Source organism: Uloborus diversus, chromosome 10 (assembly GCF_026930045.1).
Source record: "Uloborus diversus isolate 005 chromosome 10, Udiv.v.3.1, whole genome shotgun sequence".
NCBI lineage: Eukaryota > Metazoa > Arthropoda > Arachnida > Araneae > Uloboridae > Uloborus > Uloborus diversus.
Window position 1 is genome coordinate 750,508 of NC_072740.1, and position 130,705 is coordinate 881,212.

At 32.0% G+C, this 130,705-nt stretch overlaps 1 protein-coding gene across 1 annotated transcript; it reads right to left on the bottom strand.

Annotated features, from left to right (window-relative positions):
• Window positions 1-18,703: 18,703 nt before the first annotated feature.
• LOC129231616 (2-oxoisovalerate dehydrogenase subunit alpha, mitochondrial-like) lies at window positions 18,704-100,262 on the bottom strand. Its single transcript, XM_054865982.1, has 8 exons — window positions 100,221-100,262; window positions 91,589-91,784; window positions 89,062-89,223; window positions 85,447-85,591; window positions 85,074-85,135; window positions 68,612-68,753; window positions 67,684-67,855; window positions 18,704-18,718 (listed from the first exon to the last, which is right to left on the bottom strand). Exons 1-8 carry the CDS (start codon window positions 100,260-100,262, stop codon window positions 18,704-18,706), a joined length of 936 nt encoding a protein of 311 aa, XP_054721957.1.
• Window positions 100,263-130,705: the final 30,443 nt, after the last annotated feature.

Here is a 130,705-nt window from a genome sequence, read left to right on the forward strand (position 1 = left end):
AAAACGTTGAAGGTTTTGATTTTTCGCTGTACTCCAATGTTACATTAAGAATTTTTGTTGCATGGTGTACTGTCCAGTGTATGAACCCCTCCCCCCTTATCCATAAAGAAACGGTTCGTAATTTATTTTAAGACATAAGGTTTCAAAAGTTTTTTTTTTTTTTTTGCAACAGTAATTTCCTCTTATAATATTACGAAAATGAAATGATCAGAAATGTCGTGCATGTCTCCTAGATAAAAGTGATCATTACTGCCATTTTTTTAACTTTGCAATTCTCTAAAAAAATCTGAAGCACAATCATAAAAGATCTCTCGGCTACACTGCCGTGCTAAGTACAAAATTAGCTGAGTTAAGAATGAGATGGTTCTGTTTTAAGTTTTACGATTCCATACACTTAATTCAGATGACTTCTTCAGAATAAAAAAATATATTTACCGTTCACAAATGACCATAGAACAATGTATTTAAGTAAATTACGTTGCAAAGAATAACCTGGTGACCGTAACTCAAATTTGATAAAACATGCAGATATGACTTTTGTGCATGGCAGTAACTGTTGCCAGATTGGGGGAAATTTCCCCATTTTGGGGAAATCTAGTGCTCTCTAGGGAAATTTTGGTGAAATGGGTTTTGAGGGGAATTCTATGGGGGAAAATTTTTCTCTTGGGGAAATCCTGTGGGAAAAAAAAAAACCTCGGGAAAAAAGAATTTTTTTCGTATTTAAATTCGCGTCAAGAAGTAATAGTTACATTGTTTGTATCAAACAGCGTTGGTTTAGCTTTGCTCAACTTTATGGAATTCGCATTATTGTTCTGCTTGAGTAATTAGTTGATACGTGAAAAAGGTAAAAATAAGTGTGATGAAGAATGTTCTTGGATAAATATATACAAAAATCATAGTTTAAATGTACATACAGAAGCAGAGTAGAAAATGCAATACGAAAAAAATATTTGGTTATTTCTTATCTCTCATCCAGGCGCTTGTATTTATAACCTGTGGCACCTGCATGGCTTTGCCAGTAGTAGAAAATTGAAAGGTCTTTTGGTTCCCCTGTATATTTACAAATAATGCATGATGAATTTCTCGCCAATTGGCTTGCCCACGTTACGGTTCCACGTTATGATAACTTGGTAATTTACTCGTCCATCTTATGATAATTTTGCTCGGGAAAATGTTTGTAAAATTGGAATAGAAAAAGAACAAAATCGAATTTTCGAAAAATTGCTTAAAGGTGCACACCTCCATGCTACAAACTAATTCTTTGCCAAATTTCATGGAAATGGGCGAAGAGGTCTAGGCCGTATGCGCGTCACAGAGATCCTGATGATATCCAGACAGAGACTTTCAGCTTTATCATTAGTAAAGATAAAGATGAAAAAGACGAAAAAAAAAAAAAAAGCGAAAACGGGAAGAAAAAAAAAAAAGCTGGGGGATTTTATAAGAAAATTTGGCTATATGGGGAAAAAAAAATTTTTTTTTCAAGAGACAAAAATATTAGAGGGAGTCGATTCATTTGATGAAAATATTAGTGGAAAAATAATTTTTTAACTTGGGGAAATTTGATAGAAAACATCGCTTTTTGGGGAAAAGTTGAAAGGGAATTGGGGAAATCTGGATTAGACCATCTGGCAACACTGGGCAGTAAGTAAACATTAAAAAAAACAAAAAACAAAACAAAACAAAAAAAAAACGTCATTTACTCAGTACTGCAAGATTTAATAGTAAGGAAGAAATGATACAATTGATAAAAGGTTGCGTATGTCCCAAGAATTGAGCACCTTATGAGAAACCACCATACTTGTGATGATTTGATCTACGTACGCAGGAAACATACTATTTTCTCTATTTTGGTGTCGACTTATTGTTAAGAAATCCTTTTTTTTTAAACACAAAAGTCAATTTTTATAACTTTCGTTGAAAAGTAATAAAGGTTGCTTAGTGATTATATCGTCTAAATTAAGATACTACTGTGTTTCTTGAAGAGTAGGCAAGATTTTACCTAAAAGAAGTTGCTCACATTCGAAGCTGTTTTTTCACCATTTGTGGGTGAACGTAATGGTGTTGCTTGTGTTTAGTTGATTCATGGATAGCACTTGTGTCTGGTTCATCTTTTGTAAAAATTTAAATCATAGGTTTTTAAGTTTCTTTTCGCAGCAATGCTTAGAAATGACCAGAAAAAACTCCTAAGTAGGATATTTTTCTTGAAATATTTGAAAGAACTTACTTCAGAGAAGACTTGTAATAACAGAAACTGTATTAACTGAAATTAAGATTTCCGTTTATCATTTTTCTCAAATCATATCTTCAAACACTTTATGATTGTCTTCTTTACAAACAACTCATAAAATCTTCATTTCTTTCCTTATTACCTCAGCAAAACAGTTTATTTACTACTACCTGAACTACGTTGGGAATAAGTAGTACATTTCTTTAAAAAAAATAAAGATTGTTTTTAATACGAAAAAAAACTACATTAACACAGAGGTGTTTAAATCATTAATTGATAGAAAATTATAATAAACTGCTGAAAATGCAATTAGGCTTAAGTATTCTGGCAATGGTCAGAAAACTCAACCTCATCATTCTGCGATCACTTGCCTCTATGTTTAAAGTTACTTCTACTCGTTAAAAGCACTCAAAAGTGAAAGTAGCTTTTTAACTGCTGCGACAAGAAACAACAATTCAACATAAGAAGTATTTTCGAGCGGATTTCTTTTATTTTCCGTACCAACACTCCCATCTTGTTTGTACCTAAAAAAGTAATAAGAGCTGTGATTTCGTCGTTTGTTGCTCAGAAAGCCTTTAATGCTATTCAAGGAAAAGTATAACATGTCTTGACACATTCCCCACTAGGAATTTCGAAGGAAAGAAACAAGTTCAAGTCTTATGGATCTTTAGTCGAAATGTTTTCAGCTGTAAACTGCTTTTTCTGCTAAGATAAAGTCTCGTTTTTTACTTTTTTTTTTCAAGAATGCGTTACATCATTACAATGTAAAAATGTGCCTTCTGAAAAAAAAATATCGCAGCTTTAAAAAATACTTTTGTTCGTAAATATTCGTATTTTGTAGCAAGTCAGTGTTTGAGATTTCTTTTCCGAGCTTTAATGGTTTGAATAAATTCACTCGCAGTTAAGTCTTACCATAACAGACTGTAACACTTAGTTTTATTACTACAAGCAAAAAATAAAATCTTACTATTACAGACTACATGCAGCTTAAAATGTCCAACTAGTTTACTATTCTGCTGATATTAGAAACAATTTTTTCCTTGTAATTCGACAAAAATATAAATTATTGAATCTAGGAAGAGGAAGAGGAACATGTAACTTTTGTGTTTTATAACTATCGTAATTGAATCAATTGCAGATAAATAAGTAGGGGAACATGGGGCAAAGTGAAATAGCGGAGCAAAGTGAAATGGCGAAACATTTACTCTGCTTTTAGCTCCACCTATCTGGTATTATTTTAACTACGTATTACCATATGTAGTCTATTCTACTCAGGAAAAAAATACCGCCAAAGGTTAAAGCATTCGGTAATACAGGCAATTTTAAAAAAATGATACTTATATTGTAATATTTTGTTGTAAGTCAAAAAATATTTTTGTTACTATAAACTGATAAAGTTCTTGTTGTCAACATTTTAAGTATTGATTGAGCCCTCCTTATATTAAATGCAGTATTAATTTATGTAATATTAAGCTTATTTGTATTTTAAATAAATTGTACAATTAGTCAAGTACATGCGGGGCAAAGTGAATGGGGAAAAGTGAAATGGTTGCTTCATTTACTCACTCAATCATTTATAATGAATCACTTACGTTTTCATTGATTAATAAATCCACTTGCATTTCTTCATTTAGTTATTCACTTATTTATTCATTCATTCACTTATTTTCTTATTCCTTCATTCTTTTACTTGTTTCATTTATTTGTTTTCATAATTGATTTATTAATTTAATTATTCGTTTATTGTTTCATTATCTTTTCATTTATTCATTCAACCTTTTATTTACTGATTCTTTTGATGAAAAATACGTTTTATAATCGAATATAAAATATTTCATTAGAAAAATACTGTTACAAATTCTGTAAATATTAGTTATTTTTGTGATTAATTTGTCGCAATCTAGCTAAATTTGGCGTTTATTAAATTATCTGTCATCTAGTAATTATTGTAGTAACGTAACCTGTAAATAGTTTCCCGTAATGAATACACTGTAAAAAAAACCTGTAAATTTTGAAGAAGTTATCCGTATTTTTTACAGAAAAAACTGTTCGTAATAAAATACAGGATTTCTCTGTTTTTTTGAATCTGTAACCGGTTATATTTTGTTTTTCTTCGAATCTTCGAAATTTCGAGCGCTTGTTTGGATTTTGGTTCTCGTGCTCGAGTTTTTGATCTTATATTTATTTAAAGCGAGTAAGTCTTAAATCGTTTGCAACTTCCATTTCATTGCATCCAAATCAATTTTTTATTATTATGTTTTTTTGTCATCTGTTACAGAGGCATATTCGGAAATTTACCTTTGTATACATGTATTTCGTAGTAGTATAGTAAATATTGAAATGGATTTATGAAAGTATAGTATCATTTTTTAATCTTCATAAAATAATAAATCAGCTTGAATAAATAATAAAAATACGGAAGATTTCTGTAAAATAAACGGAAGAAAACTGGCGTCCTGGCTGACAGTTTTTTTCTGTAAATTTTACGGATTTTTTTTACAGTGTATACAGCCCCTATACATTCGGCTGAAGTATACGATCTCCCTACTTTTTTTTTTTTCATTGATAAAATTTGTGAATGAAGTAAGATAACGGTCTACTATTTTCAAGAAGCATTTCGAATGTTGTGGAAACTTTTCGATGCTTATAAAAGCGTCCCGCGTGATAAAAAGTTTAGTTTCGATTGAGAATTTGTACTGAGAGAGTATTAGCATTGTTTATTGCGAGGCATTTCGCTGCGTTGTTTTTCGTATTTGGAAGTAAATACGTGTGTAACCGTTGAGTTTACGGTGTTGTGTGATATTTGCTTAATTACTGATGATTAATTTAGCAGTTGTTGACGATCTTTCCTGTACATAGTGTAAATAAATTTCCTGTGTGTTCTCAAGAACTGTGTCTTCATTTCAAGAAAGTTGAAATCGCACCGGATCCGTTACAATATTTTATTTTTCCCTTTGCCCTATGAAAAAAAGGTGAAATTTTTTCACCCGCACTCAATCCCGAATACCATAGCGATGACGATTTGCTGACTCTTATTTTTTGACATCGATTTTTGTTGGATTAAATTTTTAACCTCTATTATTTTTTTGAACCAGTTTAAAATTGCTATTCATTACATAACTTAAACAATATGATTTATATCGTACTTTTAGTTCTTTTAATGGTTGGATGTAGTAAAATTCCATTTAAGTATAAATAGCTTCTTTATTTTCTGGGTGTTATATCAGCTGCTAATATTCAATTCTTTAGTAATGATGTGTGTGTTTTTTTCACTTCTTTTTTAAGCTACGTTTCAACATACATACTACATTATTTTTAGAAATTTTTTGTGGGAATAAGCACTTTAGAAAGCAAAAAGATGTGATAAAGGGCATCATTGAGACGCGTCAACGAAATATTGGACATCGAATAGTTCTTTTAATCGAATGATTAGCAATCGATTAAGTATCATGAGCGATTTCATATTGTCACAATCGATTATTAATCCAGAACGAATAAGAGCCAGAGTAGATTCATGCAAAGCTCTCAAATACTTACATACGCGTAGTTGAAAAATTTTTTGTACATACATTTTTAATGTGATCTATTTTTATAGTTAAAATAACTTTTCTCTAATTATGTACAGATTCATTTCACATCGCATTAAAAACTTTTTTGAACAAATGCAAACAAAACTTAAATTCTGTCCACGCAGAAAAAAACTTGATGTTTCAGAACTTAATCTGCAAAATCTCCTCCATTATCACCTAAAATGTTCTAACATGGAATCATCTTTCTTTCGAAGCTGCTGCTCGAGAATTGTTCTACGCTTTTTTCGGAAAAGAATTATATTAGGAGATAATCGATATCATGAACGCTTTCTTTTTTCCCTAATGCTGGTAATTGCTCCAACGAAAAGCATTGTATTTAACCCCTTAATAAATAGTTATTGTCTAGTCTCATATGTATTCTATTCAAGTACGTCCTTAATGTATTGCTTCCGGAATTGAAACAAAGTGATGATAGCTTCTTTGGTAATAGACAAGTATTTTTATTTATTAGGAAGTTAAAATTTCGATTACCTTTTTTAAAAAATGTTTTTTAATTTTTTTTTCGGGCAAGCAGGAGTTTTTTTAAGGTTAGACGGCGTGAGTTTAATACCACATTTAGTGAGCGAATTCTCATCCTCAACACGTATTGGGATACTAACTGCATCGCCCGGCTTTGCACTGTCTACCTCAAAAATAAAAGTTATGTTAAGTGACGAGTGTTCAACAATCAGGCGTGACCAAAAAAAAAAAAAATCCAGTAAAATTTTGCGGCAGATTGCGGAAAAATAACCAACAAGTAAACATTTTAAATCTTCCGATTACAGGAAGAGCGTTTGAATCAAAAGCCAGAATTTTATTTGTTCATGTTCGAGAAAAAAAATGGCAACAGATCTTTCTTCTCAATGATTTTCTTCACGCTATAAATTTTAATAAAAGCGTTGTTACGGAAAGTTGAGATGAAGCACTGAATAATAATTTGAATGGAGGTAAGTCTTCGAAAAATAGGGATTTTATGTCGAAATTTAAGTGTCATAATTAATAGCTTTTAATTGATATCTCCGCTAATTATTATTGGAGGATTATGTTAAATAGTCAAGCATAGAGACTGAAAGAATACGAATCCATCAATACCTGGTTCGATACCCCTGTCGTTCGGGAGAAGTAACGTGAACATACATAGATACATACGTAGGTAAATGCATATTTACAAATAATGCATGATGAACTTCTCGCCAATTGGCTTGCCCACGTTACGGTTCCACGTTATGATAACTTGGTAATTTACTCGTCCATCTTATGATAATTTTGCTCGGTAAAATGTTTGTAAAATTGGAATAGAAAAAGAACAAAATCGAATTTTCGAAAAATTGCTTAAAGGTGCACACCTCCATGCTACAAACTAATTCTTTGCCAAATTTCATGGAAATCGGCGAAGAGGTCTAGGGCGTATGCGCGTCACAGAGATCCTGATGATATCCAGACAGAGACTTTCAGCTTTATCATTAGTAAAGATAAAGATGAAAAAGACGAAAAAAAAAAAAAAAAAAGCGAAAACGGAAAGAAAAAAAAAAAAAAAGCTGGGGGATTTTATAAGAAAATTTGGCTATTTGGGGAAAAAAATTTTTTTTTTCAAGAGACAAAAATATTAGAGGGAGTCGATTCATTTGATGAAAATATTAGTGGAAAAATAATTTTTGAACTTGGGGAAATTTGATAGAAAACATCGCTTTTTGGGGAAAAGTTGAAAGGGAATTGGGGAAATCTGGATTAGACCATCTGGCAACACTGGGCAGTAAGTAAACATTAAAAAAAACAAAACAAAAAAACAAAACAAAAAGAAAAAAACGTCATTTACTCAGTACTGCAAGATTTAATAGTAAGGAAGAAATGATACAATTGATAAAAGGTTGCGTATGTCCCAAGAATTGAGCACCTTATGAGAAACCACCATACTTGTGATGATTTGATCTACGTACGCAGGAAACATACTATTTTCTCTATTTTGGTGTCGACTTATTGTTAAGAAATCCTTTTTTTTTAAACACAAAAGTCAATTTTTATAACTTTCGTTGAAAAGTAATAAAGGTTGCTTAGTGATTATATCGTCTAAATTAAGATACTACTGTGTTTCTTGAAGAGTAGGCAAGATTTTACCTAAAAGAAGTTGCTCACATTCGAAGCTGTTTTTTCACCATTTGTGGGTGAACGTAATGGTGTTGCTTGTGTTTAGTTGATTCATGGATAGCACTTGTGTCTGGTTCATCTCTTGTAAAAATTTAAATCATAGGTTTTTAAGTTTCTTTTCGCAGCAATGCTTAGAAATGACCAGAAAAAACTCCTAAGTAGGATATTTTTCTTGAAATATTTGAAAGAACTTACTTTAGAGAAGACTTGTAATAACAGAAACTGTATTAACTGAAATTAAGATTTCCGTTTATCATTTTTCTCAAATCATATCTTCAAACACTTTATGATTGTCTTCTTTACAAACAACTCATAAAATCTTCATTTCTTTCCTTATTACCTCAGCAAAACAGTTTATTTACTACTACCTGAACTACGTTGGGAATAAGTAGTACATTTCTTTAAAAAAAATAAAGATTGTTTTTAATACGAAAAAAAACTACATTAACACAGAGGTGTTTAAATCATTAATTGATAGAAAATTATAATAAACTGCTGAAAATGCAATTAGGCTTAAGTATTCTGGCAATGGTCAGAAAACTCAACCTCATCATTCTGCGATCACTTGCCTCTATGTTTAAAGTTACTTCTACTCGTTAAAAGCACTCAAAAGTGAAAGTAGCTTTTTAACTGCTGCGACAAGAAACAACAATTCAACATAAGAAGTATTTTCGAGCGGATTTCTTTTATTTTCCGTACCAACACTCCCATCTTGTTTGTACCTAAAAAAGTAATAAGAGCTGTGATTTCGTCGTTTGTTGCTCAGAAAGCCTTTAATGCTATTCAAGGAAAAGTATAACATGTCTTGACACATTCCCCACTAGGAATTTCGAAGGAAAGAAACAAGTTCAAGTCTTATGGATCTTTAGTCGAAATGTTTTCAGCTGTAAACTGCTTTTTCTGCTAAGATAAAGTCTCGTTTTTTACTTTTTTTTTTCAAGAATGCGTTACATCATTACAATGTAAAAATGTGCCTTCTGAAAAAAAAAATATCGCAGCTTTAAAAAATACTTTTGTTCGTAAATATTCGTATTTTGTAGCAAGTCAGTGTTTGAGATTTCTTTTCCGAGCTTTAATGGTTTGAATAAATTCACTCGCAGTTAAGTCTTACCATAACAGACTGTAACACTTAGTTTTATTACTACAAGCAAAAAATAAAATCTTACTATTACAGACTACATGCAGCTTAAAATGTCCAACTAGTTTACTATTCTGCTGATATTAGAAACAATTTTTTCCTTGTAATTCGACAAAAATATAAATTATTGAATCTAGGAAGAGGAAGAGGAACATGTAACTTTTGTGTTTTATAACTTTCGTAATTGAATCAATTGCAGATAAATAAGTAGGGGAACATGGGGCAAAGTGAAATAGCGGAGCAAAGTGAAATGGCGAAACATTTACTCTGCTTTTAGCTCCACCTATCTGGTATTATTTTAACTACGTATTACCATATGTAGTCTATTCCACTCAGGAAAAAAATACCGCCAAAGGTTAAAGCATTCGGTAATACAGCCAATTTTTAAAAAAATGATACTTATATTGTAATATTTTGTTGTAAGTCAAAAAATATTTTTGTTACTATAAACTGATAAAGTTCTTGTTGTCAACATTTTAAGTAATGATTGAGCCCTCCTTATATTAAATGCAGTATTAATTTATGTAATATTAAGCTTATTTGTATTTTAAATAAATTGTACAATTAGTCAAGTACATGCGGGGCAAAGTGAATGGGGAAAAGTGAAATGGTTGCTTCATTTACTCACTCAATCATTTATAATGAATCACTTACGTTTTCATTGATTAATAAATCCACTTGCATTTCTTCATTTAGTTATTCACTTATTTATTCATTCATTCACTTATTTTCTTATTCCTTCATTCTTTTACTTGTTTCATTTATTTGTTTTCATAATTGATTTATTAATTTAATTATTCGTTTATTGTTTCATTATCTTTTCATTTATTCATTCAACCTTTTATTTACTGATTCTTTTGATGAAAAATACGTTTTATAATCGAATATAAAATATTTCATTAGAAAAATACTGTTACAAATTCTGTAAATATTAGTTATTTTTGTGATTAATTTGTCGCAATCTAGCTAAATTTGGCGTTTATTAAATTATCTGTCATCTAGTAATTATTGTAGTAACGTAACCTGTAAATAGTTTCCCGTAATGAATATACAGCCCCTATACATTCGGCTGAAGTATACGATCTCCCTACTTTTTTTTTTTTTCATTGATAAAATTTGTGAATGAAGTAAGATAACGGTCTACTATTTTCGAGAAGCATTTCGAATGTTGTGGAAACTTTTCGATGCTTATAAAAGCGTCCTGCGTGATAAAAAGTTTAGTTTCGATTGAGAATTTGTACTGAGAGAGTATTAGCTTTGTTTATTGCGAGGCATTTCGCTGCGTTGTTTTTCGTATTTGGAAGTAAATACGTGTGTAACCGTTGAGTTTACGGTGTTGTGTGATATTTGCTTAATTACTGATGATTAATCTAGCAGTTGTTGACGATCTTTCCTGTACATAGTGTAAATAAATTTCCTGTGTGTTCTCAAGAACTGTGTCTTCATTTCAAGAAAGTTGAAATCGCACCGGATCCGTTACAATATTTTATTTTTCACTTTGCCCTATGAAAAAAAGGTGAAATTTTTTCACCCGCACTCAATCCCGAATACCATAGCGATGACGATTTGCTGACTCTTATTTTTAGACATCGATTTTTGTTGGATTAAATTTTTAACCTCTATTATTTTTTTGAACCAGTTTAAAATTGCTATTCATTACATAACTTAAACAATATGATTTATATCGTACTTTTAGTTCTTTTAATGGTTGGATGTAGTAAAATTCCATTTAAGTATAAATAGCTTCTTTATTTTCTGGGTGTTATATCAGCTGCTAATATTCAATTCTTTAGTAATGATGTGTGTGTTTTTTTCACTTCTTTTTTAAGCTACGTTTCAACATACATACAACATTATTTTTAGAAATTTTTTGTGGGAATAAGCACTTTAGAAAGCAAAAAGATGTGATAAAGGGCATCATTGAGACGCGTCAACGAAATATTGGACATCGAATAGTTCTTTTAATCGAATGATTAGCAATCGATTAAGTATCATGAGCGATTTCATATTGTCACAATCGATTATTAATCCAGAACGAATGAGAGCCAGAGTAGATTCATGCAAAGCTCTCAAATACTTACATACGCGTAGTTGAAAAAATTTTTTGTACATACATTTTTAATGTGATCTATTTTTATAGTTAAAATAACTTTTCTCTAATTATGTACAGATTCATTTTACATCGCATTAAAAACTTTTTTGAACAAATGCAAACAAAACTTGCATTCTGTCCACGCAGAAAAAAACTTGATGTTTCAGAACTTAATCTGCAAAATCTCCTCCATTATCACCTAAAATGTTCTAACATGGAATCATCTTTCTTTCGAAGCTGCTGCTCGAGAATTGTTCTACGCTTTTTTCGGAAAAGAATTATATTAGGAGATAATCGATATCATGAACGCTTTCTTTTTTCCCTAATGCTGGTAATTGCTCCAACGAAAAGCATTGTATTTAACCCCTTAATAAATAGTTATTGTCTAGTCTCATATGTATTCTATTCAAGTACGTCCTTAATGTATTGCTTCCGGAATTGAAACAAAGTGATGATAGCTTCTTTGGTAATAGACAAGTATTTTTATTTATTAGGAAGTTAAAATTTCGATTACCTTTTTTTAAAAATGTTTTTTAATTTTTTTTTCGGGCAAGCAGGAGTTTTTTTAAGGTTAGACGGCGTGAGTTTAATACCACATTTAGTGAGCGAATTCTCATCCTCAACACGTATTGGGATACTAACTGCATCGCCCGGCTTTGCACTGTCTACCTCAAAAATAAAAGTTATGTTAAGTGACGAGTGTTCAACAATCAGGCGTGACCAAAAAAAAAAAAAAAAAAATCCAGTAAAATTTTGCGGCAGATTGCGGAAAAATAACCAACAAGTAAACATTTTAAATCTTCCGATTACAGGAAGAGCGTATGAATCAAAAGCCAGAATTTTATTTGTTCATATTCGAGAAAAAAAACGGCAACAGATCTTTCTTCTCAATGATTTTCTTCACGCTATAAATTTTAATAAAAGCGTTGTTACGGAAAGTTGAGATGAAGCACTGAATAATAATTTGAATGGAGGTAAGTCTTCGAAAAATAGGGATTTTATGTCGAAATTTAAGTGTCATAATTAATAGCTTTTAATTGATATCTCCGCTAATTATTATTGGAGGATTATGTTAAATAGTCAAGCATAGAGACTGAAAGAATACGAATCCATCAATACCTGGTTCGATACCCCTGTCGTTCGGGAGAAGTAACGTGAACATACATAGATACATACGTTGGTAAATGCATAGATACATACGCTCAGTTTTTAATAATATATAATACCTTGTAATATTAAGATATTTGATGAAGGACGCCAATTCTTTTCCTAAGCATTCAAGGTCAGGGTGCTTAAATTTATTGGTTAATTGCATTGAAAGTTTTTTATTTGTTTTACTGCAATGGTTGCAACATAATAAATTGGATGTAATGGTGTAGCTGATGTTCCACGCCCCTGTTGTAGAAAAAAGTAAAGAAAAAAGTTATATATATATATATATATATATATATATATATATATATATATATATATATATATATAGTAAAGTATGTAGTTTCACATACACGGGTAGCACAGAAATAAGTGTATGTAACAACGAAGATAAACAACAATAACAACAACAAAAATGAACATAGAACGTTAAAAATAAACTAGGAACATTGAAAACAAGAATTGATGAAATCATGGGTATTAAACTGCTGCTACGTTTACGAAGAGCTGGAGCAGCTGGCATATTAAATATTCTGCAAGGTTTCTGTGCGGGTCAGTACTATACATGCAGCAAAATTAATTAGAAGTAAAAGTATATGTATTTGAATTGACGAACTTATATGTGTAACTACTTATAAGGCTTAATATAGTAGGCAGGAAAATTATAAAACGTTATATATGCTTATTTTTTGGATAAATGCAATAAATAGTATGCTTATAGTAATATGCTGTCATGTATTACCAACCCCCCAGCTCTGACCTGCAAAATAAAAAAGAAAAAATTACATACCACATGATTTCAAACATTTCGTCGACAACAATGTCTATGTCTAGGTATCCATTTGCCAGAGACGAAAATCCGATGCCACGCCAATCGAACAGGTCGCTGGGGCAGGGCATCTAAAAAGCACCTTCCTGTCGAAAGGATTTCAGCGCTCTTTATCATCAAAGTTACCCAGTTACACTGTTGCCAAATCGCAGTTGTTTGGGTGGAAACTAAATCTGTCCTTGTTGAAGAAAAGATTTCTTGAATAAATTAAGATAATAAAATGTGAAATTGGCAGGATAAAAATTGTAATAGTAGAGATTTGCAGCAAATTTGAAGATTTGTTTATTAAATTGAGAATTTTTGTACAAATTTTAAAAAATCTGCTTAGCTGTCCAATTATAATATTAATGAAGATCTTTTTATGTAAATTACTGTACCAATGTGGCATACTTTTTGTGTAAAAATTGAAGTTATCTTTTTTATCATAGATATCTGTAATAAGGTTAGAATCAACAATTTTGAAAGAAATGTCCAGAAAATCGGCAGACAGAAAGTTGTCATTGGCTTTAGTGAGTTGTAGATTTTGTGGATAGATTAAAGGGAAAATGTCATCCATACTTTTGTTGAAGATAAGGATGTCATCTATATACCTGAAAATATCATGTTTTTTATTATACTGTACTGTGTATTTAAATTCATAGAAAAAAGAGATATAGATTAGCAGCTGTGCTGGAATAGTTGGTTCCCATGCCAATTCCATGTATTTGTTTAAAAATAAAGTTGTTGAAAGTCACAAAATTGTTAAAGAAACAGAAATGACAAAGGACTATTGAAAAAATTCCTGTCGATGCCCAATTCCTCACCAATGCAAAATATGTCAAAAAGTTTTAACAAAGTTGTATATAAATCTTCGATGGGAATGTTTGCAGAATAGATTCTCAAAGTCAAATGTGTAAATTGATTTAGGTGTGCGTTGTAGATTTTTAATGATTTCGAAACTGTTGTCAATGCTCCAGAAATAGCTCGTATGCATAAATTTGACCTTCAGAAAATCATAAATTTTTTTCAAAATAAACTGTAATTTGATGTTGATATTTTTTCCAAAACTTTTTGTAGTAGAACAAATGAAACGAAATTTTATTGGTGATTTGTGAAATTTGGGGCGTCATAAATATGAAAGGCAGGTTTTGACAATTTGAAATTGTAAAACTGTATGAAAAATTCGATTTGCAAAGTTTATTGTATGCAATAAACTGTTTAATAATCACGTCTGTAGAAAGATTCGATTTTTCGTAATAAAGAGACGAGTTAAGTTCTTGTAAGACTTGTTTAACGTAGAAATGTTTGCAAATGATGCCATAATTATTGGCAGCTTTATCAATTGGAACAAAGACAAAGAATCTTTTTAAATTGTTGATATATTCGATTTCATCTTTTTTCAAATTTTGATATTGGTATTCTGCGTTGTTAATTTGTTTAGCTAAAAAAGTTTTAAATTCAATGATTAATAGATCTTTCCATTCTTGGAATGCTTCAAAAGGTATTGCGTGCGAGTATGCAACTTTTTTAATGAAACGAAGAATGTTAACTTTAAAAATATGAACTGCTTTGCTGAATTTGCAAGTTCTGTTGAGTCTAAATTTTGCACCGAGATTCATCAAATATCTGACATTTGTGTTTTTTATAATATGTAAATTACCAGTAATTACGTGCTTGTGATCAGCGTCGACAAATTCCTTAAAATTGTCCTGATTGCATAAACATGGAAAATCATCAGCAGTATGCGAAAAAGCAATATCACGGTAATTGTAAATACTTTTGCAAAAAGGCTTGCAATACTTAAAGGCAGTTACGATTTTTTTCTTCAACAAGGACAGATTTAGTTTCCACCCAAACAACTGCGATTTGGCAACAGTGTAACTGGGTAACTTTGATGATAAAGAGCGCTGAAATCCTTTCGACAGGAAGGTGCTTTTTGGATGCCCTGCCCCAGCGACCTGTTCGATTGGCGTGGCATCGGATTTTCGTCTCTGGCAAATGGATACCTAGACATAGACATTGTTGTCGACGAAATGTTTGAAATCATGTGGTATGTAATTTTTTCTTTTTTATTTTGCAGGTCAGAGCTGGGGGGGTTGGTAATACATGACAGCATATTACTATAAGCATACTATTTATTGCATTTATCCAAAAAATAAGCATATATAACGTTTTATAATTTTCCTGCCTACTATATTAAGCCTTATAAGTAGTTACACATATAAGTTCGTCAATTCAAATACATATACTTTTACTTCTAATTAATTTTGCTGCATGTATAGTACTGACCCGCACAGAAACCTTGCAGAATATTTAATATGCCAGCTGCTCCAGCTCTTCGTAAACGTAGCAGCAGTTTAATACCCATGATTTCATCAATTCTTGTTTTCAATGTTCCTAGTTTATTTTTAACGTTCTATGTTCATTTTTGTTGTTGTTATTGTTGTTTATCTTCGTTGTTACATACACTTATTTCTGTGCTACCCGTGTATGTGAAACTACATACTTTACTATATTTTCAATACATTTAACAACTTTAGCTGCAACATTGCGCTGTTTAAATGTAGAATATTTTACATCAAATTTTGATCATTATATATATATATATATATATATATATATATATATATATATATATATATATATATATATATATATATATATATATATATATCTTCTTCTTCTTCTTCTTCAAGGATTAGGCATATAACCTGTTCCGGCTTCTTGGTCGCCCCACCGTTTCCTGGGCCTACCACGGTCTCGTTTGCCCCTTGGTCTGTAATAAAAAGCAACTCTTGGAAGTCTCCCTCGTGCCATACGTCGAACATGGTTTTTCCAATCGTTGGGATATTCCGTGATTTTTTCATTTAGTCTGAATATCTGTAATTCCCTTCGAATGGATTCGTTCCTTATTTTGTCTAGGATAGTGCAGTTCTTCAATGATTGCAAATACTTCATCTCTGCTACTTGAAGTCTACTAGTTTCTTGACTGTTCAAAGTCCATGTTTCAGAGGCGTATAGTAAGGTTGGCACCGCCATAACCTTATAGAACTTCAGTTGTGTGTCCTTTCTCGTTTTTCCCTTTAGGATTCTTGTAAGGGTTCCGCATAAGTGTTGAAACCTATGTAGTTTGTTTTGGACATCATTGTCGAGGTCAAAGATGATGTCACATCCTAAGTAGTAGAAGTGCTTCACCTGTTCAATCTATCTATTATCAATAACAATTTTACTTCTAATTGGCTCTTTACCCCTAAATGCCATTGTTTAAGTTTTCGGGATTGAGATCTTCATATTATATTCTTGGCATATCTTGTGGAGTATGTAGGTGGATCTTTGAAGATCGTCTTTATTTGATTGGATAATAATCTGGTCGTCAGCAAAGAGTAATGTATTAACGTAGGTTGACATATTTAGGTTACTACCAGCATTAACTAATGCTTTCCAAGTACGCAGGATATCATCAATATAAATATTGAAAAGGGTTGGGGATAAACCACAACCTTGACGTACTCCTTGATTAGTTTTGATTTTCTCTGTATCAATCAGTATGTCTGTATTTTGATAAAGAGACTGACAGGACTGGATTAGATGTCTAGGAATGCCTCTTTTTTCCATTATAGATCACAGTTTCTCTCTATCTACACGATCAAAAGCCTTTTCATAGTCAATAAAAATCCTATGTGTTTCTAGATTGAATTCTCGACGCTTCTCAATTATTTGTTTTACTACAAACACATCATCCATACATGATCTGCCTTTTCTGAATCCAGATTGTTCCTCTAGAAGTAATGGATCCATAATCGTCCGTAGCCCATTGTTAATTATCTTACTGTATAATTTATAGGTGCTATTAAGTACGCTAATACCTCTGTAGTTCCCACAGCAATTTCTATCTCCTTTTTTGAAGATAGATATAATTTTACTAGTTTTCCAGTCCGTGGGAATCTCGCAATTTTTTCCAGCAAATATTAAACAAATGGAGCATTTTTTCATGCAGTAAGCTTCCTCCCATATTTTAGGAGCTCCGCGTTCAGGTTGTCAGTACCCACAGCTTTCCTGTATTTTATACTCTTCAATGCTTCCTGCAGTTCATTCATTTCGATGTAATCTATGTCCTGGTCTATTGTTCCGATATCAAACTCTATAGCTGCAGTTGGGCTATACCAGAGGTTTCTGTAATGATCAACCCATTCTTTCGTTTTAATGATATTAATGTCAGCATTGTCTCTCTCCTCCTTGTTCAATTTTCTAAGGATCTTGTAAGCCAATGTCTGCCTACCATGCACATCATTTTCAACATGACTAATAAATTTGTCCCACGATTCCTGGTGTGAGTTACGTATGATGCGCTTTGCTAGATTTCTTTTCTCTTTATAAATTTCTCTTGTTTCAAGTGTACTATTTTGCAGCATATTCCTAAAGGCCATCTGCTATATATATATATATATATATATATATATATATATATATATATATATATATATATATATATATATATATATATATATATATATATATATATATATATATATATATATATATATATATATATATATAATTTTTTTCATAACTTTTGCAGAATCCTCCTTTTTTACGACCCAGTGGTGAAAACTATGTATTTTTTTGAGAGATAGATTTACTGTTGAACCATTACTTGGTAAAAATTAGATTTAAAATACATAAAATACACCGCCATCTCAGTTATTCCATCCATGGACTAAAGTTTTGTGCTTATTAGCACTCTCTGAGCTGGAGGTAGAAAAACTCTTAAAGGAGCCAAGAGAGTCAAAGAAACTGGTAGCTAATGTAGAATTAGCACACCAGATGAGTGACCGCACCAATGGTTCGGTTCAACTCAAAGATTGAAGGCAGTATGGAATAACTGAGCTGGCGGTGTATTTTATATATTTTCTGCCTTAGCCCTGGCTTAGGGCGGTAACTTACTATAAAATAGATTTGAAATATTTACACTGTGATAAATAAAGCTAAAGAGTTCATCTGTGCAAAAGAAAAAAAAGAGTTATTTCGTAAATTTTCAAAAAAAAGTTGTAAAAAAAACAACAACTTTTTCTATGAGGATTTCAACTCAAAAAAAGTCATTTAATTCAATCTTTAACTCATCAAAACTGAGTAGCGACATGAACTTTGTTCTAAAAGTAAAAAAGTAAAACACATATCTTTCAAAAAAAAAAAAAAAAAAACCGTGATCAAGTTTAACCTGAAAGTTATTTTTTGTTCTAAAAAAATGCTTAAATTGTGATGCGAAAAAATGTTATTTTTTGATATATTATAGGGTTTTTTCTTTTGAAACAAAGTATGAAAAGCATTATCATACATTTTACGCTTGGATTTATTCCAAATCTTTTAAAGATAAAAGGTTGAGAAGCCATTATGCTAATTTCTTCTACCGCATATCGCCACACAACACCTCCAGAAATGTATTTTAAAAACCATATCTTATGTTTCTCGCATATAAAAAAAAGTAAAAGTTTCCTTAGCTTTTATCAACGACTTCTTTTTACGCACTCTAGAACAATAAAAAGTGTGCTTAAATTTACTTTCAAACTAGAGTTTATGATATTAATAACTGAAATGAGAAAATCATAAATTGAAGTTAAAAATCTTAAAAACGGTCCCTTCAAATGTTCTATGGGAAATATATTATTTTAGACTTATAAACTGTAAGATCGAAAATATTAATAACCCTACATCAATGCTACTAAAAGCAGCAATGTTTTTGTAGAGAAATTTGAGGTAAGTGACTAAGGAAATTTATTTTCTTTAATTAAAAGACAAAAGAAAAAATAAACTAAGTGGGGTGGAATATTATCTTGAGATGGATCTACAGAAAATATTTATCTTTACAAGTACTTATCTGGTATAAATCGTTTTTCTACTAGCCCCTATAAATTCCATAAACATTTAAGCAGATACTAAATATTTAGGAGTTTAAAACTTGTAAATAACGTTTATCACGTAATTTTGGATGTTTTCCTCTTCCTTACATGATTTTAATTTGACCAAATTACGACAGTTCCTGACTAGCTCGACACACACACACACACACATATTGTGTTAATTAGTGTGTATTCGAATGATAACCTTCTTTAAATTATTACTATCATGCGTGAAAATAGATTTAAAATGTCTTGCTTGAAGTTATCTCCTGCTTCTAAATTGTAATAATTATTTGTAAGCAAGATCGACCAATGACTAAACAGTCGTAATTTTAAAAATAAAAGTTTCACTCTTGGCAGTTGACTCTTGGCAGTAGAAACTTTCTTTCACACATATCAAAAAAAAAAAAAAAAAAAAAACTAGAAAGTGCCATGTTAGTACACTGCTTGGGAATTTCATTTACTAAATTGGCTCACTTTTTTTTCATTTCAATCCCCTAAAATTCTTGATGCAGGAACAGGAACATATTTCACGTTTAGCCAACACGTTAGCATTCACGTTGTTTCCGTATGCCAAGTACTACTGATTTTAACAATATTATCAACTAGAAAATCGCCCGTCAGGATCTGATGGGTGAAAATTGCTTCTACATTTTAACGAAGCCAGCGCCTATTTGGTGATATTTTAATAGTTAAAATTTTAACGCTAACTCCAGTGGATTAACTCTAAATTCCAGTAGATATCATTCATTGTCGACCCCTGTTTTGCTTCTTCATCCCCCTGAAATGACAGTCTTACCAGTAAAACAGTTAAGTGACTGGATCCAGTTCAGCCTTGTCACAATAGAGCCTTTCCCTGCATTATCAAGACATATTATCAAATTATCATGCCGTGGCGCGAGTTTCTTTGTTAATGACGTCAGGAGCGTTACTCGATCGTTGGCTATTATATATATATATATATATATATATCTGATGGGTGAAAATTGCTTCTACATTTTAACGAAGCCAGCGCCTATTTGGTGATATTTTAATAGTTAAAATTTTAACGCTAACTCCAGTGGATTAACTCTAAATTCCAGTAGATATCATTCATTGTCGACCCCTGTTTTGCTTCTTCATCCCCCTGAAATGACAGTCTTACCAGTAAAACAGTTAAGTGACTGGATCCAGTTCAGCCTTGTCACAATAGAGCCTTTCCCTGCATTATCAAGACATATTATCAAATTATCATGCCGTGGCGCGAGTTTCTTTGTTAATGACGTCAGGAGCGTTACTCGATCGTTGGCTATTATATATATATATATATATATATATATATATATATATATATATATATATATATATGAGGATTTTTTTACAGTAAAATTATGCTGAAATGTGAATTCTAATCGGTGTGCCTTATTTGAATTATTTTATTGCAGCAAAAAATATAAACACCGGTTAAGATGATAAACACGAATATAATATCACGACGTTGCTTGTGACAGCTACGCTTGAGTACTGAACGTTCATACTGGGGTTTGCTGGATGTAAACATGTTTTTCAGAGTCAATACATGGTCAAATCACTTGTTTTGATAGCATTCTGGACGTAAATATGTTTTTATTAAGTTTTGTTCATGCTTTCCATGTAATTTATCACTCGTTATATGCATTCTAAATCATAAAATCATGACAAAAGAATTGACCCGACGAAAACAGTTATGAGTACTTTCGAAAAGTAACACAATTCCTAAAACAGTGGAAAAAAACTGAATCGATATTAAGCGAAAACTTTGTTTCGTTAATTATTGCTGAAAAAAAAAGCTTAATTTTTTAAAAAGCTAAGTAAATTTAATGAAAATATTTGTCTTTCTTTTTTATTTTGTTTAAAAAGTTCTCGACCTTAAAAAAATGCCTTATAAACAAGCTATCATAAAAAGTAAAGAGATTAAATAGTTTTTATAAAGGGATTATCCATTTTTCGTTAATTAGGATAAAATACTTTTCAAAATGGTTGCTAATTAACTGCAAACAAAGTAACTGTTTCTGTTATAATAGTAAGAAAAATAACAATGAAAATTCTTTTTTTTTCAAGCAGTATGCATAAGGAAGAAAGAATAAGATTTTGCTGATTTGCTACTTTATTTTAGTCTGTATGTAGACATGCATTTTTTTAGAGTTTTACACCATATTTTCAAATTTTTGATATTATTCAGTTAGTTATGCTGCGTTGCAGAAATAAAAATGCTAGACAAATGTAGAAATACAGTCTTATTTTATACTAAAATAGATTTGATGCTAAAAATTTGTCAATAATTTTAAGAAATAATGATTTTATTATCGCACTCTGTCGGAAAATTACTGCTGATACAATATGCACTTTGTTTCTTGTAAACATATGGAAACTAACTAGACAGCAAGAAAAAGAGCTTGATGCCTTTCAAACTAAAAGGCTGAGAAAAACATTAAACATACACTGGCCATATAAAATTTTGAATTCAGACCTGTACAAACGTACAAATTGCAGCCGCTAACCACACTGATAAAAAATGGACATGACCGCAGATGGTCATGGATAGGACATGTTCTCAGAATGCAGGCAATAGATCCTACAAGAACTGCTCTCACGTGGACTCCTGATGGAAAGAGGAAGCGCTGGCGTTCAAAACTAACCTGGCGTCAGATGGTCATACAAGAAAGAAATGCGTTTGGTTGGCCAAGCTGGGGGAGTGCCAGGGAGGCGGCATTAAACCGATCGGGATAGAATGCCACGCTAGCAGCCTCATGCGCCACTAGGCGTTAAGAGAATCAAGTCAAAGTCAAGTCTTGCAGACAGTGTGTCCACATTTTCTTTTTTTGAGCAATCACGATCGCTTATTGTTTAAATTTGACCCTAATTGATGTTCTACCTTTTTTGAGGTTCACCGACCTCCCTCGTGGGTGGTCTCCTGGGCTCACTCCTCCCCGTCCTCGTCCTCGTTCATGTCCCCTGTAGTCGGCTTTATTTATACCCGACTTTATCTACTTTATACAAGCCTCTTTAGACCGAAACAGCATTTAGAAAGCAAAATCCAGTATCCAGAACACAACATCTAGCATCCAGTCTCTGGGATTTGCTTGAATTTGGAGATCTTGAACTCAAATTATGTCTTTTGCAATTATGATCGGGTTAAGAATCATTTGTAGAAACAAGGAGCCAAAAGAGTTCAATCGCACATAAGATTGCGAAAACGTAGAGGAGGTGGTCCAAAGCGGGTAGGTTTTCGAAGAACGCTCGAAAATTGTAGTTTTTGGATTTTTATCGCAACAATTTCGGTTTTATTTCCTGGCAGGGTTCTCGGACTTCAAAATAGAAAGGGATTTTTGTATTATTGCAAACCCAATATTTATTTATTATCAATTATTACAAACAGTAGTAAAACCCGCTTTGCCCTAACAGGGGGCCCAAAGCGGGTAGGCTTAACTAACTGTGATTTGGTACATTTGCCAATCAAATGTGAAGTTATTAATGATTAAATTAGTTGAATAGCTACCTGCCATTATAAAGAATATATAAAAAAGTTATACTTATCTTATTGAAATAGAAACTCTAAGTCAGCACATGTGTCAAGAAATTATAAATAAACATAACTAAATCCTATACCCGCTTTGCCCTACCAGCTTTGACCAAAAGCAAGTTTTTTATTTCAATAATTATAACTTTAAATTAATAAAATTAATAACCTTAAAATAATTTAAAAAAACGGAATTACTATTGTAGTTTATAAGTGGATGGTGTCAGAATAACGTAACATAATTGACAATTAAAACAAAAAGCTAGTGTTTGACTAATCTTAAGTTTAAAAACTTCATTTTTTAAAAGAAATGTATAATTTTTTTAAAGACTGGTTGCGTCATGCCGCTTCACTGCTGCTTTTCATGGGACTGATTGAAACTCGGGTGTTCGGGTAAACAGGACATGTGTGCATCGCCGCTCACACACCATGAGGGAACATACGAAGGCCTACCCGCTTACGCGTTTTGGGTGACCTACCCGCTTTGGGCCGCCCTCCCGTAGTTTGAATGCAAGATGTCAAGGTTCAAAGTGATGACAGGGACTGGATGCTTATGGATGCTTATGGCACAAAATTATTTGTATATAGGAATTAAGACAATAATTTAAACATTTAAGTACATAAAATGACCCGCAATTTTTAAGGTACTGGTATTTGTCATTTAGGTAATTAAAAATCAGTGCAAAAGCCGAAGAAGTAAAAGAAGAAAAAATTATCACGTTTCTCTATTTGAATAGAGACAAGCTCATTTTGTGTCTAATTACATGTCATTTCGTAGCTTTTCGGAAGTTTCATTAAAAAACACATAGCTAAGAAAATGAGTTATTGAATGGTAGCAATGTTTGTTATTGGATTATAGTTAACGAATGGGTTTTCTCATTTGCTATTACTTTCATTGCTCTGGAAGCTTTTAATACAATGATGTCGATTTCTACTTTCATAAGGGTTATTCTAAACAACGCAGAACAAAACGCTTTTTTGTCCAATAAAGTTATTAAACTGAAGTGGGAGCAACAACATACATTATAATCTTTATTACTAGGATGTCTGGATCTCTGTGACGCGCATAGCGCCTAGACCGTTCGGCCGATTTTCACGAAATTTGGCACAAAGTTAGTTTGTAGTATGGGGGTGTGCACCTCGAAGCGTTTTTTTTTTTTTGAAAATTCAATGTGGTTCTTTTTCTATTCCAATTTTAAGAACAAAACTATCATAAAATGGACGAGTAAATTACGAAATTATCATAACGTGGAACCGTAACATGGGCACAAGCCAATTGGCGAGAAAATTCACCTTACATTATTTGTAAATATACAGGCGAGCCAAAAGACCTTTTAATTTTTCTATTACGGGCAAAGCCGTGCGGGTACCACTAGTAAAACATAAAGAGGAAACTCTGCCTTATGGCGACTGGTGTACATTAAATTTGTCATAATCAAATTCTTCCGAGTTCTCGCTTTTAATAAATACTTCTTGAGTGCTGGAATCTGGAGTTGCTTGGCTCCTGGTACAGATCAGAAAAAAAGAGCTGTTTTGATGACTCATCCAAACGGTTACACCACATGTTTGTGATAAGGTAAAGTAAGAGATAGGTAAGGGAGGACCGTGGAGTGTTGTGTCGTGTAGTCAACTTCTTCACCATTGGCACAGTAAGTCAGTGGAAAAAAAAGGAGGACAAAAATAAAAAGAATCATAAATGTTGGGTTTTTCGAAAAATAATTTCTAAATCAAGTTTCGAGAACAATTGAGGTTGTGAGATGCAAAGGGATGTAAATGGACGTTTTAAAGTTTTTAGAAAACGTGTTTAAGGTTCAGATCCTAGGTGGGCTTTGGTATTGAGTTTTTTTTTAAAATCATACTCCCTGTTTCCCCCAAAACAGAGGAGAGGGTCTTCTACCATTTGTACTGGTTAGCATCCAATTTTTAAATTATTCACTTATACTCCTTTGCTTTACACTGCATAAATTGTGAATGATTCAGAATATGTGGGTAAACTTCATTAGGGCTGTTTCCGCGGACACTTTCGACCCCGCAAAAAACCAGCTTTTCACCGCATTCCGGTTATTAGCGGGTTTTATGTGGAATCTTTCTACTCCTGCTAGCTTCTGGAGTGAAAGCAGTGTTTTTACCCGGAATGCATTACGCGAAACAAGTTCGTCTACTAGCCGCTAAGGATGCTGGGTAAAAACCGCTTTCTCTGGTAGAATGGGAGAACCTCTTTTTACATGGAAACGGGGAATTTTTCAGTCTGGTTTTTTGCGGAGTCAGAGCGGGGATTTACCGGGTTGAAAAGTAAGTAGTTAACGCGGTTATTTAGAGTTTGAACCTCGTAAACCTTACGCCATTCACTGTGAGTGATTTTTACTGACATTAACTGAAAAATTAAAAATTGTTGTTGGAATTCGCCAATTAATCGGTAATCGCCCATAATTCATTACTTTCCCGAATATTTATAATCGGCCAAAACATATTATGAATTAAAACTACTTTTAGAATTCTCAGAACTAGAAACAATGCCGAATGAGTTCACAAACAATAAATAAATGTAAGTTCTTTCAACAAGCGATAACATGTCATTACAAACTAATAATAATAATAATAGAAATATAGAAATAAAAAAGGTTAAATCATTCACTGTGAAAGATATTTATTGAACTGAGGCGGTGAGAAGCAAAGGGATGGCCTAAATAAAAACTTTGGAGATAATCAGTACAATTGTTAGAAGAGCCTATCATATGTTTCAGGGCAAGAAATTGTACTAGTAGCTCTGGTGGGTGTTGTTATACAGCATGGTTGAGAAAAAAATTTCAATAAAAGCCTACCTGAGGATCTGAAACTGAAAAGCGTTTTACTTTAAACTTTAGAAAGTCCACTTATATCCCTTTACTTCTCACTGCTTCAATGAATGCTTTTTATTCCAAAAAAAGTAGAAATGGAGTAGTTGGGATTCTCTCCCAAAACAAGTGCTGGAATATTCGGTTACAATTTGTTTTTTGTTATTCAGTTACTACATTAATTGTTTAGGCATACAATTACAACATGCATCTTATAATTGTCCTTTGAAATCACTACCTTTTAATTTAATTAAAATTTTAGCATTATGAAATACGTTTGATTTATAAAAAAATGAGCATTTGAAGCTATATTATTTTTTTTAGTTTAATTTTCTGTTTTACATTGATCAGTACACCTATCATATACATATATACATGCGAAAAAAATGTTGACACATACACGAGATGTGCTGCACATACTTCATGTAAGCATCAATATTTTTCTCCACACCCTACGTTTAGCATCGTGCTTTAAAATTGCCTCATGATTTCCGTCAAGATAAAAGGCTTGCATTAAAAGGTTACTAACAGTAAAAAAATGATGCTAAACAAAAAATGTCTTAAAACAACGTTCTACTAACTAAATATTTCCATTTGCATACCTAGTTAACAAAATAATATAATTTTATTTATAATAAGAAAATTGGTCTACAGAACTTGAATAAATTTTAAAACATAATTTATAAAAAAAAATATGGTAATGGAGGAAAAAATAGCACACGAAAATAGCCAAACAACTGAGTAATTTTGATGAGCCAAATGTGTAGGGGGAAAAAAATCTGGTGGATAAATTTTAGCACCAAAAATTAATATCATTATAATTTTTATTATTTATCGGCTTCGATAGATTACCTTTTTCCGATTAATTGGTGATCAGTACTCGTCCAAATCGTTCATCGGTGCAACCATAATTTAGAGGGAAATAATTAAATAAATAAATAAAATGAAATACATTATATTCTCGCTTTAAATGAGTTATACTCGTCAATGAAAAATAAAAGTACATTTAGAAACAAAGTTTATGCTTTTTTGGCAATCAAAACCAATTCAAAAACACAATATGCTGCTAAAGAACACTGTCCACAAAAAACAAAGTTGATAATATAGGATATTTAAGTTTTTTAAAATTACACTCGAGTACAAGTTTTTTTCGAACATGCGCTTTTTAAATTTACTATGCATACTTTAGTGGTACAGAAAGCTGATTTCAAGTAGCCACTTAAAAAGGTTTCATCACATTTTTAAGAGCATTTCGTATGGGCTATCTCAAATCCTAGTTTTGACAATTGTACTTAAAACAGCATTTATTTCCACAAAAAATGTACTGCTTAAGTGTTGTTTATAGTTTTTTTTCGTATAAAACTAGTACTTTGTTTTGTATTGCATTGATAATATTTAAAGTAAACGTAATTTCCTTTTTTAAATTTCAAATTTGTTCGAAATAACAAAAAAAAAAATAAATAAATAAATAAAATAAATAAATAAATAAATAAATGAAAAATAAAAATAAAAAAAAAAACGTGAAATATAAAGAGATAAATTTAGAATCGATCATCTTTTCTCTTCGTTTGAGTTTCTTGTTAAGGGCTGGGTTTACGCTCTTACGGAAGATAACTTGTCACTTTAAGCTCAATTTGTTTTTTAATGATGCTTTAAATACATTTTATGTAGAAATATAACAGTTAATATGAAATTATTTCTTTAAACAAGATGTATATTAACATAATTACAACATTATCGATGCAGTTATTTTTAAAAAAATTCACTTCAAATGTATTAATTAAATATTTTGCAAGCTGATAAAATATACAAGAGCACACGAGAGTTTTGTTGCTTATCTTTTAACTCTAGTTAATCTTAAAGAAGAGCAAGCAAGAACAAAAACCGAAGTACGTAACGATGTGAAGAAAGTAGTAAAATAAATTAATTAAGCGTATTTCCGAGAAACAGAAGAATTCAATTAATTTTCTTTCGCACCATTTTCTTTTATCTTCCAAAAACATGTTCCCTTAAAAACAGCATAAAACAATGATATTAAAAGAGCGGAAGTCATTCATTTTCTTTATTTTTCAGCAGGTTTGAATTAAAAATGAATTTATGATATTATTTTACTAGAAAATTAAAAAAATGTTTCCCCTGAAAGAAGTACTAACGAGTGGTCCCATCGAAAGTTGTATATTAAACTTTGAGATGAGAAATTTAAACTTATTTTTAAATGAGCAATCTTTAAGCACTTATCAAGTGTTCAAGAACCTTGATGTTTCTATGAAATAGAAAAGCTGAGATTAATTTGCAAAGTGATGTCGGCCAAAAGGCCACCGCAGCGAAGCTACGTACTGTGAACACTTGGATAAGAACATTTGAAGATATTTTAAAGCATAACAACTTAATTTCAATATTTTACGTTCAGCTAGTGTTTGCGGTTTGTTATCGCAAATTGTTGACTCTGTAAAACCCAATCGAAAAAAAAATCCATGCATTAAGTAGCATGGTTTCTTTTTCAACCTGTTCATGACCAGTGGTGGATTAACGGGTCTTGGGGCCAATCACAATGCCCTTTTGGGTCTCTTTTGTCTATCACAGCACAACATACAAAATTCATCACGTGCATTTTTCTATCCCTTAAGGGCCCCTATGGTTATGGGGGTCCCTCGCAATTACGACATTTGCGATACGCTACATCCATCACAGTCCAAGTCAGTATGTTGGAAAATAAATAATTTTGACAAAATTATTTCAGTGAATACTATGACTCTGTGTGTCCTGCTGTTGAAGCAGAATTTGTTCTAAATTCAAAGAATTCAGTTGAAGAGTGTCAAAAAAGAAAAATTAATACAAGAGGCCATGGAAGAATGCGTACAGAAGTGAAAAGTTAAATTTACAAAGGGGGAAGTTCAAAATTGAGAAATTGTGACTTAAAGTCTCTCTGAATGATTATTAAAGTATTTGATTTTCCCTTTCGTATGGCTAATTTAATAGTCATGTAGGCAAGCAGCCTTCTATAAAGTATAGTTTCTGATCCAACCTCAATTCGTTACATGACTGGAAAAAAGGAAAGTCCTTAAACTACAATTTATATTTAAAAAAAAAAAAAACATTCCTAGCTGAGGGAATCAGAATTGATTTTAAAGGGAGTTTAAGAAAAGTAATGTTTCAAAAATGAATATTATTTCATAAAAATGACATACATTTTCTTTGCATTTAAACACATATAGATAAATCATTATAGCAAAGTCTTAAAAAATATTTTTCACACGCAAAAATTAAATAAAAAAACAGAAAAAAATCAACGTCGATTTTTTACATTTAGTTCTTGAAGAAAGATTCCCACTGTTTCTTTTAAACAAAAAAATGAAGACCATTTGTCACGAACATATCCTGAGTTTGGCGTATTTGACAGGAACTCGAATGTTACAAAACTCTTTTTCAGTTTCATCCGAGAGAAATAGATTTTTACGGAAAGTAAAATGATGTTTCTACGAAATTGTTTAAAAAAAAAACCCTACTGCTTCTTATTTAGTAACAATAACAGGAGATACATTAGTGGGATGTTATCATGTATTAGCGAAGATAAGAAAAGGGAAAATAAGTATTTTTTTTTATTCCATGGATGTACTACTTTTGGTTCTTAATTTTTGGATAAACCATGTTTGTGATTTTGTGACTGAAGTATTAATTTGTATCACAAATAGCAACCCAATTGTAAAGTCGCATTGCATCGCTCTGTGGCTCACAGTGGTCAACGAAAGATTAACGCTCCTATTGACAAATTCAATGATGAAATTTGATGCCACCTCAGAGTCACGGCGAGCGGCAGAGGATTAAAGTGTGCCCCATTATTATCTTGCTTCTGAAAATAATTTACCTAAACTCTCAATGAGATAACTCGTATTTGATGTATTGGTATGTTATATTTCTGGTCGACGGTTCAATTTACTCGTCCGTCCCACAATGCCTTTCAATCTAGCTGCAGGTGAACATTAACGCCTTCACAGGCGTAATGAAGGCGCAGCCTAACAGCTACGCCTTCGCTTTAAGTGCCAGTTATTAAACAAGGGAAAGAAAATTTATGCCATTCGAATTGCACTGTGTCGTAGATGTGTACAAAAACATTTCAAAGAAAAATGATTTTGCTATTTTCTGTAATTTATATTTTCATCATGATTTGCAAGAACTTCCTATCTGAGTGCGAAAATTCCTCCTGTACTAGTGAAAATGCTTGCATGATTAGCTAAGCCAGAAATTTCTTTCCAATATCTTCTTTGATTGTTGTTTTTTAATAAAGTTTACCTGTCACGACAGGGCGCAGATGTGGACATTAGTTTTTGACTAGCAAAATACTCACCGAGTCAATCGTTGAAGATTCTTAAAAATATATACAGTAGTGTGCGAATTAATGTGAACACAAATGAAAAAAACTCATTTTTCGTTTATATATTTCTTTAATCAAAAAAAAAAAAAAAAAATACATATTTATTATTTTAATTTGAAATGTGTCCTCCCTTGACTTTAATAATATCTCGAACACGTTTTGGCATGGAATCAACAAGTTTCTTAGTTTTCTGATATTTGCTGATCTCGAAACCATATCTGGATAACAGCTTCTATCAATTTTGTTTGTGAGGTGCAATTAATTTTGCGAAGCCTAGCTTTCACTATAGCCCGAAAATTTTCTATAGGATTAATATCCGGTGAATTTCCTGGACATTCTAGGCATGAAATTTTTTTCTCCTTGAAAAATTTCCGCATAATCTTGGACACGTGACTCGGAGACGAGTCTTGCTGAAAAATTGCTTCATTGCTTACATCAACTTTTTCGAGTTCCACTTTCAATCTCTGGTCTAACAAGTCTCTATATTTTTGGGAGTGCATCATGCCTTCGATTGGCAAAAGGCATCCGGTACCTTTATAAGAAAAACAGCCACTAAACATCTTCTTTGACGGATGTTTAACTGTTTGATCAACATGTGCCGCTGTGAGTTTTTCGTTGACACTTCTTCTGACGTAACGAGATCGTTGCCGATGTACCAAAAAATGACTCTCATCTGAAAATAAAACTTTCCTCCAGTCAACAACAGTCCAGATAACATATTTTTTGCCCAAGCAAATCGCTCTTTCATCATAGCAGCTGTCAGTAACTGCTTCTTTTGAGGTCTAATTGATATTCTTCCACCTTCAATAAGACGTTTTCTTACGGTTGAATCGTGAACAACAACTCCAGCGTGTGCTAAATCTTGCTGAAGTTCCTGGCTGGTTTTCCTAGGGTTTAATTTACTTTTTCTAATCAAAAAAGCTTCATCCCTTGCTGTTGTTTTTCTTTTTCTCCCACATTTTCCTTTCCTGTTCACCTCAATCGTCCCAGTATCTCTTTTTTGCTTTAAAATTTTATTGACAGCTGCCAAACTTACATTACACTCCTTGGCAATGCCTCTTTGAGTCATGGATGTATGTTCATGCAAAGCAACGATCTTAGTTCGCTTTTTTTTTTTGAGTAATATCCATTTTCAAAAGCAAGTTATAATGTGTCTGTGCAGATTAACGTCAAAAAAAACCAGTATTTTGCAAAAAAAAAAAAAAAAAAAAAAAAAAAATAAATAAATAAAATGCACGGCGTCCGTAGCGTGATAATGTCGTACCTTGTTTTCCTGTCCATTTTACGGTAAAAGAGCAATTTTTGTGATTAGGCACTAACTTGTGCCCCAATAGCAAACTTGTTTTATTTGAGAAAGCAACGAAAAAAAAAGTAATTCAATCAAAAAAAAAAAAAAAAAAAAAAAAAAAAAAAAAAACCATAAGCAAATTATTTTCGTTCATTTTAAAATCTTCTGTGTCAGTCTTCTTGTTTTTACTTTACAGTACAGTTTAGTAGCAGGAAATGAAATTTCATTAAATTGTTAGCTAGAGAAAAGTGCAAACAATGCAAATAGTTTCTCGGTTTCAGAAGAAAATTGAATTTACGTACCTAATGGATGTATTTATAAAATACAAAGTAAATTAATGAAGACCAATTTTTTTTACAGATTTCCTTTGACGAAATTAGATTTTAGATATTTTAAGTTACCCGTAATTTAATTATTATAATGTATTCAACAAATAAAACTTTCACATTAATTGTATGATTGAATTTACGAAGAACCCGTAAGTGAAGAGTATTTTTACCTTCCTCGCGGGCAAATATGCTTTCAGGGTAATTGCATAAATTTAATAGGATTTACAGAACAATTGCGAAATGGAGCTGGCTGTTTTAAAAAGCTGAAATGCCTAGAAACTATTACAGTTGAATAATTGCTGAAAAAGTGCTTGTACAAGCAGCGTTTAACACGTTGGCTTTCAATAGGTATATTTCAATAGATGGAGTAAGAATTCCAGCAGTGTAAGTACATTGTTGTCTGTATTTTTGAATAAAATAGTTTGTTATTCTCTACTTTGTGTTTGTTGTAGTACCTGTTCTTTGTTTTATGTAGATATAGTTGCTAACCAGAGTCGTTACAATTCCCTTGCGCACTTTGCATTGTGTTTTTTTCTAAAGTTTATGATACCTAAATAATTTATCCTTATTAGTTCGTTTACTCAACATCAAATTACATCACTAAAAATCATATGTCGTGAATAATTTGAATTGAAGGTATTAAGATAATCATTGCAGATACATATTCCAGGCTCCTATCTTGCAGTTATACGTTTTCGTTTTATGCACTGAAAGAATAAAGGTTATTGCAATTGAAGTCTTTTCATATATTTAAATCTTTCATTGCGTTGAAGGTTGTACCAATGCGCAGGTTTTCTACCCAAATAATGAAAGAAACGATTTGAACCCCTCGTCTAAGAAAAGTTTTTTGGGATGCAGTAGCGTTATATAATAAATGTCAAATATTTTAGTGTCGTCGTTCCCAAAAATGCTTTGTGTGTTGACATTTCAAAATCAAATATTCCTCTAAAATAACTTGTTTTTTTCATCCATTCTCTTTTGATACTGGGACTTCCAGGCAGTATCTTTATGTTCTCCCTCACGTCATCTTCACTTTAAGATAAACCACTATCATCCTCGTAATCATCACCGTTTCCACCAATTTTTGTCTTGCCATCGTTTATTGTTTCTGAAGATCAAGAATTTTAAAGTGACAAAAAGCGCCTTTGAAATCGCCCGTAAAATATTTTCTTATCAGTATCAGAACTTTTGGTAGTAAAAGCTACTGGCATCTTTGAGATAACGCGTGGCTTTCTAATGTCTTTGTCTGGAGGTATTGATCATCGTCTTGGTCTTGAAACGAAGAAGGTATTTTGTTCTTTAAGGTGAAAAAGAGCATAAGCGGAAACTACCAGAAATAAAATCTGCAACAAAAATTTTCTTCCTCAGTGTATTAAAAGGTTTGTTGTAAGTCATATCGATATATATATACTTTTGGAAAAAAAAAAAGGTTAAAAAAAACCCAATGAAAAAAAGCCTTTTAAACCCGCTGTTGTTGTAGTCGTATGGCAAGTACAAAATAAAATGCAATAGAACAAAAAAAAAAAAAAAAAAAGAGTCAAATTGAGCCGTAAGTTTCGAGGCTTTAGTGACTTCATCAGCGTCGTTTGTGTAGAGCATTCCCTTTGTGAAGTTCAGGTCTATTTTGAAGAGGTCCGCTATGATGGATGGGCAATTGAAAATGTGTTTTGGGTTTTTAAACCCACTTTCAGGATGATTTGGATAGTTTTTACAAATTTTAACTCACCCTCAGAATGATATAAGAATAAGTTTTATGCACTAGAAGCAATTGATTCTCTTCACTTCAGTAATTTAGTATTTAGCGTTTTTTGATAACTGAACCGATTTCAGCCATTCTATTGTGTTTGAAAGTTTATTTTTCTTCACTCTCTAACGTACGACCAATCAAAATGTCCCCACAGATTACTGTCATTCAAGTATTGCACACCGAGCGTTTCGTTAATCATAACTAGATATTAAATTGAAGTTTTGAAAGTATATTTCTTTGCCTAAAAAAACTTTAAAAAAAATTTTTTAAGGAAAAAAAAGGCCATTTTTTTTAAAAAACACAAGAGGGAAATTATATGCGATCTAGTTCTCTAATATCAATTTTTCAGAAAGATTATTTCATAAAAATACTCAAAATATTTTAAAAAATTAGCAACCAAACGAAAATCTACAAAAATTTATGACCAATGTAGCTTATGCAACATTGTTTAACTTAATTCTCTGATAAATGGGTTGGTGAATAATATGATGCATTAAGAGTGACTCTAAATAACTTTTTTTTCTTTTGTCAGGAAATGTTCAAAAGGAAGATAAAAGCAAAAGCAAGAAAGTAGGTGTAAAAGTAACGATTTTAATAACTTATGACATAATGTAGAGAATACATTTAGTCCTAACTTAATTAGGTAAGTTCTGACTGTTGAAAATTGAGTTTTTATAACTTGCGACATGGATTGGGATCATGATTAATATGGTAGAATCATGTCAATTCAACAAGGGGTGCAATATGATGTTCTTGGATTTTTTTGAGTTTAACATATGTTAAAATTCATAAAAAATTCAGAAATCCTTTTTTTTTTTGTTTTGCCCAAAAAAATTACTGGGCCGAGATACAGGCCGCCAAAGATGGCGGTCCTGTCATGATTTCTCACTTTGGATTTTCGTCAAAATCTTTAAAATACATTATCTCAAGCACGGTACAACGCAATTTGTTGCGGTTTGTTTTATTTAAAAGGATATTCTTTCTTGCTTAAAAACATGTGCAACATTTTAAAATATGTGCTTTAGTTTTTTCCAGTCTTTTGAAAAAAAAAAGTTTGAAATAATTGAATAATCTTTTTTATTTTTCTCAAAAATTTCAATTTTAAAAATTTTTATTTTTTACAGTTTATTAGTACCACTGAGTACTACGTTGCCTGAAAAGGAGAGCTTCCACTTTTTCGTTTTAGATTTTCGAAGCATTTGAAAAAATGAGGGTTTCTTTTAAGGAACTCTTTACGCAAAGGTAGACCTGAAAATTCATTCTTTTTCGCAGCAAGTAGCCAGAAAACACTTTTAATTCAATCATATAGCGAAACTTTTATTTTGAGTCGCGATTTTATTCAGGATATTGAATTTAGTGAGAACAAGATGGCAATGAGCTTAACGATTCTTTCCGCGCTGCGCTGATAGATTGCCTTTTGGAAATACAGCGAATCGACTGGAGACCGCGTTCTTGTTTTCATAAAAAATAAAACTCCTGGATAAAGTAGAGACTCAAAATGAAAATTTCGCTTTATAACGTAATTAAAAGTGTTTTCTGGCCACTTGTTGCGATTTTTTTTTTTTTTTTTGAATTTTCAAGTTTACCATTACGTAAAGAGTTCCCTAAAAAACAATCAATTTTTCAAATGCATCTAAAATCTGTTAAACGAAAAAGTGAAAGCTCTCCTTTTCAAGGAACGTAGTACTCAATAGTACTAATAAACTGTAAAAAATGAAAAATTTTAAAATTGACACTTTTGATAAAAATTGAAAAAAAATTTTAAACATTTTTTCTTCAAAAGACAGTGGGGAAAAAACTAAATCTCATATTTCAAAATGTTGCATATGTTTTTAAACAAGAAAGAATATCCTTTTAAATAAAACAAATCTCAGCAAAATATGTTCAACCGTTCCTGAAATAATGTACTTTAAGATTTTAACGGAAATCCCAAGTGACAAATCATGACAGGACCGCCATCTTTGTCGGCCTGTATCTCTGAAAATTAATTTTTTTGGGCAAAACCAAAATAAAAAAGGATTTCTTAATTTTTTATGAATTTTAACATACGTTAAATTAAAAAAATCCAAGACCATCATGTATAACCCCTTGTTGAATAGTAAAGTTTTATCTATTTATGGAGACTTGGGGAGGTGTTGCAATATAGTTTAGAATGGCATTATCACGAAAATTTGAGTTTCCCATGATTCTTGATAATTAATGAGGTTAAACTAATATTATTTTTATTAGCTTTTGATATTATAAGCAGAACTTCCAGTGATTACTTCAAGCATTGTTTTCAGATTTTGCAAAGTTCTAATTTTGTTAGAATAGCAAATTCAATTTATTTAGCAGATACTCTGAATTTTAATGTTAAGGTTAATGATCATCAATGGACGAATGGTTTCGAAAAATGGACAGGGGAACACCCTCACAGCTCTTCTCCCTCTGACATCAACAAAAATCGTCAAAAATGCATTTTCAAGACTACAAATCCTCAAACTTTCTGGAGTAGAAGCCTCTGTATTTAAGACACATGGAATATAAAAAAGAAGCCTTCAATCTCATACACCTCCCATTCATTTTTTGACCGCTGAATGGCCATGAGAGTCAGATCATGCAGTGGTAGTAACTTCTGACTAAAGGCAGCAAGTTTAAGGGTTGCGATGAAAACATTTATTGCTGATCACAAAAGGGGTTTGGGTTTTACCCATCTGAAAACAACAAAAAGAGTTCTTAACTGCGTTTTTAAACTCATACTTTTGAAAAATGTTCAGGTCAGAGTCCCCGATACCTGCTACCCTCTCCAATATCACTAAAGGTCCTTAAAATTGCATTTTCAGAATTTTGATTTCGAAAATTTACGGGAGCACAGCAGCCGTTTACCCGCCTCTTATGCCGTCGTAGCAAACATTATGGAAAATCTAATTTCTTGGACTTCAATTGCAAACAGTTTTTCCTTTTGAACCTCTTTCCTTCCCTTCTGTTTGCCAAAGAGAACTTTAGAATATGTGTAAAGAAGGGTCTTCCAAATCTTCCATCTCCATCCCGTAAATTCACCCAAAGAGTATTTGTAATGGCGTTTTTAAAATCGTATTGTCAAAAATTCGAAAACCCCTGAACCTTCTCTTCTCCCTTATCGATTTTTAAAACTTCAATAACAAAAATTTCCAGGGATAGTCCCGAATGCGTTTTCATGGCTTCAGGGGAGCGCCGCGCAAGCTATACCCTTTTGCTTGCTTCGATACCCAATATAGCCTGAAATTGCGTTGTTTTAAAAATGTCTTTTGAAATTGTGTCTAAAATTAGATAGCGAATGCAATGTCAGTTTGGCATGTATTTCGAAGAATACTCCTAGGTATGGATTTCCCTTACAAATAATCAGTTAGCCGCTCTTGACCCTCAGAGCTCATTAAAAGTGATTGGTAGTACATATTACTATTTCATGTCAAACTTGAGGGCCAATTAAAAGTCCTTTTGTCATTGGTATCTCTCGCAATTGCGACATTCACGACACCACATCCTTTCGGACAATCCATCTTTTTCTGAACCAAAAAGAACTTGTCAATTATTGAAATTTTTATTAAATGATATTGTAGTAATAAATTTAAATTATCTGAGGAAACATTTGCTCACATTTTGATAAAGTAACTGTAACTCTTGGTAATTCAGTAAAATTGCTGTTCAAAAGAAAAGAATTAAAAAAAAAAAAAAAAAAAAAAAACCAAAAATGCCGGCTTCCTGCCCGTTTTCATCCTGAAAATTTAAAATTTTTCTGTTTTGCCTCCCCCCCCTTTAAATGCCGTCTGTCTATCTGTGCGCAGTATGCTTCAAAAAATATAGCAACAGGTGACTTTTTCGTCTTTTTGTCAAAACCTTATGACCCCCGGCCCCCAAACAAAATCCTAACTACAGTCTTACCTGGACGCCACTCCTGTCGGGCGGTTGGCGTCCATATCCTATTTACACATAAACCCGCACGCCTGCACCCACACACACTCGTGACTGCGAAAAGCATATCTCTTATATTAAAAAAAATTAAGGTCAAAGAAATTCTGGAAGAAAATCTGTGGCGGGCCTGCGTCCAGGAGACCCCACTGCACCTACAGTTTTGAAATTTCGTACAAAATTACTTCGAACCCCGGTGGTTTGCATTTGGGGTTTTGTTTTTTAAATTTCGAATTTTTTTTTGTAATTAATTTTTTAAGCTCAAATTTCGCGTTAATTGCTGATTAAAGGGGTGAGAATTACTTGCACATATTAATATTATATATCTTTGAAAAGAGTGGAATTCTCCACTTTCTACACAAATTGTTTCAATGCTGTAACTTAAATACGGCGAGAGTAAATTGCTTTTTTAGCTCGATTTTTTTAGGCTCAGCTGAAATTTAGGCACTACATTCTTCATTGAATCTACCAGTAAAAAGGGAAGGAATTATCCAACAGTTTTCTTTTTGACATTACTGGAAAGAGCGGCTTTTTATACTCCAGATCCAACTCGACCCATAGTTCAAAAACTAAGCTTCTGTCTCCAAAGGAAAAAAGTTACAAGCCGTTTTGATCAAGTTCGAAAAATCTCATCTCTGTTCAAGTTATTGATGTTTTATTTGGCGTTGCCATAGTAACGTCTTTTAGATTCGTTTGTCGTCGTCGTCGATTCTTCTTCCTTATTCACAAATTTTAACAGTTTCGATTTTAAGGGAAAATCTTAGGCTCAACTCAATTCATGCTCCGAGCTAAAGAGCAAAATATATTACTAGAGGCCACGAGTATGAAAGTGACTTTTCAAACGCACAAAACTGCAGTTTTGCAATGCTCAGGAGTCCCATAACCCTTACGGCTCAGCAAGTTGGCACAAGTTATTTTGAAACCTGGGTAGCAGTATTTTTTGTTCCAAAGGGAACTCATAATGCATTTTTAATCTGTTCGTTTCTAATTGATGATTTAAATCTTTGCGAATCGATTAAGATTGCGAAGCAATCTTCGGCGGTTGGTGTGTGTCAGCGAGCAGGCGGTGGAGTCCTCTAGTAGTTTAAAAAAGGTTTCGACTACATTGCTGCTTAATTGGGAAGTAATTGTCATTTTTTTCAATCTTATTTAAACAGAAATCACTTAAAGCAAAATAAAAAATGGGGAAACGGATCCACTTAATAGGAGTGAATTTCAATATGATATAGAATATTCGTCCCATTTCTTTGAAGAGAAATCTCTCATGACAGCTATCCATTTTCAATCTTTTATCACTAATTCCTTCTTTCTTTCGACATATTGGCGATCTGAAAAGTGCAGAGAGATTGTTAGAGGATCAGTCATGTAACGATGAGCAATGACAGTTCAATAAAACCCCAAAATTTCACTTCTAAGTCGTCCTTCTTCCGGAAAAATTATATATTTTAGATTTCAATATATTAAAGCACGGGTTTATGCAAAATAATAAGCATGGGATAGAATTTGCTGTAAAATAGCAATGTGATTTTTCGCCATTTCGTTGGTTGGTTTTGAAAGCAGTTTTAGGTGTAAAGAAAAGATGGAAGATTTAATCTAAAACAAAACATAATATAGAGATAAAATTCAAGTGCATGGGTTAAACATGAAAATATGCTGTAGTTGGTCAAAAATATCACATTTTGTCGAACTCGGGGGAAGTTTTAAATGATTTGAGTAACCATGGATTTTATTTAAGATTTTTTTTTTTTTTAATTTATAAACTGTCTATTACTTCTCTAAGTATTTCATGTTTTATAAACCTCTCCTCCACTCTAAATCAGCATTAAAACTTCTGTCCGAGTTTTCGCAACAACTAAAAATAAATATAAAAATCTATATAAATGCCAGAATATTTCCTAACCAGAAAAATACGTCTCCTGATTTAGTTATTTTAAATCGAGACTAACATTGAATACCATTATTTGCATCAGAATTAATCCTTTTTTTTTCTTAAAAGAAATAAAATTATTCGTTTTTTTTCACTCATGACTTGTTATTGAATAAGTATCGCATTTTCATTTGTTTTTAATAACGTTTTGAAAATTTCTTTGCATAGATATTAAACCTATATTTATTTCTTTTCATTGTGATGCAAATAAGGTATAAATAATAATAAAAATAGTTATATCATTGAACGTAATGTCCGAGTTTATGCATAAATGTCAAATGATAATTAAAGTTATTTAAGTATAAAATATTCAACCATGGTAACTATAAAAGCAAAGATCGGGTAATGACCAGCGCATAAAGCTTTATAACTTTGAGAATTGGTCCATACACGTAATTCATTTAATCTCTTAGTTGCTACAAATTAATTGAGATAACTAAAGATAATAACCTTTGTAATGACCAAATGTCTTATGCCTCGAGACATGTTTGTACAGCTGGAGATTAAACCTTTGCAATCACTCCGATATTATCATGATTGCATTATTATTCCAATATGATTAAAATTTACTTGTATCTTTACATAATATTTAGGGATGCACCGGATATCCGGTAGCTATCTGGTATCCGACCTATCCGGTAGGTTTTTTTTTTATATCTGGTATCCGGCGATATCCGATCCGGCCGTCCCCCTTCGGACAGGATATCCGGATGGTTATCCAGTACTGTTGGGGTGGTTATCCAGTGTTAATGAGGGGGGGGCTTAATTAAAAATTTTCAATTTTTGTTAAACGTTTTGGATGATTGTAATAACTTTTCATGTTTCCTTTATTAATTTCTGATTCTAAAGCAAAATTCGTCTGTACCATCAACTTTGTACTGGGCATGGAAGCTTTCCGAATGTTTTGATTTTTTTCAGTTTCCGATTAAAATATGATTTTTTTCAGCTTTTTAAAAAAAATTAAGTTAAAATATTTAAAGTAATATCCTTTGTAATACCAGCTGTGGTCACCCTCAATTCATATTTATCGAAAAGACAAAAAGAAGAGGAAATACAAACAACAACCTCTTAAAATCGCAGTCGCAAACACATTTTGAAATGGTGAGAAAATAAATGTTCAGAAAGAAAAGCTTTTTTGTATGGCTACCACTTAATCCCCAGTTCAAATCCTGTTTTTTATAGGATGTTAATAAAGTGACAAATTTCATACTAAAAGAAACTTGTTCAGAAACAGGACAAAAGTGAGTTCGTGGCCACAAAAGACCAAATCATTGATAAAAGCTTTGAAGAGGAAGTTTACTAAGACATTTGGAGCTGTTTTACTAAATTTGCAGAAAACCCAAAAGTTGAACAGCAGAAAGACTCAGACAAAGAAGTCCAAAGAACAGCAAATGCTGAAAACGAAGTTGTAAGGCAGGAACTATCAAAATATTTTAGTCTTCCTCTTATTAAGAGGAGTGACAATCCAATTTCATGGTGGAAACATCATTCTGAAGAGTTTTCCCGATTGAAACCTCTTGTTTTGAGGTATTTAAGTGCTCCACCAAGTTCAGTTACCTCAGAACGATTGTTTAATAGGGCTAAACAAGTGTACACAGATAACAAACAGATTGACACCAAACAATACAGACAAACTTATGTTTCTAATGAAAAATCTGAAATTCTTGGACCAACAGAAGTCCTGAATTAATTAATAAGCTTATTAAGCATGTATTGCATGAAATTCTAACTGCCATATTCAATTTTGATCCTAACTTGCGCTTTTGGCAATTCGCTAATGCTGAATAGCTTTAGCGATACGTGCAGTATACTGACAAACCGGTTATCATGCCCAGCGATTGTAGTTCCGTCCTTGTTTTGAACTCACCAGTCTGGATTAGTGAATAACCGAACTGGAGATACATATCATCTCATTGAAGCTGAAAATTCCATCAAACTGGTAGCTACCAGTTTGTCGGCACTCTCATATTCAATGAGATGTCATATGTCTCCAGCGTAGTTATTCACTAAAAAAAGAAAAAAGTAGCTCCAAAGAAAACTCCATTGCACTTCTAGAGTCAAACTGGCAACTTTAGACCCCCATTGTAGCCAAACTGAGGTCCATGTAGTCAAACCCCTTACCTGGGCTCATATCTAATAGGGATTGACCAAAATGTACAGAATTTTGTCCAAATCTGAGGTCTTCAAGGTTATGGCGTGGAAAGACTTGCAACCAATCTCTAGCATTAGGTTAAAATCGAGTGAATAGAGCGGTTAGGAATAATAGCTTCAAAGTATTGCTTCATTTTCATTTTTTTTTTTCATTTTTACTTGTTTAGCATAGAGACACAAAATTTCCGGAAATGTTGAGATGGCGAAAAAAAAAAATCTTTTCTCTTTTTTTCTGAGACAATTGATTTTTTTTACAAACGAAAAAACAGATTTTTAATAGACATACTTTTTTAGAAAGCATGAAATCTTAACTATTTTAAAATGTATGCTGTATATATTTTTAATTTATTTGCTTCTTGACAGAGGTATGCATTCAACATTTGCTGTTAAAAAAATATTATCTTTGCTTCATAAATCTCAATATTTTCCCCCGTTCAAACTATCAAAAAGTATCCAAATTAGTCAAACCATCATTCAACCATTAGTTTTGAGACAAGATTTGATTTTTGTAACCGTTAAATCTATCTGTTGGATAGTAATTTTCAGAATTTTTTAAAACAAGTTAATTTAAATATTTGAACAGATTATTGATTAATTGTCATTATTGATATGAGTGTTTCTGCATATTTAAAATTAGTTTAGTTTTAGTAGGATAGAAAGTAAATAATACTTGATTTACAGAGACATTAAAATCTTACAGTTTCCTGCATTTAACAAAGTTAGTGATTTCATGTAGGAAACTGACAGAAAAAAAATATCTGAAGGAAAAAAACCCCATTAGAATGTAAATAGTAAAACTTTCTGGGTTTTCAAAGCAAAATTTTTTTTTACATCATAACAAAACTAGAAACAAGAAAATGTATTACTTTATAAACAGGGTTATTTTGCTTCTACTATTTTTTCTCACGTTATGCAAGCTGGATTTATAATTTTGATGCAACATTACATAAAACTATGTGAGCAAGCAATGTAACTAAAAGCAACTTTAAAGCCGGGTATCCGAATCTGGAAAATGAAGAGAAGGAGGATATCCGGAATCTGGCAAAATCACAATCCGGTGCATCCCTAATAATATTAAATGCACCACATACATTTTTAAATGATTGTAAATTATAATGTTATAGTTAATATCTTATGCATTTAGCGCATTTCATGTCTAATAAATTTTTTAGTTTTCATAAAAATAATGAAAAAAAGCAAATTTGGGATGCAGAAAAAAAAAGTACTCAAATATATACGGACCGAAACATATGTAAATAGTGGTTGGAATAGCGGTTCTTACATCACAGTAACTAAATTGAGACTTTTATGTAAAAGCTCTAGCGTAAGTCATCCCGGTAAGCATCATCCTCAAAGCATTAGTAACTTTCACTACTAATAGTTGAAACATTGGTAGTAAAAATATTTTACCAGCAGTCTTGAAGTGAATCTTATTTTCACTTGTCGACCTTTAATCTTCAAAAACAATAAACTAAAGCAAGATAGAATTTCGAAAGGTGAAAATGAGTACGAAAAAATAGCACTTTTATCTCGATAAAGGAAAGGAAAAAAAATAACACATAATATATGGCCTCGAAGTTTCAATATCAAGAACGGCATAGAAAAAGAAACGGGACAAAACATAATGTTAGTTTTAGGGATGAAATAAAAATATTAATGTGTGTTAAAAAAACGTTCATGCATTAAGAAAAATCAAAATGGCTGTGGCAAAAAATATTTTAAATGATGAAATGTAAAAATAGTTTGAGGGAAACATAGTATTGCACACTGTTTTGGATCGCCGTTAAAGCTGAAATATATTTTTTTGAAATTATTTTTCGTTTCAAATAAATATTTTTACTCAGACCGATTATTTAATTGTATTAGTTGCACTAAATTTACATAAGAAAAGATTCCATTAATGTTACATTTTAGAAAGTATCTGTAAATGATGGAGTGTATGTAATTATCTGTATTATTTATAAATGATGGAAATGGGTGATTCTCTTAGAACCTCAAAATTTTCCAATCACAAATTCATTCAACATTAAAATGCGTTATTCATTTATTTTTACTGATATTGATACTTAAGGAGAAGTTTAATAAGACAAAAATAAAGGGAACTCACTTCAACCATATTATTAACTACGCTGTCCTGGTAGTGAAATATAAGTTACATTTTTTTACACACAAAAACCAGAATTATGTTTAGATTTAAAAATTCTATTTTTTTATTTATGCCTCATCTCACACAGGGTATACGCATAGGAATTATTTAAAAAAACGATCGTTTGCATAAAACGGAACCATTGCCCATTAGAGTGACAACAAAAACGTTATTCACTTCGGTTTTGAACTTTAAAAAAATAATAAGACCACCATTAAAATAAGGCCTCCAAAAAAACGCAACAAATCCGGAAAATATAGTGAAAATAAAGTTTCTATACAGCAGATTCAAAATTCCTTTATTTTCTATCCGTATCAATTAAACTTATTTCTTGGCCACGAGAGTAACATGAAAACTTTGGGACAAATGTTTAAATGATGTACCTTGATTACTTAAATAGGTATAATAAATTAAGCTAGTTTACATCTTTAAATATGCATATATTAGTGCTTGTAACCCTGCTAGCCGTTGCTGTATAGCATGATTTGGAAAAAATATTCTGTGAAATCCTGCCTAGGATCGGAACTTTTTACACGTTTTACTCAAAACTTGAAAATTTCCACTTACTTCTACTTGCTTCTTACTGCCTCATTTGTAAAAACAATTTGTATCAAAATATTGATTAAAAGCCCTTTAGTGTAATTTAAATTGTAAGTATTATGAAACATCAAAAGGAGGGTGTTGCAATATTACACATTGAATGTACTTTTCCAGTTGATAAGATTTAAAATTCGAATATTGATAACAGTATCAATAAAAAGAGAAGATCGGGGAAAAATAAATACCTAATAGGTTATTTAAAAGCACAGTGTCTTCTGAGGAAAAAAGTCAACTGCTTAGACTAGAACATTTGTTTGCAAAGTGTTCAGAAAAAAAATTCGAAGTTCAAAGGATACTTAAAAAATTACGCCACGTCGTTAAAATAAGTTTAAAAAGTTGAAATGTTTGATACAATTTTCAACCAAATCATTATAGAAAAAGATCTCAAAAATGAACAAGCAAATCAATAAATTAATTAAAATATGAATAAATAAATAAGCACCTTGCTCATACCGGTTGCTGAAAGTGGTTAAGGTAATTCGTGATTTTAATAAAATCTTGAATATCTGTTATTTTCGTTTCCTGTATTTCTTCCTGTATTGTTTTATCTGACAGAAGTTTATGCAATGTCAGCGCTCTATTAAGTATTGAGCATGGTTTTATATATATTTCTTATTAATAGCGCTTTGTAACTATCAGTCATTTGAAAAGAAGAATAGGTCTTCTGTGAGAATCGTTTTCAAAAAAATTGAACTTCTTTCAAAAACCTCTCAGAAAATTCTTTGAAAAACACTTTAAAAATGGTTTTCCGAAGAAAAAATATGCATATATTTTCGAACCACATAAAGTGACTGATGAAGCGGTAAATATGGTTCGACATATTGATTGATGAGCATAACTCCTTATAAAGTTTTAGGACCAAGGAGCTTTTTGTTCACTGAATAAAAAAAACATATGCTCAGGTTCTTGTAAAGTTTTAAAAAACACATTTCCTAAAAAGAGTTTAAAAAAAAAGTCTTATGTAGGTGGGCACCAGGAGCTTCAAGGTATTATGATGATTTATTTCTTTTTAAAATGTAAATAACTTTGTAGGTGTGAATTATGTTTCTCCTGGTTGGAACAAAGTTTGGAAACATTTTATCAAACTGGAAACTATTCAAAAGTTTTGAAGCTTGTTATTTTAAATGTATTTATTTATTTATTGAAATTTTACATCGTGTGTAATCAAAGTGAAATAATTCTCATACCGCTTTTTCCAACAAAACTTTATTACAATCAGCTGAAATAATCAAGTTAAAAGTAGCTTTTTTAAAAATTTATTTACTTAAGACTCAAGGAAATAATATATTGACTGACTTTGTTTTGCTAGTTCTCTTGTAAATACATTCTTAACACTTCTATTGACAATGTTGTTGTAGTTCTGAAGCGATGACTCATTCATTAAAGAATTTTGAAGACATAACTTCAAAGGAAAAACTGCTTTACCATGATGGAGAAGTGATTTTATGCCATGTTGGATTCTAGCATTGGTCTTAACTAATATTCAATATTGAAGTTCAAAAAGTTTTAAGGAATGAGTGGCTAATAATTTACCTTTTTATCAATCTTCGAAGGGGGGAGACTAAAAAATAGGATATTGCATTATAAATGTTAATAGAAACTTCAAGAAAATGAGTCTTCAAATATTTTATATTCAAACAGTTCCCAGTAAGACATATCTTCGCCTCAGAGCAACAGTAAGATATATTAGTGTTATTTCTGGGATCAGATATCTCACTGTTGCTCTGAGAGGACGATATGCTGCATTGCGTGGAAAAGATAATGCCAGGTTTTACCACATTGTTTAAAATCGGGGAAAAAAGGAATTACTTAAACTTACAAAATGCAGATGATAGCCCAAAAGTGAGTGAAATGAAATCGATTCATTCTGATTTATACACACTATATGTTAATTCCTTTGTTTATGTACTTAAAGTTTTTAAAATATTTGGTTTTGAACATATGTATTTAAAATGTGTATACCCGCTTTTAAAAAAAATACATTACATGTAAAACTAGAGAAATAGAGCACAATATACTTCTTTATTGTTTTTCAATCTAAAGATACGTTTTTTTTGTCAGTGGACGAAACAATTCATTTTCATATGTGCATTAAAATCATTAAATTGAAAAGTACTTAAAAAAATTTGACATTAAGAAATTATGATTCTTAAACTATTGAAAAAAAAAAAAAAAAATCCGGCATGAAATGTTGCGACTTATATTTGTTACTATCTACGACGTTTGGTTGTTTCTACTGCTTGAAGAGACTCTTTTGAATATCACCTTAATGAAAATAGTTTACTTATAAACGTACGTATAAAAAATTATGAAAACAGTCATTATGAAAGCATTTTACCAAAACAAAATTTGTTTTGCTTAAATGTTTAAAATTAAAAAAAAAAAAATAAAAAGTTTTTATTGTCGAGGAAAAAATATTCAGTACGTTAAAGAAGAATACCACTGCATTTTTTGCATTAGAAAATTAAAATAATTAAATATTTAGAAAACTTTTTTTTTCTGCTCTGAGCCGTTTTTATTTGTTTCGTTAAACGGAAAAAATATAATTGGAACTCCTCAAATTATTCAGAGAAAATATTTTAACAGAATTCAAATTCTTATTGCTAAGAAATATGTTTCACAAAACATTTGGTAGGAAGTAAGTCTTTTTTTACAGACAAAACAAGTTTGCTTAATTGTTACTTTTAATTAGATAACTTGAATGCATCAACGTACTTTAGCAGAAAAGTGGTTTTCCATGAACTCCGATAGACTTTAAATGCCTTAAACGCGCAGAAGGATCATTCCTATACGTAAGAATCACGAAAAAAATTCCATTATAACTCTCAAGCAAATAAAATTGGTCGTGAATTTTATCAAACATTTCATTATCGCATCGATACTTTTATACTCTGAACACAAATATAGACCGGAAGTAAGCACATGGGGTGCAAGAAAGAAGGTTTGCTACTTTAGAGCACTTTCTCTACAATAAAAAAAGAGCACTTTTCGTCATCTACTTGGCGCTGATTGGCTATTGTCCACGCCAAACGAGTGGTTGACACTGCCAATTGGCATATTTCTTTATTTGCAGTTAGCCTAGCTAAAAAATACTTTTGTGGAAAAAAAAAATGCGTGTTTTATTGGGTTGTTTTTCGTAAACTTCATGAGTTTAAAAAAAATTACAAAGCAAAAGTAGGAAAGTAGGAAAGACCGGGGCAGGTTTTCGCGCGGGGCACGTTTTCAATTTGACTTTAACTCGTTAGCGAGCAGGTAGAGCGAAACATCGACCAGACTATTTGAAAGGCAGCGCCACTAGACGACAACTACGAGAGTTTCAGTTGGATGGCTGTTCACATCGCTGCGTAACGTCAGTTTCACTTGTTTTTTACAGGAAAGTAAATTTTAATGAGCTCATTTAAACTAAAAACAAACATAAACGTCTTAAGTTAAGTTTTTGTCTCTTGTAATATTTCGAAAGAGCACATTTAAGAGCTACCAGTGATGTGATAGTTTGTCCATAAAATTCTTTTTTTGACCGTCTGCGTGAAGTTAAAGGAAAAACATGGCGACGGGGCACGTTTTCGAACACCAAGCGGGGCATATTTTCGCCCGTGACATAACGACACTTAAAACAATTTTTCTGTAAAACCAAGCTTACTTAATTGATGTAAGTAATTCTACGTTGTAGCCAAGGTTTCTCTGAATGGTGTAGTACAGTTTTTTTCAAATTTAGGTAAATAAATTAAAAAATAAAAATAATAATTAAAAAAAGCGCGAAAACCTGCCCCGGTCTCCCCTATACATATTTATACTCTTTAAGAGTCTTTTCACAAAAAGAAGCAGCCAGTTTGTTCCGCACGTAATAGCTGATATACTTCATTAGAAAGTATTAATTTTAAGTGGTAATAAATAGGATTTTTTGCTTGAGAAATCCCACCAACGTTTGGAAATTTTTAAGCAACAAAATGTTGCTTATTACATTACCCTTTTAATCCACTTTGGACGTCAATATCTTTTAGAAAATATATATTTTAGCTCTGTAACTGTAACCCATAAAAAACAAGTATTTTTACAATGGAATCACGAAGCATGAGCTTTTGAATAATTTTTGTTCAGATTTTATGAAAACCTAAAATCCAGGAAAATTTTTCTCCATCGCGCTTTTTCACAAGTTCACACTCAAATTCACAAAAGTACTTGAATATGTTAACGGCCAAACGTACTTTAAGCGCCTAAAATTTCAGGCTTTCAATGTAAAATTTTTTTTGTAAACTTACTCTAAACTCGACAATTTGGTACAAACGCTGATCCGCCATTTTGGATCACATTTTTCAGAGATCCTAGATCCTCAGGATTTGGATCTAGGAAGCTGAAAATTCGCATAGGTTCGTTTCAAAATCATCTCTATGCCTCTATAAAATTTCATCGAAATCGGAGAGGGTCGAGGGGGACTTTATGAAAAACTAGGTCAGTTGACGTGGAATGACTCATTTAAGTACAAAAAATATCCGCCCTCTTAGCGAGATGGATAACTAGAATAATAAGAGTGTTAGTGTAAGGCTTAAAATAAGTTTCATGTTACCTACCTTAAGGTGAAATGGTAATATGAAATAGATTTCTTAATGAAAAATTATAATTTACTGCTTCTTTTCCATTATTTTTTAACTTTGGATTAAAACTTCTTTAGTGTCAAACGCAGCATGCTCAATATTCGTTGCATGTTAAAAGTACTCTCTCATTTTATTTGAAAATTCTTCCCAGTAAAAAAAAAATCGTTAAAAAAACAGTTTATAAATCATGACTTCTTACAAAAGTAATTATGAATACCCTGCTCTCCTTTTTGAAAATTTTAAAAGCATTTTTTTTTTTCATACCGGAGGGAATTTGAAATATTTTTCTCTTACACAGAAGCGAATGAATATCATTTATACATTGTTTTTATCTTCATTCATACAAAAATATTGTCGCATACATTTGTGATTTTTGATTTTGTTTTAACCACAACTTAACGAATTTTAACTTTTCTTCAGCAAAATAGAAAAAAAAAAAAAAAAAAAAATAGAAAAACTGTCCTAAACTCAGTAAATTACACCAATGGGAAAGAAATAAGTAATTAAAAAACATTCTTTCTCAATACTTTATGATTTCATAAAACTTGGACAAAAGTATTAATTCAAAGGGGATCATGAATTAAGTTAAAATTTGTTTAAACAAGTTTATTTAAAGCAAAAATATAAACTAATGTCACTATTAGAGATCGCTTGTTGTTTTATTTTTTAAAACTAATGACAAACATTAAAATGAGGCGTAAATATAATTATTCGTATTTGTGAAACGCTAGTCTTTTCTTTTACTAACAGCACTATATGTCTATTTAGTTTTTTTTTGAAGTTATTTGATCTTGGTTAAAGTTTTATCAAACAATTAAATATATTATATAACTTTAACTAATAATTTACTATTTTCAATGCGAAAATGTGTTTTGTATTCATTTACATTTTCTGGATTGTTCAAGTAAAACGCAATTTAATCGATAAATTTACATGCAAAATAATTGTTTTTTTTTTTTTTTTTTTTTGTAATTCATGCTTTTTAAGCTAAGTGTTGTTTTCGATGTACTAAAATCCAAAGAGGTGTAAAATTCCTCGAGTTTCTACACAGAGTAAATAGGGAAAATTGGCATTTAGAGATAATGAAAAATCTATTACCAGATTACCGCATTAGCAAAAAGTTCTCGAGGAGCAGTAACAATACCAGGACAACTGAAGACAACTCCTCCACTTCTCCCCGAATGGTAACAAGACCTTCTCGGTTTTGGTGGAAGATGTGGTGTGACATTCCAACGCCATCTAACTAAAAAATCCGGAACAACAGTTGACTTGATTGAAATTTTGAAAAAAAAAAAAAAAAAAAATTACGGTAACACCATCAAAATCAAGATTTTGTGTACAAAATTAGAGTTGATTGCAATTTGAAGAAAAACATATAGCTGATTTTTTTAAGTACAATTTTGAAGAGAAAATGATGTTATTTTCAAAAACATAAATGATTAGGAGAATTAATTACAAAATGATTAAAAGTTTCTTAACATTTTAGAAACAACATATTTTTCAAAAACAGACTTGATTAAAGATAAGAATGACTAAAAATATGCTGGTGCAGTAACAAAGTCATGATAGTAGAATGTCACAATTGGTAACATGGTCATAATCAGTAAATTGTTGACTTTAGTAAATTGGTGGAAAACAAGTCACAATACCAGGAATATAAAAGGATCATGTGACTGCTAACTTCCAATCACAAAGACAGTAAAAATTCAAATTGTTAGAAATCAAGACGTGCAGTTTAGGCGAAGTGATATTAACAGGTTCTGAGTTCTACCCTCATGTGTGTTTTCTGCTTATGTGTGTATGTTTTTTTACATAACAATGTAGAAAAATGTTTTCATAGAGCTTTTAAAATTGTATTGGACCCCAGATGTAAAATATACAAAAGGATGATATGAAAAAAAAATGATGATGAAAAGCATTTTGCTCTTTTCATATTTTTTTTTTTTTTTTTTTTTTTTTTTTTGCGGTTTGGTAATATTTATTCATAACATTTTGTAGCATGAAAAAGTTATTCACCAGTTTCCCATCCCTCTAGGTCCATTATCAAATAACCTATCAAGTCCTCAATCAAGTTTGTGACATTTTTTGTGCTTTAATTTAGCCCTCTGGAATTTTTAAAATAATGTAACGAAAATTCATACGATTAAAGTGAATAGCTACAAAATTTCAGAAGAAAAATATGTTTGTTGTCAGAAATAATGCTAATAGGTGTCATAAGCCCAGTTATTTTTAAAAACCGCTTTTAAAAAACTTTTATTAGCTGTTATTGTACCTTTGAGATTGAGAGATTTTATGCTATTTTCATGGCAAACACTTATCTACCTGAAAATACTTGAGAAAGCAAGCATTTGATTGTGTTAATCATTATTTTCGTGTTTTCCAAAATTTTGTTTTATCAATAAACTATGCGCCAAATAAGTTGCAGGATATACTTTTTTTCCTGTAAGAGCGTAGTAAATTGGGATCAAATCCCCAATTCTTTCGTATAAATTGCTTGTCGTACAAATTATTTGGAAAAGTTGAAAAAGATTGGTGATCCGAACTTGCGCTGATACAGAAAAAATTGACTATCTTTTTCATGGATGCTCTGATAAAAAGTTGTGCATCAAATCTGTTGTAATTTCTGTTGTTTCTTTTTTGTATACTTTTTTTAGGAAAATATATGGGCTGCGATGTATATTTCCGAAATGTTAATACACTACAGACCTAAATAAGGCTTTCAGATGTTAAAAAAAAGTTATTATTGCAGTTTTAAAATACTTTATACAGTATTTCCGAGGTGTATTTACATACGGGATACCTATCAGTAGGTGCTATCGTTCGTATGCGTTCGACGAACCTCACCGGTCGATCGGTGAGTAACCGGTTACTAACCGCAGCGTTCTACGATCAACCGGTTACCGCACCGGTTACCATTCTATGCTGTTGATTGGTTAATCGGAGCACGTGATCATTAGCTGTCACGTGATCAACTAACTGGTCGCTACCAATCGTCTCGTCGAACGTAAGCTATGAGTGACTATCAGTCGAGCGAAAGAAAACAAAATTATTTATTTTGCGCAGTATATCTAAAAAAAGTTTTCTGGCTTTGAGATATTACAAGCTTCTCAGCAGTTAAAGAAATAATTGATCCAATGTTTTTTAATTTATGAACATTGTGTCAATCATAAATAGCATTTCTTCTGTACTATTGTCAGTAAAGTTTCAGCAACAAAGAAGGAAAAAAAAAAAAAAAAAACATGTCTCCTTTGTTGTATCCTTGTTTCATAAAAAAAAAAATCCCCTACTTTTCGAAGACACGAAATTTTCTTCCTCCTTGTTTTTCGTTTATCCTCCTTGGAATTATAAATTTCGTCAAAAGTAGGGTAAACCATAACAAATTAGGAAATGCAAGTACACTGTTAAAAATGGGTATTCAAAAATAATGAAAATTTACTCATTTTTGAATACTTTCATTACTCAATATAGCTCCGAATCAATAAGGTTCAATTTTGAGAAACACATGTACTCATTTTTTTGAGTACATTCTGGTAATCAAATATGAGTACACATTTGTTTCAATTATAAACACATTCATTAATTAATATTGAGTTTTTAGCTCAGTTATATGTACTCATTTTTGAGTACATTTTTGAATCAAATATGAACACATTCATTAATTAATAATTAGTTTTTAGCTCAGTTATATGTATTCATTTTTGAGTACATTTTAAAATCAAATATAAGTACATTAATTAATTAATAATGAGTTTTTAGCTCAGTTATATGTACTCATTTTTGAGTACATTTAGAAATCAAATATAAAGTCATTCATTAATCAATAATGAGTTTTTAGCTCAGTTATATGTACTCATTTTTGAATACATTTAGAAATCAAGTATAATGGCTTATTTCAAATATATGAATTGGGTCAGCTCACTTTTGAAAACATTTTGAATTCACATTCTAAGTATTGCCATGCACTTTAGTGCAATTATCATTTCAGTCATTTAAAAGTCCATAAAAATTTTTGAGTAAAGTAGTGTGAAAATAAGTGAATTTTGTGTTCCATTTTTTTAAATGCATAATGTAAAAAAAATTCCGTAAAAATAAAGGTTTTTTACCGGCAGCTGGGTTGGTTGTGCAAAACTGTAAAATTTGCGGAGAATACCCCTCAATAGAATGGTGTTTTACTATACAAGGCCAAATTTTTCCCATAAAATTTACAGAGGGGCCGTGGTAGCCCGATCGGTAGAGTGTCGGATTCGGAGCCGGAGGGCCTCGGGTTCGAACACCCCCTATATCTGGAAGGCCTGCTCACGGGCGAGTCACGTGGTCAAAATGAGGCCAGTTTCTCTCGCGCCGTGACTTGACGGAAATCGGCCGGGAAAGCGCCGTGCGTACAATGTAACACGAATTTAAATATTAAATAAAAAAAAGGTGACTTTTTTTTCAAATAAATCACCAATCTAATAGAATAGACAGCTTATTTCTACTTCCCCTCACAAAATCACTTATTTTACTAATTTTATAAGTGAAACTTGTGCGTTTTCCAGGGCAGAAAATTAATCTTCAAATTTTACTTTCACACGTTTTTAAAATTTCAAATAGACATCGGGGGGGTTGGGGAAACTTGTACCGTAAATAATTATAAAATTATTTAGAGCATACATTTTTTTCATGTAGGGTTATTAATAAATGAGAAATATTTTATTGAGTCTTGTTTAATTTGAAGTTTCCAAGTTTCTTTTTTTTGAAGAAATAATTATCTCTGATTTTTCAACTTAATCTGCTTTGGTAAAATGTTCTTTTGCTATAAATATCAAAATAGGCAATTAGTTGAAGACTTTTGGGTGGAACTATACAGCTTTGGCAAATTAGTATAACTACTTCAAAAGGAAAATAAATAAGTTGAGCCTACACATAAGTAAATAAATATTCCTAATATATTTTAAACAAAATATCTGTGAACAAATAAATGACTTAATTGTTTAAAGAGATTTTGCTTTTGTTCATATTGATGTAATTTTGTACTTTCATACAAGAAATCCTTTCTTGTAGAAAAAGTTCTGAAAAAAATTGAAAAAAAAAAAAAAAAAAAAAAGGAATGCTTAGCATATGTTATGCTTTCAACTACCTTATGAATGTGATACTCAAATAAAGACAATATTTTAAGCACAGTAACTTTTATTTGCACATGATAACACATACATCACATAAAAAACACCTATTACCATTTATGTTACACATGAGGTCAAACAAGAGCTAACACTCAAATTATTTAGCTATTAGGAACTCACAATCAAAAACATGAAAAATTAAGAATCAAGTACTAACAGTTCACACTACATATGCAGAGGTGGTGGTCTACTATTTTACACTCATAAATTCTCATAAAGCACGGTTTAATTTAATTGACTCTTTTCTTTTTTATATACAGCATCAATAATGATTAATAATAATTAAATTTTAATTGATAAAACTTAAAATTATTAAATAAAATAGAAAAATTCAGTTTTTTTTTTTAAAGGGTTTAAGAAGATGTTCATTTCTCTTTGTACAATACATTAAGAAACTTCATTGTCCATAACTAATTAGAAATTAAAATTCTGCACACTTTCACAATCAGGGTTGCTAATCAATTTTGCAAGAAAAATTCCCTATGATTTCCCTGCATGAAAATGAAACATTATAAACGAGCGGACACTGATATTTGAAAAAGAACATAAATATCTTGATAATTTCACCACAGGTTTTAAAAAAAAATCTAAATAAGTAAGGGAAAATAAATAAGAATTCATAATAACTGAAATAATAGCATGGTGATTGAATATATTCAACTTTTTACTCAAAAAAAAAAAAAAAAACTTCTTTTGACCATTCATTACATGGACCTAAAAGTGTGTAAGTGATCCAGAATAATGATTATTGACGACTAATTTCATACACTCAAAATTATCATGAAATTCAAGAATCTATTTTTATGATGAATATTTTAATATTTAACTTGAAAATAAAAACTTAAGCAAAATTGCCATTTTTTATTTTACTTTATTGATATTATCATTATAATTATTACTAGTAATTTATTTGTTTTTTGGTGGTTTATATATTAGGAAATTGATTTTTGCAACTTCAATTTAAGAAGAAAAAAATTCCCTGTATTTTCCAGGTTTTTGAGGAAATTTTTGAAATTCGCTGGATGGTCAGTTCTTTATATATATATATATACATATATTTGAATTCCCTATGTTTTCCCCGTTTCTTCAGGTTTCCCTGTGGCGTGGCAACCCTGACAATCTGCAATGTACATCACAGTGTTTCCACCTATTCCCTAGGTTGTAATTTAAAAATAGTTTAGGATAATTCAGTCCAACTTTTACATTTTAAAAGATAACTCATAGAAACAATATAAAATTGCTTATTTATTTAGTGTGGACAATTTACGTGCATCTTTCTTAAATTTTTTCAGTGCATTTTTTTCTTATTGATCTTTTTTCATTTTTTGAAGAGAATCATTTTGTTTTTTGCAAAAGTTGTTCAAAAATATATTAATGAAAACCCATACAATTTGTTTTACAAGAAACAGAGAATCATGACTCTCACATTCATCGATACCTAGAGAAATATCATTTTCATCCAGTACATCAAGAGTTAAATATTTTACAACCTTTCTGTAATTTTGACAACTGATAAAATTTGATTCAAAATGTGTTGACAACAATTTGTTTACAACTGCATATGTGAATTGAGAAACACAAACAACTTCGGGATGTGGGTATTTCAACCCCCCTCTGTCTAATTTTGATATCCAATCATTGTTTACATCTGTGTCAAGGGGCTTATCAATGCATAAAGTGGATCGACATTGTTCACACTTTAGTTTCAATAGAACTTTATGAGCTGCATATCCACTAATGTATGTTAAAATTGGCAAACTCGATTGAGTACTTACCATTTCTTCCGGAGTGATTAGAAAACCATTAAAAAAAGGATATGAATCTGAGCTATCTTCATCTTCATCCCAATGTTTGTCCTGAAAAAAACTTAGTAACAATTCTCCACAACTTTTCGATTTTAACACAAGGGGTAAAATTGTTTGCATTCTCAATTTTGTTTCAGTGTCATAAATTTGATGTATACTGACATTGTAATTTGACCCTGCCAATGTACGGTAAGACCCAAATCTGTCTTCTAATGAGTCTGTTTGTATTTTCCCTGGTAAAAAATAATCGAAATTTAAAGTTTTAAAACAGTACTCGGCAAGAGCAAGCATAGCTTTTGTAGTATGGCTTATGGCTAGATGGGTTTGCTTTGTTAATCCACCAGTTGTACAATTCATTTCCTCCCATTTGTCTAACCAATTAATAAAGTTAGTTAAGAACTTATACTGAGCTGTGTCAGTATTTGGTGTGAGAGGCGTTTGGAACTCATCCCTTTTATGCTCACCCTTATACAAAGTTTTCACATTCATTATTGACCACCACTTGCAAAGAATCTGAATGTAGTCTGCTGTTTGAATATGATGGTTTATATCATTTTCCTCACCAACCAGTTTAAGACCTTCAGCCACTACATTATTAAAAATTTGTAAGACCAGTTTCACATTTTGTTTCTCAAAGCTGGTTGGAGCCAATGCTTTTTCTGACAGCCCATAACCATACTTTAACAACTTTTCAGATTCAATTTCATGCAATTTTTTTAATGCATGAAAAGAAGCTGTACAAAAAGGTAGAAGGGTGTCAAAATTGGGATAGTACATGCAAGTGCCTAGATTTTTTTGATTGATCCAATTATTTCTAAGGCACTTGAGGATATGAACGGAATCAAAAGAAAAATTGAAATATTTTCCTGGACTTCCAGGATAATCATACCTAACCCGCAACTCAGGGGGAGAGGCAAACATACTAACGGCCTTTTTATTAATAGCATTATTGTCAGTGGCTACTGATATGACATTAAACCCTATGGCAGCTAAACCAATCAAGATTTTTTTTATATATGAATGGAAATCGTCAGCATCTATGCTACGGACTGGCAAAATATGTGCCACATCTTTGTACGGAGACAATAAACTTTGGATCATAAATGTGAAAGCACTGGATGCAGCATTTGAGTCATTGTGGGACATACCAAATATTTTCCCCCCGACATAATCAAAATTAGGCTTTAAATGTATTTCATCAATCATCAAACTGATAATTTTCTCTTTCTCCTCTAAAAAAGTATATTTTTGTTTTACATAACTTAAAAAATTCTCATCATCTTGTTCACTGCAAGGATTCACATTAAATTCTGCACATATTCTTCTCAAAGTACTTACATGAGGTAAAATAAAAACATTTGAACTTCGTAAAAATTTGTAACAATGAGGAGAAATAGACTTTAAGAGACAACAAAATACGAGAAAACTGGGAGAATACCTACGTTGCTGTTTTGTTACATTAAAGTTAGCAAACTGTTCAATTACAAAATTTAAAAACTTGATCTGTGAATCATCATTGCAACTATCTTTAAGTTTTAGGAGAAGCTGAACAACAACATCACAAATTACTTTTGATTCATCAGATTTATTCACATCTGACTTACTTAACATTTTCAAAGAAGACAAAATTTTAAACAATATATTTGAATCATCGACTTTCATTGGAAAATCAAAAGTATCTAGTTTTTTTAACGAAAAATTTTTATGGAATACATATACATTTAAATCATTCTTTACAAGCATGCTGCACAATACCTCATGAGTTTCTGACAGATGCAACAAGAGCACGGAATCTTCTTTAGGAATGTAAGTCCAAAATTCATCAAGTTTTTGCTCTTGAAAACATTGATTCAGTTCTTTTAAGGTAGAAAACAGAGTTTTGTTTTTATACTCATTGTCAGCAATAATACTTGCCTCTTGAGCTTTTTTAAAGAGAGATTCCTCTAATCTCTTACGTTTTTTAGAAGGAGATTCTCGTGCAGGTGTGACTGATGGCTGGAGGTAAGATGGACAGTTACCCGGCAAAAATACAGGAATCTCTCCGTCTCTTAAACGAGGATGTTTTAGTTCACTCTTTAGAAGTCTCATCGACTTTTCATCGAAGAATTCTGCTTCATGAAGAATGTCTTCTTTGCGAAAATGTAATTCACATACCTAAGGAATAGAAAACTCATCAATAAAAAAACATATGCAAAAAAAAATATTGAATATTAAGAAAAGCGTTTAACTGAAAATGATAAAACTCAACGATATTGAACTGTATTTTTCTACTTAAAATCGGGCAGATAGGTGCAGAAAAAGAATTTAAAAAATCTTTCTGCAATAATAATTATCTGTCATCTTATAGATATGCGACAGGCGTCTCATCATTGCATTGTTTACCTGATATCGAATGTTGCATAATTTTTAAAATTGCAACATTGTTTAACAAAATTATTACTTAGCGAAAAATAATTATGTTTCACTTTCAAATATATTTTGTTGATATGATCAACTATATTTGTTAGAACACCAGTGACATAGCCACGGGGGTCCAGACCTTTCTCCTAAAATGAGTAAGAAAATTCAAAAATAAAAGTGTCCACTCTTTTAATATTTTCCTATCGCATGCATAAGATATGGAAATCAAATCTGAGCGCATACATTCCCCAACTCTTAAATTTTGTTATAAAAAACAAGTTTCACAAAAAAAAAAAAAAAAAAAAAAAAGAAGACGTAATTGGGTTGCGCTTTTCCTATGAAAAAATGCCAAATGTCTTCGAAGAAGAGCATCGATTTGGATTAAAGATGCATCAAGTTTAAAATAGAAAATTTTAGAACTATTTTTTGAAGTGTAAATGCATTTCCATTTAACATAGTAAATTTATCTATATATTAAGTATAATTATCAATTTAATTTAAAATAAATAATAAACCATTTCAAAAAAAGCAAAAAAATAAATAAATAAAATAATATAGTAAATGGGTAATTTGCTTTATGTTTGTCTGCAAGTTAAAACTGATGTTTATTATTATTAGTTGCATTCTGTTATTTACTTTATTACTTTTCATTCTTTCATATTTTATTTTCATATTGTTCCCCCGACACGACGACGCTTGGATATATTACTGCTATTATTTATAAGGCAATTTATCAGAAACCTCAAAAGCCGATAAATATATTATTTTAAACATTTTTTAGTCGGGTATTTTTAGTTCTTTATTTTAGTTTTATTTAAGGTTTTTTTTAGTCGGGGGTTTTTTAAATTTTTAATTTTAGTTTCATTTAAAGTTTTTTCCAGTAGGCGATTTTTAAAATTTTTAATTTAATTTTTATTTCATGCTTTTTAAAGGCCAGAATTCAAACTTTCCCGGACGTGAAATTGTATAACGAGATTCTGTGCCACTGAATCTGCGTATTCTGACAATAGTTGCAATTCAAGTTATTGCTAACCGTAGTATGCAAGTTATTGCTCACCGTGATATGTAACTTATTGCTCACCGTATGCAACATAGTGTTGGAAAAAGGTTTTGTTCACCGTGCAATTCGTAATTATGTTGCACAAAGTTATTGTAAATACGCGATTGTAATATACAGTCGGACCTCCATATATCGAAGTAGCAAATTGCCGGGAAAAAATTCGATATATAGAAACGATCTTATTTTAACATAAAAAACTTCTAAATCATTAAAACGTGCATGAAACCCAATTTATAATTTAAACGAGCATTAAATGAAAGATAACAATAAAAATATTAATTTTGCAGAAATTACATTTTTGCGCCTTCATACATCTTCATTCTTCGGCAAATCAACTTGATCTGTAACATTAGGGGATTTTCGTTTTGACAATGGAATCGAGTGAAAAGTAAAAAATCAATCTACTTAACTTGAATGATTTTTACTGAAGCTAAAAAGACTAGGAATGATACTCAACAGACAAAAGGGATAGCTCGAAACTGATTTTACAGTGATACTGGTTACAACTAAGATTTGAAATAAACTTAAGGGAATGTAAGAACTCCAGAACGGAACAACGACCGAACTACACACTCCTAAACCCCAGATTCCTCAAGTTTTGTAGCAACCTTTAGTGAACATAATTTTCTCCGCTAAGCTTCATTTTTCATGATACAAACAGTCTAAAGCAGAGAAAAACCTACGAGTATCTCGAAAAAAATTTCGATATATAGAGATTTTTTCGATATATAGAAACAACTTTTCTATGTAATGAACATAGAAATTTGCTGGGATTTCGATACATAGAAAATTTTGATATGTGGAAGTTCGATATATGGAGGTCCGACTGTAGTTATTGCTCACCGTATGTAATATAGAATTGAAAAAATGTTTTTCCCCGTACATTTTGTAATTAGAGTTGTAATATTCTGTTGCAAAAAAGTTTTTGCTCACTGTACACTTCAAAATTATGAAACACAAAGATAATATAAATATGTGATTGTAAAATAGTTATTGCTCACCGTAGAATGACTGTTATGGCTCACCGTATGTGATGCAGTACTATTTATAAATTATTGCTTACTGTGCATTTCATAACTTATAGACGCAGTGAAAGGTTTTTTTGTAAATTGCATAATGCATCATTCAAAAAATGAAGACCTTTTTCACAGGAGGTGAAAAACATCTCGGCTCTTTTATGTACATGCAACTTCTATCCAAAACCAATGTATGTATGACGTTTTTTATATCTCACCATGCATTTATCAATTTTTTAGAAGTATTTAACAGTTTATTTGTAAATTGCACAATGCAGCATTGATGTCTCTCAAGTTTCTGTAAAAATGTAAAATTTTCTTTAAAAACGAAGTTCTATTTTCACAAAGAGTATGAAGCTTCTCAATGGCGGGAAGCACCATGGTCTTACATGTAAATACTAACATTATCCCTAAGTAATCCTTCTATATTGTTTATTATTGTTCACCATGCATTTCATAATTTATACAAGTAACTCATGATGTATTTGTCAATGATACAATGCATGATTAATAATCAAAAATTATTGTAAAAATGTGAAGTTTACATTAAAACTGTTAGAGAAAAGCATTTCTCTCTCTCTCTCTCTCAGCTCTTACATGTAAATGCAATTCCTATCCATAATAATTGAGTATATAATGTTTTTAATTGTTAACTATGTATTGATTAATTTATAGGAGTAACTTAATAGTTTGCTTGTCAATTTAACATTACGGTATTAATTTTTCATATTGTAAGCAAATATAGTCTCGTTATGGAGAACTTATTATCAAGTGGAATGAATAAATATCCTACTGCTGTTATAGTTGTAGTTATTTTTGCCCCTAATTCCTTCGTTTTGTATTTAAACTGAACTTTTAAATATTTTTTAAGAGGGTTATTTGATATTTAAATTGTTTAGTTTAATATTTTTTTAGAGTTTGTTTTCCATTTTGATACATTTTGTATTCTTGTTACACAGAATGTTTTGAATAAAAATTAAGAATTAAATTTTAAATTTCATCACCACTAATTTCAGCAAAATTTGACAAGCAGATACGCGTTTTATTTATTTACGCGAGGGAGCAAAGCTTAGGATTGCGGGGGGGGGGGGGGGGGGGCATTCCCTCGACCCGATTGAACATTACTAAAATCTAGCAAGCCTGTGCATGGCCGAGTGAATCATACTAAAGATTTGGAAATCTTATCAATAGTTATGTAACGATAAATGATTAATATGTTCACTGAAATATGTTGAATTCAAATCCGTATTTCTTGTTACTTTTCGGCAAAAAGGTTTTTATATTAGTGGTATTTCGAAAGAAAAAATATTTTTGCAGTGAAACACACAAGTGTTCCAAAAATGTATTCATGCAACGATTTATGCTTGATGAGAACCTAATTTCTTCCATAGCTGTTTGTGCAAGATGTTGCTTTCGCTTTTTTTTTTTTTTCAAATTTGAAGAGTAAAATATAAATAGTAAAATTTACGAAACTCGTTATGAACTTCCCTTTCACAGTTTGAAAACATATCCACATAAAATATAACGTTTAAAAAATGTTCCGAGAACAGTCGGATGTTGAATGTTCTATCGAGCAATTTAGGCAAGTAATTTTTGGGTAATTTAGATACAACCCTTCAATTATTATCCTTACTACGATAATAAAGGTTACGAAGCTCGTTATGAACTTTCTTTCACAGTTTGGAAACATATATATCCACATAAAATATAATGTTTAAAAATATGTTCCGAGCACAGTCGGATGTTGAATGTGCTATCGAGCAATTTAGGCAAGTAATTTTTGGGTAATTTAGATACAACCCTTCATTTATTATCCTTACTATGATAATAAAAGTAAACTTACTTTCAAAGTTCGATGAAAACTCTTCCAATTTCCAATCTTCTAGTTTTTTCTTGACGAACAGATCAGCCATCTCGATCGCTCCGCAAGACAGCACGAAAAACGCGCCGAAAGCGTATGAACATTGTCGACACTTGTTCACGCTCTTGAGCGACGCGTAGCATGCGCAATAAGAAAAGAGTTCGAAGCTCGCGAGTTTTATTCTTGGAAGTCACGCTTATTATATTTCCTATTTATACATGAATATTTATTAAACCATGTTCTTGAAACGTTAGCTGCAGTATTAAATGATTGTATGCATCTTTATTCATGAATTAGTGTTTGATAATGCGTTGTATTCTTATATGATGACTTGGGTATGTTCGTATATGATGACTCGTATTTCTCGTATGTTTGTATTTGATGCCACATTTACTCATTTTTGAATCAATTGTATTCAAAAAAAAAAAAAAAAAATGAATACATTCAGAGTTTCATTTTTGAATACATTTTTTTTAACAGTGTATCTTTAGAAAGTACAGTCGGGGCAAACCTAACCTAGTAGCATGGTCAAGGCTACGCAGATCCTAATCACATCATTTCGACGTTGACAGGTTACGCTAGCCCTAACTATATCATTAATAATTGTAATATTATGTGCCTTTTTGATAAAATGTTACCGATCTTTATAATATTTTAATGGTGCAATTCAATAATTTAACTTTTCAGTTAATCTTCGCTCATAACACCCTGAGTTTGCAATCCATTGCTTGCAATTTTCAAAAATTACAAATCAGCATAAGAAGGATTATTATAGCATTTGAAATAAGCACGTGGAATAGTAGAGTTTTCTTAGAACGACAAATACAAACTAAACATTATTGAAAAGATAGTCTATCGTGAAAACCCAAAGGAATATCGGTAGTTTGCTAAAAATTATGTTATTCATGCTTCATAGTATAAATTACTGCACTGGCATCCATAAAAATATATAAAATCATTATAAAAGCAGATAGAGTTTAATTTCGGGGGAGGATCTTAACAATTTTTACTTGTTTGTAGACTTCCGTATTACGCCTGGAAATACGTTCCTAAACCACGAGATCTGAGGTTGAACCCCAAAACCATCTCAATGCGTCACACAACAAAGGAGCTCGTTTGTGCGTACGTGTGTATATAACTATCTATGTCCCTATCAACCTATCTAGGAAAGTACGATGTACGTGTGTTCGCAGTACAAAATTAGACGTATTAAGACAATGTATATGTTAGGGTAAAATGTACTAAATATGGAAAATGTTATAAACTTAAAAACACATTACAGGTTTGCCAACTGCTCCGCAAAAATAGCGGAACTCCACAGCTCCGCAATGAAGTTATTTTGCTCCACATTTCTCATTTGGTCTTAATTCTGACCAGAGTTACCAAAAGTTTTAGTAATATAAAATTTATTTTATCATATTTAGCTAGTTTGTTATGACAGGCATGTAAGTATGGAAATCAAATCCTTAACTCAAATCATGACACATTGTTATTGGGTTAAATTGGTAAAAGTGTTATTAGTTTAAAAATATAATTAGTCTTAGGCTAGTGCTTAAAATGATCATCAAAGCTCAAAAAACAATTTTAGATAAGAGGTTTATTTTTTTTTATTTTTTTTTAAATAAAATATCTAGCTGCTCCGCAAAACTTCAAAATGCTCCTCAAAACCACCACCGATGCTCCTCAAATTGTTTCTCAAAGGTTACCAACGCCGCACATTATCTTTTTCCTGACGTTTTACGCTGTTCATTTGAAATTGAACAAACAGTAACCTCGCAAAAATAGTGTGAAAGAACATTTTCAACCCTTTGAGGAAGGACTACGAACTTTGCGCTTGAAAATGGAAGTTAGAAATACATTTGCGATTGAGATGCACAAAAGAGTTTTACGAATACTGCTGAAGGAACTCTCGTTTTCACTCCAAAGAAATTAAGACAATTGATTATTATAAATCAGTTGTCTAAATGTATCTTATTGTCTTAATAAAAATATTAAGACAACAAGATTGTACAAAATTTACAAGAATAAATTGAATTATAAAGAATTAAAATATCAGCAACACTTTAATTATAAAAATGCTTATTTTGAGAATACAATAACGAGTTCGACAACGTCAGTTTCATTTAATCTTGAAAATTTAATTAAACAATTAAGAAGATTTTTAACTTTTTGCTGTGCTTTTTAAGAATTAAACTTGTACACCTTTTAAGAAACTGATGGACTAAATATCACCTTTTTGGTCTTTTGGAACTGAAATCTCCAAAAACCGTCTGGTTAAAAAAAAAAAAAAAAAAAACATATTTCCTATACTTAAAATATAATCTTCTTTTTTTAGTTCATAGAAAATTCCCTTTTAGAAAGAAAGTGTAAAACTGAATATTTCTTTTCAAATTAGAAAGTCACCCGTCAAGGTATGATGGGTGAAAATTACTTCCATATTTTAACGAAGCAATTGCCTGTTTGGTGATAGTTTGATTGTTAAAATTTTAACCCTAACTCCAGTGGATAAACCCTAAACTCTAGTAGATAGCGTTCATCGTCGACCACTTTTTCGTTTTTTGCATTCTCCTAAAATGACAGTCTTACCAGTTAAACAGTTAAGTGACCGGATCCAGCTCAGTTTTGACAAAATAAAGCATTTCCCTGCATGTCAAACATTACCAAAAAAATGTTATCAAATTATCATGTCGTAGTGCGAGTTTCATTGCTGATGACGCCAGGAGCGTTACTCGATCATTCGCTGTTATATATGAATGAGGATGTGATATTCATATTGTTTTCAGAAGAGTCAATTCAAGTTTCTAAGAGCTAACTCATAATTTATGTAATTTATGTTTCTTAGTCGCATTGTTATGTTTTTTAGTCGCAAGTTGATTCGTAAATCTGAGCCCGTGTTCGAATGCACTTTTAAACTATCATTCATTGCAATGGACAATATCATCCGTTTCAAAATACACATATACACACATTAGTGTTTGAGCTCATCAATACTAGATATTTATTACTAGATTTCCCTTTCTAAAGATGTATACTTTACGTTTAACTTAAAAATATTCATTGATGTATTGTATCGAGTATGAATGGTTTAGGTATATAATATCTTAAAGTTGAAATGAAATTCAATTACGATATCAAAACTTTTGTAATTATTTTCATATCAGTTACCGAAAAAAAATTGTTGGCGCAGGTAAGATTTTACCGTTTTAAATGTTAACAATTTCTGAAAACCTGTATTCGCTATGAACGAATCAAAGGATTATTTTATCTCTTGGATTTTCGAACGACGTATGGAACATTTTGAATAGAACAAAGCTCCTTTTCTAAGCATTTTGCTCCGGGAAGTTTTGATAAGAGCGCGCTTAATCTTTTGAGTTTTACTTCACATAAACTAGTTACGTTTTACCTAGACTTCGAGAAAAGAATGAGTCAGTTTTAAATGGTTAATATTAAGTTATTATTAGAAATATTTTAAGAACAGTAGTTCAAATTTGATCAGGTATAATTATATTTCATAAATACAGTGTCCGAAAAGTCCTTGAAGCATTTTAAAACTTCATTGCAAAACAACAAATTTTCGTATAAATATGCTGTTTGCGCTATAGTACTTCACAGGATCAAGAACTTTTTATGACATCATAAAAAAAGGAGAAAAAAGTAAAAAAAAAAGAAAAAAAGAAAAAAAAAAAGTGCAATTTTAAGCAATCTCTTTATTGTCGAAGAATAACTTTATGTAAGGTGTTTAATCTTGTTATAAAGAAGAGATCAATACCTTTTGAACTCCTGACACACAAAGGAAGGGGGTTGGTTATAAGTTTGACGTGTGTGTATCTGTCTGTGGCACTCTAGCGTCTAAACGGTTGAACTGATTTTGAAACAAAGAAATTTGTTTGAAAGGAGAGTTGATCGAGAGTGTTTTTAGCTAGGTTGCGTCTTCAGATGTCACTAATTACGGAATATATTAATTAGAAACCTCTAAAAGGTTTTTTGAGATTTTTGCAGCGGAAACATATTTAAACATTTTAAAATTTAGTACCAAAACAAAGGTATTTTTTTCTGCTTCTGATGGAATCTTTGGAACTTCCATGTTATATAGAATTCGAATTATAACGTTTTTTTAAAGAAGATTTTAAATACTGCTAAGATTTTATTCAGCGATTAGTAAACGAATTCATTGTTGCCCGACAAAGAAATTAAAATCAATGATTTAAAATTCTTATCTGCTGCCAGTTTTTATTTGTTAATTCATAAAATACTTGTACTTGATTTCAATAATATAAGGCTTTTAAAAGGAATTTCAATTTTCCCTCTTGATTCTAAAATTGCGACCCAGTCGGTTTTTTTTAATTTTTTAATTTTAGTTACTTGTATTACCAGAGTTCAATGTGTATATCGTTTGTGGGCGTAGGATGAATCCGATTAAAGTTTAGATGTGGTTCGAGCAACATACGTTACGCATATAGAACTCTAGTAATGAAAAGGAACCATAAGCCACTAGCTTCTGAAATGCAACTGAAACAGCGGTGGTTTTTTGAAGAGCATTTTAAACTTTTTTTAAATATTTTATTATGTACCTTGAAATTCTCTGTATTCTTTAAATAAACTGCATTTAGTATGAATATGTTTATTTTAAACTAATTTTTAAACATATTTAACATTATGTGGGAAACTATGAAGATTTCTTCTGTGAGGTCAAAAAAAACCCCCACTGTATTTCTAGGTACAAAAAGATGGCCGTAATTCTAGTGTTAAAGATACAAACTTTAGGCCAAAAAAATAAATAAATAATAATAATAATAACGAATGCTGAAATGAAAGAGTTCTAAACTGTTGAAGTATTCATTAGAAATAACTTTTGTGAATACAATACTTCTTTAAATTTATACTGTTTCGTCCTTAAATTAGCTCTAAAAATGATAAAATATACCCTCCCCCCCCCCCACCAGCTTAGTTGTCATGTAAAATTATTATTTCAAGAAAAATATTTCATTTTTATAGCATTAAATACAAAAATATTAGTTTCTAAATCAGATAAAACCGTAAACTATAAAATAAATAAAATTAATACTCAAGATTAAGCAAACAGATGCCTAAGTATCAGATTTGACACGAAAACAGACCTTAATTACTTAAAGACTGATTCAAAAATCAAAATACATTAATTAAAAATAGGTTTTTTTTTATTACCTTATTATTTATTCACTTTAGAATTTTGCAAACATCTCTCATAGTTATCATGAAATTTATTTAAGTTTAGGGACAACAGTTCTATACACATTAAGGCTGCCCCTCCCCCCTTCCTCGTTTTGTATGTAACAAAACTTTACCAATATTCTTTGCTTTAGTCTGTAAAAGCAATTCAATATTAACCATTAAATACTTTAATGATTTTATGCAACATGTATAAGTTTACACTCATAAATTTACTCCTCAATATATTAATGCTCTTATGCTAGGTTCAACAAACTTTGGGCACCAGGATGCGAAAGCAATCTGACTACTAGTTCTTAAAAAAAGAATATTTCAGAAGCCAAATTTTCCTGTAATTTCTGAAAAATAAGTTGTCTGGCACTTACAATTTCTTCCAAGCTCCTAAGATTTTTAATTTTTTGTTGGTCTCTGCTCATACATACATAACTTACTCATAAGATAATAAACAATTTGGATTTATAAAAAAGATATTTCAACACAAATTTTAAAGGAAAACTGAAATTCCAACTACATTTTTGAAAATTTTGTAAAATCAATGCTAACATTAACAAGACACTTTGTGCATGTCATTCAAATGAAGAAAAAAGAGAGGAATATTTTGAATAGTTAGGGAACAGAGTTAATTGCATTATGCAAAAAAATATAATTGAAAATTTTTTAAACCACAATTTTCTTATAAAATCTGCAATAACTACTTGTTTTTTAGTTTCTTCTTTCCAAGATTTTTCCTTGGAGTCATCCCACCATCCTTGATTTTCCATATATTTTCGTAGTCGAGATATAGGATGATCTTTCTGGTGCCAAAACCTCACTTCATCTACAGAGCGATAAGCACTGCTGTCATCTGATGTACTGTGATGGCCTATCCTGAAAATGAAAATCAGTAAAATAAGTAATAATAAACTTATTTAACATTATTAACTTAATTATAGACCAGTTATTTTTAACTTGTGTTCCATCGAACCAAAAGAATTTCTTTCGGTCAGTTTGAGGGGTTCAGCGGCTCAGATTATTTATATCATTCGAATAAAAAGCAGCAGCAAGAATATCATCTGAATAATAACATTTTTTAAAAAATAAATAATTCAAGACTGCTTTAAAAAAAAAAAAAAACTACTAGGAAATAATTTTAAGACACTTTCTAAGTTGTTTATTTTTTACTTCTATATCAATGTTTCTTTTGTTCTGAGAAGGGAAACTAAAAGTTGCTAAGATAAAGACTCCAACCAAATAATAGATCCTCTTTGGGGATGCAAGCTGACTCTAATTTATTTGAAGTTTCTTACCAATGAATGATACACATGATTGCAGGTGTACCAATTTCACACGCAGAAAATTATGTCATTCTTGGCATGGTAGTTATAGACCGTAGCTAATACTGCCCATTGTCTGATTCTTGGCATCATGCTTCTTGAATAAACAAAGTACAACTAAAATAACAGTTAAGTTTAAATTTTCCTCCTCAGTGCTTTCCTTCTAATAAGAAAAGAAAGTATTATGATACAGCTCATAGCTCCCCAACTTTCTACATAACAAAGATATCCCTGACATATCAAAAAAATTTAATTACCAGAATTATGATACATACAATCCCTAACAAACTTCTATATCAAGACGTCAAACCTGTATGTCATGGCTTCAATCAAAGTTGGCTTAGATTCTTCAACAGCTAATTGGCGGGCTGCTTTAGTCACATTGTACACAGCTAGAATATCATTTCCATCAACTCTAATAGATGGTATTCCATAGGCCGGTCCTCTTGCAGCTGAAACAATATTTTTTTTATCTTTAGTTATTACTATATCATTGCAAACTAGAAAATAAAATTAAAAATTCAGAAATATGAATTATAAATGTAAACACTGAAAAGTGATTCATTTGTTACTTTAGACTAGCACATACACTTTCATTTTTAATACACTGTAACACCACATGAACAATGAAGAATGAACAAAACAAGGGTCAAACTTATAGCAGTATTTATACGTTTTTTTCCATAAAATACATCTTTCAAAAAGTTATCATGTGCTGTCATATAATTCGTGAAATGTCTTATATTGCTTTTAGAGTTGTCTGAGACTGATTCAGATAATGCAGACGAACAAGCAAATACAGTTTAAGGAAATTTTCAAAGTTTGTAGAAATTTTTATATTTTTATAACAAGCGACAAATGTTGGCAGCAAATTTTGAGGCTCTGATAATTAATAGTATTGAAAAAGGAGAGCAAATATTGCTATAAAACATGTTAATACCATTGTGGTACTCTACTTGCTTTCAACTTGATATTTTTGCAGTTGACCACAATGTAAAACTCGCGAGAAGTACAACAGATTTTTTCAGAACATTTTAAAGAAATTATTTGAGTTCACAGATAATCTTATATTTTATATATTTCTGCTCTGTTATATAAACATATAAATCATATTGCCTAGTATAAAAGACAGCTTGCAAAAATGAATTGACTACATCACCATAAATATTACTATTTGAAATGCTTTTTTTTCTCTTAATTGAAAAAAATACTGAGAACAAGGATAGTAAAAATAGTTAAATTCTCAACCACTCTAGATTATCAAAACAGCATATGCTTACAATGCAATTATACACTAAGTTAGCCATATAAACATAAAATTTTTGCAGTTCCACAGAGTAATTCTACTTTCAAATTTTCCTCTTCAGTAGAGTTGCTAAGCAGGGTTCTCAGCAGTTAGCAACCCAGCTTTTTTGCATTGAAAGTAAAGTATTTTTAAACAGCCTTTGAATAATACCCCTTATAGAAAAATAAAAATTATGAAGAATCACCATTTTATGTCTCTTAACATCATCAAATACCAATAAAAATGAAATTCTAATGTACGTGTTTCTTGCAGAGGCGTAGCTGGCGGGAGGGGGGGGGGGGTTCATAGGGTCCCCCTGCACTTACATAAACAGAATTTTCAATATATATATATATATATATATATATATATATATATATATATATATATATATATATATATATAGTAAAACTCCTCCTAATGGACACCCCTCTTATGCAGACAATTTTTAATTCCCCAATTCCAAGGCAAATAACATTATTTAACCCCTGTCCTGCGGACACCCTTCTATTGTGGACGAAAAAAATTTACCCTTTTAGTGTCTGCATTAGAGAGGTTTTACTGTATATTTAAAAAAATCTTTTGTCCAAAATATTTTCATTAATTGACAACTTTCTCACGTTCAGTTCAATTCAGAACAATAGAACCTCTGAGAGTGGTAGGGGGGGGGAGGCGGCGACAGACGTCTTCAACCCACAGAATGCGTCGCAGACCTGTTGAAAAAGAAACATTATTTTTTAGTCCCCTGCCCTGCAAGAAAATCGGCAGTAGCTCGTAAATTCCTAGTTCTCAGTTTCAAAACCATCCAAAAAGGAGACATTATCTTAGTGCCCCTCCCCGCAAGAAAATCACCGGCAGCTTGTAACCAAACATTCATTGTCAACGAAAGATTGATGAGAGTCATCAATGGATGAAAATGTTGGAGACAGGAAATTTGTAGGAATATTTTTGCGGGAAGGTCATATAAAGAGGAAAGCAACACTTCGGATGATTTTCTGAGTTCAATCAGAAGCAAATCCTCTTCTCTTTGTCGGACAGTGGTGGCTAGTGGGTGGGGTCAGCCGCCCTTGTAATGTAGCGCCATCTTTTTAGAAGGTGCCTAAGGCTCCTTGAGTTGTGGATAGCGCAGAACTCTGTCAGATCGCATATTCACTTTCTCTAACGCTGCCATTGGTATGGGTCGGTCGCACAAATGTTCTCCTCCACAAAGTTAAAGGGAAAAATCATGAGCAAAACCATAAAAACATAAGAAAACATTAGCTGACCCCCACTGTTAAGTTGTACTGCAGTTTTTTTAAATGTTTTTTTTTCTTTTTTTTTTTAATAGGCGCAATTTTATGCATTGTTTTCTCATTTGAAAATTTTGTTCAGACAAAAATAGCATCGAAAATCATTTCATTTTTTAACTAACAAATTCAATTTATTTCACTTATAATTTTCATTCATAACAATGATTGATTACTTATATCATTGTGTCTCGGAAGCTCGCAACTTTTAGCATTAATCAAATGCCTTTCTTCAACCTGGAAATTTGTTCTGAATATTTGTTCATTTTCATTACAAGGTAACAGAGAGATTTTTTTTTCTTTCACTCTTTCTGAGCAAAAATGAAACGAAAAGAATTAGAATTTTTGTGAATGTTTTATTTCTTGCGTTTTTAGATATGATCATAGAACTGTATAAAAAAGGAAAAAAATATGTATCTGGAAGTAAAAAAGAAGATGAATAAATAAGGTAAATACTATTGTAACAAAATTGATTTCAGCGATATTAAAGTTTAAAAAAAAAAATGACGAATTGAATTTAAAAATGTTTGAATATGTTCGATTTTTTTAATTGCAAGTTTGCAATAAATAACGCAAGTGTAAAGATGTAAGCTTAATGATATACTGTCAGCCCTGCTTAATCGAATATTGTCCGTTCCAAGAAATATTATTCGATAAGGTGGAGTATTTGATTAAACGGGGAAATTTTATTTACCTTTCTAAATTCCCAACGTTTGTCTTGACACGTAATATCAATAGCTATATAAAGGAAATAATTATTGGGTTTGCTAAAAAGTTTTTGAAATAAGTCAAATAAAAATAAAATAGTTCAATACTTAGTATACAATTATAAGTACGTATGAAAATTATAAAGAGTAACCTACAACTTTAGTTATGAAATCTTTGTTTTGGTCCTTTTTTCAGTATAAGTTATTTTTGGAAAAATTCCATGATGGGGAATTGCTTGCTCAAGATCTTTTGGGTCTCCTTTTCCCCCCCTCCCCACTACCGCAGCTTACATTTAATTTTTTTCAATTTATCATCGTCTAAAACGTGTACATGTGTTATTTAATCAATTATCGATTGCACTATTTTTATAATGACAAAGACAAAAGAAATGGGATAGAATAGTGAAAACATTTTGATGGAATATGATAGCGATAAATATTACTTTATTTTAACGTGAAAAATAATTTCTTTAATAATATTTGCAAAAGCTGATTATTATTCGATTATTCGATAAAGCGGGGACCCTTAACATTATGTCTATGGGGAAATATTCGGTTCCCGAAGGTTTTATTTGTACAAGCGGGGTATTCATTTATCCGTTACTCGATTAAGCGGGGCTGTATTTTTCACTGAAATTATTTCAAATCATTATTTTAAAATACTAACTGAATTGTGTTCACAAGGTCAAAAGAAAAAGTTATTAATTAGTTTTAACTGAAAAAATATATTTTCATCTATCTTCTAGTTCCATTTTTTGAAAAAAATACTATATGATATTGGCGCATATGCTTCATTTAGCAAATTTTTGACTTCTTTGTATTGAAGAATTATTTAATAAGTATCTGTAAATTCATAATTAAAAAGCACTGTAGACTCTGAATGCAATAATAATAGCTGTTATTCTTATCCTCATATATATAATAGCTAATGATCAAGTAATGCTCCTGACGTCGCCACTAGAGTGGGCCGAAATAAGCCGAATTTTTTTTTTTTTCGAAATCAATTTTTGGATAGCACGCAAAAGTTGCGTAGTGAGCTAGTTAGCACTCACAAAAAATTTCTTGGATATTAAAAAATATCTAGCTAGCGCTATTTGACACTGAAAAACCGAAAAGAAAAGAGAAAAATGAATTTTGTCGAATTTTTTTTTAAAACTAAATTTCAAATATTTTGCTGGAATGCACCGAAAATGTTATATAATGAGCCAGTTCGAGCCCATAAAATGTTTCATTGATTTTAATGAGCATTTAACTGCTCCTTTCCAACATCAAAACTTGGAGAAAAATGAAAAAAATATTGAATTTCTTAAAAAAAAAACCAATGTGAAAATTATTTTTCAAAATTAAATCATAGACCAATTAATTAAATAGCACTATTAATCATAGTAATTATTATCAGTAATAGTATCATACATTTCCTAGAATTACATATAGAGATAATAAAATTTTGAAAAAGAAATCTTTAAATTTGATTTATAATACCTCGTGTATAATGAATATTATTTTTTGGAATAATATTGTCCCTATCAAATGTTGGAAGTTCTTTCCTAGCTTGAAGTTTGGCACGAATGTATCCACTCGTGCAGTTTCACCACGAACTTTTATTGCAGCTTCGGTTATTAGTTTCACACAACGTTTCACAGCTTGCGTGTGACAGGGAAATTTCTTGAAAATGAACTCTGTAGGCTGTTCTTTGCACATTTCTTTCAATTGTTGGTCTTTTAGATGCACTGTAAGAGGTGGCTCTGTTACAAAACAGTTTGCCCCATCAACTAAATCAACATAACCAACGGTTTCAAAACTGAGTTTAGGACGCTTAAAAAATCGTACACCATCCAAGCTCTTCGTCTCTTATTTCTAGAGTTCAGAATGCGCCTAACAGCTAATTCCCGAATGTATTTTCTTGAGTCAAACAACATTGTCAACAGTAGCTGTTCAGGATGAGCGAAATATGCATTATTTCAGAGAACTTTGAAAATTATCTCCTTAACGTTGTCTGGAAACTGTCTTGCAAGAGAAATCATTTTCCAAAAATGTTGGGCACCATACTGGGAGTTCGGTTTCATTTTTATTTAAAACCACATTGGAGCATAAACTAACATTACATACTTTACAAGCATTGTAAGATTTTCTGATGGAGTTGGAGTGCCTTATACAAGCGTAACAAACGGTTTGCAGTTGTCAGCCATCGCGCATGACTGAATTTGCCTGGGCTACTGTCAGCCACGCTGGAAGGACAACTACCAACTTTTATGGCAAGACAGATTCAATACAAATACTGTTGTTCAGTACTTAAATTTTTTATATCTTCCATGTCCAAAACCAGAAGATTGCAGTTGCAGTCAATTTTATCAAATTTGACCATCGGATTTTTTTTCACAATCTCTAAGAAGTTGTCCGATAGCTCCAGAATATGAATGTGGCCCCTTTGTGCAACAGTCCAATTCCAGAATAAGATGCCTCAGTGGCAACTCATTAGCATGCAGCAGACATATGTTCCACTGTAAAAGTCTTTTGAGATATGTCTCAGGTAAACGAATTACTCCACCTTTCCACCCCGTATTTACATTTGTTCCGTCGCATCCAATAACCGTTAAGTAAAGCAAGCTCATATTATACTTTTTTTGCAAAGCCTATAATACCTTGCGAAATTTCTTTTGCACTTTCACTAACTGTGAGTAATAAATGACCGATGTACTTGCTACCTGGTTCTTCTATCAGTGCTACATGCACTTCAAATGCTAATTTTTGATGGCAAGATGTCTTTTGAAGGGTGTCGTCTTTGCGGCTGTCAAAATACAAACTCTTTATAGCTGCCCCTTTAACTGCTCTTAAATCCCTTTCTCTTAGCTCGTTCCTTTTTTTTATCGACTTGCCCCCTTACTTTTTTTATTGACTATGTATTTTTGTTTTGTTTAGGAGAAACTAAGTCGAAATCAGCGAGAACTGCTGTAGCAATTTTAGCCACTTCTCTATTTGAAGCGACAGTTAGATCTGCTGCTAAAGCTGTATGAGGCATAGAAAGTCTCATTTGACTTGTCGTTGTTGATGGCGCATCAATTTGCTTACGTTTTCTTGAAAGCGGATAGTTCAATTTAAAACCGTCATCTGTCTTTTCTGTGCTTTTTCCTGATTGAAGCTCTGTTTCGGGTTCATTCAATGTAATATGACTTTCCTTAACCTTCAATCCACTTGTGCTGGGTACTGATATGTCTTTTTCATCCAAAGCAACACTTGTTTCAATTTTCTGGCATCTTTTTTCTCTTTTTCGTAGTTTCTGGGTGGTTACCTTATCCATTTTTCCAACAGCCATTTTTCTTACTGTCCTTTGATCAATTAGAAATTGTTTCTCTATATCAGGGACTTATGCTTTTTTCTGCATTTATACGAATATAAATCTGCGAATTTGCAGGCACAAATGTCAAACAAAGTCACAGCCTCTGCTTTAAATTTGCATAGCTTTGATTGTAAAAGTTGCGTCTTTATATTCTTATAGTATGTTCCAATCTAAGTTGGCACTGAAGGGAAAGGTACGAGATGTGCTACTCCGCGCCGTGAAGTAGTTCCTTTTTATTTAAAAGTTTAAACGGGTATAAATTGACAAATGATGTTGAAAAAGAGAGCATTTGTATGATCAAGACATATATTTGAAATTATTGTGGGTTAAATGTATTTAATTTGAAGGTATTTTACTGCAAAAGAAAAATTAAGCCGCGAGAACATCAGCGCCATGAAACCTGACTTGGCGAGGATTTGAGCTACCCAAGGTTAAATTTGGCATGCTCTCTGTGGAAAGGCGAGCGAAACCCCGTTTCTTTCTCCCCACAATGGGAATTGCCTGGGGACTGCCGGGACCACCATCTGGATGTCATTATCACTCTTGAAAGCGCTCTGCTCATTGTGGAAAGAATTTTGTTTGGTCATTCTCTGTTATCATTTATTGCTTCAAAACATTCTTTCCAAGCAATTGAATTGAATACACTTTTCAAAACAACTCCTCTGAGTAAGAGATGAAAAATGATATGTAAACATTGATTTGCTATTACGTATATGCTACAATTATAAATACTTGTTTTTTTTTTAAATTTAAGATTCATGAATTGGTAGTTTTAAACAGTAGCAAGCGTTTTTTTAAATAATAATCCCGATCTCCAAGAAAATTATTGTAAATAAAATCAAGAAAACCTGAATTTCGCTTGAATATGACAAAAACCTGTTACGTTGAAAGGATATTTCAAATTCTTGTAGCAGTATAAATATATAGTTTACAGTTTTTTTTTTTTTTTTTTGAGGGAGGGGTCATTTTAGAAACAGTAAGTAAAAGTAGTACTTCTTTACTAATAATAAAGCTGAAAGTCTCTCTGTCTGGATATCTCTGTGCCTGGCTGGCCCACGCCAAGCCTGATCAGCGCCGTCGTGCAAATGTCTTTTGAGTGCCTTTATGCAGTGGCGTTCGGCGAAAATATTGTTAACAGCTGGATTGAAATTTTGTAGACCAATATGATGTAGAGAAAAATACGTTTAGTGTTTAATTTATTTTGAAAAAAATTAAAAATGTGGATTTAATTTTGGATTACATGGTACGTTTTCATTTCATATCTCGAACTTATTTCGAATTCAGTAGCTCCTCTGATATGCTAATGCATTGTGAAAAAAGAAGATATTTTAAGTGTCAAAGTTAACGCCGCTCTAAATATATCTCTTATCTCGAATTGATGAATAACTGATCAAACTTTTATGCCTGTCAAAACATGACCACAGGGTATTCATTATATTTCTAAATTGAAGTATAAAGGACATCCCACCTTAAAATCTGAAAGTGAACCCCCCCCCCCTTCCGGTTAAATCAATAATTCTAAAATACGGAAGGCACTGAATGTGATATCTAAAACAAATACATTGTTTAAAGCTCTTTTTCTGACACACAAAGAGTTAAAGAAAAAGGAGGGGGAGACGAATCGAGTAATTGTGGTCGAGTCGTTACTTTTTGGAGCTAAAAAGTTAGCAAAATTATTTTCTACAATATACAAATATTACGCACAAGTAAAATGCAAATGTGCTTACAGTATTTTTTATGGATGATAAAATGAAATAGTCAAACTACCACGAGCAATAATTAAAAATCACAAAAAGACATATTGCACAAATTATAGTAAAACATATTCACCTCAAGATTCAAAATGGTTAAATTGAAAATTTCTTGCGCCTCATATGCTCAGCCTTGTGTACTATAGACCCGAAACTGCATTCACAGTTTCAAATTAAGAAGAAAAATGCTAATGTATGCATTAATAAGCATGATGTGGTTTCAGTGTAAAAGATTGCGCTTTTGAATAGCATGTTTAGACACTCAACAAGGCAATAATTTTTTCTTTTAGATAGACACTCACAACAAGGGAATAATTTTCCCTTTTCGATAGACAGCGAGAGGATTGCTTGTTTCAATGAGTAGTGCAATTTCACCGTCACCATAAGATATAATATGTGCAGACACACATCATTATCAATAGCGAACACTATTTACTTTCGTCAATCATTCGGGGTCGTTTCCGAAATTTTAAAATTATTTTTTTCAGAAAGAGCATGCTTAAATATATAGGATCTGACCATTTTTTAAATAATTTGACAAAGCTTAATATTTTAAAAATATTATTTTAACCGTCATGCTTTCATTGTTAACACTTCTGCACATGACATCACATGTGATGAAATACCATTAACTGATGCCATTAGCGCAGCGCGTAATATTTCATTCGCTTCTTTACGCACATGAATTGGCACCGATATGGTAGAAAACAAGCGTAGAGCGCTATCAAGGGTAATGATAATTATAATTCACTTTCAAATTATCATAACCTGGAAACGCGGTAGGCAGCAAGCGTAAACTTTAAGCACGCCATGGGGGGGGACGAGATCAATTGAACTCTTGCTTTGGGAAATTAATGTATTTACACGTAAGTGGACGAGTTTTTCGATATAATTCACATTGAGTATGAATCCTTTGTCTCCCCCCCCCCCCCACATACACAACAGCAAATTTAAAATTGTATTTTTAATTTCTGTCATGTGAAATTTCTATCAAAATGTTCTACAATTTATTCTTCATAAATTTGTTGACAATTATGTCAAAGATGTTTTTTCGATCATGTTTTAAAAATTTAAAATCAATGTTAATTCTTCCACATCTCCCACCTAAACTGAGAAGGTCTTGAAACCATTCGAGGGAAAAGGGGAGGAATCACCCCCCCCCCCCCCACACCTGTAAAATTCAAAATGACGTGCTTCTTTCACTTCAATGACGTGGTTTTTCAGCAAGAAATGTTATATTTTGAAAAGATAATTATCGCTCACGAGAATGAAGACAAATCGATTTCGGTTACTGAAAACCAAATAAAATAATTTTACTTACTCAAAAACGTGAGTTTCTAATTCAAAAGCTCGATAATCATTGTTTATTTATGTATTCGTATTCCGAATTCAAGGATTGCAGTTCAGTTTTGGAATCATTATTATCATTATTATTACTGCTTTTTTTTTGTTGAAACATTCTTTTTTTCTTTTCAATTTCTACGCTTTATAGTAATTACTCCGCGTCTCTAAAGCTTACAAATTTTCTTACATTTCAGTCTATTTTTTAGCTTTTTTAATACAAACTAAATATTGTACAAAAAAGTATCGTCCGATTTTCAAAATTATAACATACCACAGTAGGACGAACTTTGATTTGGGATGCATTTTTCAGCTCCAAAGAGCAAGTCGAGCACATGTGAAACCTTAAAGATAAATTATTTAAAACAGAAGTAAAAGATGTGGGGGTAACAAAGGTAAGCTTTCCATATCAGCGGCAGGGTAAAAGATTAACTTCTTAACGACCTAATAAAATTGCAGACAAAGGACAAAAAATTTACGTTTCTTTTTTCGCTAACGGCTTGTTGATGAACTTAAATAAACTACAGTGGGAAACGAAGATTTACTTTGAAGAACATGCCAACATGCCTGGTAGTTTTTCATTTGTTATACTTCTGTCAGAACACGGTCCTTTTCAATGCCTTTGGTACCCATTATGGCAAATGTTCTCAGCTATTGTACCTAACGTTCTCCTTACCTATATCAGCTTCCGTCGTCTTATCTTTTCTTTTGAAATAGATGATATATATACTGGATGGCCAGTATTTTGACAAGTGGGCACATGTTTTTTATCAGCGGTCGAAGAAATTACCAGAGACAGAGTATGCGTCTGTCAGAGCATGTTCTTACTTCTCTGCGATTGTACAAAGCAAAAATTCTCTTGTTGATTTCTTTCTGCTTGAAACTCCAGAAACAGTTTCAAGATCCCAGTCATCTCACTGAGTTTTCGTCTCACTGTGTGCTAAAAGGTTCCTGCTTGATATTTATTTCATACTTTTAATCAATTTAAATTTTTTGTATTAGTTCATCATTCGTTTATGTATTTGCTAATCTAATTTTATACATTCATCAAATATTTACTTATCATTATGTCTGAAAGAGGATTATCTCCGAGTACCCTTTATACACCTTCAAGGAAAGGGAAATCAATAAAGAGTGCCGCACGCAGAAACATATTGAATGTTTATTGCCAATTGCGAAAAGAAAGTCCGCAAGATTCTGTCACTCAAATAGTGGACAAAGTTTCTTCACTTACAGGTGTGTCAAAAAGAACTGTATTTCGTTTGAAAAACGAAAAAAAGGCATCAAGTCCTTTAAGCACGCCTGGAAAGAAACGACCTGGTGCTGCAGGTAAGGGTAGAAGGCTAAAAAAATATGATGAGTTTACATTATACTGTTTGCGACGAAAAATCTACAGCTTTTTTCGAAGAAACGAAATACCAACATTGGATAAAGTCTTAAAATTAGTAAACGACGATGAAGACATCTTTCCCAAAAAGATTGGTCGGACAACCTTATACAGATTATTAAAGGATATGGGATTTTCCTATGCAAAACGAAAACGGCAAGCAATGCTTCTTGAGAGGCAAGACATAATTTTATGGCGAAGAAACTATTTAAGAAAATACTTGGAATATAAAAATAAAAATACTCCAATTTATTATCTTGATGAGACATGGGTGAATGAAGGGCATACTCAGAGTCGAGTATGGCAAGATATGACTATTAAAAGTATTTATGAGGCTTCCTCTTCAAATTTAACTGTGGGATTATCTGCTCCTTCAGGAAAGGGAAGGAGGCTCATCATAACTCATATAGGCAGTGAAGACGGTTTTGTTAATGATGCAGCTGACATTTTTATTGGAAAAAAAAGTGGAGACTATCACGAAGAAATGGATGGCAAACATTTTGAAAAATGGTTTGAAAGTGTCCTTCCAAAACTGAAAACCAATAGTGTAATTGTTATGGACAATGCCTCTTATCACTCAGTTAAACTGGAAAAAATTCCTACAAATTCTTGGAAAAAGAAATTTATTCAAGATTGGTTGTCCCAGAAGAACATTAGCTGGAGCAACGACATGCTTAAAATGGAACTTTTGAAAAAAGTCTCCGATGTAAAGCATTTGTATGATAAATATCGCGTTGAAGACATTGCGGAGAAATACGGCCATTCCGTTTTGAGATTGCCCCCATATCACTGTGAGCTCAATCCAATCGAAATGGTCTGGAGCCAAATTAAAGGATATGTTGCTCGAGAAAACAAAACGTTTAAACTAAACGAAGTGAAGGATCTAGTTATTCAAGGCATGGAAAAAATAACAACTGAATGTTGGCGGAATTGCATTGACCATGTAGCAACTAAAGTGAAGGAAATGTGGGACATTGATGGAATTGTAGATGACGTGTGTGAGAATCAAAACCTCATAATCAATTTAAACAGTGATTTGGATAGTGACAGTGATAGTACTTCAGAGCTTTTGAGCGATTCGACGTAAAAACTATTTATCGAATGGATACTACATTGCAAGCTCATATTGTAATTTTTGAGGTAAGTCAGTACCAAAAAAATTTTGCTGTAACATATTTATCAAGTTCTTGTTTATATTTGTAACTTTTAATTAAATGCCATATTGTTGTTCACTGCAGTCCGGGGGGAGGGGGGTAGAAAAAGCCTACCAGGGGCCTTGTTTTTAACAGTATTGTCAATTCTTAATGCACATTTAATCTTTTGAAATAATTTGTTTGTTTTGATGAAATTTGTTTAATGTTTTGATCAAAAAACTCCATCAGAAGGACATTTTGGCTGCGCTTGTAGAATTTGTTTTTAATGCTTCGATTTGAATTTCTATAAACATTTGTCATGCACTTTACTTGTAGCGTAAAATAGAAGGGGCAAAGAGAAATAAATTATTTCGTTGTATATAAACCATATTCTTTCTTATTTAAATAAAATCCTATGAAAATAATGATCGGGGGGGGGGGGAGCTTATAATACCTTTATCCCTGATTTTACAAACAAGAACAAAAAAAAAAAAAAAAAACGATTGCAGTTCAATTTTGTTATTTAATTAAAATTTGCTGCAGTTAGTGGGGATGAAATTGATTCTATTCAGTGACTTTTCAATTTTCAAGTACTTTTAAAGCATCATTCAATAAAAGAAAAAAAAAGTTTTTTTCCCCATTCATGGAGGATTAAAGTAATATTATTTACAAAAATTTTTTACTCCTTTTGTACTACAATTTTTAAAAATTAGCTTGCAACTATAAATAATTTAAAGGGCGCATTTATAGGAATACCCTTTGCGGAGGATCAGATATATACATAGCTCGTTAAAAAACGAGCTATGTAAAACGTTAAAATAGAAATAAGAAAAGATGATGAAAATTAGGCCATCCTATAAAAAATTTATCAATACGTTTATAAAATGATACTAAAAAAATGAAGTAATAATTTATATTTACATACATAAAAAGCTAAAGGGGCCTTGCCCCCCTCACTTTTTAGAGTTTAAAATTAATGATCGATTGAAAAATGTTTTTTTACAGATTAGATTGATTTATTTCACGAAAACAAAACTAAAAACGACGTTTTTCAAGTTATTTCATTCGACGGGAACTTTGAATTGTAAAAGGGAAGTTTACGGTGGCCATTATTCCCGATTTTAGTGGACATCTTCCGTATTTTCAAAGGTTTTTTAATCAGTAATGTTAAAATCAAATAATACAGCCCAATTTTACTTAAAAAACTCAGCTTCTTACTTAAAAAAATCATTCATCAGCCACCTATGGCGCTAAGTTGTAAGATTTGTTATCACAAATACACTGTTTTAAAAAAAAATTCAGTTAATAACCTATGTACTTCTTTTAATTATTACCATTAATTAGTTTTCCTGATATTTTTTTAATTATTCAAATTTATTTGTTTACTTTGGTAACCAGGAGCTCTCTGCCTTTGCCAAATGAAATCCTATTCACAGCCCTGCAATGTAATACCCTCCCCCCCCCCCCTCAAATCGAAACACATTTTGAATCTTGATAATTTAAATTATTTTTTTCCCCTCGCCAAATTCGGCAAGTCGCGCTGCTGACTGGCACGCGCCCTGTGTACAGTAACCTCGTTTCCTTGACAACGGCTGCAATTCGGTTCCCCTAGCTTTCCCTTCAGTGCCAACTTAGATTGGAACATACTATAGCATTTTTGTTGCGCTATTATATTTAGAATAATAAGATAAAATCATGGCAATCACTCTCCTTATCAAAACAACGGGAAGGGAATCACGCTCCCAAATATCAATAACTTTTTTTGCAACTACAGCGGCCACACTTGCAGAAGATGGTTGCTTATAAAATAATCTTAGGAATAATAGAAGCAGTTGATCGCCGTTTATTATCCAGGAGAAACAATTGGAACCGAAGATTAAAAAATTAGCATCTTATGTAACTATTTTTTATTTGAGTGTGTGCATTTTTTAAAATTAGAGTACAAATGTCGCATAAAATTGATTGAATTTTCAGTTTTTTTTCTAAGAAACGTATTGCGTAACATTTTAGTATTTACTTATTTCGAAACTACTTTAATTTTTTTTATTTATTTATTTATTTATTATTTTTTTTTTCATTTTTCCCGTGTTTCAGTCTTAAGGGAGTGTAGCTAAATATTCTACGAAATGCATAAAAGTCTTTGAGGATTTCAACTAATTCACTGACAGATACTTCTAATGTTTGTTGAAACTAGCTTCAAACTTTTATTTTTAACCCCTCCCCCCCCCCTTTTTTTAGAAAAAAAAAGTAAATTTTTGCCCTTTTCTCCAGTTTTTCAAGGTCAAATAGCGCGGGCTAAATATTAAACAAATTTAGCGAAATTTTTTATGGGTAATAAAGGGCCCATATAGCAACTTTTCCGCACTATCCAAAAACAGATTTCCAAAAAAAGTTTTTTCGGCCCACCCTAGTTGCCACCCCATGATAATTTGATAACATATGTTTTGGTAATGTTTAAAGTGCAGGGAAAGGCTTTATTGTGACAAGGTTGAACTGTATACGGTAACTTAACAGCTTTACTGGTAAGACTGTGTCATTTCAGGGCAATGAAGAAACGAAAAAGTGGGTCAAAAATGAACGCTATCTATTGAAGCTTAGGGTAAATCCACTGGAGTTAGGGTTAAAATATCAACTATCAAAATGCCACCAAACAGGCAATTGCTTCGTTCAAATGTGGAATCAATTTTCATCCGTCATATCTTGACAGGCGATTTTCTAGTTGTTATATAATTTAAAAATATCAATTTAAATCATATCTAGATTTTTAACTTACAACCCTTCTTAGAGTGTTACTGGAGATTTTTCTTCTGTTAAACCTTAAGATTATAACATCTGATGACTTACAGCAAAATGTTTGCAAATTGAGGCTTCAAACAACATAAAAATCTTTTATATTTGACACCGAAAGATGATTAGCTTTTTACAATATATCTGAGTTTGGTGCTGCCGAATTATCATAAATAGGGCAAAAATTACCTCCTAAAGGACGAAATCAGATGACTACCACCCAAATGTAGAAATTTAATTTTTATATTTGCATATTGTTAGTAAAATAACTAGGTTTAGAGTCAAATTACATTGTAATAATTCATTATTGTTACTATTGGTCATTTCCCCTACAGTTATTTAAATTTAAATTTTGAATTTAAAATGGAACATTCTGTACAGAAGTTGTTTTGAATCGGAATAATGAACAGAACTACGGATTTGATTTAGTTTATTTGTTTTCCTGCAGAGGGGTAAAGACTATACATAAAAATATTATGTATATAAAATGTGTTCATAAGTGTATTCAGTCTCATGCACTCATTTTCCTAAGTTCTAAACATAATGCTCCCTTTTATTACCTTTAAATGACCCTGCATGCGAAATTCCTTAAATAGAAATTTCCAAGAAAAATGTTTAATGGCCTTTGATGGCCTTATATATAGTATTTATAAACAAATTATCATTCAAATTTCTTCAAATTTCTGGAATAGAAATTTTATTGTTTAACTTAATTCATCGTAAATACCATAACTGATCCTTAGATATCTATTTAAGCAATACATCACAAGAAAATACTTATTAACAAGTAACGGCACTTTTCTATGTATTTTAGTTGTTTGAACAGCTTTAATAATGTTTTCCTAAGCTTTTATATGAAAATACTATAAAAGAAATGGAGATTAGAAGTATCATTTTATTTATCGTTGAATGAATTCTAAAAATTTAAATGAATAAAGAAACATTTCGAGTTTCTCTGTAATGAGCCTTGGCGATATTTTCGTCCATAGAAGCATTAAATTTTGTCCAAAATCCAATTCAAAACTGTCATGGGTGAGGAATTATGGAGCATTCATAAAGTTAAGAGTTGATAATATAGTTAAAATAAATATGAGTATTCTTTTTGAAAGCAAATATATTGCACATTTTTAATTATGATACTATATTATATCATTACTGAATTAAGCTAATTAAGTAATGATATAATATAGTATAATTAAAAATGTGCAATATAGTTGCTTATTAAGCTAATTAGCATACTTATTAATTGCAGTTTTAATTGGAATAGTACTGATTTATACAATTAACAGTTAATGCTTCTGATTTAGCATGCCTCCGTTTTTAAAGTTTGTTCAGCTTTGGACCCCCCCCCCCCTTAACAAAATCCTAGCTACGTGCCTGTTTCTTGCATTCACCAAGCTGAAGATACTCTTAGCTTATGGAGTCAAATATGTTGAGTTATAAAATATATCTTTTAATATTTTATTGTAGCTCTCTTTTTTATAAAAATATTTGAACTTACTGCAAGGAGTAAAATTGCCTATCTTAAAAACAAAACAATAACAATATATTAGAGGTTTTTCTGATTTTCTGATTTCATTCTATCAATATCTTAAATGAAATTTATTTTCAGAAAAGAAGTGCTAATAACAATCGCTTGTTCTCACTGTAAAATCAATATTTCAGGATAAGTGTCTTTTCTGCAATTGAGAATTCATTTGAAAATATGATTATTAAAAAAATATTTTTTAGATTCTATTAATTGCACAAAATTCTTACCAATTCCATCTCCTCTGTATTGCTCATGCGTAGGGGTTGATATGGCATACCCATTGTTTCGACTATATTAAAACAAAAAATAATTAAAAATGCCAGCAGAAAAAAAAGGTAAGGAATTAAATAATAATGTACCAAACATTTCTCTATTGAAACATAAATTACAAACATCAATGAATGCAACATTTTATAGTTGTAAGTGTTTATTATTATGGTAAATCAAACAAATTAATAAATGTGATCAAAAATTACAATTTTGTTAAGGAAAATAAATAAAATATAGCAATAAAAATAAAACTGAGATCTGAAATTTCAAAATTTTGAATAAAATGCATTAGCAAATAAATATAAATTAAGAACATAACTTAATACATACCAAAAGAAAATTATAGGACAGTTAAGGGTGGCAGCAAAATTAAATGCAGCATGAGCATCACCTTCGCTGGATGCACCCTCTCCAAAATAGCACATCACACAAAGACCAGTTTGGGATCTCTTCAAAGCATAAGCACTTCCGACTGCTACAAATGCAATTTAAGTAATTAATCAATTTTGCTTTCATAAACTATGACTCAGTAAAAGAAACTAGTAAGAGTGCAACTGCAATAGATCGCATTACAGCAAATACAAATACAATGTAATATCTGTTTTAATGAAACAAATCTTCAATAATTTATTAAGTTTTTTGAACAGGAAAGAAATAATCACAATTTTTTAAAACTTCAAGGTCATTTTATTCATCTTTCGAAGTACATCTTGTAATTGTTTCAAGTCATTTCCACCAGAATTAGTGGAATTAGAAACTGCTGTACATAGGCATTAGCCATCAGAGCTTGTTGCTGGTGGGCATTACCGAAGCCACAATTTTTATCTGTAATCATTAACTTTCTTTCTGATAAACAACATATTTTATAAGAATATGAACCTAATTATGATCAAAAAAGTTTAAAATGCATGTTTTTGAGGTGTTTGATTACAAGAGGTGTTTGTCACATTTTTCTACCATTTTTTCCACATTTCTTGTATTAGAAAAAATATTTTTATTAATAATATCATCCCAGAGTTAGGTTCATATAGAATAGAGTATAATTGAACAAAAAATATTCACAAATTTTCAGCATGATTGGTCAATAACTCTTTGAGCTAGAATGCTCATCAGTTGAAAAAATGTTGTTTTAAGAAAAACGCGTTTTTATAAAATTGCTATGATCGTTTTCGAATCTCCAGTCAGTCAAGTGCTTTAAGAATTGGAACTAATCAACATTTTTCACTGAAATTTTGACAATAGTCTTGAATAGCTTTACTAACATTTTATGACATTAAAAAAGTGGATTTTTTGACCAGTCTAAACTGGCTTCCCGCCTCAATTGACATTGCATTTTTTATATATTCCTTGAATTCCATTACAAAAAAATTTTCCATTAAAATGAACCTAGTTTGTGGTCCATTGAAGTTAATTCTAACAGGATATTACTTATGTGTTTTGTTGGTAAAAACTTAACAGGAAGTAAATGGAATGCAAAAACTTATAGAAAAAATTAGAATTTTCCTAATAACTTTTTGCAGATAAATAATTAGTTATTTCAATCTTTCAGTAGCCTTTAATTGCTTAATGTTGCCTTTTTGCTGACATGAGTTTAAAATAGTTTTTTCTCTCAAATAGTAACTCTCCCTTATTGATTTTTTAGCAAGTATTTTAGCTCAGCATTAAAGAAACGGCTGACCTTAAACATGTCTGTTTTAAAGAAAAAAATAAGTGTGCATGGGACGGAAACGCACTTAAATAGTTGAATTTTCAGTCTTAGAGAAGGGGGAGATACTTTAATTTTGCTTTTACTCACAATTATACCATTATTCTTTGGAAAAGAAAAAGAACTCAACCAGGAATTCAGTAAATAAATTGGATCAGCTTGAGTAGTCTCATTTCAATATTATACAGGGTGTATCAGTACAGCATTTACAGACTTTCAGGGCAGATAGAGTACACCTAGAAAATGGGACACCACATAGCAATGCATGGTCCGAACCGCTTTTCTGGTGTGGTAGTGACGACAAAAATCACCAAAAAAACAAGACACGAATAAGGAAAGAAAATATGTTTATTATCCTTAGTACAGCAAAAATTTAAGAAAAAAGAACATGAAAAAACCAACAATCATCATCAAAGTAGATGTTTGAAATTACGACCTTGGGCTGTGATGACCTCACATCTCCCGCGCATTGAAGATCGAACGTCAAAGCGAGGGCGGCAACAAAACCGTGTGTGAGCATACACCATCATCTGATGCTTCGGGTTAGGTAACGACATCCATCGTGTACACCAGACAAAAACTTACCAGCATTTTTGCTGCATTAAAAATAATAAACATGTTTTATCCTCTTATTTGTCTTGTCTTTCTTGTGATTTGTGCAGTCACTATCACATCAGGAAAGAGTTTCCGACCAGGCATTGCTATGTGATTTCCTATTGTCTAGGTTGACTCTATCTGGCCTGAAAGTCTATAAAGGCTGTACTGATGCACCCTGTATAATATGAAGGATCCATTCCATCAGTGACTTACAAATCACAGGAGAAATGAACGTAATGGATTGCTGTTTTATCCCTAATATTTGCCATATTTATATACCGTATATACTCGCGTATAGGTCGATCTCTCTTATAAGTCGACCCCCTCTTTTTCAAATAAAATATCCAAAAAAAATCTAAAACCCGAGTATAAGTCGACTCCCATACTTTCCAAAAACATCGTGAATTATTTTCAAAGAAATTTCAAAATAATGAACACATTTATTTACAAATAAAATAGGAATTAAATAGGAAAACATTTCTAAAAGCCTTCAAACTCGGATTCCGAGTCGGATGCAAAAGAAAGTTCATTAAAGTCCGCTTCCGTCATCACCGCGTCATCGTATACCTCGGCGGCTGCGGAATCGTCAATGATATCAGATTTTGAATCGCTGTCGGCACTAAGAAAACAGGAGGCAGAAGTGCGCACGTGCCGTGGGCCATGCATGTGCTTTGAAAAGATATGATTAAGCAAGTATGTTGCCACTCTTAAAACAAAAAGTATAGCAGTTAATTATTTGAATGGCGTGACAGTTGACGATAAATATTTTCATACGTTTCACGATATTTGTTAATTGCTGATTTGATCCTTAATAAAGAGGAATAAAATTATCTTTATTTATGTGTATTATTTAGGTTTTTTTAGTTATTATTTTTGAATAAGTTTACTTTTTCACACGATCAACTAATCAGCAACTACCTGTAACCGTACATCGGCATTTCTCGTAGCTTCCCTGCTCTCGTTGATCGGAAAAATTTTTTCGGAAAATTTGACCCGCGTATAAGTCGACCCTCTTCCTTTGATCTCATTTTTTGGACAAAATTTCTCGACTTATACGTGAGTATATACGGTATTCTTTGCTGAGTAGGGAATTGTGCTCAGATGAAACAACAGTTAATAAAATTGATGACACTTTAGCCAGGCTTGTACGCTTACACTTTAGCCAAGCTATTCAAGCTAAGAGAAAGTCTTCTCTCAAATGAAACTGTATACATATTTTACAATGAATTTTTAACGTGATTTTAGAAAGAAATTAAATAACTCAAAAGAAAAAAAAGTCTCCAAAAGTGCCTTATAGGAATGGTTTCCAGTGGTCCTAGAGTCAAGCACATAACAGTACCACCAAATGCAATGTTGCTTCGTTTACCTCTGCTATCACTACATCAAGACAGACTATATTAGGTATTGAGGAATGAACATGGCTTAACAGATTGACAAATATGATCAATTATTTTTTTCATTTCAAGAAGATATACTATTTTACATGCTTTATCACTAAAAGATAAAATTGTGAAATCACAGAAACAGCTCAGATCAATAAAAACATTTCATGTGAAAAATATTGACCAAAGAGAAAAAAAAGTACTAAAATCAATATGATTAGAATTAGAATATAGATTAGAAAAAAAAAACTGAAAAATTACCTTGAGGCATTTGAGTCGCAAGAGGTGAAGATATAGACATAAAATTCAAAGATTTTAGACCATAATGAACCGGCATCTGCCGGCCTTTCGCTATGTCCATTTTATTTCCGTAACATTGGTTGATGAATTGATCCAAAGTGTAGCCTCGATACATCAAAACACCTATGCGTCAAAAACTTTTATTACTGACAAAGGAAGAAAAAATTAAATGCTATCAAGTTTAAACAGAAATGGAAAATTTGAGATAAAAAAAATCTTAACTAAACTAAATTGCTTTAGTTGAAATCGTAAAAAAATCAAATTAAACTAAATTATTCTTAATTAAAACAGTAAAGAATCAAAATGAAACAAATTGAAAAGAAAGTCAGAATTTAAAACATTTACAATTAAAGCCGAACCTTGTTCACACAAAATTCATGGGACTTAATTATTTCATGTTAACCGGATTTCATCTTAACTAATAAATTATTATTAAATGACAGTTAACTCATGCAGTCAAACAAGTGTTTTGTGTTAAAAGATGTTTCACTTAAAATGATTTTGCTTTAACAAAGTTCTAAATATCAGATAATTTCATGCGCTTAGGTTTCTTATTAATCTTTTGATAAGCTACTTCACAAGTAAATCAGTGTAAGCAGATTCATAGTTATTTATCATAAAGATAGTAACTGTGAGGACAAAAGTTTCCACATGCTAGCAGTTTTAGAAACTCTTATTGGTCTTTTTTTCTCGAAGAATGCAAGTTTCTAGGATCCTAGATTCCACTTCTCGATTAAACTACTCTCATATGAGAGAATTTTTACTAAAAAAAAAGTATTAATCCTTAAGAAAGTAAAACATTAATTTTAAATATCAGATCATCTTACGTAGTTTTTACTTTTGGCCAGCAGCAACTGTAACAAACTGATTTAAAAGAAATAAATAATTTTAAAAAAAGTTTTATTTTCAAAACATTTCAGTTTTGAGGGGGTTAATTTTAAAGTTTTGGTTTTGCAAAAGCAAAAGTTCAGATCCCAAAAATTTGAAGTCCTAATGCAATATGCAAATTAGAGAGTGATGAAGCAAAATAATTACAACGAAATTATCAGTATGATGAATTAATCTCTTTTGGATGTATTAATACTGGATTACTTTAATTTTGTGAAGAACTTTTGTGTCAAATGCTGTTTAGATTAAAATACAAGAAGTGAACAGAAATTAAGATGATATTGACAAATATTATAACAAACTTGTAAAATGATAAAATCAATGTTCATTCAAGGGCAACTTTGCAAAAATGCAGAAAAATATTTTAGTGTCAAAAATTTTTCTAGTCAAGCAAGAGAATGTAGATTTCTTGCATTTTTTTTTTTTTTTTTGACATAGTTTTGATAATTTTAGAAAATGAATCTCACTGCAGAACACAGTGGCGTAGCTAGACCCGACTTTCGGGGGGGGGGGTTACTTCTTATACATATATATATATATATATATATATATATATATATATATATATATATATATATATATATATACATACATACATGAATAATCGCTTGGAATTTTTTCCTTTTCTTCTTTTTTTTTTCTTTCTCTTCTCTCTTCTTTTTCTCTTTTTTTTGAGACTAACTTTTCGGGGGGGGTTTCGTCCCCAAAACCCCCCCCTTAGCTACGCCCCTGGCAGAACATATACAACTCATGAACAAAATAGAACAGAAAATTATGTTACAACTCTATGTAGGACCATCATTTGGTATTTTCTCAGGATTGAAGAACATATAATCAATGCAAATGTCATCAAAAAGTAACAAAAACCACAACCTTTTATGTGTAAATACACTAATTTCACAAAACCAGAGGGGGGGGGAGTCTCCCTCCTGATCCCCCTAATGATGGACCTTGCTCTATTTTATAGAACTTATTGGCAAAGAACTTAATTTGAAAAAAAAAAACCCCTCAGAAATAACTGCATATCTTATTTATGTGCAAAAATAGCTAAACATAGTTTTTACAAAAGTAGCTACAGTAACATATTATGAATCCTCAAGTAAACAACTTATTTTTTATAAATTTATCTTTATGATTGTATTAATGGAGAGAGGAAAAGTGTCTCAATGATATTAAGATTTTCCTTAGTGTGGTAAGTCAAGAAAGGAATGGTATTACAAAAAAGAAAAGCAATGGAGATTGCCAGGGGCGTAGCTAAGGGGGGGGGGGTTTTGGGACAAACCCCCCCCCCCCCCGAAAAGTTAGTCTCAAAAAAAAAGAGAAAAGAAGAGAGAGAGAGAAAGAAAAAAAAAAGAAGAAAAGGAAAAAATTCCAAGCGATTATGCATATATATATATTATATTATATATATATATATATATATATATAATATATATATATATATATATATATATATATATATATATATATATAAGAAGTAACCCCCCCCCCCCCGAAAGTCGGGTCTAGCTACGCCACTGGAGATTGCTATTGAATTTATTTGTTCCATACAAAAATCACTGTAAGATTCAAGTTTTGCTTCAAAGGTAAGGCTACATACCAGCTTCTCTGTACTGCCCATATATTAGATCTTGAGGATCTAAAGCAGCAGAACTCCCAAAATGTGTACCTTCTTCACCAAAGCTGGTCATATAAAAAGAAATGCGCCCTTGTCTTTGAGATTCATAAAGGATTCTATCCATGGTGTTTAGCAATGTCATGCCTTTATACATTTTCGTAATTAAATCTTGACCAAGCTGTAAAAATGAATAAATAAATCACAAAATAAAGCAAAATTACAATCCTGCACAAATTAATTGTTATTGAGAATAGAGTTGTCACACGCCACTTAAAACTTCGAATTTCATGACTTTACTCAATTGCAGTTGTTTCAAATACAGTAGAAGACCGTTATAATGCACACCTTGGAATCAGATCTTTTGCATTATACAGGTTTTGGCATTAAATAGGTCATGTCACAAATTTTGAAACTATTATTCAGAATATATATACATATCAGCACTTCAGAAAGAATTTTATCTGCTATGAACATTAAAGCCTTAATTATACAATTAGTCATTCACAAATAAATATGTTTCAGAATTAAAAGAATGTGAATTATCCTGCACTTCTGCTAGCTTCATAGTTTGCATAACAGCTGCATTTTCAAGAGCCATCTGATATTTTCTTTTTACTGTGACTACTAATTTTCATTTCAAAGCTTTGAATTAAGATGGAAAGATAAAAAAACTGTTTCAAAATTAAATTTGCGTAACAATTTTTATGTTTGCTAGGCAAAACAGAGGTATTTTTTAATCTTCAAAACCTATAATTTGCTTCTGAAAAGTTGTGCAGTTTATAGAGAATTGCGTTACATAGGTCAGCACTATGAAGGTATTCTACTGTATAACTTTCAAATAAGCTCTAGTGAACTTTTCCTTTTAAGAGAGTATCAAAATATTGCGTTCAAGCAAGGCATTGGAAAGGGGGAACAATAGAGCCAGTTGAGGGGGGGGGGGACAGATTCATAAAAATACTGAAGCGAGTGTCAAGAACATTATCAGCTTTCAAACGTCAAACACTTACAGCAGAGAGTATATCACTGTATTATTGCAAGGGTAACTCCCCGAGCCATTCAGATGTCGTGAGGGCACGCACATCCAACAAAAAAGACCTTTCCAAAATTGGAGTTTTGAAACGTACGTACTGGACGTATTAGGTCTCATTCTCATTAGACTCGATTACCATTTTGATAATCATTGCTTCGGACACAACGGAATTTGAAATCGACCGAGTATTACGTGAGTACCATTCTGAAAATTTTCTCCTTCACATCAAGACGGAAGTATGAAATAGTTGACAATGGAAAGTATGAATGTTTAGAACAAGATTGGGAAGTTTTTTTCATCCACCGGTGGCGAGAAGAAGCAAATTCATTAGTGGGCAATTTTTTTTTCCAGTCGCCACTTTTTTATCAACAAAAAAAAAAAAAAAAAAAAAAAAAAAAAAAATTAGTTTTTAAATTATTACTAAAGTCGAAAAAATTTTACTTTAAACGAATTAATGTAACTAATTAATTATTTTTAGTTACCAATTCGTTTTATTTAGTCGCCACATAGCGAGTGACTATCACTCATCTTGATCTTTATATCAAAGTACATTTTACGCTCATTTGATTGGTAGAGAAGAAACAAAAACATATAAACCTATGCAATTTATATATACATATAAACCTATGCATATATATATATATATATATATATATATATATATATATATATATATACCAGGGTGTCCCTGAATGCCGTGTACAAATTTGCACTGGAGGTACAGAACACGATAACAAGCAAGAATCTCTCAGGAACATGTGATCGTAAACGCAATGCTGACGTACTACATGCACACAAAGCCAGAAACCGACGAATGTGAAGCAGATCCTAAATTTATTACACAAAGACGATTTTACAGGACATTTAAATTTTATAAATATTTTAAACCCGTTTTTTGTTGCGACTAGTTCTAATATACGTATCGAAAACACAATGCAGTGAAGAAGGAAAACTTTTCAAAATGGCTGGTAATTGCAACCCTCAGTACGTTGTCATTCCGACTCATATCCTACAGCTGCAGTCGCAACATTACAACAAGCCCTTCTCAATAACTAAAATGTAGAGTCAAGTTTAATTTGTGTTAAAATTTATCATTATTTGTTATCTATTACCTGGCTTCGTGTGCATGTAGCGCGTCAGCGTTGCGTTTGCGACAATATGTTCCTGAGTGTTTCTTGTTTTTTGCCGTAATTTCTACCTTCCCTCTAAGTTTGCACACGGCATTCGGGGACACCCTGTATGTATATATACACGTAAAAGTGACTTCCCTCTTTTTATTTTTCTGCACCGCACTTAGAACGTTTTCTTCTCTTTTCTTCTATTTTTAGTCATAAGAAAGCATTACTTTTATTTCGTCTTGAATTGAAACATTATAGCATTTTTTATTCAATTTATCGCTTACATATTGTTTTATTGCTGCATCCACTATAATATTAAAATCTGTTCGCGTCCGTCTGTCTGTCTGAAGATCGATCTTCTCGAGAACCGCTGCGAATCGAGAGTCAACCGAGATACCGATCAATTCGAAATTTTCCAAAGAAAATAATGGGACTAATCTCGTAATTGTGCGACTTTAATTAGCGGAGATATTAATTAAAACGTTAATTAACAAAACGTTATTCAGGAATTTTTATTTCTCTCCTGTTGCCATTTTGCATATGGGTGAGCAAGTAAAATTCTAATATTTGTTTTAAAAGAGATATTTTTGGCTGTTGTCCAAATTTTAAAACAACGTTTCCATCTAGAATTTCATTTTAAATTAGTTTAAAATTGGTTGCTCTATTCGGACATATCCTTTATTTTATCGTCTGTCCTTTTTTTATTTTTTACATTTAACGTTCTTAACTCTTTTCAGCATATGAAAGTTGTTTCTTTAGCTATGTTTACAGATTGTAGTGTAAGTTGGCGGTGTCGTTTTTCTTCGTTTCTGCCTTGTGTTGTCTCTAGTGAGAGACCTTTATTTTCTTTTTTTCGTGCATTGGATTAGTGGAGGTAAAGCCGCACTTTCAAGCGAAGCAAATGCCTCATACGAAATGAAATGAAATGAAATGTAGTGTAAATTTCCGGCCTCATATTTTTAATTCACCGGCCTCATATTTTGGTAAACTTAGGATGTGCAACTAATTATGTTTATTTTGTTGGACTTTTTCCCGTCACATGAGTGAGTTTTCAAATTGTAATAACTCTTTTTTTCCTTCCTGTTTCTATTTTTGAAATACAGTTTGTATCGTTAAAAGAACATGTTAAATTAAGATTGCTTGGATTTCTTTAAGTGAAACAGAGGTTGAACAAAAAAGGTTGTTTTTAAGGATATTAACTACAGCTAAATTGAAATCTGATGAGTTATTATTAAATTAATGCTTATTGGTATTCATTTAGTCTTGGTGCTTTAGTTTCACGTAATCCACCAAAAAGTGTGTCATTTTATGTAAAAAGCTGATTGTAATTGTACATAAATATTGCAGATATAGTCAATCAGATGTAATTTAATTTAACGTGAGCACAGATTATAGTTTATAATGCATATATTTTCATCTTTTGTGGTAATTGAAAATACTCATATCTTGTATCATTGATAACTATGATTAACGTTAAAGAGATATTTGCAAAAAATATGCTCTACTGGTGTTTTGCAAACTTTGCATTACGCGTATTTATTTAGCGCTTTAGAAACTGATATCAGAGTAATACAAAAACATCAATTAGACATCTCTTTCCTTTTTTAAGTTGCCCGTGCAACGCCGGGCACGCAGCTAGTTTATTACATATTTCGTGTTCATGCTCGAAACCAGAATTTTTCCTTAGTTACTGTACCAACAGCTTTGTTATTTTCATTACTACAATTGTCATATTTATTATTAGTTTTAGTATCCTCGAATCTTTTATTAAGTTTTTCCACTGTTTCCTGAGATTAATTTTAGTTTTCATGTCTTCCGTCTTGTCATTGCTTTTGTCTAAATGTAAATGAAAAGCTGCTGTACAGATTAAAAAAAAAAAAAAAATACGGTGGTCTAAAACAGAGATGGTCTTTGAGAAAACTCCAAAACTATCGTAAAGCCGTAAAACTACCGTAGGACTTTTTTTTGGGTAACGTAAGTGAAAGACAGGGAGCAGCGATTTTCTCTTGAATTTTTTTTGAAAATTGAAGTCACTCGTGACGTTACGGAGTCGGGGGCCAAGTTGGGAGAAGAAGCACATAAAAGTGACTCTTCTGGAAATGTTTTAGAAATGTGTTCTCTGAAAATGCATTTTTAAGGTTATTTGTGGCGATATTAGGGAAGGGTGTGGGAATCGGGATTTTTTCTCAGAAATTTTGCTTGGCAAAAGAACGAAAAGTGAAGTTTTAAGCTTTCTTTGGTCTCTTAAGGAGGTCATGATGCCCTTTTGGCACCACGCTTGGGCTTTAATTAATATACTTGAACTTGCCACCCGAAGCAATGGTCCTGACTGGCTTACCCGAAGTCTAGTAGAGGCTCAGACTCAAGGTATTTTGGAATATTTTTGTGTGCAGATTTCCCTGAAAGTGATAATTCACATTTTTGGTCATTTACTGAACCGTCTTTGATAGGATGGTTTAGTTGTGACATCAATTACAGTCCCCCCCCCCATCTGAGACAAAACCCCCAGAATCATCTAGGATTTTGGAAAGGGAAAATTTTTCCAGTGTCCGCTTCGTGGTCTCCCCCCTCCCCAAATAAAAACCCATTATTACAAAAGCTTGTTACCATATAACAGTAATATTAACTCGGAACCATGATGGCGCGTAGTTCTTAGAATGAATACGATCAAAGTTAACTACTCATTTGATGGGTCTGGGTGAATAAACGCTATTTGAAGTCCAACGGTGGGTAGAAAGTTTTTAAGGAAAATAAATTGTATTATGTTATCCTGGGCTTCATTAATAAAGCATATTGTCTTTTATTTTGCCCACACAGTCAATTTCCCATAACTGTTTCATTTTAGCATTAATGTTTGAAAGTAGTTGAAAATCTAAACTCCCCTGACTTCCGTATTTTCGACTTTTCGTACAAACACGTTCAGCATTCCTTAAAAAATAACCTGACATAATGTTTTGTAGTATAATCATCTTTCTAAATAAACATCAAAACATATTTTATCAAAAAACATGCTAAAAATATTCATTAATATACAAAAAAAAACTTATTTTCCCGTCATGAAAAAATAATGTCACTCTCACCTGGCAAAATTAAATGACTGAAATTTAACATTAAAACTGCTGAAGAATATTCTTGACCGCGAATAACCTACGTAATACAAACTAAAGATAAAAGCAAGCTAAGGGTGTTAAGAAAAATTAAAATAATGTTGCATCAATTTTCGTTGCACTGCCATTAAGCATGCTTGTGCCAGTCGATGCAGTATTTCCCCTGGAAAGTATATGTTTTTAGATTTTATCCTTACCAAAATGTATGTTTGTACAATGCAATGTTTACTGTATGTAGACATCACGAATAACGTTTAAGTTAGTTCTGGTAAAAAGAATGCGCAATGCTGTTATTATTTGTTATGTGTGATTTTATCACTTCTCTGGTGCAACTCCTAAGGCAGTTTTTGTGCCAATAGACAGCGCATTTTCCCTGGTGCTTAGAAAACTCAAGAGAGAGAGAAAGTTCAAACATCTTCTGGCCTTCATCTTTACAAATACAAAAATAACGGCAACTGGTAAAATAATGAATGTAAAAGAAAACAGAAAATTTTTGTCATCGGACCAAATTCGACGTTCCCGGTTAGCTTAGCTAGACCTGAATAACAAACACTAGAACTAAGGCGGTGCAAATATCCAGTAGTTATTTCTTATCTGAGTTGAGAGTGGTGGGGCCAATATTTGGCAGCTTGGATTCAATGCTATTAAAAGCAACAATTGGAAGCTTTTCGCAATCGTTGTTGTTTCGTCCAATGTCTTCGGTGTAAGATGTAGGGCCAGTTGACTTTCTATCTATGGATTCAAACAAATATCGTAATGGCAACTCATTGAAATAAAGTAAGCAGGACTGGATTTTGAAGTTTCAATTTAACACTGGGAACTGCACCATTAAATACACCTAATCGCCTGTGCTTATTACAGTAGTACCGTCACACCCAAAAACAACAAGGTTGCTAAAGTCATCCAATAAAGCACTTGTTACGTATTCGTAAATGCAATACTTCTGATGTGTTTCCAAGGAATGATTAAACGATTGAAATTTATGGATTCGTAAGAGTAAGCAAATAAAAAAGCATTTAGCATTTTCAAAGTGTTTTTTGCAATTTTAGGTAGACTATGTTTGTACTGAACTTGAACATTGAGAACAGAAAGTAACTATAAGTGACGCTATAAATCGGATAAAAACGAAACCAGCTTGTCTGCTACGGAATTGAGCTGGCAATGAATGATTATTTTTCTAATTGGTTTTAGTAATATTTTTGCCTTGATTTCATATTTTGTGTTTGGTTTGTGAGGATGAGGTTATTCTTAACCCATTAATTATTCATAAACCAGATTAATCGGTTTTCTTTTCATATTTTGATTTGTAGTATTGGCTTTTGTTGCACTTCAATTCTTCAATTGTTTACTATTTACAATCATTTCATATCTTTTTCCATTTCTAATTTTAACTTTGATCTCTTGTCTACTATCTTCCCTTTGTCACTGTTGGTGTTTATTTCTACACAGAGGGATTGCATTAAATTATATGCACTGATTGATCTAATTGTTTTTGTGCCGATAAATACCAAGTTTCCTTTAAAAAGGTAACTGGAACATACTTGTATCGTAGCATATCGTAGTAATTTAGCAATATGTACTACTTAGGGGCAGTTTCCCCGGTTGGTTTACGATGCAAAATATTTTCGTATCTCACATTTGGATGACTAGGATGATCGTGAGTAGTATGAGTGACATAACAAGTTTTCTTATGCCTTTTTTAGATTTATCAGACAGATTAACGGTTAAACAAGAGTTTCTACAAATATAACAGCTTGAGAGCTTTTTGTTTTCGTTCAATAAGTTAAAATACACTAATGAATTTTTTTCCTTTGCTTAAAAGTTTAACACACCGAACAACGGGCAATCGCCATCGTTTCCTATTTAGATTCTCTCGCCAGATGGCATGTTGGTTCCTTTCAGTTCCCAATAGTAATGCATGAATGTGTAAATGTACTTAAAATCGATGTTAAGATTAACTCATTTTTTAACTTAGAAACTGACATTAAAAATTATTCGCAGTTGAGCTTTAAATTAAGATCTCTGCAAAACCAGTTTCATTTGACTTTAAATTGTTTTCTTAATTATTATTTTCGGATAAAATACTTATTCTATTGCCGGAAACTGCTCCTGTTTACAAGATTCAATCATAATAAATTTTCATTTTAGAAAAATATTCAATTTTAAGCACAACTGACACCTATTGTATAGTTTTGACTGGGTTGCCCTGCCAGGCTGACCTGAGATGCGCCCCAGTGGGAGAGGAAGCTCTTCCCCTAACCAAGACTAGCGAAGCAGAAATTTTGTCTCCCCTCGTTGCCAATATGACTGCGAATTAGTTCCGCCAAAATACATTATGCCATAAACTTATTTAATTAATATTGCTGCTTTATAATATAAATAAATATTTGTTTTAGATTTATATAAAACTTTGTTATAAATTTAAATACTTAGGCGAGACGAGTGGAAAGATATGAACTGAGAACTGAAAGATAAAATCTTGTAGGAGTGTATTACGTATTTCTTATTTATTCCACTTCCAAGGATAAAAGTCAAATTTAAAATTGAGTTGATCTCAACACTTACATTTTTGAATTGCAGAAAATATACATGATTTTGACATTTTTCTTGTTTTGTGGAGAAGAATGATTTTTGCTTAGAGATCAATAAAATTGAAAATAAAAATAAACGAAGATGTTTCAACAAGCATACAAGCATACATAATCAGTTTGGAATAGATAAATTTCACAAGTGTTCGTTTTAATAATGTCATGGTATTAGAAGATAAAAGAATATATGTGTCAGGATTATTATTTATAGCTATTGCATACGACATTTTCTAAAACAGAGAGAGTATTTTCCTGTAAACAAACATCGTTAAAGATTAAAATACAAATATTCAAAATATAACTTACCTTACAATGACTAAAATAGTTGTGACTCGTCATTCTCTTACAAATTATTGTGAAATAAACTTAAGAAACAAATTATGAACAAATAGTTGGGGCCTCCGTGACTCGGTGGTAGAAGCTTCGACCTCTAAGCCGGAGGTCGTGGGTTCGATTCCCGCCGATGCCCTTGGTGTTATTTTCTTCTCTTGGGTTGTAAATAATTCCTGTGTGTGTCCGGAGGTAATGAGTTTGGTACGCAGTCCTCTACTGTCCACCTCTGGCAGGTTGAGCTCCGCTGCCCGACCGATTCAACGATTCCATTACTTGAAATAGGGGTGAGAAAAAACGGCATAAGAACTTGCGGATTTAGTTGGCATTGTAATGCCCATTTGTCGAATAATATTACTAAACCTAACTATTAGCAAGCGGTACAGAATTTTCTCGCCAATAAAAGGGTTGCAATAGTAGCCTAACAACGCCTCTTCTTACTGATTGTTCTCCCTTGAAAGAAATGGACTTGTTCAAAGCCATAGCTCAACTTGTTGAAGCAGAACAGTAGGTATGTGAAGCTGTTTAGCTTTCAAATAAATAAATAGATGTACAAATAGTCAGTAAAATCTAGGTAACAATAATAATTACAGTATACGAGAATGCTCTGAAGAAAAATGCATGTAGTATATGCGAAATTTCCAATTCCGTACGCAATGGCAATTAAGTAACACAATTGTGTAATTGAAAATTGTTCCTATTTTTATGAGTAAATTTTAATTAATCACACATTATTGTCACACATAGTAAACATATTAGACACATAAACCTACATCTGTAATATTATTGATTTTTTTTTCACTTTGTCATAATTTGAAACTCGAACTCGAAATGCGGAAAATAGTATGCTAATGCATTTTTTTAACGTAAAGTAAATTAAAAAAATGGACATTTTGTTCTCCACAAAAGAAAAATCAGATGACCAACAGAAAACTTTCTTAGAAATAACTTACTGATCCTACTAGAAGCCAATGAGAAAAGAAAAATCTAAATCACATTAATTGACAAAATGCAATTCCTACTAGAGAAAATATTGAAGAACACATTGTGATTTATTGTAGAAAAAACAATAAATGTGAATATCATTTTCTCGTTGAATAATAGATTGAATACATTTTTACTGCCTTATTAACAAAAGCTAGAAACAGAAAAGGCGATAATTTTTTGCAAGACATTGTGACAAGTTTTCCCTATGTCGGTGAATAAATACAACCTGCGGCAAAAAAAAAAAAAAAAAAAAATGAATTTTGACCTTTTGAATTTAAATTATGTTTTTCGCAATCACGAGTGTGAGTGTGTGGGGGAGGGTTATGTGTGTGTTAGTGTGTAGGGGGGTATGTGTATGTGTGTGTAGGCATGTGTGTTTGTGTCTGTGTGCATGTATGAGTGTGTGGGTAGCTGTGTGTATGAGTGTTTGTGTGTGGTGGGGAATGTGTATGTGTGAGTAGGCATATGTGTTTGTGTCTGTGTGCATGAGTGTGATGAGTGTGTGGGTAGTTGTGTGTAGGTGTCTGTATGGTATGCGTGTGTGTGTATGCATGTGTTTGAGTGTGTGTGTGTTTGTGTATGTGTGTGTAGGTGTATGTATTTGTGTGTGTATAGTTGTGTATGTATGCGCGTGTGTGTAGCATATGGATGCAACCTGGAGACGGTTTTCGCTATAGGAGCAGCAACGTGAGGGGCCGGTCGATGGTGATGCTGCAGAGGGTGCTGGCGGGAAAATAAAATGACAGTACATCAAAACAGTCAAGTGAGAAAAATAAGCAATCGTGATTGCTCAAAAAAAAAAAAAAAAAAAAAAAAAAACAGGATAACCTTACATTAAAAAGGGGATGGGACTTTAATATTTCAAGGGACTTCCTTTAAATGCTTGGCCTGCACATCGCCGTGCGGGCACTGCTAGTCGTATATAAAATGTATTGGCATTATAGAAGAGAACACCTCAACTCCTCGCAATTCCTGGTGCAGATAAATTTAGGGCAGATTCTTCGCGTATAACTTTCGCGTGAAATATACCCAGCAAGCAACGATGTAGAGTCTGTAACAATTGGGATTCGCGAAATTGGAGCTGGTTGTGATTTCCGAACGCAGCCGGACGGAATTTTTTATGAATCCCAATCGCTCGTGAAATGCATATTGACCGTTCCCAAGCGGTAATTCTGTAATCCACGCTATGGCTTGGTTTCTTCCATGCTCGATAGATGGCGCCACTACTCTTTCATGATTTTTTTTTGCTTTCTTTTTAAAAATGTCTTGTGTCTTTTGAAGTTTTAACCATGGATAGCTTAACATCCGGCTTTACTTATTCAAATATTAATCTTACAAACGATCAAAACGAAAATTTAACTTACAGAGTAAAAGAAATCACTGATGAAAATGCTGCAAATGTAAGTTTTAAATTTTTTTTTCTTAATTTAATTGCGGATAATCCCGAAAAAAAAATGTTATTAAAGGGACAGAACAGACGATTTAAATTATTGGAATTAAAAAAAAAAAAATGTGAAAATTCATGTGCCTAAAGGTTTAACGTTGTAATTAATAATTTAATCAACGGTCTAATTGATACAACTATATCAATTAGATAACATTATATGCAGTATTCGGGGGGGGGGGGAGTACATGTATATAGTGTGAAATGTAAGTCAGAACAGCTCTTTTACAAAAGTACTCCAATAGGCTTTCTAGTTATTTATTTATTTATTTATTATTTTTTTGAAAAACACAAAGACACACATATATATATATATGCCAATGAATTTTTTTTTGGTGGTGGGGGGGGGGGGTGTGATCGCTTCCTTTTGGAGGGGGGACACATTCATCCTTAGTTTTATTTACCCATGTTTTGTAGCATTTTTTAAAATTAATTTTCTGTTTAGTTTGTTCTTTAAGTTTTGTTGTTTTTTCCACCAGTACTTACATGTTCTTTACTTAATTGCTATGTTGGACCTTTTTTGGTTAAAGATTTTTTAGATTGTATTTGTGTTTTAGTAAAAATTGAATTAACTTCTCTTTTGATTGGCTTATACAGATTTAACTTAAATATGCTTGTTAATTTTATACACAGAACTGGTTACAGCAACACAGTGAAGATACAAAAAGTACTTGGCGTGTTGCAACAACATATCCGAAATCAGGGAGATTTAATAAATACAAAATCAGCTATCGCTGTGTGCATGACAGACAGAATAGTTTCTGGGGATGGTCCTTCAAAGCATACAGGATGCACTGCCAAATTGACAATCACAATACAAAGGCAAGTTACTTTCAATTAAATGTATATATAACAGTGTTTGAAATAGCAGGGGCGTAGCTAAGGGGGGGGGGGGTTGGGGGACAACCCCCCCCCGAAACGTTAGTCTCAAAAAAAAAAGAGAAAAAGAAGAGAGATGAGAAAGAAAAAAAAAGAAGAAAAGGAAAAAATTCCAAGCGATTATATATATATATGTATATATAATATATATATATATATATATATATAATATAATATAATATATATATATATATATAATATATATTATATATATGTATATATATATATATATATATATATATATATATATATATATATATAATATATATATATATATATATATATAATATATATATTATATATATATATATATATATATATATATATATATATATATATATATATATATATATATATATATATATATATATAAATAAAAGAAGTAACCCCCCCCCCCCCCGAAAGTCGGGTCTAGCTACGCCACTGTGAAATAGGGTTCAATTTCTAGAAGGGGAATGTCCCCCGTTACTTCAGATTCCAGGGGGGATTTTTTGAATTTCGGGGAGAATTTTTATAAGTTCTGAAAATTTGTTTACAATTTTTTTTTATAATTCATTTTTATTTCATTTTTCTATTTATTCATTTTTAAATTATAATTTTTTTGGTGTAATATCAGTCCCACATTTTCAAATAATTATTCCTTAATTTTACAATTTTACTTTATTATTTCATTTTCAATAAAATATTTTACAACTAAGTAACATCACATACACTCAATTATTTTTTTTAAATAGAACATTTTCTGGTTCTAATTATCCGAATGGGGTTCGGTCCCGATTGTTTAGAAAAATATTTCTACTGAACAAAGACTTTTTTTCTGGCGATCAAAAAGTTAAAGTAAAAAATTGCCTATAATTTTCCAAAACGGACTGTCGTTTCCAGCAGTTTTCGGATCGCATTTCGACCGGTGGATCGGAATTAGTTGATATTGGCGGATCGGAATCGGTTGATGTAACCAGTTCTGTGTATAAAATTAACAAGCATATTTAAGTTAAATCTGTATAAGCCATTCAAAAGAGAAATTAATTCAATTTTTATTGGAACACAAATACAATCTAAAAAATCTTTAACCAAAAATGGCCCAACATAGCAATTTAGTAAAGAACATGTAAGTACTGGTGGAAAAAACAACAAAAGTTAAAGAACAAACTAAACAGAAAATTAATTTTTAAAAATGCTACAAAACATGGGTAAATAAAACTAAGGGTGAATGTGTCCCCCCCCCAAAAGGAAGCGATCACACCCCCACCACCAAAAAAAAAAAATCATTGGCATATATATATATATATATGTGTGTGTGTGTGTGTGTGTGTGTGTGTGTGTGTTTTGCAAAAAATAAATAAATAAACTAGAAAGCCTATTGGAGTACTTTTGTAAAAGAGCTGTTCTGACTTACATTTCACACTATATACATGTACTCCCCCCCCCCGAATACTGCATTTAATGTTATCTAATTGATATAGTTGTATCAATTAGACCGTTGATTAAATTATTAATTACAACGTTAAACCTTTAGGCACATGACTTTTCACATTTTTTCTTAAATTCCAATAATTTAAATCGGCTGTTCTGTCCCTTTAATAACATCTTTTTTTTTCGGGATTATCCGCAATTAAATTAAGAAAAAAAAAATTTTTAACTTACATTTGCAGCATTTTCATCAATGATTTCTTTTACTCCGTAAGATAAATTTTCGTTTTGATCGTTTGTAATATTAATATTTGAATAAGTAAAGCCGGATGGTAAGCTACCATGGTTAAAACTTCAAAAGACACAAGACATTTTTAAAAAGAAAGCAAAAAAAATCATGAAGAAGTAGTGGCGCCGTCTATCGAGCATGGAAGAAACCAAGCCATAGCGTGGATTACAGAATTACCGCTTGGGATCGGTCGATATGCTCGTGAAATAGGCAGCGCTGCAAAGAGGCAGTCTGTTATAACGATTCGAGTCTTTAAAAATGCTACTGGTTTCGGACAGATTTCTGCACACCTGTCGTTTAAAATGCGAATTAGTTAGCGAATGAGATCACATTTGGTTACATCTTATATATTTCAGTATAAAAGTGAAGCTACTCACTCTTCTGAAAGTGAATACATCTAATGATAAATAGCAGCTGAACACTTTTTGTTTCTTTGGGAGAATTTGAAAACGGCTTTATACAATAAGTCATAGTAAAATCATTTACAAGAAGATGCAATAAATTCAAAATGAACTACACACATAAAACCTATTCTGATTCCATTCTTGTATATACTCACGAATTCTAAGATGTTTTCTCGTTCGATCGCCATAAAAATGAAAGTTTTGGATAAAAATAACTACGTCCATTTAACGATGTCAATTTATTACGTTTTCGCAACTATTATATGTACGCATATAAGTGTTTCATTTGCACAAATATGGTTGAATACAATAGAAAAGTAAGTTACCAGTTTAAAGTATAACAACATTAAAATAAGTTTTCAAACCATTATCCTCCGATGTGATCGCAAGGTTGAGTTTGAAAGGATAGAAGAAAGAAATCTTCCATACGTGGAACATTTCGGTTATACGAATGGATAGATTACTATTCCGCCTTGACTGTGAGTTAAGTTGGCAAACTGCGGTCTGGTCGATGACTCCTCAAGCGAGTATCTAGATGAGTTGCTGGATTGCCACAAGTGTGTAGTTCCGTCCTTTATGGAATCATGAATTGCAATAGTAATGTTTATGAGAATGTTGAATGAAGGCTTCGTTGAAGCATGCATCAAGTTTATTCCCCGTCATTGCTCTGTAGTGGGACTTGGGACAACCTTAACCTGAAAGAGAGGAAAATCACCTATGCCAATAATAGATATTGAGGCTCATTAAGGAGTTAAGGGATTGCGTCACAAGCAACTTGTATACTGTGAAATATAAATTAGCTTGGGAAGCTGTTTACATTTAAATGGATATAATTAAATTAGCATACCAATGAATCCCAGAGAGGAATAAGGACACATTTTTAGATCCAATCGCTTCAAAATTAAGGCGTGTTGATAGTTTTTTTTTAGTATTGGTATGAAAAAATAAGGTGAAGTTCCGTGATGGGAACTTTGAACTCATTCCGAAATACATTTACACTAAAAAGAAAGAAATAAAATAAATTGAAAAAAATAAATAAATAAATAAAAATAGAACCAAATTCAAAATTGCTCTAAAAAGTGAAAAATAAATTTTATTCTTTAAACACCATCGATAATACTTTTAAACGTAATTATTGAAGCTGGCGCGAAAACTATAGATAAAATCATTAGTAGCCATAATTCAATTAGTACAACTATACATTAGGGTGGAACGAAAAAAACAAAGTTTTTATTTTCGAATCGTAATAGTGCGGAAAAGTTGCGATTGGTGAAGACTTACAAAACAAAACAAAAATTTTTAAAATCGGATAATATCTTCCGATCCCGCAACGAGCCTGAATATTTGAAAAAATGGAAAATTTCGTGTTTTCTTAGTGATTTTTCAAAAATTTTGTTTTATGTTTCTTTTTAAAGCTCTAAGATGGAAAAGTTACGATTGGTGAAACCTTCAGAAATTAAAAAAAAATTTGAAATCGAATAATACCTTCTGATCCAGAACCAAGCCTAAAAAATCGAAAAAGTTGAGAATTTCAGGATTTTTCCGAATTTTTAACACTTTTGGATCAATGTACTTTTTTAGGCTACAGAACGGAGAAGTTACGTTTAGTGAAGACTTCAAAGTGAAAAAAAAATATCTTTTTGAAATAAAACAATATCTTCCGATCGCGCAACGAACCTACATGTTTGAAAAAATGTAAACTTTAAGCCCTTTTTTCAGCTTTTTTTTTTTTCTTTTAGTTTAACGATCCTCATAAGTTCGGTATGAAATACTAATGGAAGAACGTTTGTTTATAAAACAAATGTGATATTTTAGTACTAGAGGCTGCATGTAAATTGTCCAGACATGGCCCTTTAATCCCGCGATACTCATATTTGTTTATGCCGCTTAGTACAGTGTATGCATCTAATACGCCCCATTAGCGAAATAAAGAACCGCAAAAATTTCACAGACGATGCCATTCATGGTTACTGAACAATTCAAATCTGTCGATACTTACCTGACAATTTAAAACAAGTTGTTTACCCTGTCATTGAAAGAAACTCTTTCTTTGCGCATCCCGAAAACTTATTAATGGCAATGGTGTTTGATGAAAGGGGGCACATAAGAGAACTAGCATTTAAAAACGTCTTAAAAGCCAGATAATCTGTTTCTAAAGGCAAAAGCATTAGAAACTTTGTCATTCCATCTCTAAATTTCGAAGCAGAAGGTTACACAGAGATTATTAATTGGAACACGACAAAGCTATCTTCTCCACCTTTTCTTCGAAAAGTTCCTAACAAAGACATTGAAAATTTTATTGTAACAGGCACTATACCCGACTGGGATATAAAACTATTCCTCTGCCATACGCAACTGTCGAAAGATGTGTGAAGCTAATGACGGAGGCTTCACTCAAAGTGTGTGGATTTAAATCAAAAGATGGCTACATAAGAGCAACATTGAAATCCAGATCAATTATTCCCGAATGTTTCAAAAAATCTGATTATAAATTAGCTTCAACAACTAACACTTAAAACAATAAGACTTGTATACTGGATTGTAAATTTGGTAAATATTTTATAACTTTTTATTATTTGAAAATGTTTTATTGTTATAAAGAATGGTAGTTTTACATGTTTCGAAGATACCTTAAAAGTCAAGAAATAAATTAATGTTTATGTGTAATATAGGGTTTTTTAAAGGCTTTTCCCTGTAACACCGGGGAAAAAAACAAGAACAATTTTATTTTTAATCACTAAAAAAAAATGAAATTCTCAATTTTTTTACTTTTCATGCTTGTTCCTGGATCAGAAGGTATTATTTGATTTCAATATGTTTTTTCAAATTTCTGAAGGCTTCACCAATCGTAACTTTTCCGTCTTAGAGTATTAAAAAGAAACGTTGAAGCAAAATTTTTAAAAAATCTCTAAGAACAAATGAAATTTTCCATTTTTTTTTCAAATTTTTAGGCTCGTTGCGGGATCGGAAGATATTGTCCGATTAAAAATATTTTTGTTTTGTTTTGTAAGTCTTCACCAATCGCAACTTTTCTGCACTATTACAATTCGAAAATAAAAACTTTCTTTTTTTCGTTCCACCCTAGTAAACAACTTGTTATAGATTGTCAGGTAAATATCGACAGGTTTGAATTGTTCTGTAAACATGAATGGCACCTTCTGTGAAATTTTTGCGGTTCTTTATTTCGCTAATGGGGCGTATTAGATGCATACACTGTACTAAGCGGCATAAACAAATATGAGTATCGCGGGATTAAAGGGCCATGTCTGGACAATTTACATGCAGCCTCTAGTACTAAAATATCACATTTGTTTTATAAACAAACGTTCTTCCATTAGTATTTTATACCGAACTTATGAGGATCGTTAAACTAAAAGAAAAAAAAAAAGCTGAAAAAAGGGCTTAAAGTTTACATTTTTTCAAACGTGTAGGTTCGTTGCGCGATCGGAAGATATTGTTTTATTTCAAAAAGATTTTTTTTTTCACTTTGAAGTCTTCACTAAACGTAACTTCTCCGTTCTGTAGCCTGAAAAAGTACATTGATCCAAAAATGTTAAAAATTCCGAAAAATCCTGAAATTCTCAACTTTTTCGATTTTTTAGGCTTGGTTCTGGATCTGAAGGTATTATTCGATTTTAAATTTTTTTTCATTTCTGAAGGTTTCACCAATCGTAACTTTTCCATATTAGAACCTTAAAAAGAAACATAAAACAAAATTTTTGAAAAATCACTAAGAAAACACGAAATTTTCCATTTTTTCAAATATTCAGGCTCGTTGCGGGATCGGAAGATATTATCCGATTTTAAAAATCTTTGTTTTGTTTTGTAAGTCTTCACCAATCGCAACTTTTCCGCACTATTACGATTCGAAAATAAAAACTTTGTTTTTTTCGTTCCACCCTACTATACATTTAACCGTGCCAAGTTTCTTCAATACCACTCGCATACATTATACACTGATGACAGCATATTTGAGTGACGGTATAAATGTTTCATTCCTAACTTAGGATGATTTTCTTAAAAATTATGAACGAAGTATGGTTACACATGATTTTTCATTTTATTTTTGCGCCAATTTCAAAAATTACGTTTAAAAGTACGATCGATGGTGTTCAAAGAAAAATTGTTTTTCATTTTTTAGAATATTTTTGAAGTCGGTTCAATTTTGTTTTCAAAATTACTTTATTAAACTTTATAAAAACTGATTTGAATCCTTTTTATTGCTTAACAAGTGAATTTAAAGCAAATCGTATTTTGCTCAGAAGATGTAGTTATGATGTTCTGAAAGTAGCCTAATGATCGCCTATGACGGGCATGAAAAACAAAATCTTTTTTCAAAACATTTAATTGACTGAAATTTTGATACGTTCTTGCCATAAAGTTAGAGTAATAGCTTACACAGTACTTTATCAGCCACTTCTGACCATCTGACTTTGTTATTTATGTACCTTTCGATTATGATAGCTACCTTTGTCGATCAGTGTATTTCATATATTCATCTCAAATTAAATACATCTGTCATCAAACTGGTGGGTTTTTAACATTCTTTAACTACAAGTTGGTTTTGAGTTTTACAGTTAATATGTACCAAATAAAAGTAATCACACAAGGTAGGATCCAAAAGATGTTAGACAACGGTCACCAATGACAACCAAAGTGTGTAATTAAAAAAAATCGTTTGAAATGCATTGTACTCTTCCCCATTTTGTACAGTTATGTCCTGTAATTGAGTTCCACGTTATAATTGAAAGAGATGAATTTTGAATCTTTGCAGCATCTAAGTAAGGTGAATGCGTAACTTTGGAGACAAATTAAAGCTAAATAAACTAATTTAAAATGAGAAAAAACAAAAGATTTTAACCCTTACTAATAAAGTAGGGGAGGGTGGGGCACAGTGAGGCGAAAAACATAAAATTCAAGAAATTTGGAAACTTTGATTCCAGAAAATTATTTTTAAGGTGGATTTGAAATGCAGCTTAAGTATACAAACTTTCGAGACAGAAAAAGTTTCATTACTATTCAAAGTTTTTGAGATAAAATACAAATGGAAAACGTAAAATTTTGTCTCACTGTACCCCACGCATGGGGTACAGTGAGACAACATACAGGGTACAGTAAGACAACATACGGGGTACAGTAAGACAACATACGGGGTACAGTGAGACAGCATACGGGGCACAGTGAGACATCATATAGGGCACAGTGAGACATCATATAGGATTGAGTGAAACATAATCTGTTCAATGCTTAAATTCAAAATTAAATCGTAATAAATAAAAATAATTAAATTTAATCGTACAGCTAAAAAAAAATTAACTTTCAAACCACAAAAAAAAGATTGATTTCGCTTTGTATCCTTTTTTTTCGTAGAACCTGTTATCAATAATTTTATATTTTTATTCGGAACGAAGGTACAGTTGGTCAAATAAAAAAAGTCGAAATGGTTCTTCTTTTGCACAAAAAACTAATGTGCAAATCTTCTTCATTATCAGCCATTAGAACAACGTACCATTAGAACTTTTCCAACACAAAAGTATTTCTGTTTGATGCCAAATTCTCTCAGAGCGAAGACTACTTCAATGTCTCACGATCTAGCTCTTCAAACCCAGGAGGTAGATTTTCGCATGTGTCAACACTGTCTGATAACATATGATATTCCCCCATTTAATTTTTTTACCTCCCCCTAACATCATGGAATCTTCCATTAAAACTTCGTTCTAAGGACCTCAATTTGGAAAAATCTCCCATTGAGAACCTCACAACCCCCTTTTAATTCCATAACCAAATTTCTATACCATTGCGTTTTTTAGAACTTCTATTACGAAAAATTGGAGACTTGGGTGGAGGAAGAAATAAATTTCGATCTGTTAAAAAAAAACCGATCGGAGACAGTCTCTATGCTTCATTCCTTGCATTTACAAATGAGAACTATAATCGTGTTTATACGACTTCAATTTCTAAAAATTGCCTCAGAGCCACTTGTACCTTTCTCTTCGCGACACCACCAAAGACTAAAACAACGTTGTTAAAATTATAACTTCAAAATTTTTTCGGGGAAGATCCCTTCAGACGAGACCCACGTGATAACAGGCCAGACAACTCCCCCCCCCCCCGCTTCGTTACGCCACCAGTCGTCGATCTATGAACTTGGCGCGGAATTTTGAAAGCAGTGCAGTTTACCAGTCAACAGTAGTTTTGCTTGCTGTAGCTGAAATAGATGAAATGGGATATATGTTACTTCGAATGCACATTTTTTAACACCATACTATTGGATTTGTCCACATCCACATACCGGAATGTAGTGGCAATTAAAAAAATATATACAAGTCTTTTAAGTGTCTGAGTGAAAGTGAGTCAGTGATTTCCGATTCCGAACAACCTTCATGCGAAGAAAATATTGGGTGCTTATGGAATAAATTTTTAAGTTCGGAAGTAAGTACTTTTCTTGGATAAACTAATTTACTTTAAATGCAGAAAAGTTCATGCAGTTAAGGTTCCTTAACTTTTCCTCACTTACACAAACAATTGTTCATCCGTTTCTAGTATCTTTGTAATTTTTTATTTCAGCATACTGCTTTAATATTTGAAACGGTTAACTTGCAACTTTTTATTTCTTTATTTTTTTAATTTTGTACAACGCATTTATTCGAAATGGATTTTCCAAGCTGACAATATACATTGTGTCAAAATTTTCTGAAATTATACTTGTTGCTACCAGAAGTAACGTAACTTAGTGTTGATATTCAGTTGATATCTAAACAAGTTTATTGAAACAGGTTTTTAACTAAACTAATCTTATACTTTCGGTCTCGATTAAATTGTTTCATAGGCTACCATGTGTTATTTTGATCCAAAAACGTTCCTTGGTGGGCTTCCGTAATTCTGAGGTAGAGGTTTAGCATTGAACACCGGAAGTCGTGGGTTCGATTTCCAGACATTTCTCCCCCGACTACGCTACTGCAATGTTATTCAAACAAGCTGGTTCTGTGTGTAAATGAAAATATATATGTATGAATTTGTTTTTTTCACTGTCGTCTTTAAGTTTTGTGCTATTTATGCATAAATTGCTGTTGAGTTAACTGCAGTCATAATTTCTGGGATTGCGAAAAATTACTTTTAAGCAGTGGATACACAACGTGTTTTTGCCAAATGCTCTATGCTTGTTTGTTATGCTTAAAAAGGGCAAAATATCTTGAACTATATATTTTTTGAATTCCTTGGATTTTCTGTTAATCAGCTAGTAGGAACCTTGAAACTGTAACTTAAATTGGATTAAGGAGCTATCCATAAACGATGCTACAAAACTTTGAACAAATTTGTCGCCCTCCCCCTTTGTCACACGTAACGCTGTTTTACATGAGTATATTGTTATAAACTACGCGTGATATCATACTTCTTGTTATCCCTAAAATGGTCATTCCATACGAAGTTTTTCGAAAAGGGTTACTTTGTCATCAATTCATGCTTTTTAAAATAATTTTACAAAAGGATAAAATGATGAATTATTAAAGCTCCCCCCCCCAACCCCAAATGACCACTAGCAGCAGAAAAAGCTAAAAAGAGAAAAGTAGCAAAACTCCAAAAAAAAAAGAAGCTGCTTAGATATTATAAATACATTTCTTACGTACAACATACAGTATTCATGCTGTTGTATAATTCATACTACAACTAATGTTTCTCAAATTGAATTCCTGTGTTTTTTTTTTTCAAGAGTGCCCACCGAGGGGGGGGGGGGGGATCATGGTCTCATAATAATGATAGCTTTTCAACGGCTATAGTTATAAATAACTGTGCCATTGAAAATTGAGGGGAAGGGGAGATGGTTTTTGGGGTACTTTTCTTGAAGTTTTCACAATTGAAAGGGGTAAGGCACCGTTTATTTTGGGGGATGGCACTTTCATATTTTTTTAAAAGCATTAATTTGCTCAGCTAAGTTAACATTAATAATTTGGTATTACTTAATTTGATGTTATGTCTTTGAAACATATTTCAGTCATGTTTCCCGTTTATTTAAATAAAATTGTTTATTTTTTAAAATGTCATTTGAAGCTTATTCAAATACAATAGTAATATTAATTTTTGTTTTGATGTAATTGTAAAATGAAAGCTCATTTATTTATTTGAATACGTTTTAAGACTTAATGTTTCAATACAATATACGAGTAGTTTAGAATGTGATTAGTTATAAAATTGTTTTCAAATGAAAAATAGAACTTTGTTCATTTATCACTTCCTTTTAACATAATTGTAAAATAAAAACGTGTTTACTTATTTGAATACTTTTTAAGACCAAAGTATTTTCATTGAAAATACTATGAAAAAAGCTGTTTATTTTTTAAAGTATGATCATCGGTTCCTTTTTATGTTTTCAAATGATAAAGTAGAACTTTTAATACTAATAAAATAATAGAAAACAAAAATAAATAAGGCAAATAATTCAATTAAACCAAAATACTAATCGAAACGCGCACTTCCCAATATCATCGTGGATCGACGAACGATGGCCTTTATATCTCGAAGGCCTCGCCCCAGACCCCTTAAGAATTTCTTAAGTACCCCTCTAAAGTTTATTTCTAGCGTCGCCACTGGATTACAATGTCCAGAAAGCGGTCCAATTTGCAATCATCAGAGAACCAACCAATCTCCAAGAGAGTTTTTTATTTTAAGCTCGTTCAATGTATGTTTATTATTTTTCTTTATCATCATTATTATTATTATCATTTTATGCAGAATATTCCCATTCCGAGATGAAGGGCGGCTGTTCTGTCTGAAAAAAGTGACATGTCAGATTTCGATATTTGGGATCTTCTATTGTTTGGACCGAAACTAAATACCCCTCCAGAGTCTACTTTCAGGTGAGATATATGTATAAATATATATATTTAGCTTTCGTTGTTAGATACAGCATTTTAGTTACTAGATCTTGGTACGGTAGATAAATATTGAGAAAAAAGCAAACAGCCACGATGAGCTAGAAAGACAACTGACCCATTGTTCGGAATTAGCGACTTGTAAATCTAATTTTCCAATTTAACGGTCTAACATGCGTTATTCTAAGTAATATATCACATCGAGGTCTTAGAAATGTATTTTTTTTGCTGGATAACTTTACTAAACCTTTAGCATAGAATTTGAAGAATTTGAAAGGAATCACTGTGAAAAGCTTGCGATCGATAACTTAATAAACAAAACACATCTCCAAAATGCTTGCAAATTTAGGAATAAGTTTATTTTTGCAATTATAAAACACAAAATTTTATTCAAAACTCACTCACTAGAATGAGCTTCTGTGGTGAAATTTTAAGAAAGGATGAAGTCAAATTCTAACCACCAAAACAGTATTCGCTACAAATGGTTACACTAAGGAAGCATTAAACAATATACTATGTTTGTTTTATGAAATTATAATCTGTGTTTTTCGTATTCCAACGGTTTGAGCAACCATATGAAGCACTTTATTTAACCATGTTTTTTTTGCAGCAAAAAAAAAAGTTTATGTTTTAATTAAATTTTACCCAATTGATACATAGGAATATGTCTAATGGATGAAATGAAATTTCAATGTGAATCGATTAAAAAGTCAGTTCTATTTTAAACTTGAAATAAGACTCGCAGCTCTCTTTAATTCCAGACTGAACCATCATAATATGAAAATTGTTCATCCTACAGCATAATTAATAAAATTGGCATAGACTACTCCAGTTGCTAATGTAACTTAATGTTTTAGGTAGTGCCAACTTGTTAAAGAAAGAATGTAAGTGAAAATTATTAAGTTTTCTCTTGAAACCTTTAAAACAAAAGACAGAAGCGGAACTGGCCGACAGAAGTAATGCTTTTATTAAATAACATAGGTTTAAAAAAACCTTTAAAATCATGCCTTACTCATGAAGTTTGATGAATTATTGAGAAAGTAATCGCATTACCACAAAATAAAAAAATAAATAAATAAAAATTAATAAAAAACAATATTTTTACTTTTGAGGCAGTGAGATGCAAAGGGATGAAAGTGCCAAAATTAAAATTTTAGTGATGACTAATGCAAATGGAAGATGCACCTCTTCTCTGTTTTGGGGCGAGAAATAGTACCCCGGTAGGTGTTTCTATACAGCATGATTTGGGAAAAAAAAATTCAAGGCCTACCAAGGACCAGAACTTTTAAAGCGTTTTACTAAAAACTTTATTAAGTCCACTTACATCCCTTTTCTTCCTACTGCGTCATATGTACTCGCGTTTTGTTGTTTTTTAAATATAATTTGAGTTGTATCCTTTTGCCCTGGAAAAGTTAGCCAATGGTGGGTTTAAATGTGCATTCCTAAAAATGAATCGCCATTTTTCGTGAAGGTCGAGAGCAATTGAGAGAATGAATTCCCTAGCGTTTCCAAAGTTCGCCACTTACCGTCGGTATATCTGTTGCCGTGGTTACCATCTTGGCAACAAACCGGCGAGGGGGATCATGGATATCATGGTCACGTGTTGTTCTTCCCTCAAAAATGGCAGTGTCACTTGTTGGTATCTTCCAAGAAGTGGACACTTTTTATGGACTTGGGAAATGTACCTTTCGAACCATAATACTCTGAAATCGAAGCACCGAAGAAAAAACAATTTTTAGAACCCGGAATCGTTCGGGATGCACTTGATCGGAAGATTTTCGAAAGCACATCTACTTGGATATGTGGACTACGGCAAGGTCGGTGTTTTTTTATTTGTATTTATTTTTGGAGTCTTTTGAATGCTGTGTGATGTTTCTAAATTTATTTTAAGCAGGGGGCTTTTGTGGGGCGAAAACCAATACTTAGCGCACCCCCTGCCCCTCCCCAATCCCAAAAATATATAAAATAAAACAAATAAGAGAGTTTATTAGTCTGTTCAGTTTACAAGAGTAATTAGTTTAAGAGAGTCAAATTTAATTATCAAAACAATTTGCATGTTAGCTAAGAGATACCTTTGTGCTTGAAAATGAAATGAATGAATTTCCAACGTTTTGATGCACAAAAATTGCAAATTACTGCAGACACGTGTTTCGGTGTTACAAGGAACAACTTTTTCAATGCAAAGAAGTGTAAGCATTTGGATGAAAAGTCATCTTCCTCGGATGACTTTTCATCCAAAAGCTCACAATTCTTTGCATTGAAGAAGGTGTTTCTTGTAACACCGAAACACGTGTCTGCTGTAATTTGCAATTTTTGTGCATCAAAACGTTAGTAATCCATTCATTTAATTTGCAAGTTGTTAGAAATAACATTTTTTTTTTTTTTTGAACAGGGAAAGCAGTTTTTACAATAATAAAAAAATATTTTTAAATAAATACTTCTTGCTCATAATATCTAAGTTTATCTAATCCCTAGAAATGCAGGGCTTAGTTTATACGGGAGGTAATGGGACTATACTTGTAATTTCTTTCAGTCTATTTTTTATATTACCCGTGTATCTGATCAGTTTTACAATTTTATAGACTCTGAAGATTACAGGGGCTCCAATACTATTTTTGTTACAAATTAAGCCCAGGAAAAAATGTCCGATTGTAATTTAATCCCTGACAAAATATAAGATAGAAATGTATCTTATTGTAATATTTCACATATTTCATAGATACTGAGCAAAACCTTCACATAAATTGGACATGTTTTCTGCCGTATAAACGTTGAGTCGAAAATTTAAATTCGTGTGAAGATTTACAAATCCTTAACAGTTTCCTTTTCCCGTGCAAATCGTTCACTTTTAAAGGACTGTAATACTAAGTGTTGATCGCTGGTTAGTGGACTGTATAACTTATTTTGAGAAACAGCTGAGGCTGACACAATTTTAGTTTTGCTTGGTTTATTGAAAAACAATTATATTGTATACATCATGCTGCCGCAATCTTACTATTTCTGCCACTCGTCCCAGAGAACGCAGTATAAAACTTCAATCGCAGAGGCGTTGCACCAGGAAAAGTATAAATATATAAATTTGCATATGCACAGTAAAATATATACTCCCGGCGTTGAAATTGATAGATTTTCAAAAATATTTGCCAATAGAAAGTTAGTAAAATACCAAAAAATGTACAGAATTAAATTGAACAGATATAAAACTCAATTACAATCAAAACATGTAAACATTAAAATATGTATAGATAATTAAAATCATCCTCTTTACACTGGAACAGGTAAAATTGCTAACTTAGTTATGGGACGTTTGAATGTACCGCACTTAGTTTTTACCAAACAAACTCGAATGCATTTATCCCGGCCTTCGAAAACCTTTATTACACGTCCTAAGATCCACGAATTTACAGGCATACTATCCTCTTTTATCAAAATCACTGCCCCAATAGCAATGTTTTCCCTCAAGAAACACTATTTTGACCTTTGTTGTAAATAACATAAATAGTCTCTCGACCAATTTTTCCATACTTGCTGAATTATTTTTTTTATTTGCTGCCATCCTTTTTAATCTGTTATCAGACAAATCTAACATCTCTGGCTCTACCACTGTGAGCATTGTTCTGCCAATTAAAAAATGTGCCGGAGTCAAAACCTCTATTTCTTCTGCATCACTCGGAAGTGGCGTTAAAGGCTTCGAATTTAAAATCCCTTCGATTTGATTTGAGATTGTTAAAAATTCTTCGTAAGTGAAAATCAATTTGCCCATTGTGCGTTTTAAATGAAATTTAAATGATTTGACACCACTTTCCCAAATGCCTCCAAAAATGAGGAGATTTGGATAGAATAAACCTCCATTTTATTCTTTCAATAAAAAGAAATTTTGATAAAATCTCATCTGGTTCACTCACTAACTTGTGCAAGCGGTCGAGCTCTTTGGAGCACCGATATATGTTTTTGCGTTATCACTAAATAAAACAGCACATTTTCCACGACGGGACATAAATCTTTTCAATGATGCAATAAATGAATCTGACGTCAAATCCGACACAATTTCAAAATGCACGGGTTGATAAACATACAAATATTGCAATAAAGATTTTTTGTAATGTTCCCTTCCGTTGATTTTTATTTTTAATATAAAATGGACCTGCGAAGTCAGTGCCAATATTTAAAAAGGGAAATGTTTGTTGGCAGAGCTCAGGTGGAAGGTCTCCCATTTTCTATTCTAAAAATCGTGGTTTGTATTTTGAACAAATCACACACTCATGCACTATTTCCCGGGCGAGATCTCTTCCATGAATTATCCAAAATTTTAATCTAGATGCATGCAATAGTGCTTGCGCACCAAGATGGCAATTTTTTAAATGTAAATCTAATAAAATTATTCTTGATAACTTTTGATTTTTAGGCAATGCTATTGGATGCTTTGCATCAAAGGGTAATTCAGAATTTGAGAAACGACCTCCAACTCTTATGACATTTGAATTTTTATCAAAAAAAAGGCAAAAAATTTTTTAATTTACTTGACAATTTAACCGGTTTTCCTGAACTTAGCTGCTGAAACTCATCACTAAGACCTTCCTGTTGAACAAACGATGAAAGTTTTAATTCACTGGCAGTGACCTCATCTGCTGTAAGAAGTCCAACCTTCTTTATTTCATTCTTGCAGTTATAAATGAACCTAAGAATATAACTAAATACATTAATTAATGTTTGATAATTATTACTCAAATTCAGGAAATTTACCAAAAAATCATTTTCTGTAACAGTTAAGACAGTCTCATGAGTATTCTTTACTTCACTGAAATATAAAGTTTAAGATCGTTTAGTTCAAAGAAATGTTCAGGTGATTGAGGTTGTTTTAAAATTTCTCGTCCTTCCCACCACTGCTGATTTGTCAAGAGAACACTTGCATCTTGTCCACGGGAGAAAATATCCGCTATATTATCTTTAGAAGAGGTATGTCGCCACTGGAAATTTTGATTCGATTGAATTACCTTCACCTAATTGGAAATGAATGGCTTTAACTTCTCAGTAGGGGTTTTAATCCAGGCAAGAACAATGGTCGAGTCACTATACAAGTAAATATGATCTATTGGCAACTGCAATACGGGTACAATCTTGGACGTAAGTCGAACTAAATGCAGAGCTGATGACAACTCCAAACGAGGTATTGTTATGGTCTTTAGAAGGAGATACCTTTGATTTACTACACAAGAGACTCGTTTTTATGTATCCAAACGCATCTGTCGATTTTAAGTAGACGACTGCACCAAAGGCTTGTTTTGAAGCATCAGCAAATCCGTGTAGCTGAATAGTAATTGCGTTAGAAAGAAGACTGTATCTTGGAATTTGCACTTGATTTACAACTGGAAGTCGTTTCAAAAAGCTCAACCACTCCCTGCACTTTTTAGGAGGGAGAGGATCCGACTAATTGAGTGCCAATACCCAAAGTCTCTGAAAGAAAATTTTTGCCTTCGAAATAATTGGTTGCATTAGACCCAAAGGGTCGAAAATTCTCGCGATTGTGGATAGAACTTCACGTTTCGTGTAATTTTCCTTGAGATCCACAGTCACTCTAAATGTAAAATAATCCGAGTTTGAACACCAAAACATTCCCAATGTTTTGACAGTAATTTCTTGAGATGTAAACGAGTATTCCTAGTGAGTACCCCCTAGTATTAATTCAGGATGGATAGACACCCATTTATGGAGTTCCATTACTCCCCTCTGCAAAACTTGAATGAGATTAGACTGTAGGAACTTAGTCTGATCCAAACTTTCCGAACCCGACAGCACGTCATCGACATAAAAGCATTGAGAAGGAATACTAATGGAGGGAGCCATAGCAAATGTCTCAGTGAAATAAGCTTGGGACCCAATGTTTCCCAGGTCAGGTGACTTGTTTGGCTGGGAAGTTGTCGCGTTTTGGCACGCAATCGCTCTTTTGGCATTAAATATTTTTCAGACGGCGCTTATTATGAAGTCGGGGCTACAAATCAGAGCAACTCTGGCTCCAACTCCTTTACCGCATAATAATAAATAAATAAATAAATAACGGATACAAATACAGGTCTATCATTCAAACTCCCTCTCCCCACTTCTTTCCGGATTTTAAAATATAAAGTAACTGCATTTTTCATTAATTTTGATGTTTATTCCCTGAAATGACGGGCATGTACAAGTAGTTTAAAGTGTTCTGTTATTGAATGAAAATTTATGGATTCATATGTATTGTAATCAATGTTTTGAAATGATTTCATACGCAATCATAACTAGTATTTAAATTGAAGCATAAAAATAGCAAATCTTTATTCTTGCGCATCTGCTGTTCACAGGAGCTTGGCAAGAAGATACTCGCCAACAAAGCAAATGTACACAAAATGCTTAAGAGCCGTTAAAATAATTACTAGTTAAGTAAAAAGTGTTTTTATGGAACTAAAATGTTATTTGCATTCACGATATACAATGTTTTATAACTTTTATAGGTAAAATAAGTACAAAAATTTAAAAATTATAGGCAACTGTGGAATATGTACTCCTTGAATGCATATAAATGTTATTTTTTCTTTATTTAGAAGTAAAAAACATTCGTACATGCTAGGGAAAAGTTACTGGACCTCCTGGTGTGGCTTTTTCCTCATAGTTTACAATGCTAGAATACTACAGTATTACTATAAATCTAATTTTTCCCTTCTAACAGTTAAAGATTGTTATGCATGGCTTCAGCTAATGAAAACTTCTTCAGCGGTTACGGTCAACTCGAAATTGCTCCCCAGGTCACATGGCACTGTTGCCGTATCGGGATAGTAGGGTTGCACTCTCTCCATCTATTCCTTCTCAATGCATAAAAGTCGTTGCGAACTACTTCACATGCATCGGAGTAATCTTTAAGTTCATCATCTGCCAAAGCCTTTAGCGTGCGAGTGGCCAGAAATGACGCACATTTTGTGCCGTAAGTTAGTTTTTAAGTGATAAATTTCAACAGGGCCAAATGGATCCGTTTTCCAAAGCCTTTTTTGAAGGTCTCATTCCTCAGGATCTACCAATATCTGCCGATACATCATTTTTATATCAGCGCTGAAAGCATATTGATGTTTTCTAAACCGCAGTGCAATGGAAAACAAGTCCTGTTGAACGATACCTCCGTTGAGTAAAATTGAATTTAGTGAACTACCCTCATTTGTCTTTGCTGAAGCATAGAATACGACCCGTAAAGGCGTAGATACACTATCTGGTCGTAAGACGGCGTGATGTGGAATGTAATAACCATTGTCCGTGTTAGAAGGACACTCAACTTCCCTTACCATGTGCCAAAGATACAGGTATTCGTCTATAAAACTCTTGCCACATCTTCGTTTTCGCTTAATTTTTTCCAAAGTTGATTCAAACATTTTTCTGCGACATCTCTGGAGTTTCCCAAACATGACCTCCTGTTTTCCCTTATCGGAAGTTTAACTATATATCTACCAGAATCATCGCGTTTAGTTGTTTTAATGAAATATTCCTCGCAGTACAACTCTTCAACAGAAACATTTTTGTCATCCCCACCATCTCCGGGAAACGATTCAACCTCCAAAAATCTCTAAATTGTAAGATTTAAATTTTCCTGTTCGGAAGTTAAACCAGCAAAGAAATTTGCTTTTACGTTATTTATCGTTCCAGATACTACAAATCCGAACACAGTATTTTGCAAAAATAAAGAATTATCATTTTATTTAAATCTCCCCGGCTTAAGCAATTCGAAAATGAATTCGCACCCAATTAATGCATGAATTTTATTAGGAATAAAAAAACTCAGAATCCGCTAATTCTATTCCGCTGGGAAAATCTGATCGCGATACATCAAGACGACTCATCGGCGTTGGTCTCGTAATTTTTGGTAAGATTAAGAAGGTTGTAGTTTTTGAATAATCTCCCTTCTCGTTCAAAATTGTTGCTGTTACCTACTTTTCTTACAAAACTCTCTTTACCATTGATACCAGAAATGAAAAGATTCGATTCTTCCTTTTTTAACTCAAGAAATTCAGCGGCTTCATGAGAAATGCAGTTTACAGTGCTACCACTGTCTAAAATTCCTCTTAATTTCACTTTCCTTCCACTCGCATTAATAAAATACATTAAAACGGTACATAAAATTGCTGACTTTTCTCAGCTAGGAGCGTTCTATCGAGTGACGCTTCTTGTTTATATGATGATTCTTCTATCACGGAAAACGAATTGTTAACATTTACATTTGAAGGTACTGATTTACTGCAATTTTTGTCTTTTTCATAATGTAGCAATGTATTATGCCTTTTAAAGCATACAGAGCATTTGAGTGTTGAACGACAATCAAATTTGTGTTGCCTTAAACAATTTCTACACAATTTATGATTCTTAACAAATTCTAAGCGCTGAGAAATATTTAAATTATTGATCATTGGTTACATTTAAATAAAGAATGTTGTTCATTACACATAATACACTCTTTAATGTTTTTATCGGCATTCATCAATAAATTCCTGGGTTTTGACGTAGGATTTTGAAACCCTTTTACATTTTTGTCAGAAATATTCGTGTTTAATTGATCAAGCACATTAGATCTATTATCCATAAATTGTAATAATTCATTTAATGACGGAATTTCTTTAGTAGCTACAGATAATTCGTATGCCTTTCTAGTATCTTTGTCTAGCTTTTGAAGAACGATGTTCGTTAGTATCGCATTTGAAAGATCATTACATTCTAAATTAAGCACTTTTAAGCCTCTTAAATTCTTTTTAACTTTATCAGATAAATTTCTCAATAATTTTGAGTTTTCGAAATTTATTTTTTCTAATCCCAATACTTGTAAGTTGACCACCTGTCTATGTTGACCACTTTTGTCAGGAACGGAATTAGTCCTATCTCATATAATGAAGGAAAACCTCTGTAACTTGACCACCTCTCTATCTTGACCACCTGTCTATCTTGACCACTAAGGTACGCCAAATTTGGTTTGGAGTATTGTAAAAAACCCTTTGTAAGTTGACCACTTGGTTTATTTTCTTAAACTTTCTTCAGCAAATTATTTTATTTTATTATCTATTTATTTACTTATTTATTATTATTATTTTTTTTTTTTGGAAGTTTTCCAAGAATATGTTTAATGCCTTGGTGACAGACTAGCATTTTACTAACTAAACCAGAAGCATAAAGCTTATGCTGCTCTTTTTCCTCCAAACTTGTTTTTCATTTGTTGTTCTATTTAAGATAACTTTTTGTACTCTGTTCAATAAAAATAGGTGTCAGTAGAAAAGTTTTTTCTTTCAGTTGCAATATGTTGTGGCAACATAGGAATTGTGCTACAAAGCACAGGCCCAGATCTATACATTTTGGGTGCCCCTGCCTGCTACAAAATATGTAGGACCCCTCCCTAGTGGCCAGCAGTGTCTACTTGTAAAGTGAATAAGTCTTAGTGCTAGTTTTTTTTTTTTTCTTCAATGTCTAGGGCCGTTAGCCCCTTTAAGGACGTGGGCCCCTCGCACTGCGGATATGCAGATTTGGGCCTGCTAATGAGTAATGAGTAAAATTACATATTTCTGGTGCAAGGGATTAAGAGATAGGACATTTTAATTTTGCCTTTATGAACTGGAAGAGTCGAGCTTGTTGCTCTTTGTGCTATAAGTTTTACATAAAAAGACTTCAAAAAGAAAGTTAGTTGAACTTGAGATTAATAAAAAGTATGAAATATTAAAATTAATTGAAAATGGAGAAAGCCAGAGAAAATTTGCTGGCACATATGGAATTTCTAAAACTACACTGTGTAATATAGTTAAAAACAAGGGGAAAAAAAACAAAATTATTTGAATAGTATTTTTAATTATTATTTCACTTTCAATGATGTTAAAAAATGAAAGTGAGTTGAACAGAAAGAGTTAGGGTGAATTACGCAAAAAATGAATATATGGTGCAAGAAATGACAAAAAAAAAAAAAAAATCATTACCGCCCTTTATAAGTTGACCACCTGTCTAAGTTGACCGCTAAAGTACTGCACCGCGAGTGGTCAACTTACACAGGTTTCACTGTATTTCCTGAATATGGAGATCCACAATTGCACGTTTATTTTCATACCTAGCCCCCAATGCACTAAACAAGGATTTAAACGTGTCCTCACTAATTTCTAACATTTTTGCTTCACCTTGTAAGGCAGTTTTTAAATAGAACAATTTTTGAGTTTCTGAAATGTTTTCATTAGCAGAAATCATGGATTGAAACTGACCCTTAAAGTTAGCAAATTCTTCAATTTTACCGCTAAATTTAGGTAACGGAATAGTAGGCAATTTAGGAGCCAAATCAAACTTTAATGAATTGATAGTGCTAAAGTCTTCATGGACTTATTCGTTTTATCAGCAAATCTCGTAAGGAAATATTGAATGTTTACCTCCAGAGTGTCGCAGATCGAATCCAATTCCCCGAAGATTTCATCACACTCGATTTCTTCTTTTTCATCCAACTTTAACTCACCGTATAACTCAAAAAGCCTATTCAGTTCTTGTTTTATTTCTGAGATATCTTTTAATTTGTTTTCGCATTCAACTTGAGTCTTCTCACACAATTCTTTATCTTTTTCGTCGAATTTAGTTATAAGCGTGAGCTTTGCTTTTACGCGTCCCCTTAATCGGTTCAATTCAGCTTTATTATACGCTTTTGCCATTTTTTTCATCCGGCTGCTGGACCAATATGTTGATCGCTGGTTAGTGGACTGTATAACTTGTTTTGAGAAATAGCTGAGGCTGACACAATTTTAGTTTTGCTTGGTTTATTGAAGAACAATTGTATTGTATCCATCATGCTGCCGCAGTTTTACTGTTTCTGCCGCTCGTCCCAGAGACCGCTGTATAAACTGCAATCCCAGAGGCGTTGTACCAGGAAAAGTATAAATGTATAAATTTTAAAAATGTAAAAAAATGTTTTGGACGAAAGAGGTGAGGTGTTTCTTGAGTTTTGTATAAGCGATGTAAAACTTTTCAATACATCCAAAATGCTAACTTAAACCAAACACCAATAACATAAAGTTTTCCCGGGACTTGATCACTCCATTTTTCGGTCTTCTTTTCCGCAAACCTAAAAAAAAAAAAACAGAAAAATGGCTTCTGAAATCATAAAATAGGGCATAAAACAAAAAAGTCAAGTAAATTAATTATTCAATCAATTACTGAATATTTAATAATATATATTTATTGAAAAAAAATGAAAATAATATTTTGAGGGATTTTGGCTTTTTTCAGTCTCTTTATCCCTCACCTAATAACTTTAAATAAAGCAACCCGTCTCTAACAAACCACTTTTTTTGTTAGAAGTATCTCGGCCACGACACAAATAAACAACTTTAACTCGAGTTTGGACTACGGAGAAATTTCTAACCCTCTGATTGAATGGGCTCCGTCTGACGTGGCTGGTTGTACTTGGTATCCGTCTGACGTGGCTGTAATATTATTCACTGCCATTCCACCGTCACGCGTGAGAGAATCAGACACTACAATTTTAGCAACATTTTGTAATACAGTCAACCCACTTACCCAGTCACGCAAAGTAGGATTCTTTCTTTAAAAATCGAATAATTTACATTTTATAGCGTATGGTTTCTCACCCAGAATGGGATTGAACTACCAACAATTCGATTTACATCCAAAAGTACTAGCCGATTGCGCTACAGATGAATTGTTGAACGATGTTACATTAGCAGAGTTCTGCACGTGTGCGTCGAAGATGGCAGGTTAGAACGCTTTTTTATTGTCGTGTTTTTTCAGTTCGTTTCGACTGCAGAACGTCCCATAAGAAGCATAGCTTCAAAAATTATGATCTCAGTCTTTATACTCCCTGAATGTCAGTCCATACTAGTCTCTGATGTCAGCTCAAAGTTCGTGGACGTCAGTCTATAAAAATCGCATACGTTCCAACAGAAGCGCTCAATTTTCGATAGTATATGCGTATAAATATTCTGAGATTGTTAATTGCATTTTAAAAGCCAACATATTGCATAAATCTTCTCTACGCACCTGATTATGTGGCTTTCTGAGGTACTGAGCAAGTGCCTGTTATTTTTTACATAAATATTTCTCTATGGTTGGTTGATATAATTATACATATTTGCACATTTAAGCTCATTTTCAAGCAAAATAACTGGTGCACCAGATTTGAATACCTTAATATTTATTCTCCATTCTGCACCAGTGCTTAACACTCGTAATCTGGACGATATGAACTCGAAATAAATGTTGCTTCACCATTCCCTGGTCCCGAGATTTACAAAAATTCTAACATGCAATGGTCGCCTAATTTTGGCACTTTTTTTCTAGAGATATGCGAAGTCTATGCTGACAAACGACAAAACATATCTAAATTGCAAACAGAAATCCAACGCGTCACTTCTGACATTGAGCAAAATATTTCGGATCAACTAAAAGATCAGCTATTTGACCAAGCATGGTTCATTTAGTCACATCTGTTTTTTAAAGTTAAAAAAAAATTCAATTAAATGCCACTTTACTACCCTTCCATTTAATATTGAGTTCGGGGCATTTGATGAGACATAGGTTAATATTATAAAATCTTAAAATTTTGATTGGCATAAGAAACGTTTTGACAGACTATTTAATAGCTGCCAGATACGTAACCGTCTGGTGACAGAAAATGCCAATCTCCACGCAAACAAAACTCGGCGAATCCACTTGATCTTCCTTTGAAAAGTATAGAAAGTTAATGGAACTTGGATCGATTTTCGATATTGTAGATAGTTTCACCACTTTTTTGAACTAATGGCATGAAAAAATTTTACGACCGAAAACAGCTTCAATATATTTTAAGAAATAACTTTTGTAGTTAATGTTTGATAATGACGAAGATAAAATACGGCGATATTAATAACATGGCACAATCAAATCGAGTTTTAAGGAGACTTTGATTTCCACTGGAATGCGTACATCAACGATCAGGCTTCGATTGAAATTAGAGGTCAAAAATGTAATTTTGTTACAAAAAAAGAAACACGTATATTCATTTTGTACTGTGATATCGCAATGAGCCTCGTAAATAAAGTTAATTACTTGACTTTGAGTAGCACTGCGTTAAAACCATCATATTAAGTTCAATCTCTACCATTGAAAATAAATTTACGCGTGTCCTTCAAAAACAAAGCAATTAGAACGTTTTACTAGTTGTTCTTTTAAACAAAATATGTATTTAAGACTTTACAGGTTGGAACTCTTAAGAGATCGTAAGACTTTAAAACTGCATTTTACTGTTAAACATTTTTTAATTTCAAGCCTAAGTGTAACCTTACTTTGGGAATTGCATTGAAACCCTTTGATTAAATACCTCTAAGTTTCTAAGAAAATCCAAACTAACCTTTTAGAGAAACCTAAAGCTCCATAAAAATTTTTTATTTCCCACAAAGAATTTAAGACATTAAAACTGCATTTGACTGCTAAATATTTTTAAAATGCAAGACTAAGTGGAACCACATTTTGGAAGTGCATTGGTAACCTACTTCGATTAAACACCTCTAAAGTTCCCAAGTCCTCTAAGAATCCCAAACTAACCTTTTTACAGAAACCTAAAACTCCATAAAAAATTTGATACAAGGTAAGTGAGACCAACAATGGATACAGTTGAGCTTTGAAGATACTGCATAATTTTCTCGCTATGTAGGAGATGAAACGTAATGAAGTAATCTCCATTTCAGTGGAATTAAAAGTTTTTTGAAACACTCAAAAACAACTGGACTTACTTGGCGTGGTCAGAAAGAGAGTTGTGTAAGTCATTCTAACTTATAATTTTGAAACATTTGAAAACTGTGAAAAAATATTTGCAGAAAATCAAGAGGGATCGTCAAGAGAGAGAGAATTTTAACTTATAAAAAAAAAGAAAAAGATTTGTACTTGAAACATAGGAACTTTAGCAATTTTAACTATGCATTAACTTTTATAAAAAGTGTCTTATAATTTGTAATAAAGTAACTATAAATGACTTACTAACACCACGCTTATTTTCGAGATGAAGAATGTCAAATACATTGACTGTTATAAGTTAAAAGACTTTTCTCCAAGAAGAAAATTCTGCATGCTGGTTCAATATGCGGTATATTAACTGATTTAACTACCCCTTTCACTTGAACAGCAGTTAAGATCAATAGAAAGTTTTGTAAAGTTCTTGGGGTGAATATACTTTAGTATATTTTCGCGCAACTGATATACTTCTTAGAGGATCTAAAGAGGAACCCACAGATCCATGCTTCACTCAAACTAAATATTTTGACTTGAACCACTATGCTTCTAACTCAAACCATAATTTAATAAAAGCTTCAAAAAGATAATCTAGCAAAGACGAAGTTTAGCAAAAAAAGTTTAGTTTAACTCGAAAAAATGCCAGCTCATTTTAAGAGAAAATTTTCATTTTTAGAGAGTTTTTCGTAGAAAGATTGTACATATTACGTCAGTTAGAAAGAGAAAATATGATTAAAATTTAAAAATCCTTTGTGCATTTAGAGTTTTAATAGTAGGGCTTATGTGACCTCTAAGCTCATAATTTTTAGATATATATATCTTAAACACCAGTATTTGTAATCCTTTTTTTTTTTTAGAAAAAAAGCTTTAAAACCAACTGAAATTTGTTAAGTGACCGTTTTAGTCAATTTCTTGCACTGATAGCATTTTAGGCAGCTAGTAGTTGACCAACCCTTAATACCAACACAAATGGTTAGTTACTGAATTTTTTTTAATTTACTTTAGCAAAAATTGATGGTCTGCATTAGAGTTTCTAATTCCGAAATTCCGAGTCCGAGTCCTGCGAGATCCCGTATGATATTTATATGCAAAATTTTAAAGCGGGGGTGGGGGATCAGATACTTTCCCAATGATTCAACAGGATATAACTGATTTCAGTACATATTAGAGTTATTAAAATTTGAAATTTTTATAACTTCTTCATTAATTGCTGGAAAAGAAATGTTTTACATTTTTGCTAAGAAAAAAAGTACTAAAGGCAAGGAAGTTATTCTTTCTAAGGGGGCTTGAGCCTCCACTTGCCCCCCCCCCATATGGGCGCCCATGGCGGGATTAATTCCGCGGGACTGAGAGCAAAATCCCGCGGGATTTCCTATCCCGTAAATGTTTTCCATGCAAACGTTTTCCAGCTTTTGCCGCTCATAAAACGACTATTTTCACAAACATCATCTTCTTCGTATATCTGCAAGAAGAGCAAGAATAACTGTCTCATATGATGTACGGCGGATTAACCATTAAGGACACAATAAACATAGAGTATATTTTTCTGGGAACGAATTGGTATTATCATTCGAGGTTTCATTTTTCATTCGTTCAGCAACTGAGAAAATGCGGAAATTTTTTAAACATTTTCGAAATTCATCACTAAAATTTAAAATCTGGAAATTTGTGCTTTATAAAAAGTAGAAAAAGTGTATTACAGATGGCAAAACCAGCAGGGCTATCTGAATACAATTGTTGGCGACAGAAACTTGGATGAAACACAGGATGACTCGCATGACAGTGGAGTAAGTTAAGCTGCTCAAGTTTTGAATAATGATCGGTAAATTAGCGAAGGTATCCAAAACTTTTTACTGAGACTACAACTTGTTGAAATCAAGCAACACTCGAGCCTTGCTGTAATTAATCAAATAAACTAATAGAATAACCAACGTTAATGAAGCAACAAGAGTTAAATTGCATTGCAAGTTAAATTGGACACAGCAAAACACATAACCAATAGTTATCGTTTCTGTCCGAAATTTGCAGTTCTTGAGCAAAAACCAAGCATAAGAAAAGAAAAATCTATTTCGGAAGGTGATGAAGTTAATGGGGATCATTTACTTAGTGTCCACAATTATTTAATCTCAGTAAAACAAACTGCAGTGGAGCCACATCACGTGTTTTCATCAAGAGCATTAGTTTTTGACCAAAAATCCTTCGCCATCACATACGAGCGATGCTTTGTAAGACGCAATGGACTGTTGTAGGACACTTTTGTGCTCCAAAGATAATTGCTAATTGGGATCTGACTCTGTATTGCTCTTCAATTGGTTTATGGAATTCGAGAAATTACTAATTCAAGTAACAAAAGCAGTCCTTCTTAAAGAGCACAACTTTTTCTATTTGTCATTAAAATTTAATTTTTAGAAGAATAAAGTCAATCCTGCGAGATTGGCTCCTTACAACCCTGAAATCCTGCGGATTGAATTCGGCACGGGATTGGAAACCCTAGTCTGCATATTACATTAAGTTAACATGTAGAATTAAATTTAGCGTCAGGAAATACGATTACACATATAAAACCTTACACAGGTACTGAAAGGGACTTTTTTTAAACCTTTCTAGATGGCTTTGCAAGTGCGTTCTTTCCTAACCTACAATCAGAGCTTTAGTTACAACTATATATTATAACAGAACATTTCATGGTAAGCTAGAAATCAGATCTAGTAACCAGATAGAGAATATCGACTTATTTTTTCTTGAATTCTAATTCTTTTATTGAGCAATCACAATTGCTTATTGCTTTCATTTGACTGTTTTTGGCGTCCTATCATTTTATTTTCCCGCCGCCACCCTCCGCACCATCACCGTCGACCGGCTCCTCACGATGCTGCTCCTATTGCGAAAGCCGTCTC

What these genes read in the sequence shown, in the direction of transcription:
- LOC129231616 (XM_054865982.1), bottom strand. Translation starts at nt 100,262, where the DNA reads ATGGCTTTGAACAAGTCCATTTCTTTCAAGGGAGAACAATCA. An exon ending in CTTTCAAGGGAGAACAATCA is followed by an intron (nt 91,785 to 100,220) that starts GTAAGAAGAGGC and finishes TCATTTTTACAG; the next exon opens with CTTGGTCAAGATTTAATTAC. An exon ending in TGCGACTCAAATGCCTCAAG is followed by an intron (nt 85,592 to 89,061) that starts GTAATTTTTCAG and finishes TTGCATTTGTAG; the next exon opens with CAGTCGGAAGTGCTTATGCT.